This window comes from Watersipora subatra, chromosome 1, assembly GCF_963576615.1.
Source record: "Watersipora subatra chromosome 1, tzWatSuba1.1, whole genome shotgun sequence".
Taxonomy (NCBI): domain Eukaryota; kingdom Metazoa; phylum Bryozoa; class Gymnolaemata; order Cheilostomatida; family Watersiporidae; genus Watersipora; species Watersipora subatra.
The window spans coordinates 8,187,358-8,294,886 of NC_088708.1; the positions used below are offsets into that span (position 1 = coordinate 8,187,358).

The window sequence follows — 107,529 nt, forward strand, 5'->3', positions numbered from 1 at the left end:
CTTGCTTGATTGTACTATGGAATTATCCAATCACATATTTATGCCAAGCAAGTTTCAGTTTACTCTGTATATGATTTACTACTGAATGTCCAACATTGCACAGGTAATAAAACATTTACCATTCTAACTTTTAAATGAAGGTGTTTGTTTATTTTTTGTGTGTCCAGCAATAAATTTATCACTATAACTGGACATACGACAAACCAACCAACACTTGGATTTATATATAGGTACATATTCATGCTAGATGTTTTTTTCTAGAACTACAGTTATGTGCTAAATATATTATTATAACAGGCTGGAAGCTCAGCTAGCTCTGAAACCACTGACATTTAGAATAACAGCTTATTCCTAAAATGTCAGGTTGGTTAAAAGATAGCTGAAGGCACTTATATCTGTGTGCATCCAATATTTACCTGCTGACTATGCTGTCTAAACTAAGAGAAAAGGCAATTTTTAGCAAACGGTTTTACAAGCTGCTAGCCCTAAGCTTGGCTGCCTAGACCTATGCTTATGGGCTAGTAAATATTTTCAAACAGTTTATGCAACTGTAGACAGTCTTCTCTTTCACAAGCTGAACTGAAGTACAATTTAATGATAATATTTCTGTCTGAATAAGTTTTATTCAAATGAGAAGTAGCTCTTTCATCTTAACTAGATATTAAATACTAACAGACAATTTGCAATATCGATTGTGGAAGTCAACAGACCTTTTGAGTCCATTGGTCTACACCACAAGCATTCTGGAGAGGATGAGAAATGTCATGAAGGAAAGTTATAACTCAAGCTGGAGCATGGATTAAATGCAGTGGTTTGGCTGAAAAACTGTTCTGCCTGCTGCTGGAAGAGCTGATATAGAGACTCCCCAAGTAGCCCAGCATCCCTTTACTGTTCAAATCTCTTCTCAGCTGACATCGAAGGATTTTTTTAAAGGCATGACGATAGTCAATAGAAAAAAGAGCGTATATACACGGATTTAATAATGAATTTACATAGCCTATCCAGAAAAATACATCAAAAACAATTTGGTTTATCTTAACTAATTCTATACCTTCTAACAAATAGCAAATGAAGAATGGAGACCAGCAAAGGATAAAGCCACCAACAATAATTGCAACAGTTTTGGCTGCCCGTGCCTCTTTGTTTAAAGCAGTGCGTACGGTTGCCTTCGCTTTGTTTCTCTTTAGTGAGTGTAGAAGGTACGTCTCACTACGATCACTTTTATGTGAGCTGCGTCGAAGAGTGCTGTGTGTTGGGCTGTCCGAGTTGTTTTCAACAATGTCTATAGAATGACTAGTTCGAAATGTCCGTCCCTGGTCACCGCTTGACCTCACTTCAGGTGAAGTTAGTAGATCGTTCATTTCATAGAAAGCTTTATTAGCTTTTTCAATTTGGCTGCTAGTAGAGACGCCTCTATGTACACGCATCGTTTTCTCTGTCGACTCTTTGACTATGACTCCTCGGTGTGACTGTTTCATAAAACTCCTGGCCATTAGGAATATCTTGATATAAAATCCGGTCATAACAAAAGAAGGAATAAAGAAGGAGCCCAGAGCGGAGTATATAGTATAACCAGTTGAGTCGTTGATAACATCACAATTGGTGTCTCTGTTCCTCTCATCCAAATTAATTAAAGCTGGAAAGCAAATTACAAAGGAAAGGGCCCACATGCCTAAGCACGTTAGCCTACACCTCCTGTGTGTCATGAGGGATGGATACTTGAGAGGAAAAGCTATGGCTATATAGCGGTCTACACTAATCGCACATAGGTGCAGAATGGAGGCTGTGCAGATCCAAATATCTGCAACCAACCAGATCTTACACAAAGTTGGCGGTGGACTCCAATAGCCGAGAAGTTCTTTAGACACGGAAAGAGGCAAGATGACGAGGCCGAGCAGGAGGTCGACAACGGCCAACGACGCGATAAAGGAGTTGCTCACACTTTTTCTTAGTCTCTTATAAAGAGCGACAGAGATGATAACGAGGCTGTTGCCAACGACGATGCTGATGACAATGAAGAGCAGAATTATAGCTTTAAGGATGAAATCCCACTGGCACATATTCACCCGCCCGTACTTATCCCAGCATGCATTTTCACTAATGTTCTCCCACCTCACACTCTCCATCTTCTTCCTCGACTTGATAAGCAGAGCCTCTTTATAAGAAGCTGGATGGTCTACAACTAAATGACCATACAATTGAAATTATATTTTCAAAATTGATTACTGCGCTGAATGACACTATCAAGGCACGACGGCAGACGAGACAAAAAGACGATAAACTCGGTCTGACCGACCTGCTTTCAACTGACTCAATATTTCCAGTCTCACGACCGTTTATGAGAGAAAAGGAGGAGAGAGAGAGCGACGACTAATTTAATTGAATGTGAGAAAAGCTGTATTCAAGGTCTATTAGCGAGTGGCATGCATTGATCACAGCCATAACCACTCTTTTCTTCAAGTACTGTTCACTCATCCCTGCACAGGGTCTAGCGAGCGTTCAACATAAGTAAGTCAATTATTTTGAGTTATTGAATTGTTGTTTGAGATTAAGTCGCTCAAATTATTCACCCTTATTTATGTGGACAGTGAAGCCATAATTGCTGATTGTCAGAGCATGTGCAGACGTCACAGTTGCAGGTTGGTTGAGCATGGCACGCAAAGCTAAAGGCTCAATACTTAAAAATAATGATCAATGGTTTTTACAAAATTTTATTCAATAACACCGGGACATAGCACCAGTTTAATGTATCTCTATGTCAATTTTGTAGCAGTTTTATGTGATATCTCATCTAGTGATTCTAATCTACTGTAGATATAATCACCCAGTGATTAAATCTTGGTTCTGTGTTTCAGAAATTGATATGCATCAAACGTGATTTGTTGCTAAATTGAACTTCTTAAAACCTGAAAACATCGAAGGTAAAGTTCAGAAAATAAATGTATTTAAATTACATTTTTAACTATTTTAAAAATATTTATTATATGAATTGAAAAACTAAGCTATTCTAACAAGGTGCCTGCCGAGCTAGTTTTCTTTTTTTTATGTTTTAGGAAATCTCTACTATAAATTGGAAGGCAATGCGAGTTTTATTAAATGTCTCTCAACGTTACTCACTAACTTTCTAGTCATGCATCTGTCGTCATTTAATGTACATGTATGTTCAAGCCTAACTTATTCTTGTGATATTACTGGAAGAATTCTATTTTGTGTAATCGTATAAAGAAAAGCGGGTGTAGAGCCAGATACATATTAAATTATATAGAGCATTTTTTATTAATTTTCCGCTACTTACTGTACAAAATATGGCATGTCAAGGTTACAACACAGTCTGTGAGAAACTTTGTCAGCTATCTGACCTTCCTTTGACTTTTTCTGTGACCTGACATGTACGTCTTATGTAATTATAATTTGCTGCAAAATAGTTTATCTAATTGACGCCTTATTCAGACTTACACAAACTTCCCCAAACTACACAGAGCTACACACACTTACACAAACTTACACACACTTACATAGACTTACACACACTTACATAGACTTACACACTTACATAGACTTACACACACTTACACACACTTACATAGACTTACACAGACTTGGTTGTAAGAAAAAAGTTGAAGATGACGCATCATAATCTCCAAAATGTAATCTGGTGTCATAGTTTTCAAATGCAAACTTTAATGGTTTGAAAAAATGTTTAAATTTATTGCTTGCTTCAGATAAATGTACATAATAAACAGATAAACTTAAAATTTAACTCTCTCCATAAAACTATCTTGTCAAAAAACGGTTAGTTACTATAAAAATATATAAACCATGGTAGATGACCACATATTTAAATGTGTTTACGGTTTCAGGAAAGTTAAATATTCAGTATTCTGATGAAAATATTATTGATAAACCAACTTACACGCAATAGGTACAGCTGCTTGTAATTTCTATGCTATCGGTAGGTAAGTATTTCTTTCACTTGCTACTTAAGTCTAACCCTAGTACGTTACTTAATAAGATAACAAGCCTTATAGATAAGCAGGTGCTTGTCTGTCTCTACCATTCCCAAGACTGAGGTGTGTGTTGGCTAAGCTTACTCCAGAAAGAAACTATCAATATCTTGCCGGAGTCCTTGGCAATCAGTGGATTGAGATATAAATCATTTTTGTTATTACAAGATCCACTATTCTCCAGAGTGCTGCCTTGTATGCCTTATCTTAATAAGCTTAACTTTTCTTCTCGGCAGCAATAGCCCATTAATTAAAGTACCAGTGATTGTAATAACACGGTAATCTACACATCTCTTTAGGCGGTATTTTCAATCCCAGCTGTGCTGCCTAATTTCCTGCCTGCTGACTTTTGGCTCGGAGTGACGTATTGTGTTGCTTGCTCCTAGCAAGCTTTCCCTTTATCTATAAACATATTTTAACTAGATCTTTATCATACCTTCAAAGCATAATGATAAGTTTTGACATACATAAACAAGAAATGTTTTCACTAATGACGTATTTAATTACCATTTGTAAATATAATATATTGCTTTAGTTTGGACCAGTTAAAAAGGTTTGTTGTTTATTGGTTAGTCAATTGGTTAGTTAATTATTTGTTGGTTAGACGATGTTTTCATCTGTATGAATAAGGTATTTTAATTTATTAATACAGCGAGAGCAGAACAATGCAGTGACACAATAAATCGTAATATAATGGAGTTTAATGCAATATGATTTAATAATATTTAAAGCAATGTAATCCAATTTAATACAAAACAATCCAACATCAATCTGCAGTAAGTCTGTTATCTCCCCACCCTTCTTGTGTTACATGACTGTGATTAGTGTATCTCCTTCATCTTTAAGATACATGCAGTTGAAACAGTAAATATAATTGCTAGAATTTAAAATACATTTGTGGGATAAACCAATTTTTTTATTCATCACAGCTGGCATTGGCGCTTAGCTTTTAGAGTTTTTTCAAAGTTTGTCAGAAATGTCTTTTGAGGCTCATTTATTTTAATTTAAAGAGAGCAGTTTCTCAGACATAAAATAAAGACTTGATCCCCTGAAACCCAACCATGCCTGATACATACCTATCAAAGGTGAGCTGATGACCCTTTCTAGCTCTCACAACGTCTCAGCCTTAGCATTGCTTTTTTCATATTATTCAAGCTCTTACTAGTGTAAATTAACTAAACATATATCTTTCTAAACTTACGCTGCCTTTAAACATTTATAATTTTATTGCCTTACTTAGAAAATTGGCATGCTGCCAATATAGTAACTGGTAAGCGTGTAGATTAGTTTAATTCACTGTCTACTGTACTCTGTAGGTTTAGTTATATACAGCTGTATGAGAACACAACTCCATAGAATTTCACATATGAAGCCTGCCGTTTCTGAATATATAAAACTTTCTTATAAGTATTTATACAACTATCTGCTACTTTATATTCTATAGTTAATAGACATGTTCGTGTGTAGAGTACCTTTATGCACCAATTGGTGAGAGAAGCATTTATTCAGAGAAGGATTTATACAAGAAAATTAAGTATTTTTCAACAAATTTTTGCAACCTTCTCATTGACTCAAATCGTAATTGAAAAAAATTGCTTTCTCTTCACAGAGCTATATCATGGTTGGGGCATGTCAAAGATAAAAGTTATGAAGTAGTTCCAGCAGTACCGTATTTTACTGACAAGCCTTTTTCCAACAGCATAAATAGCAGGTGCTTATATACTCTTATAACAAGTGCTTTGTCTCATACGCTATCAGGTGCTGTCAATAGGGTTCATTCAGTCATTATGACACAATCAAGCACTTGTATATGACATCCTTATTACACTCTCTGCCTTACACCAGTGAACATATTCCTGCTATGATACTGAGCTTGACTAAGTTTATATTTCAATGTAAATACTTGAGATTTTCATAAACATCTGTTAGTTCACAGACATGAGTGTAAGTTATATCTCAGACAGCTAATGTGAGTCAATGCAGGACCTACCGGTGGTCTCCAGCATTGGCTCACTCATGGCTCACTGGAATATCTTATATGGTTCTATACTCATCTTTGCTCTGCTTGTCTGCAAGCCTTTCGCTGTACGTATTTGTTATATTTACTTGTGGGTTGTATTTGTTATTTATTGGCTAGATAAAAGTGGGCAGTGTGCAGAGTAGCCTCTGGACCATAAGTAGGTTAAAGATTAGCTCTTATTGGTAGGGGTGGAGACTATCAGGGTATCGTCCTTCACACATACATGTTCATTACCAGGCTGTTCATTAGACATTATTTAGGTGGATTGTTCAGTAGAAATTTATCAAAATACTTTCTCTTTATTCATTAGAACTATCTGCTGCATAAACGAAAAATATTTTCTATTCAAGTCTTGTTATATCTATCTATCTATATATGTCTAAAACTACTAGATGTAAATTTTAGCCATTCCATTCGCAGTCATTTTTGACAAATTAATCTCAAAACATTTTCACATTTTTCACACCAAAAGCAAATATACATATATATGTTTAGGCAAATAAAAGTCTTCAGGTGTATTTTGAACTCTGTCTAGCGCAGTGCAAAATAACAATAATACGTTCGGGCTTGTCAAAAATCTTGAGCCATGATATGAACCTACTGATATGTCAGCATGAAAAACTATTAAAAGAATAAATGAGATTTTAGTTTTAAAATTTTGCGTTACCAGCGCAAAAAACTTTTAGCTATGGAGATGGAAGTAAATGTGGATATGGTAGAAAAATATGCTCTATGCCATTTAAATCTTCAGGTTTGTTGAAAACCCCAAATTGTATTGAGCAGAAATAATGTGTATGTATACTGGTGTGTATATTATACATGACACTCCCCGTACCCCCTTTGTATACCTGCAGGTGGGTTCTTTAATATGCGGTATCTCTTTATTATAAATGCTTGTGTTACAGACATACTACCCACCTCTGTATAAGATTTGGGACACAAGACGCATACCCTTCAACATCAGCAACCAGTTAGGTAACTATTCAGAATCACATACAAAATGATTCAAGAAATATTGATAATCCCACCACCATTGTTCTACTCTTTAGCATTTTATCACTAACATTTCATTAACAAAATTTTATCACTATGAAGAATGGTCAAGGAATGATTGTTCGGAACATTGCCATTATATAAGTATTGTATGAGCTGATATCTGGCAAGTGCAACTTGTAATAGTGAGCGCTATATACACTTCTAAATTTTCAAAGTTTTACTTTGAGTGGCCGTGGACTAGTGGTCTAGCACGCCTGACATGGGTACAACAGGTTGAGGTTCAACTCCCAAAAGAGGCCAGTAGTGTCAGTGTAACATAGAACCTTAAATTATTACTCTCCGCAACTGGGTGTGTCTCCAGTCGTCAAAATTCCTTTGCTGCTGGACTCAGACATGTCTAGCCAAGATCACAGAGACATAATTGTTGGTGCAATAATGCTTTTAAAACACGCACAGCCTCCGCTTGTGGTAAGCTAAACAGACATCATACACAATCTTCGATTGATTTCCAACAGACTTATGTATTGTGTCCGTCAGTATTGCAGTTCTATTACGAGATACAATATTCACTGTAGTGTTTTCAGATGTGGTCTGAAATACTTCTGGAAACTGTTTTTGTAAGACTTGTCTACCGACATCCATGGAAGTCTATTAAGGTCTCTGAATCTAAGTTTGTTCTATCAAGTCTTTTAGCATTTCACTCTTCAGTTTTCTAACTAGATATTGATTGCTGACTCACTTCTGCTGCTGAGAACAGCACTTCTCTAGCTTTGCTGACCAAGTGCTGAGATGAATGGAGTCTTATTTTGCACCATCAGTTTATGCTAAAAGATGCGCTCACAAATATCTAGGAAGTCATCGAGGAGTAACAGTGTTACTCACTTTGACTTTTGTATTGAAGACACTGCCCTCATCGATAAGATCAATGCTGCCTTTGCTCAACTCCAAGAGCACACATGCATCAAGTTTGAGAGCCAAACATCTAGAGACTTTGATTATCTTAGAATTGAACCTGGTGACTCGTAAGTTCCTTTTTGTCTTCACCTTTCAAAAAATCTTTGGATTCCTTTGATAGTGTTGAGTTCAATATTTATCTCTATTCGAGTCACCGGCTATCCGCAGCCAAACATCAACATAATTACAGTTTATAACTGGATAATATATCTACATGTATGTATTCAAAATTGCTGCCTAGTGGGAAAATAATTTGTCTGTAATAAAAGTACTTTAGTTATCTAAAGTTTTAATAGAGGTTTCATAAAGTAGACTGCGTGAGAGACTTGTAGACTTCAATAGATCCATGCAATAAGATCACGTATCAACATTCAAGTAAAGTTTCATGTTCAACTATTCTTACACCCACTAAAACCCAATGATTACTTGTCTGACTATGCTGCATTACTGTTGATTTGGTTTCAGATGTGAGACGTATGTGGGCAAAAAAGGAGGAGAGCAGGTGCTCGAGCTAGACAACTCGTGTGCCTCAAGCGTCGGAGATGTTCTGCACGAGCTGCTGCACACGCTTGCATTCTACCACGAGCATCAGAGACCTGACAGAAACTCGTACATCGATGTTTATATAAATAACGTGTTGCAGAGCAGTAAGTTAAATGACTAATTAGTCTTGTTTATCGGCTCTATTCAAAAAACACCAGTGCTAGCGAACGGATGTTAGCGAGGTTGTTTATCCTGCTGGTGTAGGGAAAGTCACAAACCCTTCACAAGCATGGTTAAGCTGTCAATTTCTTTAGTAGTTTATGTTTGTATAATAACAAAGTTGTTAGAAAAGGCAATTGATCACAAAAATTATTAGATGAGGCGCCAGTGGATGAGAAAATAGAAATAGCAATTGATTATTGGAGCAGTTAAGTTATATATCTACCAGCATTGCCATTTCTTTACGAAAATAGAAAAATCTTTTAAATCTATAATTTCTGAGCAAGTTAAGTTACCTATGTAGGTACTTGTTACAAGATGTCAAGTGCTGCTCCCTCGCTCACCTCTACCCCCGCTGCTCTCTATACTGGGGTATATTATTGTATGAAATAGCTCTCCTGCTATGAAAACCTATTTAAACACTAGTTAGCGCTCTTCATCGTCCCTCTAAAAGTTAAATATATCGAATTACTGTAAATAGATATGCTAGGATTGTGTAACATAGTTTTTAAGCTTTTAATATTTGCAAAAAGCAATAAATCAAGCATCTCCAATGTCAAACTTGTCACATTTCTTTTCTTTAAATTATGCTTTTAATGACATATTACAAAAAAACATTTTTTGTAGATGATATTTGTGCCAAACAAAGTTACAAAAAAACCAAATTAATGCTAAGATTTAGTGTTCAATTGCTACACTTGTGTCATGAACATGCAGTGTGATCATGCAGTGTGTATAATATGTGCATGTAAGTGCTGGTAGAAACGCAAATGAACAAAAGATAGAATCTGGTTAAATTTAATCAATAGAGACAGCAGTGGTTTGTAAAGTCAACAATCCTTTTGGAAGGTCAGCGAACCAGCTAACAATTCTCACTTGAAACTGACTCACTAAGGCGTGAACATTTCCTTTTTTGTTATATGACTGACTGATAGGAGGAGGCGTAGCACGCGTGCCCCGTTTTAAGGATATTACCTGGATACACAGGCTACTCGTCTAAGCAGTTTAAATATAAAAAACTTACGCTTTTCAAAATTTAAAATATAAAAATATTAATATATGTTTTCAAATTTTAAATTAAAATTTTTTTATGGTTAATAAATTGATAAAATAATTACATTTATCTCAAAAAATATTATTATAAATTGAAAGAAATCATTATCCTTTCAACAGTAAAACGTCTTAGGTTTTCCTAGCCACAACGCTTCAAACAAAGACTAAATCAGGCTGCCTCTGATACCCTGCCTTGAGTTTTAAATCAAACCGAAACTGATAAAACTTGATACATGCTTCACAAGCTTATCAGTATGGTGAACATCTACAGGTTATTGTTTTGTGTGTCAACCTTGGTATATCTCTTTGTGTGTCAACCTTGGTATATCTCTTTGTGTGTCAACCTTGGTACATCTCTTTGTGTGTCAACCTTGGTATATCTCTTTTTGTGTGTCAACCTTGGTATATCTCTTTGTGTGTCAACCTCGGTATATATACTTAAGTACTAAACAAAGCAAGGCCTTCATAATTGATCAGAAATTGAATCAATAAAACATACAATATTGTTTTACAGAAAAAGAGAACTTTAATACAAAAAGGGGATTTCTCAGCAATCTCACAAACCTACCATATGACTATTTATCAGTAACTCACTACGGGGAGTATGCGTTTAGTGTTAACACACTACCTACCATACAGACTATTGACAGTTCAAAGCAAGCCTACATCGGCCAGCGGTGGAACCTTAGCTCACTAGACATCGACAAAGTACAGTTATACTACAATTGCGGTGAGATGCTACGCTTTTCTATGAGACTCGAGAGTGTCCAACATTCCTTCATTAATCTGTATTAAAAAATACACAACATAGCACAAGATGAATTCCTGATTTATTAATAATATCTCTAACCAGTTTTTCTGCAGCTAAACTACCCTTGACAATTGTTCCGGCTCTCTTCCCCATCCTCTTCTTTTACAAAATGGCTTGAAGGTATATATAAGAATAGAGTTTCCCCTTACTATACCTGGCTTCGGGGTCTTTTTACTTTCTAATCTGTTTAGTTGCATCATCCTGAGGAGAGAAATAACCTTCCACAGCCTTGTGAACCTTCTCTGTGAGCATCACTGTGTAGTTTCAATGCTCTCTCCAATCAGAAGTGACATCCCTAACCTTTGGGTAATAAATACGGCTCTGATACAAATATACCTCATTCATCATTATGGTCTCATGCGACACCTGTCTTCAGGTCTACATCAGAAGCCTACTTTTCAGAAGCACCGATGCATCCATACCTGCCTTTGCTGTCGGGAGGACTACATGAACAAGAATTTGCTGAAAACATACCTGACCATCTATTTCAGGTACCAGGCTACATAATATTTTCTGTAGAACCTGGGGAGCACAAGTACTGATATCCACAAAACGCGGGTACAAAATGGGTCGAGGTACAGCATCTGGATTCGCTCCAACTGACCTGGTCCTCAGCATCGCTTGACGAAGCAGGATTGGTGAAGGCTTAGTTAGACCTTCCCTCAGCCCTCCTCAGTCCCAGCACCTGTTACCAAAAGTGTTTAGTTCTCATTTCAAGTAATATAAAAATTCTTATGCAAATAAAATAAGAGAGAACCCAAAGCACTACATGTACTTAGAAAATAATTAATTAAATATATATGGATGGATCAACCTAAATAAAGGCATTATTTACATGTAAGTTTAGTCAGGGTATAGCAGTAGTTGAATATGTTGTTTGTCAACTAGTTGTTTGTAAGATACAAGGCTATGTATTTATAGACAAGGGCTATAGTTGACATTCTTCAGACTATATAGTAGACTTCTTTCAGAGAAACTGCAGTTAGATACCAGTTTTCTGTGGTAGTTGAATGGCATTATGATCATTTTCTCTCAAGCTATGTGTTGCATGGATAAGGGGCAAAAGGGAAACTCATCACATCTCTAAAGGCCTGCTTTTCTGTTTGGATAAAGAAAGAGGTGGTGACCTAGTCAGCCGGAGTTGAGTGTTGGAGTACCAGCAACTTCACCGCGCATCAGTGCTTCTACCCGTACTTGGTGGGGCATCAGTAGAGAAGGCCCAAACCTTTTAAAGAATAGTGTATAGCTTGGAAACATTGAAGCAATGGTAGATGCTTTCCCATCTGATATCATCTAACTCTCTCATAGTCGCGCATTCAGCACTTCTGCTAAGTGTGCTTCTGCGTGAGACACAACCAGATAAGATCTGGCTGTTGGATGCTCTCTCGAAGGTCAAGGCAATGACGAAGCAAAGAACAGTTTGCCTACAGGTCTCTAACACAGCCATCCAACAGGAAATGACATCAGTTTTTTAAAATTGCACACTCTAATGAGAAATTCTGCACACTATTCTGCAATTATGGTTGTCTTTTAGCATATAATGTATATGTCTTCATCAGCAGGCTAGGCTCATTAGATAGCGCAAAAAAGGTGAAATCGCTGCTGAAACATGAAGATTTGAGATCTTACTAAACCAAAGAAAGCAGATGCACAACAAAAAAGTTCAGAGGAGCAGGTTCGCAACAAAGCATGATCAATGGTTAAAAAAATGATGTTTGCCAAGAGGCGCTGAGACATTCAGGGATGACTAGTAGGATTTGTTGTTATATACTATTATCATATTATATGAATCGTCTACTTACATTCATTAGTTTAAGTAGAAGTATTGAGTTAGTAAAAAACAGGTAGTAATCAATCAGTGATTCGATAAAACAGTTGTCTATTCTCAGAAGTAGCCCATCCTATAATAGACGACCAATATTCAGAAAGAGTTGCTGAACTAGCTGGCAGTTGAGCAGCTCTGGCCTTGGCTGTTTTACATATTTGTGACTAACTTTTTACACTTTTGTACTTGAACATTGCTAAGTCATAACACTCTTTCTATATTTCCACATTACCTCATTGTAGCGAGGCGGTGGTGTTAAATACTTGTCAAGTAAATATCTAGTATATATCTAGTCAAATCTACCTTAAAATCCCTTCAACATTGTACACAATTCTGCTTACCCTGTTATACAAATAACTGAATCTTCTTGGAAAGGTGAGCTTGTGTTGAATATTCAAATCACATTATCAGAATAGTTCGATCAATTAGAAACAAGGACTTATCCTCTTTTATTCGGTTGAAGTTATGACAGTGGGTACAATATGAGTAGAAGGTTGTTAATGAAGTTTCCTTTAATATATTTTAATTCAATTATTTCTGTTGTATTCTTTATACAGATGTGTTAATGTGGCATTGAATTGGTGTTTTACAGTAAACTTACCCATTGTGGACAGATGTGATACGGTGCCTTCTCAACCATTACATGGAAGTTGGATTCTCGTACAAGGGGAATCACAGAAGGTGGGAGCTATTATAGAATATACATGTGAGGATGGGTACAAGCTTGTAGGACCAACAAACAGGTGGTGTCAGTTGGATGGCCAGTGGCTGGCTTACTCTCCATTCTGTGTTGGTTAGTGATTTTCAGCTCTAGATTGATCGTATAAAGTGCTGATTCTTATTCAGACTACCTTATTACGTATTATATATATTATATCATTATATGTGATATCCATTATGACTCAATAAGAATTAAATGGTTATTATGTATGATGTTATATAACTAGTCTTATGGCATGGAAAACCCTGATTTCTTGAGCTTCCTGCTGAAGAGCTGGTGTGGAAAAGCTAAACCCAGCTTGGGTAGTTGCGCATATAGGTGTACTAGCTGTGCTATCGGACGTTGCCCAGATATTAAAAATCAGCTTATAAACAATGAGGGATAATGAGAGTTGCCTACCACTTGCTACTAGTCTGGCACATTGCCAATGGAAAATTTGAGTAAGCTTATTAATAAGAGCTACGGCTTCTACTGACGTTGTCATGACTCTGTACCATGACCGAAAGCGTAGCGGATTTTCTCCCATATAGCAACATATATTGCCTAGCAAATCTATCAAGCATGTGTGGCTTAGTTCATGGGTTCCCAACCATGGAGGAATTCTCCCTAGGGCTGAATTTTGAATATACGAGGGGGAACAGAAAGGTTCATGGTCTGTTAAGTTTTTAATTTATGACCTGCGGCCATGTGAGTTTGGGTTTCTTCATTTAACATTTTGGTTTTATCTATAACACTAGTTGCTAATAATGAGCTACTAGTCATAACCCAGATATATGTGAACACATCCATCCAGATTTTGATTGGATAGTAAGTTAACCTAGTTATAAACCAATTCACCACCATGCCAAAGGTCATGTATTGTTGTGCGTTGTATGCGTGCCGTATAAGAATTAATAATATGTTGTTATATGTTTAGATACGTACAATAAAATGGGATTCGATTTTGTATCGGTTGTTTTTAGTCGTGTGAGTTAAAAGTGTGTGGGGAATCAAATTTACGAAAAGGTATAGGGGGGAATGAAAATGAACAGGGAACGAAATGGGGAACTGAATGAAAAAGGTTGGGAACCCCTGCCTTAGTTAGTAAGGCAGTCGGACTGGCGAATGGGAGGTTGCGAGATCAAGTCTTCTGCTTTACGGATTCTTTATTCCAAGATTTTAATAGCTATAGCTGGACATATACACATATACACATACATACACACAAACTTTGAGAGATATATATATATAGATGTAGGAGTTGTCAGTTAGTGTAATGCTATAGTAGTGTTGTGTGTTCAGTAATCCGCCGATGTAGTAAAGGCAAACACTGTTCACATTTTAGACAATGTTCCAAGTTTGAAGCTGCGCGTAGCAATAGTTTTCCGAGGTGGTGCTTGTCAGTGTATTCTAATGGCACTGCACTATGTTTAGATAATTCCGTACTCTACTGTAACTTTGACGAGAATAACTGGTGCGGGTGGACAAGGTCATATGAGGGTGTCAGCGCTGACTATTGGTACCTCAACCAAAGAAAGACAAGGGATACTGAAACTGGTCCCAATAATGATCACACCACAATGGCATCCAAAGGTGAGCAATAACATTTTAATTAGTAATTATCTTCTCTTCCCATTTTTGGGCTAAAATTGGTAGCCTGAGTAACAGCAGTTAGTTCCTCGTGTTAATTAGCTTAACTAGGTCTAATGTAGAGAATCAGTTAAAGTGCATGACTATCAAATAGATCTATTAAGCTTAAATGGTTTTTCTTCCAAGAACGATTACAATGTACCATACATCTGTACTTGTACGAGTCTTGTACTTTTATATATTCTGTATTAATGCATGAACCTCAACATACAACTGTGTATGGGAAACCAGACACTGCTTTAGTCTGAGCCTCTAATTTCTTTCAACTACAAATGCTATTGTCCTATAGTTATATTATATCTTTCACATCTGCTTTATGCTCACAAAAGCAAAATCAAGTTTTTGATTTTATATATTACGCAATAAAAATATTCGTATGATTTTAGGGTTCTTCGCGTATGTAGAAGCAAGCAGAGCGAGACTGAACGATGTAGCTAAACTCACCTCTCCCGCCATCAGTACTTCATCACAGCCCTGGTGCTTCGGGTAGTCTATGAATAGACCTACTCTTCCAGCTAACACTAGCTCTATTAGCATGATATTCATTAGTAACTTTGTTAGGTCATCACAAGGCATAGACATATGCTCTTTTTTCTTTGCGCACAAATCTGTACTTCCAAACAAACTAACTCTCTCTGTCTAGTTTCAGCAGTATCTGATCTCTTAAAGGTGTTTATGCTAAGTTATCATTACTGATATCTTGTCTACTTGGTGGCATGAAAGACAACTTTGTCTCCTATCATTGACTCCTTTTACAGGTTCAGTTATTCAATGTATGGAAGGGCAATTGGAGAGCTGTCAGTATTTATATTAGAGGGCCAAACTGAAACCTCAATATTTTCAAAAAGTGGAGGTCAAGGACCCAATTGGTTTAACTACTCCTTTGAAAGTCTCCCTACGGGTGCAACGATACAGGTCAGGGGATTTATAATAAGCCACCAGTTTCATTATTTTTTAATTCTTTAACAAAACATAATAACTTTGATCGTTTGAAGTTTTCGTACCTAATAAATTCTAACAAGTTTCACCAATATGTATAACCATCTCACCAATGGTTCAATAAAGGAATTCTATGTCAATGAGCAAGCGTTTAGTGTCACAAGGTTGTGTTGATCTGCATCCATGTACGGATAACTCACCCTGACTGCCGCTGAATGCTATGCTGTACATCTCGGCAGAACAGGTCACAGCGCTTGTAAAATACTAATTAGCAGAACATGGTGTTACGGAATTGCGCTCTGTATCATTTTGCAAATGCTTCTGTAAACATCCGAAGTACTCTTACAACATCGATTGATACTTTGTCTGTAACAGCCGTAATCTCTATCTGCCATTCATATAAACACTCTACCCAATTCTTCCTACTTTGTTTTTTTATTGTTGATTGCTTAACTTGTTTGTGTAATTACAAGAGCTGTTATAAAGATTCCATGGCGTTTCAGTTAATCAAAACTTACTATTTCAATTTCTGCTTCCAGCGAAATTAAAATATGTTTTGAATAAGCTTTTTTGATGAAAATGCTAATGAAAAAGGCTTTTCACTTCAAGCAAAGCCCCAAGCTTTCCTTTAATAAATGTAGTGCACAAATGCATGTGATGATATGCAAGGTCTCCAATAACTGATAAATGTATTATGAAAAGGTTAACCTTGATGATGTACATAATAACATTAATTATCGATAATATGATAGATATCATAATTCACAGGATAAATAACTAATCTTTTTTATTCTGTTGCAGCATTGGAAGTCAATTTATGTTTTAGTTACAATTCAGAGTGAAGATGCTGGGCCAATCAAAAGGAGATATCGCATTGGATGACCTACTTGTATCAGAATGCAGCAAGTTTCCTGTGTAGCCACTACAGAAGCTTCTAGCAAGCCATTCCGAGCATGATTCCTTTCAACTGACCTTGGCTTAGCCATGATAAGTTCAATTATGCCAATAGAACAGATTAAGCGTATTCTATGATACACATAGCTCTCGGCTTTTTCCTCTGTATCGCCCAAATACTCCTAATGATGATATTAAATGTGTGCAAAACATCTAAAAATTGGTGTGGACAACCGGCTATGCTACATAATTGTGTACCTGATAAAGACCTGTCCAAAGAGCTACAGATGTATTTTATATTTATAGTTTTGAGACACAACGGCATGGTGAAAAACTCAGGAGTTAATTAGTATTATCAAAGTATACCTATAAAGAATAAATATTAACTAAAAGCTACAATCTGGTACCTACAGTCAGAGGTAGAACATTATTTACCAAGTGAAGTATCAGATGACCACTACAGAATTCCAACTCATCTAGAGGTTATTCAGAGGTAACCATGCCAAGTTTTAGTCTCCATAATTAACCGCTGAAGACGAAAAAACCTGCAAGATGATCAAATGGGAACTTAGTCATGTAATTTATTTTTTGCATAAAACATTAAAAACATTATTGAAGTAAGGTTACCACCACAGCATAGCACCCAGAATGTCATTATCACCATAACATAGCACCCAGCAGGCCAATTTTGCTTGAATACATAGTATAGTGATTGTATCAAGTCACACATCGTAAACATGGACATTGTGACAAATTGGTATGTGTAAAGATAACATTGATGGGGTAAGAGATAGGGAGCCGAGGGACTCTCATATAATTTATAGAATGGACCAGGAAGCTAATCTCAGAGCAAATAGATAATGGCTAATTCCTAAGCTACACAATCATCAACATAGGAAATGGTAGGAGAAATGGGAACTACCCCAGTACGTGAGCAACAAGTAGGGCTATAGCTATTCAGCAGCAAAGGGGGACCTACTATAGTCAATCAGTTGCATAAAATGTTTGGAAATCATCTGGGATTTAAAACAAAATATACGTGTTCAACAATAATGCACTGCAAAACAGTCTGATCTTCAAAGAAAACTAACGACAAGCTGTTGTTGATGTATATAAAAATAAGGATGGTTGAATCATCTTGCAATGAGAGTGTTAGATATGCGGACATGCGAGGCAAGTCATGCAGGAGAGACTAGTTCTACTGTAGAGCAGGATTTTACTTGGACAACTGAGCCTCAGAGAACATCGTTTGGGAAGGTAGTTGGAAGTAATTGAATTCCATTCCTTATATCTATATGATGAAGATTATAAAGAGGTCAAGAACTCCAGTCACGACAATAGCCTGCAAAAGGAAACAATGCGCTTACTAGCATTTACCCTGTAACATTTTATGGTCACTCAACCAGATCCACTAAATGTCCCATAGGTTACATGTAAGTAAACAGCAAGGAGCAATACTATATTCAATAATTAAATAACTTCTTGTGCCTAGTAGTGGAAAAAATCATCATCAAAACTAGTTTTAGGAGTTGTCTCACCATGCAATGCCACATAGCGCCTGACAAGATTAGCAAGTCTTACAGACTCCGGTCAACTTAATTTGATCATACTTTAAACTTCATTGAAGGTATATTCAAGTCACTATTCGTATGGGGAACACCGAACATAAATCATATACATGTAACATACATGTAGGCCAATGATGTTGTTTACAACAGACGTAAATTAAATAGGTCAAGCGTAACACTCAATTTGATGGCATTCTCTATCTGGCTACCTTAGTTTATGCACCTTCTTTAGCCTTAAAACTGTAAACTCATCAGATGTTTCAATAAATAAAGTTGTTTACTTTTAACAAAATTTGTTCGACTAAAAAGACTGGCCAGTCTACATTTCACTGACAGCAGGAAATACCGGAGACTGCTAAGCTAATAAGAAAGGAGCAGGTAATTCCTCTCATAGCTTGATTGGAAATATTGACTTTGGTACATCAACAGGTACATCAAGGGTGCCAACAGTACATACCTGAAGGTGACTGGTGCTTCGGTGAATGCACTCTCTTCAAGGGAATAGGAGTGAGTCTGCCATCAGCTACTACTCCTTCCAAGTAAGCTCTCCAGTCAGGAAGGTACTCAGGTGGGCTGATCTTCCGGAGAGGCACGTGTGCAGGTAATACACGAGTGCGTGTTTCCTCAGCTATCTATAACCAAAGGACTCGTCGGTCAGCTGGTTTTTTATAGATAGCTGAATCTAATCCATGATCATCGCAAATTGATTGCTTTATGGATTTGGCATACCGAGAGTTTAATGTACAAACAATATAAGATAACTCCTAAATATGAGGTGAGCATAGATTTAAGCAATGAATTGTTTGGAGAAAGAAATAAACGATACATGCAGTACATGTGTCAGTAATTGAGCAGAGTAAGTAATCGTACTTGATGCTTGGCTGCGCTAACAGATTCCTCTGCATCTTCCATATACTCATCCCATTCAGCTGACTCCATGTCGTCATCATCTCCCACAGACTGAATAAGCTGCCGTTTTCGCTCCGCATCCTCTGCCTGCTCTATTATGTGGCAGAGTTCCTTCACTCTCTCATCTCTGCACTGAGAAATGGCTTCTCCAGAGGACTTAAACTTGCGGTAGTCAGCAGCTAGTGTCCGACTCGCTTGATGAATAGAGCCAAGGAACTGAGGCAAACCTTTTGAAATGGAAAAAACAATCCTTTTAGTAGGCCAATATTCAAGGTCAACGTTAGAGATCAAAATTTGAGGTCACCGTTCAAGGCCAACGTTCGAGGTCAACGTTCGAGGTCAATGTTCAAGAGATACAAATACAGCAAAGTGAAAAATGAAGGACCTGATGAATGTTAGCCATGGTGCATGGCTAACATGGTGGTGGTGAATGCTGACATAGCAGATACAAACAGTAACATACACTTACAATTATTAATACTGATAAAAGAACATGCTGCCATTAGAGGATGCAGACAGTGTGAATGATGACAGAACAAGATGATGACAGTGGAATATAGTGAGGATATACCTTTGGAAAGCAGTAAGGACAAGAAAGAGATGTTCTACTTTTTTTAAGTGTAACAAGCCGTAATCGCAAGAGTAACACATGATTCACTTGAATGAAATCAGATGCTCTAAGTTAAGGCATGAGCACCTTTGATAGACTGTAATATATTGACATTTTAACAGCATTTCTAAAGTCATTGCAAGTGATGGTAAACAAAGAATTGCTGCTGTGTAGTCTCAGATCCTCACTACAAAAAAACAATGATGCAAGCATTGGAGCAAACCTTTTAAAAACTAAGCAAATACATGCTAAGTGATATTATTGGCGATCTGATGCTTGCTTTGGGAAATCTGCTATTGAAGAAACAAGGGCACCTTAATCTGCAGCAAAAAATACTACACAGCAATAGGCACTCCACTTAGTACAATACAACGTAGATAGTATATTGCATTAGACTTCCCACTGCATCAGATATTACACAGCGATTGACTCTACACTACTATACCCTACAGGATGAAAATATTCGTTGGTTATAAAAATTCACGATTTCGCGAACAGTCAATTCCGCGAATTATTAAATTCCGTGAATAATTAGTTCTATTTTTAATCACAAGGGAGAATAACTACTGCATCAAATTAAAAACTAGCTGCTAGGCTAGTTTTTAATATAAATACTAAACATAGTTGAGTTCCAAAACATTTTTAAAATCATTGCCTGGGCTTTGAGCTAACACCATTGCCAATGCATCACATCTCTTTACAAAATTATTCAAGGTTGTCACAAGATATGCAGAATGGCGTCATCGCAAAAATAGCCACTAGGCAGAAGTACTAAACGTAGCCGAGTTCCAAAACTTCTTTAAAATCATCGCCGGGCTTTGAGTTTTATTGCCATTGCATCGAACTTTACAAAATTATTCAAGGTTTTCACAAGTTAATCGGCATGGCTTCGTCATCGCAAAAAATCTCTCCCAGTCTTTTTACATTGAAATCAACCCCATCAATCTCTAATACCGAAGTTGAGGACGATTATGACTCTGATCTGGACATTATGGTATGTATTTGATTTGCAGTGCAGATACGTTTTTCCATAATTAACTGCATTAGTTAATTCTTTTGTTTAAAAACTGATCGCTTTCATTAAATACTTCAGCTATTGTTTTTGTACTTCCTTAAAACTTATTAATATTTTTTCTTTTTTGTGTTTACTGCAGATTGAGAATGAAACAACCTACTCCGATAACGAAAACTAGAGACAAGTAGTAATATTCATCAAGGCAGGAATATTGGCAGAGAAGCAACCAGTCAACCTAGACCCCTTCATCGACAACAACTCCTTGATATCGCTGCAGCAAACATGATTAAATTATATATTTTATTTCATGTATAGATATATTATAATTTATTACAAACTTGAGTGTACAAATAAAATGTTTCAAATACAAATAAAATTTTACAAACAATGAATGAAGTGAATATAAACAGTTTAGTCTATATTACGGTTGTCTAGAGTAATAAAATTAAACTGATACTCTTGATAAGTGAATACTAGCGTGTAATGGTGTTCTCTGACTAGTTATTTTGGAAATAGCAGCTCTATATCGCTGTCACTGTCTTGGGTAGATGTTAAAGGCGATTCTCTCGCTACTACATGACTGGTAAGGAAGTTATCATCAGAACTCTCCTCGTGGCTTACTATTGCAAAGTTCTGCCGGTTGGCCAAATATTTGTGCGTTTTGTTCCTTTTTTTAAACAGATATATTTTCCTCGCAAGTAGCTGCGGTCACTTCTACCTCAATTTCCAGACCTCCCTGAATGATTGGTGATCTTCTAAGAATGACATCTACCACCCTTGCAGTCATTGTGCTTGCGTGTATGATGAAAAATCTCTCACACTAAAACAAATAATGAAGCGGTAAGGATGGAAAAAATAAATATTGCGTTTTAACAATGAACCAAAGTAAAATTCAACTAATTTAGTAAATGGTTTTGAAAAACTCATTACTTACCACAAACTGTTGGTTCATCAAAGGCCTCCAAATCTATGAATATTCATGAAAACCTCTGAACGCAGCAAAAAATTTATAGCGTAGCACGATCGCCCTGTAGTTGTAAGCTAAATAGAAAACGAAACACGCAATGCATGCATGCGTAGGGTTAACTCTATTGCTAGATGTAATAGAGTTAACTCTTCATAGAGAGTGACAGTTTTCAGCCGCGAATAAATTAATCCGCGAATATGCATGAAATGGCAATTTTCGCGAAATTTAACTCCGCCAATAAATTCATCCTGTAGGGTATATGCCATAATGTAGGAGTTTACGCAATATATACTATGCTTATCAGGTACTATACTAGCATCTAGTGTATTAAACTTGTATTTTTTACCTATAAGTTCACAAGACCTTATATATTCTGGAACTAAAGCTATATAATGCAAATTATTGTAATAAATATATTTCGTTTCCTAAAGGCATCTACTGTTGTCTACAAGCTTTAAACTAGACTTAGTTGACAGAAAGATCCAGGATCGACAAACTGCAAGCTTTCCTATAATCATCGATGAACATCATCATTACGCAGAAGAATTTGATACGACTTTTGTTCCTGAAGAACTTTGCCAATGTGTTGGGAAACTACAGGATTCGAAGATTAAAGTGCACTACCGCTTGAAATTAAATGGAAAATATCAAAATCGGCAAAGAGAATGATTTGTCAAGTTAATGCGTTAAAATAATTGTCTAATGACAGAAACAGCAAGAGAAAAAAGGTATGTAAAGATCTATTGATAATCCAAGCAAAATTGAGAGAACAAGAAAGGTGCACACTGCCCGAGCCATACATGATTGAGCTATATTGAAGATAATATTGGACTTCAGTATTTAGTTGTTATGAAGGTCTTCAGCAGTTCAGTGAGTCTAGCTACCTGTTCAGGTGTATTTGAACATTGGGCATAACGTCTATGTGGAAAGTTATTATAGAACAAAAGCGCGCGCGTTTGGTTAAACCGAGTGTAAGTATGTAGGGCGGTTATCAGCGAGGTCATGCGGCATCAGCTCATTATAACCAGTATATATTTCAACGGATAACAAGGTCTAATATTATATTAGAAATAGTTTTTTACTTCTATCGTTATCAACCCTATCAAACAGGCACTCGCACCAACCTATCCCTATCAAACAGGCACTCGCACCAACCTATCCCTATCAAACAGGCACTCGCACCAACCTATCCCTATTAAACAGGTAGTCGCACCAACCTATCCCTATCAAACAGGTACTCGTACCAACCTATCCCTATCAAACAGGTACTCACACCAACCTATCCCTATCAAACAGGTACTCGCACCAACCTATCCCAATCAAACAGGTACTCGTACCAACCTATCCCTATTAAACAGGTACTCGCACCAACCTATCCCTATCAAACAGGTACTCGCACCAACCTATCCCCATCAAACAGGTACTCGCACCAACCTATCCCTATCAAACAGGTACTCGCACCAACCTATCCCTATCAAACAGGTACTCGTACCAACCTATCCCTATCAAACAGGTACTCACACCAACCTATCCCTATCAAACAGGTACTCGTACCAACCTATCCCTATCAAACAGGTACTCGCACCAACCTATCCCTATCAAACAGGTACTCACACCAACCTATCCCTATCAAACAGGTACTCGCACCAACCTATCCCTATCAAACAGGTACTCGCACCAACCTAGTAAACCAAAGAGCAAACACGGCACTAACCACTTCTGATGAGTCTCCTCAGAGCATACTGTGGCATATTGGTCTTTGTGTCATCCGTGTAGGTGAGAATGAAATCAAACCCATTCTGTAAACAATAGAATAGGCTACCATAGGCTATCATAGGCTACCATAGGCTATCATAGGCTACCATAGGCTATCATAGGCTACCATAGGCTACCATAGGCTATCATAGGCTACCATAGGCTATCATAGGCTACCATAGGCTATCATAGGCTACCATAGGCTATCATAGGCTACCATAGGCTATCATATACAGAAAACTTTGATTAAACGCTGTTTGATAAAGGACTTCAAATACGTTTGTGACCGTCTTTAGGCATCCTTCAATTTTGGTATATTCTTCTCATTTTTCCGCTCAACTTTAACCCTTTCGTTGCCAAGCATGTACAAAATTGGGTATCTGCCAAGTGCCAGCCATTTTACCGAAAATTGCCGATATTGCTTCATGATATGTAAACAGTATTTTTTCCAATTTCAATCTCTATCTAGAACACTTTTGTTACATCTTTTAATTTGCCAACATTTTAACCAACATTGCTATGCAAAAATTCAATGGATCTATACTTTGTGCGATGATAAAGCTGTGTGAAGCTACGATCGATGCGAAGCTCTAACGATTCTCCATAATGTTCCTTACTCTTACAAAATTATTACTTTCACCAATATCATGAACAGTGCTGCTGCTTTAATTATCTGTATAATCACAAAAATTTGAATCTGGTTTGGCTATAAGGTCATCAACATAACTAATAACCTGTTTTCTGACTCGCGTGCGGTAATTAATGAACTCACACAAAAAAAATGTTTGTTATTAAATTAGAAATTCTCAAACAAAATATTTAAATTGCTTCGTTATTTTAGGCTAATTTTATAGACAAATCTTCGGACAACACTGTCAATTTCATAGAAATCTTAAAGACCGTGGGTTATGCTGTCAACAAATAATAAAATTAGGTAACTACGCAATTGCTGGGGAAATCGCAATAATGCGTCTACGGCAGTCGTCCCACGAAAACGCATTTATGCGTCTACAGCAGTCGTCCCACGAAAACGCATTTATGCGTCTACGGCAGTGAAAGAGTTAACAAGACTAACTACTCCATTCAGTTTCAGTCAAATGCTACAGGTGTTTGCGAATGAAATCGGACAGCCATTCGGTTGTTTACAGGGTTGTAACAATTTTAGTAACAAACTAAATAGGTTAAATATAAGATATATTGAAGCAAAGCATTGCGCAACCATGATACAACAGTAATGTATGAGAAAGTACAATATTAGTGCTTTTAACCATTAAATATTGGTGTTGATGGAAAGTTTCACATTTGTGCCACAATGAGTGGGTTCATTTCTTATTCAGTTGATTTATTAAAATAATTCCAGCAACACATCAAATGCCAAAATACTGCAAAGAACGTTGGTCAATGTCATACTTACAATGAAGCTCTTTAAAAGGCGCACCGAAGAGGGTTCTTAGGAACAGTTATATTTATACGAAAATAAAATATGACTAGTTTTTCATCAGTTTCACCATAGCAACATGACCATCGACTCGAAGATTCAGGAGAAACATTCAAAGAAATATTTACTTCAGTGATTCGTGAAAATTGGCAGTCTGTAGACCCTTTAGATTGTATGATATGACACCAAAAATGTGATCTCTAAAAAAAGTGAAAAAGTTTTTTATTAAAGTTTTACATTCTAGAATATTAAACTGTTCACAGAATATACAGTATATTCAGTATATATGTATATATATGTACAGAAAGGTGAATATATTCACTTTTCTTCTGTACATATAAAGGAGAAAGGTGAATGGTGAATAACCTGATGGATAATGGCAATGTAATTAACGAATGGATAAGTACAAATATTCACTTTTTCAATCTTCTTCGGCATTCACCAGACTGAGCTGTCCAGTATACAACAGCGTGAACACAAATCATTTTTCCAAAACAACATAATAACGATGAACTTCACAACACAGACTTGGAATGTAAATGTCTGAAAAACCACATCTCTAAGATGTCTAAACAGACTCAGTCACTCTCCTTTGACAAGAATAATGATATCAGAAGACCAGTTAATTCCCACAATTTCTTGAAAAGAATAAGTATCATTAATAACCCATAGAAGCATGGAGAGAGAGGCAGAAGGGGGGCTGTACCTGAGTTATGCCCTTCTCCGGCCTGATCAGCATTTGACTGTCATAGTCTGTCACCCTTACATACTTCTTGTTGATTGGTCGGTCAGGATGGTACACGGCCTTGTTATACAGCACCATCATATTCCTCTCCAGGTCAACCAGATGCCTAAAAAAAAACATGAGGGTAACCAACATCAGTATGGCATGTCTGAACAGAGAGAGAGAAGAGAGTGAGCCAGTGACCGTTTCATCCGTCGCTGTTCCAAGTTAATGTAACAATGTGAATAGATCATTCACTTCGTTCAGATTATCATTCCTCTGAAAATTCTCGACTTATATGGCGGTAACATTTTTCATGACACGAATTCTAGTAAAATTCAACTTCAAAAAACCATTGCCAATTAAAATTACATGATACGACATATGTTAGCGATCAAACAATTTGAGCTAGACGAGGAAGTCGGCTTATGGATAAATAACTAATATTTTACGGCGAGCATATGTCAAAACCAGGATTTTTAAACCAAACTTTAGACCACGACTTCTACACCAGGCCGACTTGTATGCCGGAATTTACGGTGCATAGCAAGTGAATAAGCTATATAGTAAGCTAATAGCTATAAGGTGACGGTGGTCTTACTAAAATTTAATTTAAAATATTAATGAAGGTATAAGTGGGTGAATAACCAAAGTTAACTGCACTTAGTCTATGAGTTACTGAAGCCTACATAACAAGTTCTATCAAATAAGTCTGAGAAGTGTCATGTAGGAGTAGCATCAACTACTAAGTAAACTGACAGAAGCATGATAATAGCCAATGAGAACTAAAATTATAACTTGAAAAACTCAACTAAATTAAACTTACAAATTTATAATTACAGGAAAAGAGGAAAGAAAAACAAGAGTTTAACTGATATTATTACCTTCAATTTTAATGCGTAAAAAGTTACAAAACTCACTATAAATTAGCATGTATAAAAACAAAAACCCTCAAACCTGTTTGAAGAATCATGGCAATGTTATGTTTGAAGAATCATGGCAATGTTATGTTTGTCGAACTATAGCTCTATATAACTGGAAAGCTCTGTTTTTCTAGTTACCTTATGAATCAGTGCACGGAGAAACAGCGCAGAAGAGACCATGAAGTAAATCAAATCACTTGGCATTTCACTATCTGATGAAGCTGATCACTTTTTGATAGGCTGACTTGACAATTTATGCACCTCATTTAAGCATTACAATGACTTGCAGTTCTCTACGTGTGCAGCAGTGTATAATTTAACCTCCGTACTAATAAAAAAATAAAAAGTGACAAAATATAATAAAAAGTAAAGATATTAGCTCGTGAACCACTGCAGTTAATGGGTACACATTTAAACCCTCCGCAGTGTCTCGTAAGATTATGGAGCTACTTCCAATCAGAAACTCAAGCTTACAGTTTTAACCAGGTTTAAGCAAGCTTGTTAGTCATATTATTAGCTTATTAGCTCATATAGTTTCGAAAGCAATGGCAGTTACACAAGGAAGAATCATTCTCCTGGGAAAGCCAAAATTCCTACTGCAAACAAGATTATTAACATTTTGCATCCGATGGCTTAAAAATATTCTGCTGTGTGACCTCCTCGCTGTATCATTGCCGCATATGTAATACATGTACAGTATATGGGGTGACTTTTTAAGACTGGAGATCAAAGTTTATGGCCAATCCCAATTTTTTTATTTGATTGACCTATATTTGTTCTTTTCATTGTCATGGTTTTGAAGAATGGGAAATAAAGGGTTTAGGTTTATTTTTTACAAGATCTTTTTTCAAATAAATGGATCCCTTACATGCTACAAAGAAATCTCTACACACAACTCTTACATTGACAAAGATGTTTCATATTTCATGTCAGTTTAACAAGGACATTGTATCAAGTGTTGATAAAGTATTATTAAGAGGCAATATTAAATTTATCATTGAATGATGAGTTATTAAATATTTTATTGTTACATGGGGATTTTTATGCTCATATTTTTAATTATGTAAGATTTTTACCATTTTGTGTTGAATTTGATATAACATGAAGTATTGCTAAACATTCTAAAAATATATGAATTTTTGAGTTAGACGAGTAGGTTACACCAAGTTATATATGACTAACAGTGCTGAATGCTTTGACAAATAAATGATAGTTTTGGTAATAAAGTCACCAGTGCCAAGGGCTTGACCGATGTTAACTAGGCTAAAATTGCTAACACAATAATGAGCAGCGAACAAAGCCCGTAATTATGTTACTGTATGCTTTACATGATCAAATCAGCTTGCCTATCATTACATAAAACATCGTGAAGCTTCAGCAGCTAACATCTCATGATGAAAAATAGACTGGAAAAGGCAACCGGCTGATATATTAGTTGGCTGGTGAATTTCTAATTGCTCGACTAAAAGCAAGCCCAATTTTGTTCCCTGAAACTACAAGGGAATTGGAGTAGTACATGGATAGCTTGAGAGTACACATAAAAAATATGTTAAACAATATAGCGCTGACATACCGTCGGGCGATAGTGTAGTCTCTTTTTGCCATAAGACGAGGAAAGTTCACTCTCCAATATACCAGTTCTGTTTGGCTTGCATCACGGGTGTCAAAGATCTCTATAGCATCAGTGTTTGTATCCCAGTGTTGACGGTGAGCAATATTCATCTAAACATGTAACCATAGAATACTGCTATTTAGCTTTGGCTCTAATCTTGTTGCAAGTGTAACGACGTACACGACAAGACACACCACTTCGCCATAGAGACTAAAGCCTGGTTCCCATATCGATTGTGATACTCCAGCGGTAACTTGCGCAGCAAAACGTTTGCGACGTTAGGCTCGGCGGCATATGTTCACATATAAGCTGCATCACTAAACATAATCGCGTAATCAAATAAAATGCTTGTTAGCCCCGCCGTTTCTATAATGGTAACCTTCACTCGTACAGTGCATTTCGGGAAGGTTTTGCCGAAACAGCGCGAAACTATTGCGATGCCGCCGGCAACTACCGGCGGTGCCCGGCGCGTAGGTTCCCATTTCACCACTAATAGCCTGCGGTGCTGTCACCGGTGCTTTGCGACGTATATGGGAACCAGGCTTAGATATGATTTCAGGCTAACTAAGTTGACAAGTTTTAATCTTGTGAAGTTCATTCAAGGACAATGTACTTGTAATAGAGTAGTTATGGTGTGAAGGACTGATTAACCGCTGTTGACCTATTGACCGCTGCTGACACAGGGTTATATGGAGGGCAACACTAGAGCTTTCTTTGTGGTGCAATATCACTTACCTGGATATAAAAGAAAGCAATGGGTGGAATGTCATCATAATGGCCTTCAACTGCAAATAACAGCGAGAAAAATTCATATAAAATTAGGCATTATTTTGAGTTTGAAATAGATTTAAAAACTGTAAAAATGAGAAGAGACATGGCAAACCTAACCTGTCAAGTCAAGGCTACCCAAGTAGCTAAAAGCTGGAAATCTGTATAACAGACCTAGAGAGAGACAGGGCATTCTGAAAGTTTGTTATTGGAATAGAAAACATAAAATCCTTTAGTAATTGCTTACCGATTTATAAATATATTTCATGTTCTACATAAATAGAAATGAGTTTGATAAACTACCGCTTTACTAAATTACAAGTATTCACTCAAAAAATAAGAACAAGACTGGATGTTCACAAGGACGGATGTTCACAAGAGAAGACAACTGAAATCTACTCAAATGCAGAGCTAATAAATACAATGAAAAGTGAAATCGCAGCCAGATAAAAATTGTATTTTGTGATTGTAAAATCTTTAAAAACAAACAGTTCACAGCAAAAAAGCCAAGTCCAATCTCTTAATCACAAAGTATTGCATTTATTATCCGATTCTTTCCTGAGATTTTATTAAAATAAGCTGCATTTAAATCGCATTATGTGAACCCTCCTTTGGTTCGACCATTTTGTTAATTCCAACCAAAATGAACCTTCGCAAAGAATTGAGTGATTCACACATGTATATTAGTGTACAGCGGGTCGCGTTATGACAGAAAATTATTTTTTTGTTGAATTTGCTGGCAGTTGGCATAACATTCCTTATTCAAAACTTACAAGTGAGTTGTCTAATGAAAATAATTTCCCTAGGATTGAAGCCCTGAGCCCGCATCAACAAAATAAATTTAGCAGTAATCTCACCGCTACAGACTGATTAAAGAACAGAGCCTATGCCTCCATTATTTTGAGTGTCAAGTTAAAAAAAACTGCTGTGTAGTGCTTTGCTTGTCACAAATTTGAAAACCCTGGGTAGATTCCTTGCCTATTGTTGCCAAGTGTTCATCATTGCAGCATTATGTCAATTTCTCAGGGCTCCAAGTTGCAGCTCTTATGATTCTACGGTTCAGATTCAAACACGCCATGTCTTTTATAATCCAGCAAACTAATAAATAGTAAACCTATTGATGACTTAGACAGCCTTGAGTAACACCAGAAAAACTTTAAATACTAACTCTTGTACTGAAGATAGTCCTTTCCCTCGATCAGGCGACTCCAAATAACCACACCCGAGCCTTCCCACTCCAGCATCCAACCCTCATCAAGACTCCCCTGGGTACCTTTCACATGTTTTTCATTGTTTGGCACAGACGAGTGAGACAGTAAACGGGGTTGCAAGTCAGCGATGACGCTATAACATCAAACATTGCGAGCAGCCATCTACCAGAGAACTCGTGTATGAATAGTCAATGAAAATAGTCTACTCAATGCAGATTGACCACTTGTACGGCCTTCTCTAAAATAAAACTGTAGATTTGTATCAGGTGGCTTGAGCTCAGTTCCAGATGTTTTATTCTGTTATGAATGGGTCAAGGTTAAGTAATATCATTTCCTTTTTAGTAAAATGATTAAAACTAATGAAATTGGTAAAAACAGTTTTCAGATTTCAGTGTATGATATGTAATGACACATCCCATGCATCTTCTACTTATGTGATTCGACCCTGAGAACTTCACATCATTTCAATTATAAAACTTGGCCATTACCAATATAAGAATAATTTTCTTCTCATTCAGAGGGATGTATGCAGCAACAGCTGGTGATTTTTGCTAAAAAGACGCTGGCTAATATTGCGTTAAGTCTTTGGTGATGCTACCATTAATTTAGCTCGCATGCAGTTTCCACAAACCTTTACATGACATATATATCTGTAAATATACAATAAATTGTTTAACTGCACATGTTTGCAATTTCTAGCTAACCTGCTGACCAATCTCGAATAGGTGGCCTAATATTCGAGACAAGAGTCATCTCTGTAACGAGTAATTAATTATGCGATAGTAAAATGGGTGCCACAGAGATTGTCAGATCTCTATTAATAAAAAGAATATCACAATTATAATTGTTGCAAGAGTTCAAAAATAATCATACATTTTATTATATAACAAAGAGATTGCGATAAAGATAAATTTACCAAACTGGAAATGTTTGAATAAGATTGGAAAAACCAATGAATACAACTGTGATAAGTAAATAGAGATTAAGATTAAAATGACTACCATCTACTGGTAAGAATATGTAGGACTACAATACAACAATAGCAAACTAGATGTCAGCACATACACACATTCACAATAATATTATGTGAAACTGAGCCTTACCTACTGCGCCACATTTCCCCCAAACCACTATAGGTAGACGCTTAGGTATTATTGGCTCAGTTGATAAATGAATTGAAAAGAAAAACATTGGTGATTTAAGAGATTATGTGTAAATTATAAGTAAAATAAAGCACAGCATTTGTATAAAATAGAAATTACTCAAAGCATGATGTTATTGCTGTACGTTAAAATAATATAGTTTTTATTAGGAATGGCTGTTTTCAGGTGGCAGTAACTAAAAGGTATTTGGAAATAGTAGCATGTTTGGAATTGACAAGTTTACGGTGCTAGTGAATAGTATCAGAATCTTTGAAAAAATTATTAACTGTATTATAAGGACAAACTTGAAAAAAAATCGGCCTGATGGCGATATTTATGTAGCTTACCCCAAAGACCGGTCAATCATATAGCGAGTTTGTCTTGTGGCAAACTACTAGTATTTTTAAAAAATTAAGTTGATAAAATATTATGCTAGTTAAGTAAGTAACAATGTAGAAGTTACTTCTTATAATGTAAAAGATTCAACCAAATTTTCTCCCCAATAATGCTTTATATCTGGACATATAAAAATTTTCGTTTGTGGATAACGCTCATGGTCAGTGTAGTATTTCATTGCCATGTCATAACATCAGTTCTTTTAAATGTTCAACATTCACATTCCTTTTGCACATGTTTCATTTTGTGATATTTTTATATTCAAAAGTTTTTAGTAAATATCTTGCAGCGATAACTTACAGCGACGCATAAGTAACTCTGAAGACAAAATTTCTAAGTACTGGTGACCATATCACAAAGGGAGGGTGAAAGTATGCCTATGACCATCTAAATCATGCTCAACCCCAAAGCTGTCCGTTCATTCATACACTTGTAGCTTTTTACCTTTCAAACTCCTCTGCAGTTATGTCATATTTCCCCTTGAATCGATCTTCCTCTTCATCATGTAATATAGAACTAGCTGTGACAGAGTCTGGATCTAGAGAAGGACCATGATCCCATGAATATTCATTGCTGCTGGCCTTGTGAGATTCATTTGCTGAAGTGCTATAGCTTCTTGAAAATGGTATTGTCAAAATTCTATGATGCGCAAATGTGTTCTTTCTGTAGTTACCACACAAGGATCCATGAAAAGGCTGATGGCGCTTAGATGTAGGTAATTGGCAGTGATGGAATTTTTTAAAATACGTAGGTGACCTATAGAAGTCCGTTGCTTCCGCGAAGGTAGATGATGGTGTTTTTCCTGCAGTCCCAAGATGATTGTCTGATGTATGCCTTAATTTCTTCGCTGACTTTACATTGCTTTCACCTTTTTGAGGATAAGATAAGCAGTAGCCTTTGCACCACTCGCTAGCCTTTGTTGATAAAATCAGCTTGATGAATGTACCGATATTTTCATTTCTAACCTGTCCGTTGCTAGCTTTCCATGCAACTTCAGCCAGGGTAGTTTTGCATCCCATGGCAATATATGTATTCAATAATTTACTTTGCATGCTTATGACTGTATGCGCACACCCATGTAATTCCTTTGTCATAAATTACCTGAAAAATAATATTATACATGCTATTATAAAAATACAAATTTTTGCATTTAGTACATGTATACATACACAAACTCACCAAAGAATCACAAAATAAATAAAAAACCTAATTTTCTACGCTAAAAGAAATCAACACCTAAAAAACTACTAGTCAGGAATAACAACATGACTGGATGAAGATCAATAAAAAATTATACGATTTCTAAATTCGTTTAGAGACATCCTTACGCGATATGTAATTAGTGAGACAACGCAGGCAATAACTGAACGAACTTAAGGCTCAAATGTGAAATTGTACTGAAGATAAAGCACTCTCATATATCCTGTCCGTGTTGTATAAGACATTCTAGAAACTGGAATAAAACCCGTTAATAATAACACTAGTACTAAGAAATACAGATTAACTATCCAATGTATTAGTCTTAACTAAACGTAAAGCAACAATTATCTCAGTAGAACATTGATAGCGCTCAGCAAACCTATAAACATATTGGATCTTTGCAATCTTGTCAAATCCTACTCCAAACACGCAGTTATAGCGTGAACCGGTGGCTGAGAATCGGCAAGGAGATGTATCGTTTTAACGGACAAGACTTAGCGGTTGATTTTTGGCGATATATATGATGAAACTCCTCCATCAGAACATAAGGTTAAGGCGCCACTCTATATGTACCGTATTAAAAAACTGCTAAAACTCTCCTGTCTAACTTGTTCAAGAACTAAACTTCCATAAAGCGAACAGTGTGTAACGCGAGAAGACAACTCAATAAATTATTAGCTGTGTCAAAGACTTTGTGTACATCTAGCATTATATTATCTTATTTAGAACAAAACTTGGTTTTTTGATGCTTAACAAGCTTATCATGCAAAATTTAAACTAAAAACTCTATAATGCTGTTAGAGTTTTTGGAGAGTAAGATAGGTGAACACCTTCGTGTTCCGAACTGAATAAAACATAAAAAGCTAACCAAGAGCTTCTCACCACAGGATACAATACTGTGAAGGATTTGCTAAGCCCAGCTTCCTTAGTTGTTATATGCTTTGAATTATTTTAAAATAAGGTTTACTATATGCAAGCTAACTGTCATAAAAAGCCAATGGATGAGCACGCAACTCACTATATAGGTAGCTGCAATCCAGTGTTTAAAAGGAGGGAAAAGGAAGAGCACAAAGAGAAAAGCAAAGTGAAAAGAAGAGAAGCCTAGTATAACAAAGCAAAGAACCACACAGCGATAACGCAAAAAACTATGAAGTAAAGAACTACTTTCTACATCACTGTAAAATAACAGAACGATAACATTGATCATCCTTTGCACAGCCAGGCGCTTATGTACATCATTTACATTCCTGCATTTATTTAGAGGTGTAACTGTTTAAATACTTATACTTGTGAACTCATTGCAGCATTACATTTGATTGTATTGAACTATACTTGCGGGTAATTGTTCATTAACTTCATTCAATTAATCTTTTCATGCTTTTAGAGTTTGAATAATAAAGAGCTATACTGAGCAACCAGTCTCATTGCCTGTGGTAATTACAGTTGTGCATGAGAGCTATCACTTATACAGTATAAGACAACTTGTATTCAGAACTCACTTGCAAGTGGCTAGTCAGCGCTGACTTCTACAACTCTAAAATAATTTAAAGTTGGGTTTAAAAGGTTATTTTTATATACATGTATTTAAGCTGTAGAATATTTCTAATGACTTCGCTATTTTTACCATGTCATAATGTTGCATTTGGTTTAGTTTTGTCACTTATGTCACTAAAATAAAGAATTGAATGCAACTCAAATCAGTCAACAAAATTACAACGACTGTTGAATTGACCACACTGTAGATTGGTATATGTGAACAGAGAGCAGTTACTTATTAACTATGAAGTGGTAACCCTGTTTATTGTACAGAACAATGTAATTCAATGTAAAGTATCAATGATAATAAATCAAATCCCAAATAAAATAATGAGCAAAAATTGATGTCAGAATTATATCAAACAGAATCAATAATAATGATGGTACCATGTACATCTGTACAAAAAAATCCTTTAGTCAATTGTTTCATTTTACAGATTCTCAAATTTCATTTAATTTTGAAGCAAACCTAACTTCAACTTAACCAACAACTTAACTACCAACCTAACCATCAACTTCTGATGACTGTTAACTAGTTCACCATAGGCCTGCAAATAATTACTCAAATAGTTGCTTGACATGGCTAGATGTGATTATTTGACAAATGGGAAATACATGTTTGACATCAAAAACTTAATAAGCAATTACATTTGACTCTGTGGAAACTTTGCTCAATACATAAAATAATTAATATTGTAAAGTTAATAAATAATTAGTTTTAAAATAGAATACTGAATATATTTTGTACTTCTCAAGTTTAAGCCCCAGTCTGACAAAATTCCATCACAAGCTAGTGATGAAATATATTTTTCACCAACCATTATCAAAGATAGCTGTTTTGGTAATGCAAAATGTGTTATTATTAACAAACAAAAATAGAGTGAACTTTCTTAATGTTCTAATTGCATTGACCATAATTTGAGCTTGTAAAAATGTTAGCTAGAAATGCTAGCATCACTGTTCCATCAAGGGCAACCTAACAATGTTCACTTGTTCAGCAAACCATTATCGAAAATGAATAAATCTGGAATGTGTTTACGGAAAAGGTTTTTTATATAGATTTTTATACTACTAATGCAAGTTCATTAAGAAAATGCAGGTTTTACATTCTAAAGTAAAATTTAAAAATATGATTCAATACCAAACTAATAGTTTTAAGCCCATTTCACAATTATTACAATAGTAAAATTTTGACCAAAATGTGTTATTCTAAAATTAGCTCCTGCCTTTGATATAAATTTTTTTAAAGTTTTTTGCTAAACTTAAAGTCTATGTCTATATTATATTTTAGTTAATAGTTTTATCATTTCAGCAGCTAGTCTGCAATTATATTTTTGCATAAAATTTGAAGTCGGTTGCCAGTTTGGTTTAAAAGAACATACTAATTAGCCACAGACAACAGCTACAAACAGTAAAAGGTACAAGTTTAACTAGTTCTTACTAATTAACACAAAAAAATACAAAAAATGGTGTTGGTCAGTTATATACAAAAAATTAATTGGTTTTGAATTACTTTCCTGCCAAATGTGATAAATAAGTGTTGAAGTTAGGAACACTTATATTGATTGATTCAGGCAACTTTAAGCTATTAGTGTTTTTAAAATTTTGGGTAATAAAAATTAACATTTGCAGTTAGTTATGTTTTTCTGCAACATACGGTAACCATAGGTCTAAAAATATATAGTTTTTATTTAAATTAAAATTAAAAAAATTGTGTTATCAATTTTCCTTACAACCTGTAGGATGCACTGAGAGGTACATGCTTGTAGGGCAAGTAAACATTTTTTTTATGCAATTTATCAGCATTATTTTACCAACAATTTCTTTATGTGATCGACTTCAAAGTTTATCACAATTATTCAAGTGTGAAATAAAAAAAGAATGAGTGTCATTAGTGGAGTTGTTTGCTCTTGGCTTTGATTGGAAATTCCAGCGTTTTACTATATGGGTAGATCGTTGCAACGATTTGTATGTAGCAGGTAACGATGCACCATAATAATAAAAGTGGTTAGAGTGCGTGCATACTAAATAACATTGCCGCAACGCATGCACGAATTGGTAACGAGAACCGTTTTGTAGAATTGAAAAAATATGTACGTGGAAGGAAAAGTATAGCACGATGTAGCAAAGCTCTCATTCATTTATCTGTTCATTTTTGTCTCTCACAAAGTTCTGTTAGCAAGATGATGTCACTTCCAGATCTAAAATGTCCAGAGAGTAGGTTAATTGTTGAAAAATCGCACCTGGATCATCCTCAATCAAGACACTTGAATGTCATCAGAGAGCATCCGTTCAATTATATGGTATTTGATCATTTATTATTTTTGTTGCATAACGTCTAAATAGCCTACTTCTTCTGTTTCCTATTGTATTGTAGCTGTTTTTGAAACTATACAACCTTAGTCCTAGTAAATCAAGTATCTACAAATTGCTAAAAAGGTCACTTGTCAAAATGTTTTCAATAAAAAATAAGGAGCGTGATTCTTGTTTGCGCCAGAAACATATTGCAGCATACTAAAAAAGTTGTTTTTATATTTAAGCATGTAAAGCATGGTGCATGCAAATTTAAATTATATGAAATCTTAGGGATGCTTACGTATATATATTATATGTAAAATTAGTTTCTTAGTAAGTTTGCAACTAGACCTTTTCAAAAGATTTAGCTAACCATTAACTAAGATTACATAGATAATTGTAAACATGCTTATTACCAATTCAAAAAGGAAAGTGCTTTATTAGGGCACTTCTTGACTTCTTATTCAAATCCATCCAAAGGAAAGTCAAATGAGTAAAACTAAAACATCTCTACTCACGTTTCGTGATATATCTCAGACATACCTGCCAACTCTCACGCATTGGGCATGAGACTCACGCAATCACCTCAAAGAAAAAATGAAAATGCGTGAGATTTTTGCCCCAATTTCCACAATTTTATATATACTATCATTGACACATCAATTGCCCCAAAACCAAATCTCACGCATTGCCCCACTCTTGGGTTGGCAAGCCTGATCTCAGACCATCTGTCTATCTTTAGTTTAAGGTTACGTTTTTTTGTGTGTCCCCCCTTGATTGTGTAATGGCCTTTATTTGAATTTTTAAAGAGTAGATTATCGCTGCCTCAAATTTAATCAAATGTAGTGTAATTTGTCATGAGCTTTATGAAGATAAGTCACTATTTTCAGTATTTTTCCACTGAAACTCCAAGTTTGTTGTTAGGGTAGGGCCTATTGTTATACATGCAACATCTTATTTGGTTAAAGACTTGTTATAGTAAGTGTTCAATATTCCAAGTCTTCAGAATGCCAATACTAACAATAAACATAATTAAGAAATATAGACGGATAGCGGTAACTAGAATATTGTTTTTTTACGTGGAGTTTTAATCAGGTCGATATTTGTCTCCGTCAACGATTCATCAAATCTCCCACACAATTATATGAACTGTTGCTGCCATCTCTCTTGTGTAGTTTAATGTTTGTTAAACAGTTTCATATGTTGTTATTTGTGAGTATAAGCAAGTTTTGGAAGTTTCAGACTACAATTTATATGAGAAAAATATTATTCATATGTAATTACTGTATTCAATACTTACATTAGTCTACAAAATGCCTAAAACAAGCATGATATGAACATATGCCCGGTATACCTGTGATAACAAAACCCATGGCAATGGAAGAATAACTAACCGTCACACAATCACAAAATTTCTGCTCTCTAGTTTGTACTGCTGTCATTGTTGGTCATTTTACAGCTCATGTGATAAGAAATAGTATTCAAATATAGTGTTTAAAAATTGCTGTGATTCTTGTGTATACTGTGAAAACGTAAGCAGTGCTAAATTTTTTATTTGGTAATGTAAAGAATTGATATTTGCAACTTTCAAAACTGAAACCGTACATAATTAATTTTTATTAGGAAAATAGTATGTTGTGCATTCTTGAAAGGTTTATAATGAGAAAGCAGAAATTGTGCTGATAATAATAAATGACTGCCAATCTTGGGCCATGATTTATCAGGATTTAAAAGCCTTATTCAGAGTTGACGTTATTTGATTCAAACTCAACTGTTTCTACTAATTTTTAGCTAGATACGATAATTCCCAATTGCGCCGAACCTCCTCATTTTGAAGACGGACTCTCCTCCAAATACTATGAGGCCAAAATACAGCTAAGCAGTCTCATTCATATTGCCTTCATCGAGGCCTTCATAAAACGAGGTGCATATTTCTATTATTAGGTCTGTCCTTGTTGTATCCAACATGTATGTTAACCCTTTCGCGGGCGAATTTTTAAAACTAAATCAGATCCCCATGGGCGAATTAATTTTTCGAAAAATCAATTTTTTTTTAAAAGGTTCATACACTTTTCTGTGTGTTATTATGTGCATATATCTATGTTTAAAGGTGCATATGTATACATGTATATGTCCATAGGCATATATATATTATAAACGAATAAAAATTTATAACATAAAATATATGCTTTTCATAATAATTGTCTATTTACGAAGGATATTTTCGAAAGCATTCTCCTTTACAATGGCATTCTCCTTTACATTTCTCCTTTTCAAGTAGTACTTGGGGTACTTGTTAGTCTCTGTAACAAAGAGCTCCCACAAAGATGTACTTCCTGGATTGACAGGCTCAAAAAACCTTTCAAAATACTCTACTGGCTGAGCATCTACTGGAGTAAATACTGGGCCTGTCACTGCTATAAACTGCTGAATTGTAGGAGATTTATCTCTGTTCATGTTGGTTATATTCTTCCAGGCACTGGCATCACTCCTACTCACATACTCATCATTACTGCTACCAGCCTCTTTATCACTGTCACTTCCAAGTGCAAAGTCATTCCAATCAGAATCCAAACCTGATTCGCTGTCATCTCTTGCTACTAAATCTAAAAAGTCACTGTCAGCTCTGAATCTCATAGTAATTTCGGTACTAGTACTTGCTTTATTAGAATAATCTCGGGAGGTTCTATTAGAAGTTGCCATGACGGTAAACTAAATTCAAACTCTCGAAAAATTCGGTAAATAAAAGCTAAAACCGAACCAAGAAGAATAAAAGTTGATAAATTATTTAGAACAATTTTCTAAATTTTTGCGAAAGTTTATTTATTCATCACTGCTAAAAACGATCGTTTTTTTCAAATTTAAAGTCAATTTTTAAGGCTAACCGAAGCTACTATATCGTAGCTTGCTATTGGTAAAAAACTAAACAACAAACGGCATTTAGCTAACCAGAAACTGCAATAATAAAATACGTTACCGAAACGACAAAAACGTCGCACTGCCCATTAGCAGCCGTATCGCGAAGCGACAAAAACATCGCTCTGCCCGCGAAAGGGTTAAAGGTTGACTTGCAACAAAATTCACATTACAGTTATTTGATATGAAAAAATTCATCATGTCTTACTCTGTTGTGTTGTAGATGCAAAATATGTGGAAAGGTGATTACAAGCTCTTAAAAGCTCAAAAACGAACAGAAAATCGCAGCCACACGAGACCGCCGTAGTTTGGATTCTCTTTCCAAAACGGCTAAAATGTGACGTAGTTGTGAGAGATGGTTTCTGTTTACACTTTCATGCAACCTTATTCGTCGAAATATTTTCACAAATATACTTCACGCATTCTATAAAACCATGTCTATTGTTCTTACGCGTCTGTTTTATCGTCATCGTAATGCTGTCACTTTTAGCAGTGATATCCTATAACTTACCGTAAAAATTCGTTTAATTTTTTAGTCTTAGCTTGAAGGAGTACATATCATTGTCTGATAATCATGACGAGCCTGTTGGTCACCTGTGATAATCGAAAAGTGCTGTAGAAATTATTTGCCAAGTATTCGGTCACATGATCAGAATACAACTTGCCGATTAGATCAAACCGAAGCAAAAATGTAAAGTAGCGAGCATCTATATTTGATACGGGGTCTTTAGTAAAACCCGAAGTGTTTGTCATGAACTAGTGCTACGATAAGTTTTATATTGAGCGTTTTATTGGCCTTTCAATTCACGTGAGAACACCACGTGGCAAGACAATAACCAAATTTCATGACTACGTCATCGAAATAAAGAGATTTGCAAGTCAACCTTTAAGGGTATGTCTTTGGTGTGTTCAATATGCAGGTGTGCCCTTGGTGCGTTCTAGATTTGGATGCGTCTTTGGTGTATATTATATTATATATTTTCATAGTGATAACATATGACAGCATTAATTCCAGGAGAATTACAACTCATCTCCAGTCAGAACAGGATAGATAACGATGATGTAATATGTGTCACACCAACAGGATCTCTTCTTCTCCATCTTACTAACTTGTCTTATCAACAATTAGGTCTCATTGGAAAGCCCTCACAGTATTCTAAAAAGACTAAACAGAAGCGTTATGGTAGGTATTCATGTTATTGAGTCGTGGCAGATGACTGTACTGGTTGTTCGATGTGGCCCTTAGTTTTATATCCTAAAGCTGAAGTAATGTCTCCATGTGTCATGAACCGCTCAAGGATTGTGTTTGAAATTATCTTCTAAAAATTCTGATCAACAAGTGTTTTCAATTTTAAATTTGTTCAAAGAGTCTGTTGGAAATTATTCAAATTAAATCATTTTTGATGAATTTGTGTAACTTTATGAATGTTATATGATCATAGTAAATACTGTTTGCAGGTTTACAGTAAATAAAATCTGTAATAGTTTGATAGGTTTATGCTCTGCCAAGGTTTAGGTGTTTAGGTTTTGGCATAGCATGAGCTAAAACCAATACATGAGTTTACCATGTCGGGTCCAAGAGGCTTAACACAACACTGATTGTAATCCTCATATTAATTCTTGTTAGTAATTATAGTTGTAGAGATAGATCTCACTGCTTCCTTCTTCCGGCCCGGTAAGAATAACTATGAGAGGGCACGCAAGTGTCTCGCTAATCACACGCAGGTCTATGATGTCATCTTTACGTGGAAGCCTACAGGTCAGTTGGCCAGCATAGGGCATAACTCTCTGTCTCTCTTGCCTTTTTCTTGTTTTTGTGTAATTATTGTGGAAATCTCTTAACTTTTCCTGGTCAATATTCTGTGCAGATGAAAGGATTGCTCCAATTTCGGTCTTACGCTACTTCAAATCTCTTGGCTATCAATCTAAGGAGATGAGCCCTCGCATTGATACACAGCTTTTGGAAACAATAACTTCCTGTCCAGTTATTGATGCTCAGCAGTTAGAAGCAGACAACTCCTCATCTGTACATTATTCAGACTTTTGGGAGTGGCTTGGAGCCATCTCATGTGGGATTACACTGAGGTAACTGGAAAGTTTAATCAATTATTTATTCAGAGTGATGTGATATAGAATGCTGAATACGAATATATTAGCCTCTTTCTTGTTCAGATTTCAATGTTTCTTCTTCAAATGGAGTTGTGACCTCCTGGTTTAAGCTTGTTCCACATAGTTCCCTTAAAATGCAAAGACAGTCATTCAAACCAGACCAGTTCATACATTTGTCTAAACTCATATGATAGATGAATCTGTGACGATTCTATCCTTGTCTGATTTGAGTGAAGTGCGTTCTCATTATGACTGTCGCTGCTTCTGCTTAACTTCGCTTACTGTAGTGTGTTTAGAAGGAGTTCGCTGGTGCTGTTTCTATCTGATCACTAGAGTTTACAAAAGATTTCATTTTATACAGTTGATAAATTACTAAAAAGGACTAGACAAGAGAGTTTATGATTTTACTTATTAAATAATACAATTCCGGAAAAATTATGGAATATATGCCAATGCATCTAAAGAAGAAACTAGATATGAGCTATAAATATACTTGTTTAATAAATGATATTCTGTAAGTTGTGCTAGCTGAAAGGTAAATTCGATGCCAGCTTTTATAAAGTGAAAAATTTTTTACTTTTTCATTAATTAAACTAAATATGATGATGACCAGAATAATTCTCATTTCTATCAACATTGATTCCTTATGGTCATCACAATTGGCCACTTGAATTCTTCGTTTTACTACCAGCTATTATAGGTGTGTTGATGAGATACCGTTTTGTTAATTCTGTATGCCTCAAGCATGCGTTACCACTGATCAGCGTTTAGACAAATATGAACAATAGATATAGTATTAACAATAGATATCGTATGAGCAATAGATATCGTATGAGCGATAAATATCGTATGAGTGATAGATATCGTATGAGCGATAGATATCGTATGAGCGATAGATATCATATGAACGATCGATATTATATAAGCGATAGATATCGTATGAATGATCGATATCCTATGAGCGGTAGATATCGTATGAATGATCGATATTGTATTAGCGATTGATATCGCATGAGCGATTGATATCGTATGAGCGATAGATATCATATGAGCAATAGATATCATATGAATGATCGATATTGTATAAGCGATAGATATCGTATGAACGATCGATATCGTATGAGCGATAGATATCGTATGAACGATCGATATCATATGAGCGATCGATATCGTATGAGCGATAGATATCGTATGATCGATAGATATCGTATGAGCGATAGATATCATATGAGCGATAGATATCATATGAACGATCGATATTGTATAAGCGATAGATATCGTATGAATGATCGATATCGTATGAGCGATAGATATCGTATGAACGATCGATATCGTATGAGCGATCGATATCGTATGAGCGATAGATATCGTATGATCGATAGATATCATATGAGCGATAGATATCATATGAACGATCGATATTGTATAAGCGATCAATATCATATGAGCGATCGATATCGTATGAGCGATCAATATCGTATGAGTGATTGATATGTTGTATTCTCATCAGAGCTCGAAGATTATATACTGTGAGAGCAGTCTAGTCACCTGTCATAAATAGTTAATAAGTTCTGGTTCAGTAAGTTTTCTGTAAATTAACCAGAATATCTGATCTGATAAGATCTTATAGTCTACTAAACAAGTTTATAAAAATGAGTGGGTATAGGAACAAATTGAAGTGTTTACTTGGTTCTATTCGCTGAATAAAATCGGCATCCAGTTTACCAAGATAGTTATTGTTTGACCCACTAGAAGCAAGCTATAACCTCTCTTACAGAGCAAAGGAGAAAAGAAGTGATACTGATGAATTTCTATCAACATTGTCGTGTCCGTCTCCTCACCAGAAGGTTGACCATGTCTATAAGGAAAGTATCACAGGAATGGCATCTGTCTCCGATATAACTGCTCGGTTTCTGCAGCTAAGGTCTCTAGGTTGTGTATTGCTAGTTAGTGTATGCCTGGCTCAGTGACTATATGTAAATGTGACTCTTTCAGTAAGTTGTATACAAGTAGATGTATCTCCTTCAGTAAGTGTATATTTCTAGATGTGTCTTCTTCAGTATGTGTGTATTTGTTGATGTAGTTCCTCCAGTAAGTGTGTATATGTAGATCAATTATTATACCCATCAATAAGTGTAGCCACGTGTGTAGATATAATATCTCCTTAAGTAAATTGAGTAAGAAAAGACAACTCTCATCCCATAGTACATTTTGTCAAAACTTGAGTACTTTACTTACTATCAGTCAAGTTGTTGGTTGCTGTTGATTAATTGGCTGTTTTTACCATGAGACCAACTCGTAAACTGGCATAATGTCACCCTTTATCTATAAACTTCTACGTATTCATAACATGTGATGGTTCTTGTTAGTTATAACACCTTAATTTACTTATAAAATTCATGATAGATGTGAGTTGCTTTATATTTGAATCTATGAACATAATTAGTGCATATAGCAGCTATGGCATTCCTTCCCCGCTTATATCCTACAAATTAATACTCAAATCTCAAAGTGTTTTTAGATTTTTCATGTCAGATGTTTTGACTTTCTACGCGTCACAAATATTCCAGCTCTTGAGTTCAATATGTTTGTCTTTTGAACATTATTTATGGATTGACAAATGTCATTTGCATGCCGTTATTCTAACAGAGTGAGCATAGAATTGCCGCTAACGTTGTGGGTTGATGTGTGTGGGTTCTGGCACTCAACAGCCTCTAGAGTGGTAAACACCATATTCACCAGCCAATAGCATGGCAGATGGCTCAAATAAAAATAACATATTATTGAACTGGTATATGATCTATGCTATAATTGATCGTTTGGTATTGTCCGGTGCATTCTCCCTTTCCCACCAGCTCATCTCTCCTGTGTATAGGAATAACCATAAGTCAGAATGTTGGCTGCTGGAACAGCGAAGCCGGCTCAATCAATATATGATTAAGTCAACCAATAAGCTGCTCTGTCCTGTCCACCAATCAGAGGGGTATGAATGCTCCACCCACTGCACTCTTTTGTGTTTCAGGACTCAGGCTGCAAAGTACGGTTGGTGCGCTCTGGTTGTTCATGGTTTTGCCGATTCGCCGATTAGCTGGCAGCGCAAGCAGCACGACTATCTAGTAGATGGGGACAACATTTACGTATATGTAATATTTCCTGACGGTTCGTACTGGTTATACTATGGGCTTGGCTCTTACGATGGCTGCCCGTAGACACTGACAGGTAGGGTCCAACCTGCTAGTAGATGTCACTGAGGATAGTCGTGGTGAATTGCTGAGCTACGTTTGTATGTGAGAGTCTCATACATATGCATGTATTCATGAATACTAGCCGTGCATAATATTATGCGTGCATCATAGAGAGCTAGTACTTTCTGTTATGTAGTTGTATGTTACAACACGCATTTTGAGCATTCATTGCTAGACACAAATTGAATATTTTACATAATATTGTTTGTGTAAACCTTTTAGGGCTTCAGTCATTTCATCATTTTAAAATTGTCAATAATGTCGTTTTGTTGAATCAGGCCATGATTGACTCGCTGTTAGAATTGTCACCTTGGCCAGCCCTTGGTAACCTGTCCTCCTCAATCAATCACTTCTATTGCAACAATATAGTGATTAATAAAGGTCACCAACTCAGAATTCTTTTGTTTTTACACAATGGTTGCTAACGACTGATGAATCAATATTATATATTGAATATTTCTATCATAGCCCTTCTTTAATCTCACCACTCTTCTTCTTAAACCTAGTTAGCTTATTGCTTGTTTTATTTTTCAACTCTATTTTAAATTTGAAACCATTTGAATCTTTAACAAATTATAACTCTTGAGAACTGTTGTGAGCGCTATTGCTGGAATGTATATATATATGGTTAGTAAAATCTGTTTACATGTAACAGGTTCACTCTCAGCTATATCTTTTTCTGCCACTTGTTGTTTGCTGTGTATCGTTCAGGCTTAAGTGTTGGCCAGTGTTAATACTAATTTGCGGCGCGAGCATTGAGTACAAAAATAATTTCCTAAGTTCATTGTAGGCTGTTATTGTATCATTGTGTTCTCTGTGTCAGATGTTAACTTTCTGGTGTCACTATGCTGACTATAACTGTACTGTCAGCGGATTTATTGCAACTCAAAATCTTTGCATGGCTTTTTAGCGTCAGCATCTAGCATCGCATCATCTGTGTATAAAGATAAGAGATTGGAGAGGTGGTACAGATAGTCAAATTGTGTCTAGCTTCTAGCATCGCATCATCTGTGTATAAAGATAAGAGATTGGAGAGGTGGTACAGATAGTCAAATTGTGTCTAGCTTCTAGCATCGCATCATCTGTGTATAAAGATAAGAGATTGGAGAGGTGGTACAGATAGTCAAATTGTGTCTAGCTCTATTCTGACTTTTCAGTCTTACGTTGATCACTAATTACCATTTTTCCTAAGTACTCATAATATATTACTGTCATTTGGTTTACACATTGTAGGCCTGTATTTATTGCTTTTTAGTAGGTCTCATAGTCATCAGTCAGCGATCTAAAGTAACTGAGATCAGTGATCTTTATCTAACACTAGAGATTAGTGTATTTCTATACAGATCATCTTGTATGCAGTTTTGTAACATGTTAATGATGTAAATTGCTTTGGCAGAGTAGGGACATGCATAACTAGCTATTATGCTATGTATAACTAAATGCATTGCTCGTGCTGCCAGCTATCTTATGTTCTTTTATTATTAGTTAGCACTTCCTGTTTCCTATGGGCTGTAGTGGACTTATATGTATGTGTATATGACAAAACACTTACAGATTTGTCTACTCGTGTTCCATAAAGATATTTGCCGTTGATTTTATTAGTCAAGCAACCTTACTTAATGGTTGACTTGCAACAAAATTCACATTACAGTTATTTGGTATCAAAAGATTCACCACGTCTTACTCTGTTGTGTTGTAAGTGCCAAATATGTGGAAATGTGATTACAAGCTCTTAAAAGCTCAAAAACGAAAAGCCGTCGTAGATTGAAATCTCTTTATTTCGATGGCGTAACCACGAAATTTGGTTATCGTCTTGTCACGTATGTTCTCATGTAAATTGAAAGGCCAATACAAAGCTCAATATAAAACTTATTGTAGTACTACTTTATGACAAACACTTCGGGTTTTACCGAAGACCCCGTATCAAATATAGATGCTCGCTACTTTACAGTTTTGTTTCGGCCTGGTCTAATCGGCAAGTCATAATCTGATCATGTGACCCAATATTTCGCAAATAATTTTTGCAGCACTTTTCGATTATCACAGGTGACCAACAGGCTCGTCATGATTATTAGACAATGATATGTACTGCTTCAAGCTAAGGCTAAAAAATTAAACAAATTTTTACATAAAGTTATAAAATATCACTGCTAAAAGTGACAGCATTACGATGACGATAAAATAGACGCGTAAGAACAATAGACATGGTTTTATTGAATGCGTGAAGTATATTTTTGAAAGTATTTCGACGAATAAGGTTGCAAGAAAGTGTAAACAGAAACCATCTCTCACAACTACATCACATTTGAGCCGTTTTGGAAAGGGAATCCAAACTACGGCGGTCTCGTGTGGCTGCGATTTTCTGTTCGTTTTTTAGCTTTTAAGAGCTTGTAATCACCTTTCCACATATTTTGCACATACAACACAACAGAGTAAGACATGGTGAATCTTTTCATATCAAATAACTGTAATGTGAATTTTGCTGCAAGTCAACCTTTAAATAAGTGGTGTGCATGGCAATCTACGAATATCATTTGTTTCCGCTAATGTTAGTTTAATTTTTGTGGTCATATGTGTTCATTTTATTGTAACCAAATTTAGTACAAATGTGTTTGAAATAATTGTCATCGGTTTGATGTGAGTTCATACTTCTATTCTATTTCTACTCTAATACATACTAGAGGTGATGCCATTTATTCTTTCTCTTGCCAAAACATGAATTTTAAAATTCCTGCAATGCATGAGTAATTGCGCAGCAAGGCATTAAAATATTATAGTTTTTTTTGTGATATACATGCCTGGCAGTCATTTTGTTTGAAATTTTTCCCCCTTATTTTGTACAAATTTTTAACAATAAAAAGCCCAATCGCAATGCGAACTTAAACTGCATTGTCGTTTTGAGTATTGCAAGCAGCAGCTGTGCATGATGAGGACACAAATGCCTTCCGGACCCCCTTTGGCTTGAGTGTCTCTGTACCAGATGTCAAGGAAAGCCTTACTATTGGAGAAACATTGAACTGCAGTATACTGGCTGTTGACCAATAGGCTCAAAAGAAAGTGTTTTGAAGAAATATGGCATCCGATGTCTTCTTGACTTGAACTTATCTGTTTTACAACTTGTTCGACTTTTTACTAAAAATAGCCGTACATTTCAATAGCCTTATTATTTGTAGGGGAATAGCTAGCAGGGCAGATCTTAGGTGAGATTTCCAGCTGTTCATAGAACTATACAAATGCTTCCCTCCTATGTCTAGTTGGCCATCAATGTGAATAGTCCATATAAAGTGCCAAAGTGAAACTCAGTCGTTGGCTAGAGTAAAACTTCATTCACTGTGAAAGTCCAACAAATGTTATAATATGTCAAATCTCACTAGCAAACCACATCTTTATTCCGAAGTTGTACTATTGTGCATTATTACTTAATTCATTTAGAAAACTGTCTAGCTGGTTGTAAGTTTAGTTGATTGTGTTTAAAATTAAGTCAATACAAGCCACCTTATATAACCTATTGTATATAACCTCTTATGGCACCTGCAATTGATTGACAAGTGTTAACAGTTACCTCGCAAACAAATGTTCTATGAAGTAAATTTACATAGTTGATCAATCTTCTACTTGCACCTTCTATCAAGTGTTTATCTCTTCTCCCCTTAGGTTGTAAGGCTACAGTTCTTTATCGACTCGGTGTTACCTAGCAAGGTTTCTGTGATTTGCCATAATTTTGCCCCGCACTGTCAATGAGGTTAATGGTAGTGGGAAAAATTTTAAGTTTTTGTCGGACTCTTGCTTTTTTATCTCCTTTCCTTTTAGAAATGCTGAAAAAGTTATTTTCATCTCATCCATAGCTTGCTGCCTCAGTGAAAGAAGTAGGTTTATTTCAAGTTTTTGATAATATTCATTTTAGCGCTGTCTTCATTGTTAAATGACTAATTTTGAGATAAATGAGAAGATATATTTATTTACTTTATTGCAAAACTCTGATCTTGTATATATATTCTCAGAATAGCAAAAAATTTGCATATCACTTGCCAAAATAAGTGAATCATCACCTCTCCCAGCTCTTCGTTCCACACATTCCTCACGCAGCTTAAAAGTCTGTTGAAGCAAACCCTTTTGTTGTTCAAGTCAGTCTATCCTAAACATGCAACGATTGTGTGTAAATTTCCATGAAGATTTTTATGTTGGCGTATGCATGTTTAAAGATAGTTGCTGTCCAATATCAGCATTTCTTGGACTCCAATCAAAGTAATCATTCTCTCTTGTATTATAGTCGGCTAGCCAATTGCTCTGCATATTAAATTGCAAGCTCCATGATGTCATGCCTCAGCTGGCACACGTATATGCATTTATTTCCATAGTAATACGAACATGGCTCGTTGTATAAATTGTTAATTTGTAAAGAGATGCTAAAATCCTTTCTTTGTGTACAGCAAGGACACCTATTGCATGCTTGGTTGGCCATACAGTTCCTCTACATTTGCTTGCATCGATATATATTGCGGTCACATGGCGACTGCTCATGCACATCTTTCTAGGTTCTCATCGGAAAGCACAGGTACAGACGCTAACTCAACTGCAGTGACTACTCGCTGCAGGAGTCTATCTCTCTCAACAGCGGCGATCAGTTGGGTGTCCTGAGAAACATCGATTACGCGTCTAATCAATAGATCTTATGTGGAAGAGTATTCTCAGTTTATAGAACTTGAAGCTGTATGAAGGTAAACATGCCACCCTTCTCGGTCAAGCCCCGCGGTTTACCCTCCGATTTGCCTCTTAGCGATCTCGCTCCGCTGCAGGAGTACATCGGTTCGACTGGTGGACTCTGGAAGATTTACCGTTCAAAGCTGATATCTTCACAAGTGGTAGGCTACTGCACTCATTTCATCATTCATGTGTACTTGTCTGCTTACCATTTTGTATATTGTATAGTGTATACATTTTGTATACACTTACATGTACGCTCACATGTTTACTCACTCATATGTACCTAATATGTACATGAACATATATGTACACTCATGTGTACCTAATGGATACTCACTTGTGTTTGTACACTCATATGTACCTAATGGATACTCACTTGTGTTTGTACACTCATGTGTATTTAATACTTTCGCATTTGTTTATGGTTTGTACACTCTTGTGCTTAACTAGTTTATACCATACTTTCTCTCTTGCCATGTTCGGCTGCAGCTACAGCAAACTATTAGTTAGCTTGTGGTAGGTATAGTATCTTATTCATGAGCGAAATCTAAGGGTCTGCGCACATCTATTGTCTGAGGAATCCAGAATTCCAAACACATGCATAGAACAGCAGACTGGCTACCTGATATAAAACTAGGTAGAAATAATTGTTTTGGATCCATTGTACTATTTCATCTACATGTATATTGCTGGGTGACTGACCATTTATGGAGTTGAACATGCTCGTGTACAGCCAGTCTCTCAATAATCAATTCACGCTTCTGTCTACCAGCAGAAAACTGGGACAGCTTGGTCAAAGGCTCAGTCAATCTGCTGCCCGTGCTGACATCAAAGTGTAAACACAAACATTCTCAATATTTATACTCACTGATGTTGCCATCAGCTTCTTATCCAACTTCGAGTCATTTACATTTATGTCAAACATAACAAGATATGAGCTGCAGATACGCGCATTCAACCTGAGTATTACATCTTCACATTTCGTTGATCTTTCAGGAAGTATCAGTGTTCGTATTTGACAAAAATGTTTGTCGCAAGCACAAACAGAAGAAGACAATTCTCAATGCAGTCTGGAAGCATGTGGATATGATTCAAAACATACAGAAGTACAGCAATGTTACACTTAGAATAGTTTTGACGGCCAAAGAGAACCGGTTTGTACTTCCTGTCTGCTCTGTACCATTCGTGTTGGCTGCAGTTCGGCTTTTATGCTTCTTCAACTTTATGTGTATTGTTTGCTCTACACTTAGCTAATGTTGTACCGTGTATGCTATTGGGGTCTCATGATATTATACCATGTATGCTACTGGGGTATCATAATGTTGTAGGCGCTATGTGGCCTACGCCTCGGAGCCAGTGCTTGGCAGCCTTGCCAATATCATGGGAGATTATCCTTATGATATCAGCCAATCACACGCTGCCGTTCTTAATGTAAGCTTCAGTAGTTGAAGACAGCAGGCACACGTGTTGCCATCTCATCGTAGGGTTGGGTTCACTCAGTTGTAAGAAAGCAATGATTAATGTATTACTTAAAAAGCTATATGTGAATCGTTGACTCTAAAAATAGTTCTTTCGCGATATGGAGGTATGCATAGAAAAGTTTCAATAGATTATTGTCTTTTTTGATATGCTCGAAGCTGAATCTTTGATAGGTCAGCAACAATTGGAAAGATAAGCAATAGTTAGACATAAAACTTAACGTAGCATGTAATTCTACTCTCAGGGGGTACGCGCATTAGTTAGGCACTCTCCCAAACCACATTTGTAAACACTCTCGGTACATTTAGGCTATCAAAAAAATATTTTGCTCAATGATATGAAGGTAATGTACTCATAACAAGGTAATGTTTGGGGCATGAAGGAGAGCACTTGTATATACTCATCATAGGAAGTTCATTTCATTCTAGTTATGTGGGTATTACACAACTTACATATAGTTTGATACTCAAAACCCACGCGTAAAATCACTTGATATATACAGGCCTCCGCAACCTACTCAGTTACTTGCCTACTGTGACAATATTCCTTCTCTTGTTTTGTTCGGTCTTGCGTAAATAATGGCACATATCAGGAAGGGCATCTTCATTGCGAACATCTTCGGAAGCGCTCCGTTCTCAACATCAGCAATCCGGCACATGCTTTATCGGCAAATGATTTTCCTTGGCTGGATGCCATGGCAATAGTTATAAATTGCTAGGGAATGTCACTTGATATCATGTTTTGATTTTGTAGAAGATGACTTTGTGTGAAATGGAGATAAAGTACGGGGTGATAGAAATAGCCGAGGCACTTTCCTATCTCCACCTTTACGAAGCCATGGTGCATTGCGATGTTTCCCCGCGTAACATTGTCGTATGCAGCAATGGTTGTTGGCGCCTTTCTGGTTTCCACTTTGTTATGCAAGCGGAAGCCCCGCACCAGCTGGTGAGTTGTTACATTTTTTGACCTTGACCCTTTAGCTCCTAATCTTATACACAATTGCAATGTTAAACCTTTAATTCACTCTCATTATGTTTATATGTTAAACAAATTGTGTACGCTTATCAAGTTAAATCATGTTAAATCGAAAGACTCATCGCATCTTCAAGCCTAGAGAGTGATAGCAAGCAGTAAAGGCTGGTTCACACTATATCGACGTAAGTCAGCATTTTCCTTTCGGCATCTATCGTCGATTATGTAAACCGTAAACCGATGGCATCGACGAAGCAACGCGGACACGTCGGGAAAGTTTGCAGCTGTCAAACTTTCCCGATATTTCGTTAAACATCGACGACCGCCTTTCAAACGTAAACCATTTTGGCGATGGTAATTTGCAGTCACCGGTAGAGTGATTTATTTATTTTCATTTGTGACCGTTGCTGCGGGACTAGTATTTGATTTCAGTCATGCGAAAACTAAGAGGTTTCTTCGCGAAAATTTAAAAAGGAAAATGAGAATACTACGTCACTGATGCAAACACGGATGAGTTTGTGATAGTGTGAATATGGTTATCATCGACGATCACCAAAGTATTGTGGCATCAACGCCGAGATACGGAAATATGGCGATATAGTGTGAACGAGCCTTAAGGGCATCCATTTCTAGTTATCCCCTCTTAGATCTGTATGAGTTGTGATAACTAAAGGAAGAGGCAAGTCAAAGGGTTCTTATATGAGACTCTCAGCATGGCTGGTACAACTAAATGTATATTAGGCCCAGGCTGTTGTTTATAATCTAAGAGTAGATATCAGATGCTGCTGTTCTATCTGTTTTATGTTGTCGACTTTTCTCAGATAATAAACCAAGGCAAACAAGACTCTGTTAGCGCAGACTTTCTGCAGCCGGATATAAACTTTATTGATCCGTGCTTGTTCACGGGCACACCTACTCAAGAGAGTGACATCTTCTCCCTTGGCATGGTCATCACGTATGTCTACAACAACGCCATCTCTCTTATGGAAGGCACAGCAGTTATCAGCGAGTTGCGTCGTAATTCGACCAAGGTTAGTCATCATTGATCTTTCATTCGTACCATTTGTGCTCTTTCAGACGACGTTGGTTAAGAATGTTTATATATCAGTGTTCAGCCGTTACAGCTGACTCTCAACGCTGACTTTTTAGTCGCTTATCCCAAAAGCTCCGTTTAACTAAAAAAGTGTTTACTTCCATCGTCTAAAGATTGCAAAACTTTCTGTTCAGGCTGTCGGTAAAGTACATGTATATCTATGTTGGTTATATTATTACAATTTACCTAGTCAAGTGTTTACTATTGTTGAGCTGACTTTCAATTCTCCAGTGAGAGTGCAAAACCGATGGGTAGCTTTGTGACTGTTTGCTTTATTCATTCTCTTCTGTGACTCGAATGACACTGCTAGAAGTCGTATTCTCCTGATAATTTCTCTTGCTAATGCATCAAATATTTATATAAATCTATGCTAGTACTAAACCCTTTGATGTTAGCATTGCTAGCAAATTCTTTTCACGTTTGCCGCTGTCACTTTTTGCTTTGTATAGTCAGTTGTACATTGGTTTTTAACCATAATCCATTCCAGAAGGCTGTTCAAAAAACAATTTGTTCGAAATCTAAAACTATTTGTTTTATTACAGTTAATATTAATAATTTTAATCCTTTCCAAGTTTAGAAAACAATTTTTAAAGCGTTTACCATTTTACACCAAAAACTGTTCACACATGTAATATGAGAATAGGTAATACATATATGTAAAATACAGTGATTGTCTCATAATATTCTATTATTAAACTAGACTAGCTTGAGGAATGTACTGTACTGCTGTATCTGTAGCACCTTGTATCTTAGCCTTGTTCACTCAGAGTCTCTGTACTGTATACCATAAATAACAAAGTGTAGAAATAGACTGTGTGTTTTATTTTAATACAAGTTTCCTAAGATCATGAAAAAACAAAGCATTTTATATGTTTTAGTTCTACCAGTTTTAAGATAACATTAAAGCAGTGAAGGCCTATGCTAAAGTTACAATCTTAAAATATTCTAATGAAGGAGTCTAATTACGAATTTTAGCAAAGATTATGTATAATAAAGTACAGTAAGTACAGATATAAGTAGAAGTATATTATAGAAGTACAGATTTAAGTATAGTAACATATGGTAGATTGCTAAATTTTTTATCAAAGTCCTAGGCGTGAAGTTCTCAAATTTAATGGCTGAAATCCAATTTGATCGAAATCAGAAGCTTTCAAATGCCGATGTAAATGACTATAATTTTGTTTTGCACTCATTCTCTTTCACCTGAGGTTCACCTGGGGTTCACCTGGGGTTCACCTGTGGTTCACCCGAGGTTCACCTGTGGTTCCCCTGGGACCCTGAGTAACTTGCATTATTGCTTTTAATTTCACAGGATTATCAGTATGTATAGTATAGAATACCATTGCATTGATAGCTTGACTAGGTACTTGACTTGTGCTGCCTCAAACATTTAGGCCAATAAAACTGGTTTTCTTCTTAGATTCTTACATCTTTATTCCTTGCTCTTCGTTAACTCTTTATTTGTGTTTCCCATTTTTATCTTTGCCATATTACTGTCTTAGAGTTTCCCTCTATGCCATATTACTGTCTTAGAGTTTCCCTCTATGCCATATTACTGTCTTAGAGTTTCCCTCTATGTCTTATTACTGTCTTAGAGTTTCCCTCTATGCCATATTACTGTCTTAGAGTTTCCCTCTATGCCATATTACTGTCTTAGAGTTTCCCTCTATGCCATATTACTGTCTTAGAGTTTCCCTCTATGCCATATTACTGTCTTAGAGTTTCCCTCTATGTCTTATTACTGTCTTAGAGTTTCCCTCTATGCCATATTACTGTCTTAGAGTTTCCCTCTATGCCATATTACTGTCTTAGAGTTTCCCTCTATGTTTTACGCCGAGCTAGCAGAGGTGGCGAGTTGTTTCACAGACATTGGTTCCTCTGTTGGAGTATCACCATGCGCGCTCTGCCTGTCAGTGATTCTGTCATATCATTTATTCATGTCTATAGAGGGAATAGACTGAAATCGCCCACTCATTGTCTTACAGTACAATGGGAATTATTCCTCTAGGTTCACATTATTATTATTCACATTATTTATTCACGATTCTCTATAACAAGTCCGGAGCTTGTTTACTTGTGGCTCACATTCCTGCGGATGTAATAAGAGAAGCCATGGCCATGTATGATCTCCGTATTTATGCACCAAATCTAGTTGTTTTAGTATAATCGACATTGCATGTGCGATCAAATTTTGACTGGCAATCACCTTTACAGACCAATTTCTTTTAACATGCACCGTAAGATTCAAGCAAATATTTAGTACATGAGTAATTTCCATAGTTTTAAAAATGAATAATTTTTAAATTCTATAGTAAAACAAAACTGAATGAAACACTACAGTTTTGTAAGTAAATCCAAAAAAACTCGGAGAAATTGGAAAAGAGCAAAAATATTAAAAATTATATATACATATATTAATTATGTTATTAATTATGTTTAAATTATATTTAGTATAAGTTAAAGTAAATTAAACCGCATACTCCTACCAGCCACCTACTAACCGCATACTCCTACCAGCCACTACCTATACATGAAAGCACTGCTGAGCCTACACTTTCCTTCCGTGTCTCTGAGGTAAATTAACTAATAAAAAATTTTTTTACTTTATTCATTTAAATAATTTATTTTTGTACAATGTTTAATATAATTTTGGTCTATAACGCTCCAATTTAACTCCTTCAAGTATATAGCATTGTTTTTTTTAATAAACCACAAAGTGATCTTCTAATACTCTTTATAATGTGACGCAAATGTAGGAGCGGATTTACTTTGTATGTCAAAGAGTTTGACAGTATGTTGCTTTCCTTCATGTTACATTCATGCAAGATAAGTTATTTATGATGATACATAGATGGTGTCGTGTATTACATGTACATGTAGCCTAAATACATGGATGGTGTCATGTATTACATGTACGTGTAGCCTAAATACATGGATGGTGTCATGTATTACATGTACATGTAGCCTAAATACATGGATGGTGTCATGTATTACATGTACATGTAGCCTAAATACATAGATGGTGTCATGTATTACATGTACGTGTAGCCTAAATACATAGATGGTGTCATATATTACATGTACATGGAACCTAGATGTGTATGGTGTTATTTTGTAATGTGGTGCATGAGAAGTAAATGGTTACTAGTCTGTGATAGTTACTAGTCTGTGATAGTCTGTCTCATTCAGTTCGCTGAGATATTTTGCTCCATTACCAGGAGCTAGAGCAACATAAACTCCTCTCTTTCTTGTAGGAAGTGCACCAACTCTACAATGAACGGGTGAGTACTTAGTCTTTATAATCTCACATTCGCATCTAAAAACATCTTTGACTCCCTTGGCAATGCTTGTTCACAGCTTCACACCGTGTCTCTAGGGTATTCTAAATATGCTTCGATGTTTGCAGTAGACCTGACTCATTGCCAGGGCTGTCAGACATTTCTATATGAAACTGTTTTATTCTCTCGCATTCTAATTTCTTTTCGTGAATATTTAGGGTAAGTTTTGTCTGAGAGTTTTTGATCAGACAGGTTTTGATTAGGTTAGCCGACAGACTCTTTTTGGTGTCACTAGCTAATGTACAAAGTAGCTAAGGTGAAAAGATCCTAATACTCCCGGCAAACATCCACATACAAAGTTAGATCTGCTTTTATAAGATAAAACTGCCCCGTGTTGAAGTGGATCCTTCTATGAAAATGCACTGTAATTGGTTCTACAGCCCAACAACGAATGGTGCTTCTGTAATTAATACTGTAGGTAAATAGAACAAAGTCCTTAAGTAAGATCAAGTAAAAAACAAAAATACAAATTGAATTAATAAAGTAATAATCAAATAAAAATTTGTATTGTTACATTAATTTAGAGACTTCCTAACAACAGTTTAGACTGAGTGATGAATAAGTTCATAGGTAGAGGCAGTGGTAAGAACACGCACCGTAACTCACTCCAACTTAGACTAGCTAAGATTTATGCTAATTTAGTTCATATATTCTTTATTATTTTTTGATTTTCAATAGTCTCTTCGCTTTTGCTTACGAAGTTGCGATGTTTAAAATAACTTGTGTTTTGGAAAATACTTCAGATGTAGAGCCAAATTTTTACAGAAGTTTTTTGTTTTATACTGGAAAGTTGTAAGTTATGGTGGCTATTAGTTGGGGTTTGACCGTACTTGACCTTATCATTATAAAGATTTATCCTACGAATGGTTACGCTGCCGTTTGCATTCAGTTAATTCTAGACACCTCTCTTGTCTATTTACAATTTTAGGCCGAGAAATCGCACCTCATCCCATATTTTTATGAGCTTTTATTATTTTGCTGATCTTGAGGTATATATTTTGTTGTGAAAAAACTATGGCATTATTGAAACAAAAAGAATTATCATAAAAAATTGTGCAATCTGAAAAAGGTGATGGGTTTTTAAATATAAATGACTTCCGTATATGTATATAGAAGCCACTTTGCACTTGAGGTATGAATACATGATTACTTTTATACAAAGGTTTTGCGAAGCTTCGCGCAAGTGACATCACTTCTTGACAAATTTGTTTCACCATCATTTAGTCGCTAGCTTGATCAAGCAGCAATTCATGTGATTGCGAGTGTTTGTGACAAGCGCCAGGCACAGCTCACTTGGAGGCAGCCAGTGCAGCACTTGCCTTCTGCTTAATTAGTCTCGTTAATTTCTCCTTAATAAAGCCGATGCAGCACATTAACCAAATGGTCTGGGCAGCTCCTTGAATCAAATCTAATATAAAACTTGACAGAATTACTAGTCATCGCTGTCTTATCGCTGACGTATCCTTCCAGTCCTCATCCCGTCAATAACATAACCTATTGTGAATTGTGTCAATAACCTATCTTGTCAAATAGAAATCCATGTAAAAGTGTCGTGAGGTGTTAGTATTCAGTACCAATAGAATATTCAAGTTTTGGTTTGTTGGCCTGTAATGGAGTTATCCGCTCTACAGATGACAAGCGCCTACAATGCCATCAAGTCTAAGATACCGCAAGGTTTACAGCATGGTCTCTCCAAGATGATCAGCTTTGACATAGATACTCGGCCGACAGCCCAGCAGCTCATGATGGTCAGTAGTGCACCATTTGTCAGCGCTTGTCTGTAGCTGTTAGCTCTTGTTTTTGTTAACGTTTTCCTTTGCGAACATCGACAGTTGTAGACACCATGGACATTATTTAAGCACATTACAGCATGGCTATCTGACTCTATCAGGTTGTCTAAGGCCGTAAGCCTGCATAATGGAATGGGTTTGAGTTGATCAAAACTCCAATATAGCCATACATTTCCGTTATCCAGGTAGATTATAACTATGTTACACTGTATGTAAATGAATGAATCATGCATTGGTATTGTTTGATGTAACGATATATCAGCAGCAGGGACACTACCCTTCATACGTGCAGTTATTTAGTCTAGGAGTATATGTCAGCTAGGGTATTTTCGTTAGTTTGGACCAAGAATTTGTGTTCGCGCTGTTCTCACCAAATTAGACACGCTTTTAGTGTTTTATTGATGTTGTTGCCAGGCGTGGTTGTGTGATGCATCACTGCACTGGGTAGAAGCGATGCAAGTGTTGAATACATAACTAGCATTATCGGAGCTTTAAATTGTGTCCCTCAAGAATAATGATGGCAGGATGATTGGTGTTTTGAAGTAAAGCCTCATTTGCCCAGCTAATTTGCTTATAAGGAAGTTATTAAAGCATTTCAAAAATTATATCCACAACATGCTTGACGAAGTCTCTCTTAGCAGCATTCACACTTCTCCGAGTGAAATGTGCGTACGGTGATGGAATATTTTACTGTGTCATGTTGCTGTCCTTAAGTCGTATGCTGCTGAGCAAAGCTTTAGTTGCGTCATTAAGCATTTTTACGAGATTTGATTATGCACTCACGGTTGTGTATTATACTAGGATAGGCTATCTTTCCATTATTCGATTGTAAGGATTAAAGATTGCACTTGGTGAACAGGCATGGCACCACTAGACAATTATTTCCTAATTGTCACGCGCTCTCTAGTGTGACATCAGATTGAGCATTGCATACGGAGTAAGACGACTCTCATTGCACTTCCTTTGTAGCTCGGCTATTATCATGATCCGCTCATCAAGTACTTAAAAAGACTCAATCACTTTGAGACTCTGACAGAAGCCGAGAGAGGAGTTGTGCTCTCCAAGGAATTACCTGAGTGCACCAAGCACCTACCTCAGGTAATCAAATTCGATTTAAAGTCAATATATACACCGTAAAACCTCTAATTGAAGGTCACCTCCATTTGCCCACCACTTGATAATCCTTGATCTTTACAAACCCATAATATCAATTGATCAGTAGAAAACTGTCCACAAAATTGTATTAATAATGAATCATTTACATCAAGTTTACATCAGTTTTGTGATGGCAGTGATTAACTGTTCGTTTTTGAGCTTTTAAGAGCTTGTAATCACGTTTCGACATATTTTGCACATACAACACAGCAGAGTAAGACATGGTGAATCTTTTGCTACCAAATAACTGTAATGTGAATTCTGTTGCAAGTCAACCCTTAAATACACACTTGACGCTAAGTTTTAGCATGTGTTTTTTAAACTATTTTAATCAACTTGAACTTTTTCATCGCTAAAATTTTATCCCTTATCGGTTTCCGGCTTTGTTTTGAACATAATTTTTAGCCGACCTCATTAAAACCTTTTCCCACCTAATTCGACAAGAAAGCCAGAGCAATGCTTTTCTTGAAAATGGCCTCTTGAATACGTTACCATTTAATGGCCATCGAAAGGAGAAATTAAATTTTATTACTGTACCTTTGGAGTGACGTGACATGTCTGGTACATGTAATGAGTAAATATAGAAAGCGTATTAATGCTAATTATGTTACTGGGCATTTGAAATTTAGGTTAATACGTAGCGAAGTAGGTTTTTGTTAGCAGGCTAAAAGAAGTTGTCTAATACTTTGCCTGAAGGGATCGCAACTCCATTTTTGCTACTGGTTTAAAAAAAATATAGTCAAACATTATAGATAACTCAAACTTCATGGAGCCGAGTGAAAGTGTTTGAGTTATACAAGTCTATGTATTTATTAGTAGATATATGTACATATACAAACTATAATATAAACAAAAGCATAAATGGCTTGTTTTAAATGCTTTTAATGTAAAGTTTAGAAAATTTTTATCAGAAAGTATAGAGATTTTTCTATCACTTGAGATTTGTTTGTTGTTTTATGTGGTAGGACTGCCAGAACGTTTTCAGATTAAAATTGGCAAAACTTGATCGCTGTTGAAATGCTCAGAAGAAAAGACATCTTTTTCTTTTTAGCGTTTTAACCAAGATCAATTTTGCCGATTTTTCTTGAAGTTTATGCGAAGGTTACCTCGCTTTTCCTTGCCTTCGTAGGACCATCGCTAAACGGATGTTTGGTATAAATCAAATTTCACCAAGCCTTTAGAAAAGTTGTTGACAAAAATATTTTGCCGATGATGGTAATAACGACATCTATGAACTACTAAAAGTTGAGGTTTATCTCTATGGCTTGGAATAAAGGGATATACTAAAGCGATATCAACCGTCTCGGTAGCCAAAAAACTGGGCAAAAAACTGTTCAAGTTAATGAAGTTAAAGTCGAATTATTTAAAGCAATTTATCATTGCGTGGGAACGGACCGAACAAATCCGTTCGAGTTAACCATGTGTTCAAGCTATCCGAGGGTGAGTTATCCTTGTTTGACTGTATTACCACTTTTCACACAAGGAATGCTGAACTGTAAGAAATAGGTCATCGTATCTCTTTTAGGCGTTGTGAGAAGGTTTTGGGTGAGCAGAATATTAGCATCTTTGTCATTTCAGCATAATAAGCACACCGACTGCCGAATTTGAATTTCGAGCAAAAATTTTGTTGAATTTGTATGGCAAAATAGGATTTGTATGGTTTGTATGGTTTGTATGGTTTGTATGGTTTGTATGGTTTGTATGGTTTGTATGGTTTGTATGGTTTGTATGGTGAGGATGAAAAACTGTTGTTTCACGTTGTAAGGCAAAAAAATCAAATAACATCGACATCGTAACCCGAGGGCATCGTAACCCATAACTCATCGTAACCCCACTGTAGTAGTATTTGCATTTCAAAAATGCATGAGTTTGTCAATCACTTGCTATAGGTAGCCAAATGTGATTCTTCAAAGCATGTGTTTGTTGTCAGGTCCTATGGTTACTATAAGTATGTTTTTTATGGCTATAGTTCGGTTCCTCTTCGTCTCTTACTGCCCTTGATTTCAATAATCAACTTGGTAGGTCATTGCTCTTGTCACGCAGACTTTGAGTACTGTACAGGCACTTGACCTATTCGTTGAGCTAGGTGAAATATCATGCAATTTGCACCGGTTCTGTTTTAGACAATGCTGCTCACACACGTGCTGCCAATAGTGAGCCAAGAGTTGGAGCTGTCACATTTTCACCCGGGTGTTATCCAGTCAATTATACACTGCCTTAGCCGATCTCTCTCTGCCAGCTGCACCCAACTTGTTTTTCAGCTCATCAACCGGGTTCTCGAGCTAAACACAGCCTGCCAACTCACTCCCGAAGTTTGTATATATAGAATATATAAGGCTATATTTGTGCTTTGTCAACCTTGCAGCCCTGGGGTCCATTACATAGCACAGCAAGATCTCAAATTAAATGGAAAGTTGGAGTTGTCTGTTCATGGATGTTGGCACATTTTCTATTAAAATTTTATTGTAATATCTCACATAGATGTCAAAGAAGAGAATTCAACTAATCAGTTGGAACTGTTTTTCAGAGTAGCTTTAAAATAAAAAATGTTTTTCATTGGTTTGGTTAGCTGACAGAGTTTGGTTGGCAGCACATACGTTCTTGACAACAAAGCATGTTGCAGTTATTCATCGATGTTTTCTTAATTTTCGTTGCTAAACTTTTTAGCTAAGTACTTAGTTGATTACTCACACTCCGAAGGTAAGCAATGTTTTGTTTGCTATTTACTGTTTTAAAATCTCATGTAAGAAGGTTGTACTTATACAAAAAATTACATTAATAAAATCATATCACACAACCTAGCTATGCCTATGCGGTCATAGCTTACCTGTGAATTTGCTTCTACCAATTTAGGTTGTTGCCCATATCAGACCTCTGACTCACCTTGTAGGCTCATAAGGTGTTGATGATGTACATGCCACTCCTGTTTACCAAGGCCAACCTCCACAGTAGTCTCTTCAGCCCTCTACCAGTAGTTTATCTTGGACTCGCCGATGAAGGTAAACTTAGTTCGACTCTGGTCGCCATTACTGACGCTGTTAAGAAGAATGTTGAAGTGACTGTGCTCACATCGGAGCTTATCGATGAAGTGAAAAAGTGCTTTGTATTGCACTGGAGACACGGACATAAGGTAAGTCTGTCTTTCTATTCTGATTCAAGTACCTGTTGTAGAGAGGTGGGTGGTGGTTAGTAGATACATACATAGAGAGAATAGATCAGTTGAAGAGATCAGTTGAAGAGATCAGTAACTTATTGTTTATCATGTGAAACCTGATCAAACATTTGACCTTTAAAGATATGTTTCTTTCAAATCAGTACGAAAAAGTTACTTCCAGATTTCCTGAATCAGTTTATCATTTTATGCAACGGTCAAGTGTTGGAGCATGCGTAGTTCTTACCAGCATCTCAAATCTGATTGATTGTTGCTTTTGGCGAGTGAGTCAAGTTCTCTCAACCACTTAAAGGGTTGGAGCAGTTAATACTCTGAAGTTTATATTATTTTGATCTTTAAAGGAGTTATGCAAAAGTATTCTCAGCTCAGTGCTCATTTGGCTGTCTACCATCTGCAAGGAGGATCTTTCTCAGCATTTCACCAGTTGGTTTGTGCAACTCATTCACCAACATATTGACATTCTCGATCTGGTTCGGGGTGAGTATTTTCAGTCTAGTCGTGTTGTGTACTATTATAGAGTAGGAGTAGGTCAGTGTGATATTCTCCGAAGGATATTAGAGCACAGTCAAACTCGATTTATCCTCACTTGTACATGTGAATTTCTTGATATAGGCTGTAAAATTTAACCAAATCTTCGTCTCAACATACGAAAAGATTTTTAACATTTAACATCCAAAAATTTTGGAAAAATTTACATTTTGTAAGTTTCAGTAAAAAAGCCGGTGAAAATTAAAAATAAAATGTAAAAATATAATTTGAACTATATTCAGTGTGAGAGACAGCAAGTTGAATGGCTTCTTTTCATCATTCCCCCTGCAACTGTATGTCACAATAAAGGTCATTGTTGCTGATCACAGTGACCTCTCAGCTTAATGGGAACTAATGCTGACCATGAACCATTAAATTGCAATTTTTGTATAAAATAATATATTTTTTTGCAATGTGACTGTTTTAATGTATGCTTCATCTGCCTTCAACAAGCAAACAGAAATAATAATATTTCCTAGACAAATCTGAGCTTTTTTCACAGATATGTTTGTTACCTTTCTTTTTTTACAACTGATAATTTTGAGGGATTTTTATATCGTGGGAAATTAACTCTACCCAAAAAAGTATCACATGCTATTAAAATTCGTTAATCTCTCATTAACCACTTGCTGTTCGTTCAAATTTTAGATTAAGAAAATGCATATACCTTTACACCCTCGAGACATTAAAGATGTGACTGCATCAAATTTTAGTTGATTTTAAAAGAAAGTATTCTTTTTGTCTATCTGTTGAGATGTTGTTTGTTGTTTTAGGCGATCTCATTGTCAAGATATTTGCAGATTTAAATGCGACAAAAATTGATTGCGGTCAAAACGCTCAGAAAAAAGACATGCCCAGACTTGCCCAAAATGATCTAACTAGTGATACAATCTGTCTCTATCTCTCGTATTCACATCGGCTATTGCGATAAAAGTCTAGTCCTACGCGGCTCTATTGGCATATACTTTATTTTGTATTTGCTCATGTTGGCTAGAATAAAATTTTAAATCCAGCTACAGATACATTATTACCAATGTCTCAAACGCCTCAAATAAAGGAAATTAAAAATTTGTCATATTAGCTTCACTAAATGCTGTGTAAACATCTGAGTACCGACTACCAATTCTACTAGTCTACGGTAATTAGGTCCTCGAGTCAACTTATTTCATCGCGGCCTTTGTATCAGCGCAGTTCTGTCGCTACTCACACCGGAAACTAGTTACTAAGTAAAATAAGCAAGCTGCGTCTTGGAAAAGAATATGTTCGAATCTATGGCGAAACCAACTGCATTCCTAAAAAGTAATGTATAGTCAATGTTATCGAGTCATTATTGGTGTCAATTTGTAGAAAAAAGTTCACTGGTCACATTTGATTAGTTGATTCAAGTACGAAACAAATGGTTTAATAAGTTGACCGAAATAGTGAACGCGAAGCGTCAATTTCTTTTAAATAAATCAACCCACTGATTCTGGCAAAGGGTTAATAAAGCCATTCTTACACCTGGTTGGCAGTTTGTGGACTCACCTGTTTTCACTTAGTAGCAGGAAGCATAAAATTATTTTGAGTTTTTTATTTGGTCTGTTGGAATTGAGTCGAGCTATGCAGAAGTACCTGTCAATACAGCTCTGATTGCACTTCATAAATTCATCTATCAGACAAGGTAGCAACAGGGCTTATGATCTATTCAATGATCTGCAAATCATGTTTTGCATTATCTTCAACAATATTGTTTTATTATACAATTTTTACAAGCCAAAAAATTTTCATCTTGGCATAAAGCTTTTATTAAAAATATCTATCCAAGTCGTGGCCACTCACATAGTTTCAGCTCATATAATAGGACAAATTAATCTACTGCAGCAAACTCAAACAAAACATATCATGGTTTATGCAGCACGCATTCAAGTCTCTCTTTCTCATTTATGACAGTTTCCACACTGACAGGGCTGCTCCGCTGGTGGGACCACATAAACATCCTGTAATCAATAAAACAAATGCAATAAATATATTTCATTTATAGCTATGTTGTTCTAACGCGTATTTACAGAAAGCATTCAAATTGGGAGTTAGATAGATTGCAAGTGAAATTTTAAAAATGAATGAATGGTTGACAAAAGCATAAGTACGCCATTCGAAGCTTTGTTTCCAGGACTTAAAGATGAGCATTGATCAATCAATTTTCCTCACTTTGTACAAGTGAGAAGTGAAAATAAAGTCTTATCATAAATCTAATTTACTATCTAAAACTGCCAAAGAAAATTTGAAGCAAATATTATAGCTAGGTGAAACGATAAGAAAGTTGGGAAACGATGATTGGTGATAGCAAAAAGTTATAATTTTATTAATTAGTGATTGTATTCATGAGTACTAAAATTACTACCTTTAGTACCGTAAGTCCTCATGCTTAAGCCGCGCGGCTTGTCGTTTTTTTTAAAACTAAAGTCTAAAGTCGTTTTTTTAAAACTTACGCGGGGCTCAGGGCGGCTTCTCGATAAATGTGGTCTCTGCTCAGCTTCCGCGTTATAACCATAGAATCGCATTCATGATACACTTTTATGTACGGGATTTTGGCGACATACTCGTTTATTTTCAAGGTCATGTTTATGGAATACTTTAGACTAAAGAAGAATTTGCTTCTCAACTGCGAAATGACCAGATTGTTTTTCAAAAATTTATTTAATTTATATTTCATCATATTATCACCAGTATGTTTTTTTTCTTCTAATTTTCATTAAAATATGGGATTTTTCTTTCAGCCGAACGACAGACAGAGGCAAACCGGATAAGCTAACCTCACAATCTTATTCAAATTATCAGTGAAGATTTTATTTAGTTTGAATTCATGACATTAAATTTCTTGGGTGTTTTTTTTGTTTTTTTTTTTAATAAATTTAAATTCCAAACGAAACTTCTATCTATGAAGATGATAACCGTTGTGTAATAACTGTTAATGTTTAACTCACCACAGTCATAGGTTATTAACATCTTTTCATTCTTGTCCGGCATCTTTCCATAAACATGAAGCCCTCTAACAGCACAATAAAAATCTAGCTGGGACACGGCAAGTAAGTTCTTGATGCAAGGGTTCAGAAATTTTAATTCGAACTTGGAAGAAAAAGAAAATTCTTTTCACATATACTGATGTAGCCTGTTTTCTTATTCAAGAGCATGGGGGTATAGCGAAACCCGTCTCAACACTCTTGCTCCCAAAGGGGTCAAAGATGACAAAACCTCAGTCTTTAGCCGCGGTCTGTGGGCATATGCGGCTTGTTGGGAAGGGCGGCTAGATACCACAGACGGCTTGTTCGAGAATTATTTTTTCCTTCGTGAGTCATCTGTTTTTGAGCACAAACCGCGTGGCTTGAGCATGAGGACTTACGGTATATCTAACACTTGTTTAACAATCTAAGCCATTGTATTGCTAGATACTATAGATTAAAAAGAAGCCGTCAAGAACTCAGTGTGCATTTGTATCTCGCACAGCGCCCAGGAAATTACATTATAGTCTCAAACAGGGAAATATAATCTAAATATAAACACAGCAGCATATCTATAGGAGACTCGAAGTAAAAGATAAATTTACCTCCATTCTCCTATCTTCCTCTGTAGCATAACGCTGCTGACTCCTGTCAGCTATAACTATAAGCTGTCTGCCCTAAATTTTAACCGCCTGATGCTCAGAAAACTCAGAGTCACCTTCGCAGGAACTGGAAGCATTGTTACAATTCTACTGTTCGTCAATAAAACGTGTCGATCGAGTAATTCATTAAATTAACGATGTTAATTTATTTAGTAAATATCAATGTCGATGCGATCTAATAATAAAGTAAAGTCCCTAATTTCGAGATCACAGACATCGCTTTTTACGAGTGATAACATTTTTTATGACCTATCTAAAGATTTTGCGCTGATGATTGGCTAAAGAAAAGATCTTATATTTATCGCTCATGGACTCTTTTCACATGTATCACTCGTTACGTCACGAATGAAGCACTCGCTCAAATCTGAGCGTTTTAAATGATGGCCTCATTCAAACGCTTGTATCTCTAGACAGGGTTGGTCTGCAAAGACAAAGATGACATCAAATTGTAGCTGATTTTTTAGCCCTTCATTGGTCTTAATTTTATTTAATCGACTTTTTTGATGCACTCACATCTTTAAGAGTGATCCTGCTTACTGTAGTAAGCTGTAATAAGTTCGACAGCAGTTATACCAAAATGTACATCAAAGTGTAACAGGATTTGAGAACAAAAAATTTAAAAACAGTTCATGACATCAACAAGCTGAAACTGCTATCATTTGACACTATGAGCAGTAATTGGAGGGTGGTTGTTAGCACTTGCTGGTACTCCTTTCCGTTTGACAAGACTATGGTTATGCTGTTTTTTATCTACAGACGTCATTATGACCATGATCTCTCACCGCGCCAAATACTATCTCTCAGAGGCTTTCATAGAAGAGGAGTTGTCTTTCGCCGTTGAAAGGCTAATAGCTTCAGATGGTTTAAGTACCGCCCAGGTAATCTATCCGCTATTTTGTTTCACTTCACAAGGCTAGTAGAAGTTATCTACACTTTGCATACACAGTTTTGTATAAAATTGCTACCAGTTAGTGGTTGCCAGTTATTGGTTTTATTTTTGCATATTCAGAATAAAATTGGAAATTTGAACAACTTCTTACGTTCATTGTTAGTCAGATTGCTGTGGGACCACTCTTTTATGAAAAAATTTCTTTTGTGTGGCTTTTACATTGCTAAGCCTCAATGCCGCTATGGAGTTGTAATACATATCAATGGGTAACCCTTCTGTATATGCATTTACCAGAGGCAGACCCTAATACAACTGGTCAGGTCGATGGAGAAGCCTTGCGCAGAGCTTGCCAAGGCTGTACCAGCAGAGCCTAAGCAGTTTTCCAACTGCGGAGGACAAGGAGCAGACCCAGCCTTTAAGGTGCCGCTCTCTAAAAAGGAAAGCTTGCGTCGACAGAGCAAAATTATAACCGTATCTGGTTCCGAGTGTGGAAGCACTCGTTCCAACAGCCCTTTTAGGTAAACAGACAGACAGTTGGGCTATATGTTTGTGCCAATCGTGTTGATTAATGTTGATATGGATGCGTGTCACTCAAATGTTAAACGTGGAACAGCAAGTAGCTGCTGACGTTTCAGAACTATTTGCTATGTTATCCTGCAGTTCCTCCCACAGTTCCTCTCAGAAAGTACCAATCCTTGCCCTCAACAGACAGTCCGAGTCAACCTCAAAGGATCCGCTTTCTCCTTCCGTGCAGAAGGGTCAAAGTCAGCGATCATCTCCGGAAATGGCAGCTGACCATAGCCGAAAACTTTTGTGAGTTTTGAGTTGTTACCTTGCAGCAAGCGCTAGGTTTCTCAGACCACAATATGTTGATTTAGTGATTTGTATCTGCGATATTCACTTTCAAGTCATTTAGTTTTTAAGTTGTGTTAGGCTTGGGCATGCTCTAATTTTTGGGTGGCATGTGAGCTCGGTCTCGGGTAGGGTGCGATGTCACATCTTTTTTTAAAAGAAAACAGTTTTTGGGCAGAGCCTTCGGAGACAGTTATCTGCCTTGCTAAGACTTGAGATCCTGTATGGTAATTCACTCTCATTTCTGTTCTCAGCTCGGCTGTCAGAAAACTATTAGTGGAAATCGTTACAATCCTGCATAAATTATGTTAAAAAAGAAATAATCCCCAAAAGGTTAGAGACAATAATATAGGTTTGATTAGTCAGTACGTAAGAGAGCACCTGGCAGGCATGTATACGCGATGGAGTGGTGGGCAGTCAGCCTGGCGCCTCCAGTGTCAGATGTTTGTCTCTGTGTCACATCAATTCCTCTTTAGCATCTGACAGTATCAATCAACCTATAAATTACTCTCCTATTACCTAACACAAGCCAACCGGCACTGCCCTCAGCTCCAAACTGCCTTCTCTATTAGCTCATTATTACAACACCGTGCTGTTCCTGCATCAGTGAAAAGTTTTTAATATTATTTGAGACTTAATCTGAAAGACTTCTGTTAATCCGTGACACCCGCCAGCTCTGAAGGCTTCACGAGCGAGGCTAACATCGCTTCTCATCTGTCTCTCCCCTCCGTATACCACACGGGCTTTCTCACCTGTCCATGACTCATCCATCAACATTTGCTCCTATCACTTTCCTAGCGCCAGGGTCGATCTGGTTAATCCTCCATTAGAAAGGCTAATCTATACGATGCCTTTTCTGCAGCGCCTCTCCAGCTTGACAACCATCTCTTCTGCTTTATTTTGCCTGATAGCTACTAATTATTGGATCCCTCCATTCTTTTCTCTCTTCTTTGGTAAATCTGGCTTGCTGGCTCATGGTTCCGCCAGGTGTAAGAATCTCTTACAGCCACTCAGAACGATTGCAGTTGTCAAAATATGCTTGAAAAGTTTGGGATTAATACAAAGGACGTAGTCATTGCTTTCACTGAACATTTGGAGGCTGAAAGGGCATCAATCAATTTAATGTCCTATTAAACTTGTTCAACTCCTGCGGCCTAAAGGCCTCCAGTTTTACCTTCTCAACAAGCAAATAGTATTAATTAGTTTTGCCTCTTCTGCTTTATCCAGAAAAAAAACATCATAAATAATATGTGACAGCTTACATGCTCGATGGCGCCATTCATAGGAGAGAAAAATTGTTTTTCTGTTTGTTGTGCCAGATGGTCAAAAGTTACTCACCAGCTGGTGTTGGTATTACAAAATATTACTCGACTTGGCTTCGTTATGATATTTCTACTATCTACTTGCAGTCAGCTTGACTGGTCCCTCACTCGCGGTAAACACACAAGTTTTGGGGAGATGATGGCCAAAATCGACAGCCGAGCAACCATTCTGACAGAGGGGTCTCGCTCTCCTTTTTTGTCTACAGGTACTCATCACCGTTTACCATTTAAGAGTGCAAGTGCCCTTTTGTGTGTACAACGTATGACCGACCGTGACAATGCTCTTTTCTCAGAGTACATATAGTATATGACTTACTGTAAAACCTCTATTTGAATACCATGGCACTGTGTTTTTCAACCATTTCGTATTGTGGCGGTCAAACAGAGGTGGTGTTCAAATAAAAGCTGGTGTTGTATTTTTCAAATAGCTCGGCAGAATGAAGATAAATTTAACCCTTTTAAAGGCGAAGCGAATGCCGCCTATATTTTGCTCTGTCTTTCGGCGGAGCTACATTATACCTATTAAATGCAAGAAATCCGCTAACTTATCTCCAACTCGCCATAGATCTCTAAATAAATATTCATTGGGAAGCTGAGAAATACATGTATCTCTACCAGTTGATATCTATTGCTTGCAGTTGACCTGCGATGATATTACAGCCTAATCCCAGCTTCGCAATTTGTTAGAACTTTCAATTTTTTATTTGATGCTAAATTTGAAAGCATATTTTTATTTTATAACAATATTTACCAATGTTGCGTAAAAGCTCATTGCACTTATTAATGTTTGCTACAGTTTGCAGCCAAAACTGGCTTTTTATGTGCAGTAGGAGACGAGTTATGAGCATTGATCCACTGCAAGTCAAGTTAAGATAACCACAAGGATGCTATGAAATAATAAGCTGTAAATCTGCAAATTTAGAAGTTATATAATATAATAATAATCTATTAAATGCTAAAATTAGATATTCAAAAACAAGTGACATATACAAACTACACTTATAATACATGCAGAAACAAAGATTAACATTTTTGAAACAAAAATATTTGCACCATTTGCTTGGCCAGTTTCATTGTGATTGTTGGACACTTTTATACTGATTGCTTACTATTATGGGTTCGTAAAAATCAAAGAATGTCAAAGTGGTAGTAAAATGGAGGTGGCGTTCAATTAAAGGTGGTGTTCAATTGGAGGTTTTACGGTAATTTCCCGTTGTACAGTGCGCCTTCAGGTGATGATGACCATGCTATACGATTTTTCCACCCTACGATGTAAAACACGATGATTTTTTGTCCTCTATACGAAATATTTTCCGCCATACGATATCAACAGAAATTTCGCCAAAAATTCAAGTTTGGTTGTTGGTGTGCTGAATACGCCGGAATAATAAACATGCCAATATGCTATTGGCCGAAATCCTTCACACAACGCATGACAAGATGCAGCGCTCGATCTCTTTCGATATTGTGAAAACGAAACCAGAAACAGATAGGTGATACAATTTAAGCTAATGAGAAAGTTGAAGTTTAGTAAAATAGTTTAAAATACATACTAAAACTTAGCTTTAAGTATGTGTTTAGTAAGCTAAAATCATTTAAGTTAAATTCAACATTTATGTTATACCTCTGCCATTATGTCATACATTTTATTGCAGACCATAACCACTAAATACACTTAAGTTACTGTAGGTAACTATAGTTACTAAGGTTAGCGTATTATTTTATTAATTTTTAATATGTACAGTACTTATATAAACATTTTGATGTTGTTTACGTGGGATGTTTGCATTAGATATTTACGATGGGTATCTATACCCTCTATACGACATTTGCACCTAACAATGCCAACACTGAAACGAATTAAAATCTTATGGTGAGGGTTCACTGTATATGCTAAAACCTATCATACATTTGAGTTGTTATGCTACATGGCTGGCGTGCAATGTATGGTTTGCTATACCACAGCATGTCTCACATATGGCTTGCTATGCCACAGTGCGGCTAACATGTCTTGCTGTATTGTGAAATATCTAATGTGATTTGTTATACTCAGGTGTCTTAAGTCTTACCCGCTCCGTTGTGCGCCACAATGGTACTTGCTATGGTGCCGTGTGTAACAGATAAACTATTATACCACTAGACAACCGAGCACACTCCCTCCAGGCCTCCTCTACTCAGGATACATCGGCGGCGAGGAGACTAACCAGGAGACGCTCGTCCTTACAAGCCGAACATTATCGTAGTCTAAGTGCACCAGCTATACCTCAACCTTCTTCACCGCAGGTAATACATGTGCGTTAACTAGGGCTATGCTGGCGTGAAGCAGCTTCTTAATGAATACGAAGTGTAAATTTTGTTAAATTTTTACGAGTAGAGATTTTGATAGTACAGTGAAACATGGATAACTCGCCCTCGGATATAGCGAACACATGGTTAACTCGAATGGATTTGCTTGGTCCGTTCCCACGCAATGATAAATGGCTCTATATAACTCGAACTCAACACTGTTAATTCGAACTGTTTTTTGCCCAACAGCTACCGAAACGGTTGCTATCGCTTTAGAAAATCACTTTATTCCAAGCCATAGAGGTAAACCTCAACTTTTCGTAATTCATAAGCGTCGTTATTACCACCATCGGCAAAATATTTTTGTCAACGACTTTTCTAAAGGTTTGGTGAAATTTGATTTATACCAAACATCCGCGTAGTGATCGCCCTTCGGAAGCGAGGTAAAGTGAGATAATCTTTGCATAAACTTCAAGAAAAATCGGCAAAATTGATCGTGGGTAAAACGCTCAAAAGAAAAAGATGTCTTTTCTTTTGAGCATTTCAACAATGATCAAGTTTTGCCAATGTCAATCTAAAAAACGTCCTGGCAATAACATCACCTCAAACAACGAACCAATCTCAAGTGATAGAAAAATCTCTATACTTTTTGATAAAAACGTTTTAAACTTTACATTAGAAGCATTTAATTTGAAACAAGCCATTTGTGCTTTTGATTTATGTTATAGATTGTATATGTACATGTATCTACTAATAAATAAGTAAATACATGGACTTGTGACAGTGCTCTGATAACTTGAACGCTCTGATAATTCGAACACTTTTGCTCGGTCCCTTGAAGTTTGAGTTATCCGAGTTTCACTGTATTTATTTATCACTCTTGAAGTGAATTAATAAACATGGCAGGAGGGTCTGGAGTGGCAGACTGATTCCAGGCTACTCGTGCATTGGATGACGTTCTTGAATTTTTTTTCTTTTTTTTAACTTCTATGTATTCGTGTGTCTACTTCATCTTACCTTCACGCCAACATGATTAGGATTAGAGAAATTTACCTTGAAACGATTTACTACAGATTAAGAGGCTGTAAAATGATTTTTTATTAAGGCATAAGTAAACTCGCCGAATTTTTTGCAAATGTCATGAGATGCGCTTATGAGATCGTACAGTCACCATGTTCTTGACAGCAATGTCAATCGACATCACCTATCTTCTTATCTGTATGTTTCCATGGTGCCGATTGGATTTGGAAATATGCGTATGTTAAGTTACGGTGTCATAAGTGTTTCAATCGACATTCACACTTTGTAGACTTGAGGATTTCTACACCAAAACTCATAGCGGGGCATTCAAAACTGCTCAAATTGACATAAGAACGGTTCAAATATTAAAAATGTTTAAAATGGAATAGGTTGCGCAATATTTTGTTGCGCATCATTCGCAAATGCCGCTTCCATCTTTTACAAGCAAGGAACATTGGTCAAATTTGGTGAGTAACGAAACTCCCTTGACTAGCGGAACTTTGGCTATTTCTATCTTGAGGATGACAGAAACTTGTGGATTAACACGGTTAATCCACAGAAACTTGTGGATTAACCGTGTCATGGAAATATAGCGTTTCTCCCCGCTGCTATAGTATGAAAGCAAGTTTTGTTATTAAAAGTTTGGTCATCTGGTTCATTGTGTCAGGGCTGGAGGCAGTCTTCAAGCTATAATCAATGAGGTTCCCAGGATGTTGTCACGACGCATTAGGGTGTCAATCACATAATACGCAGCCTCTAAACACTGATTTCTTTTATAAAATCAGATTGTAATTTGCCTGCAATACTGCAATTATGGCACTCAGCTGCTAGGCATCTATTATTGCTATAGTAAGTGGTTATTAAAGGTATTAGAGACTTTAAACTCTTTTCATTTCATCTCGGATACGGGATAGCGCCCCCTCTCAACCTCCCTATCAGCCTACTTTCTCCACTCGCCACTCTTGTTATTATTAACCTCTTCTCACTCTTATCTCAATGTTCGTGTAGCTCTCTCCATTCGGTTTCACCTAGTAGGTCAAGGTGCTGCCCAGAGAATCTAAGGTAGACCCTGAAAAAATATTCGCTGCCCCGCAAAGTCTCTTTCACCCTGCCTACAAGGTCAAAAGGAGTCACTGTCTCGTGTGGCATTTATTGCGAGCACCGCTGCCTTCCTTCGCTAAAGTGCTTCGATTTGTATGCCGGCAGCATATTGTATTTAAGTAGCTCCAGTTTCATAGAAATGTGAACTCTGTTTGTTTAGTTACTCCGCCATGCAAATTTTAAACTTGTTTAGTTGAAAGACGACAATAGAGTAATACTTTCCTTCCTAAAAAGCTCTCCTTTTCAGCTGGTCATCATACAGGCTGGTGACACACGAGAGTTAATAATTGCATCTGCCACATGGTTATTTAGATTGATGGACACACCTTCCTCTTTCCTTGGCTAAACTCCTTTCAACACTCAGCAGGAGCGTTTCCTGTCTATAAGTTCTGCCTCTTGCCATCTGGCACGATTGCCTCACCTATTTTACCCCTCAACTATTTTGTCATCAACTAGTTCAAACTGCTCGTGGTTCTTGTCTCACTGTTGCCAAGCCTGAGGGCGCTGTTTATCTCTCTGATAAACTTTGGTTTGCTTGAACTCGAAGTATTCATCTGCATGGGGCATTATGAAACAATTTTATCAAAGTTAAGCACTCAACTAATATATTTGTTCTCTGGAGTCTCGATGCTTGAACTTTAGCTGTTCCATTGTGATGCAACGCGGTGATTCTTTCCCTCTATCTCTTTCCCTCAATACCCTTTAGCATCTGTTCTTTCTCCACACTCGTCCATTTACTCAGTGATTCTACAGCTTATATCAGCATTGGAAACATTCTCGGCATGGTTATCTGAGTTCGGTTATATTAGTAGGGTGGCCTATCCTGTTCTCCCTCGGTCTAAGTATGGATCTATGCACCTGAGGCTTGAATCTGTCTCTTTCACTCACTAGTGCGTTGTCTTAAGCAACATGCGTAGAATGCCGATAATGAGCCACTGGCGCCATTTGATGACTTTACCTGGAAACTAATTGCTCTCACTTCCTGTCTAATCTCTTCTAGATTAGAGCAGATCGTTGATCTCCATGCTCAGTTGGTCTCACGACTTGTGTGGACACCATGCACACAGTAACCTTATCATCTTATTCTCCTTTCCAACTGATGTTGGTACAGTTTACCCTTTCCTGACGGTCCTAATCAAACTCACTGTCTTTATCGACAGGCCATTAATGCTGCCTCCTGAACAGGGAGTAAGTCTGATCGTTTCCTTGGTGCCTATTCATCCTGTCAGTGTTCATCCTGTCCGATCATGTATAGTAACACCCACTACTATCATGTATTGGAGCATACCTACTGCTATCATGTATTGTAGCATATCTAATGCTGTCATGTATTGGAGCATATCTACTGCTATCATGTATTGTAGCATATCTAATGCTGTCATGTATTGGAGCATATCCACTGCTATCATGTATTGGAGCATATCCACTGCTGTCATGTATTGTAGCAGATCTACTGCTATCATGTTTTAGAGCATATCTACTGCTGTTATGTAGGCTATTGGAGCATATCTACTGCTATCATGTATTGGAGCATATCCACTCCAATCATGGATAGTAACATACCAGCTACTATCATGTATTGAGGCATATCCACTTCTGTCATGCACTACTGTTACACGCTACGTAGTTTTGAGCTTCAAAGTTGCGGTTTTGATTGTAAGAATGAGGAGGACGAATTTACATGATATGCAGGAGTGGACCGAGTGGTCGCACTACTCGCAATTATTCGTAGCTGATGAGTTTACGTGCTACGAAGAAATTTTTGTACAACTCTCCGTTTGCTATATTAGTCTGCTGCACTTTTATCTACAACGGGGCGCATATTTTATATCGCGGCTGGCACTCCTAAAATGCGTCTAATGTCAATGTCAAAGCGTGTAAGAAATTTTTCTTTCAGCTGCCGAGTTAATATTTTTTATTTCGAAGATAATATCTTTAAAACACGTACATTAAAAACACAGATGCTGTAAGGACGTCACTAATGAAGACGATGAAAATCCAACCTCCGATCGCACAGATTTGTGCAATAATACGAATATCGATGGTTTACATGATACGCAGTACTTCGTTGTTGCTACGATGTTTTCAAATATACCCCCCTTGAAACGGAGGTTTGAATTGCTTCGAAGATTTAAAGGTTGGACGTTATGAACCATTTACATGCTACGAAAATGAAAAGTACGACAAAACTTCGTAGCATGTAACACTAGTGATGGATAGTAGCATACCCACTGCTATCATGCATTGAGGCATACCCACCCCTGTCATAGATAGTAACATGCCCACTGCTATCATGTGTATCACATACAGAACCATACCTTTGACAATAATGGGTCAGCCTGACAACTCCGTTACAGTTTATAAAGATGCTACCTTAGACCTGAGGGCTTTTCATAGCAAAAGTTGAATCAAGACATAACCTAGTTCAGTGATTCAATGATGGGAGATTAGAAGCCACTGAGCGCAGGTGTTGGATGCACAGAAATTTGCATTTTATTTGTTGTTGTTTGTTTCATTAGTTGCGAGTTTGTGAAATTGTGTAGCTACAAAGTGACACTGGCCTCTTGGTATGCAATATAAAATAAACAGGAGCCAGCTGTTGAGTGCTCCGGGTGACTTATATGTGATAAACAATCAGGCAAAAGGAAAAATAGCTGAAGCTATTGTTACACGGCTTCCCGTTAGTCATTCCTCTCTTTACATCTATTCAGTGCACAAACCAGCTTCTCTCGCCCTCTTCCTTGTTGCTCAAATCCCTACCATATGCTCTTCACACGTCTTTGTAACTTTGTATGAGCCTTGCTCAATATAGTACATCCCTTCGAAAGTTGACATGAAGGCGCCTTCAAGTTTTGTCATCTACGGAGATGCAAGCACCTGCTAGGGAGGCTCATTAGTTCTGCTGCCATTCTGACCAGGTGTGGCTTCAGTTCTGGCGATTAAACTAAATAAATAAGGCATCAAGCTTGATAAAATAGCAATAGAAAATGTGAGCTGCCGGTCTGTAAACATAGACAACATAGAGTAGGTGAAGAATCATAGACAACATAGAGTAGGTGAAGAATCATAGACAACATAGAGTAGGTGAAGAATCATAGACAACATAGAGTAGGTGAAGAATCATATCTTCCTTAATAAATACTCTGGGAAATAGTGCAATTGCATTTATTATCGTGTAAATTACATATCTGAGCTAGAAAAGACTAGACTACAATATTTTTTGAGGGACGTACGGAGGAGCCCGTGATGTTTGCGAGCTGCTGCACCCTCATCTCTATTATGTAAGATAACTAAAGTCTTGTGGCATTCCAAGATTTTTTGCCGATGAATATCTGGCAGTTAAGACAATGCCACTAGCCAGCCTGTCTCGTCAGCTGTGTTTATAGGTAAGACGCTCGTCTCTCCGTAACCTCACCAATAAATCAGTTCTTACGCCCAAAATACTCGGCATTGTGTTAGTCTGACCACAAAAAGTATAGTTTGGTTGTTAGAGGCAGACGAACATGTGTGTAAGCTGACACAGCGTCTGGCGTGAGGTAGCTGTGAGGTCTCTCTAATTGCTCTTCTCTCTCCCTAATGTAATTGTCTACCGCTCAGCTAACTCACTAAACTTGAATATTGACAATCTCGGTCGATGCAAGAGGGGGTGAGATGCTTGTGGCTCGTTTAGCCTGCCACTGGTAGGCGGCAGGCGACGCATAGGCTCCGCACTCGACAAGTATCACAGGTGCTCTATCTGCAGCCTGCCAGGCCCTGTACCATGATATGTGTGTAATTAGAGGGTTAAACGCCTTTCAGGCTGTTATTGGTTAGCTTTGCCTCATAGAGCGTATTTCAATGGCTGGCTGATAAGATTTTGCTATGATAGGTGTAACTGCGCACAGGTGTACGCTAGACTCGGTGTCTCTCCAGTGAACGCAATAATAATATATTATACCTTGATAGGGCAGCATGCGTATACAATATCACAGCCCACCATATCCTTCACTTGAGCTTTATCGCTGCTGTGTGTGGCTATTACCGCCAGTTGCTACAGTCTATATTTGATTATATTGACTTTACAGCTGTAAGCTCTGGCTACTACAGTTCTGACTACTTGATAAAAACTAATTGCACTGCTTTCAAAAAATTCAATTATCGGAGAGCATAGAGAGAGTCCAAAAATGGTTTCCCATGACAATTATTTTTATCAGCATCTTGCTGAAATGTTTTCGTTTTATTGAGGTTATGAAATAAATTTATCTCGTGTTCTTAGACAATTAACATGTAATTTTATGTTATGTGTGTTTTAAAAATAAATCAAGCTAATAATATTTTGTAAAAAGCGCCTTTAAGATATCGATAGTAATTTTGTTGAATGCATATTCTCTAAACACACAAACATGGTAAGACGTGCATACATATATTAAATTCTGGTGTACAAGTCGAAAATTTGACATAAAATTTCAAGCTTAAAAACCCATCCTCGACTTATATGGTCGGACTTATATGGTAACGTTTTTCATGACGCGAATTTTAGTAAAATGCAATTTCAAAACACTATCGCAAATCAAAATTACATAATTAGACATATGGGTATTTGCTTATAAAATATTAAAATACTAGTAATCCTGTTCAACATAAGATGGATGAAACACAAAGTACAATTCTTCACCATTCAAATTGTCATCGCTAGAATTCTTCTTTGGAACAGCGTGCTTTTTTTTAATTCAAGGCTTTTTTCATAGAATCTGTCTACAAGCCCACACTTCGGTAACCCATTTGACACATCCACTATCATCCATCCATCTTTTTTTCTTTTACATGAATCACGATTCCTGATAGAAATCTGTCTTGCGGCATGTCTTTTCTGTTAAAAATGTATATGTTATCACATGTGGCAGTTTCGGTCTATTGGTGAGGCGCGTCAATGCGATGGTGAAGCATTGTTTTTCTTGCCTTATGGTTTTCACTAAAACTGTTCTCTCTTATTCTTTTCTTAATTATTGTAAGTATTGTTGACGGCACAAAAAAAACATGGGTATTTTTGAATGTGGTTTCTTCAGCTACGCACTGCCTACCTATGATGCCGACTGAACTATTAGCGATCAAACGATATGAGCCAGAGAAGGTAGTCGACTTAAATGGCAGGTAGGCTACATGTCAAGATCGGAATTTTTAAAACTAATTTCAGAACTCGACTTATATGCCGGGTCGACTTGTACACTGGAATTTACGGTATGCGGGTCGAGCATAGGCTCACGATCACGAATAGGCTCTTGTAGATGCCTACAAGGCATACATATGTCAGCCAAGATTCATGTTATAGATAACAACTTAAATCAGCATTACAAGCGCTTTTACTGAATCTTCTCATGACAGGCAATAGCAAGTTGAGGAACACTCCATTATCTCCTTTTTCTTCATTAGGATTAGATGTACAATTTATTTCAAAAGTTACAATATGGGTCATACGATGGGACTATTGTCAGGTCATTAAAGAGGTTCGTGGCGTGAACTTGTCATCACGCTTAATATGATCAGACATTTTATAAATAACATCAAAAGTTAAAGCAGATTTGTTGTGAGGTCAGAAGGAAAAGTAAAAAGTTGATATTTTATTATTAACTTGAGTTATATGGAAATGAGCTGAGAGAATTGCATACATCTCTTGTTCTGTTGATCCAACCAGCTTTCATCTAATTGGTCTCTCGCCGATCATCCAATATTTGGCAGGAGATTTTACAATAATTGAAATGGAGAGAACAACCATTTGCATTGAGCCATCAGTGAGTTTAACACGGAGCTGGCATCTGCTCAGGATGTGTAATCACATACACCAGCAGCTGCTTGGCATTGATGACAAAATTGACCATTCACCCGCTTGGCCATGTCGCACCCTATATTTGTACTCCTAAAGATGGTAGCTGGTTTGTTTGCTGTCACACGTGCTCCAACTGGTGGCTAATGTTTACCATAGCGAGTATTTGTGCATGCCGCATCCCTCGCAGCAGGTCACAGGTGGGGCTGAGACAGCCTGTCTACACCGGTGTCATTCACTCGACGTGTTTATTAACCGAAACGTGTCAAACGCTAGAGGGATGTGCCCGGCTGATTATGTTCATAAAAAACTGCCTCTGAGCAATAACGATTTGATGGCCAATGCTATTATTGCATACTCCATCCTTTCATCCATTCATAATGCTGTTCATTGACTGTTGCCAGCCAGCGTGAATGCGATATAAAATGCTGGAGTTGAAACTTACCTTGCCCATTATAACATTCGTACTAACAATAACTCCAATTGTATGGTAGCAAGACGAAGCACCTGTTGTGTCGCCTAGAAAGCAAGCGAGGGGCGTATTGTCAGCCAACTTCATTGTCGACTCTCATAGCTAATTAATGAGTTATGAATTAGAAGAATGGTTTAGTTATAAACAGAATTGGGAGCCAAAATCTGCTGACGCCAGTTTAATAATAGAAACATTGCTCACTGACTAATAGATGATATCACTGCTGAAACACTATACACGGCTTCTATTCTGGGTGTGAGAAGAGCACACGATTTCCCATTTATCATTGCTTATCTATCACATTCCTAGCTGCGTCTCTCCGTGGCTTTACGATGCTTAGTTTGATAAAATGTATGAGAAATTTTGTGAATAAAACAACTGATTCAGAGTTCATGGTATGATATGCCTTATTTTAAAAGCCACCTACTCTGATTGGCTGTCTTCAAACCGCTTACTCTGATTGGCTGTCCTCAAGTTCTTTTGCCTTTTTCTAGGCTGTCAAAGATGAGAATCCAGTACCGTACTTTGAGACAAGTGCCATGAAATCGATTCTAGAACGACTGGATAGCCTGACTTCTCAATGTACCTCAAAAAATGTTATGACATGATTACTCAGGCTATCCTTCTCTTTATAAATAGCGTCCTATTTATTGTTTCTCATCATTTACGGGTGTATAAAGCACTTATATTTATATTTTTGTGTTGAAATCTGTTTAGATATAATAAATTATAATGCACTGTTGCACTTTGTAAACCATCCAGTTTTAACTCCTGCTTTACTCTCCGCTCAGCTGTTGAGTTTTACAGTCAGGTGCTTTCTTGTGGTGGCTGCGTAATCCTGACCAGTTGCATGCCAGCTCTACCTCCTGACAGCTGAAATCAATTTTTTGTCATTTCTTGTGAACATTAATGCGAATAGCAGATGTGTGGAACATATGTAAGCTGCGCTGTTCCCATGCTCTGAATGTGAACCAACATGCTGTTGCCTGACTATGATCATTATCTGTTAGCTTTAGCAATTGACTCAATACAATACAGTTGCGCTGAGTGGCAGACCTTCACTCTGCATAGCGATGAAAACTTACGGGCGAATTTTATCTCTAACGAAGCCTCATTTAGACATACCAAAAATATTTGCATAGTTTTTATTGCAGAACTTTTGCGCGATTTGTTGCCAACCAGTGTAATCACTTCTCATAAAAATGGGAGCCATTTTTGAAGAAATGTCTCTTTACTATTTCTTCTAGTAGGTAACTTCCTATCAGCGCTCACTAGAGAACAGCTGTTTCAACGCGTATGAATTTTATGACTCCCTCGGTGAAGTTATGTGTCGGTGCTGTAATTGTCTTCCTGCTATTGCTTGCGATCGAGCAGGTCTATTCCCACGCTTTGCAATGTCATAAATCTCTTCAAGCAGTGCTAGTCGCCTCTAATGGTGCATTGCTGGAAGAAACTCTGGAACATTTAGGAATTATGCAACTGACAAATGCTTGCAAAATGCGTGTAGCATTGTTTCTCAACATGCTTCTAAACTTTTGAACATTTCGATAATTAATTCTACACTCCTTATTCTAACAGCCGGATCTTGCAACTCACTCTAAAGGTTTGTGTACAGTTAGAACTACCAGCAGGTGGTATATGCAACCCTACAGTACCTACGCTGTAAATCTGCTCTCTGGCTCAAAAGCTATGGTTAAGTGCATGCATGACCTTCAACACAAGCATTCATTTGGGAAAAATTTTAAAATGCTATACAAGTCATTACAAATTAGCAAATACAAGTGAACATTACAAATACAAGTTATTACAAAATTATCACTAGCGACAAGTGAAGACAGGTGGCTGTGAGGCTTCAAACTAAATGCAGAGGTAGAGTTGTGCATAGCAAGGCCGATGAACAAGCAGACACTATTAACGTACAGCTGGTGAGGATCGCCGTGTTTACATTACTTTGGTGACACATTTCTGTGTAATTGCTCGCTGGACAATGGGTGCGAGAGTATACCGATGTATTTCGTAATGGAGCTATTGATAGTTCAAAGTCAGCAATATACTAAAGGAGGGGATTAGTGAATGTCTGTTCAGTGATTTACTTAAGAGTTAAATCTCCTTCGCTTGTCAAAGGCACCCTGAATAGACTCGCACCTGCATCACTTTAACTTTCAATAATATTTGCCAATATAAAAGTCTATCTTCAGCCGGACATTCTATTTCATATAATTTCGTTCTCACAATGAATAGCAAATTAAAGCTCTCAAATACGTAAGAGGCTCAGTACGCATTTCTAGAGGCAATAAGCGGCCATATTGACCCACAATAATGCGCTGAGTGCATTCGGTTTTTATGAAAGCGATAAAAATACATATACGAAACTCTTCGTCTTCACAGCTATGGAGCAAACCTGCCTCGGGTAGCTAGAATAGAAGTATGGTAATAACATTGCATTACGTATTGAAGACAACCTGCACCAGGTGATTTGCTATTCTCATTGCAAATGGTGATGGCGCCTGAGGCCCTGTTGCTGCCTATGCGGGATTGTCTATTACTTAACCAGACACAGGAAGAACACAAGCTACTGTGGCTATGGTTTAAAACCAGTTCCCTTCTTTTGGGATATGGATGTGGGAATATATAATATTATCACTCTATGAATAAGAAAGTGATGGAGCAGGCAGCTATAAACCTCTGCATAGATCACTAGTTGGTTAAGAGTCATTTTTCTATAATCTGACTTGAACCCACATGGCTATAGATTCGTGCTTCTGTTGCCATATTGAGTTCTGAATAGCATCTCCATTCCATTCGGATACTGACAGGTGCATAACCTACATGCTCTACATTTACCACTTTTAAACCTGCCGCACATACAGACTACACATACTACACACAGACTACACATACCACACATACAGACTACACATCCCACACATACAGACTACACATACCACACACACAGACTACACATACTATACATACAGACTACACATACCACACACACAGACTACATATACCACACACACAGACTACATATACCACACATACAGACTACATATACCACACATACAGACTACACATACCACACATACAGATTACACATACTATACATACAGACTACACATACCACACATACAGACTACACATACTACACACACAGACGACACATACCACACATACAGGCTACACATACCACACGCATAGACTACACATACCACACGCATAGACCACACATAAGAATATTACTTGCTCCACATACAGACTATGTTGTCTCATATAGGTCTACAGATTACTATTACACTTGCCGCACACATAGATTACACATAACTGGCATGCAGACTACACTTGCTAAACATATAACTTCTTACTTGCAACTATTGGATACATTAGGTACTGATACAGTTGAGTTCCATCAATAGGAACTGTAAAACAGCAATATAAATTAGCTCAGTGCAGCACTACATAGAAGTACAGAAAATCTCTAACGCTCATATATAGCCTCAGGGCTGTTGAACTCGGGAATAACAGGTTATCGTGGCGTTACTGGTGAACCCAACAGGGGGTTTAACAAGTTGTTCTCCAATTCATTATTCTACAGTTATGGATTTCCAATTCCATGACATTATATCAAATAATATGTAATGCTGTTGTTATGGGAGAATATTGACTGTTATGCTTGCATTAGCTCCCTCAGCGCTAGTCTCGGTCAATATTCTGACAGCTGCTGATGCTGCTGCTGTGGTGAAGCTGAGAGCATGCTCTTCTCTTGGCAGCAGTTGGTATGGATTGTGAGCAGTGCAGGTGCTAGCGAGCATCTAGCCTATTTGAAATCAATAGGAATCTGTGACAGACAGATGTGGGTTGAGTGGTGGACCAGCTGCTGCGGACTCAGCTCCCTGCGCTGCTTTGGAGACGCGTAAAGAGTGAGGGCAGATGCTTCTTTGCTTCCGTGCAGAGCGTATCGAGTATTTCTGATTACATCTAACATCTGTCCACATGAATATTTCATTACATATGTTCGTCTCGCAATGAAGTTTATAAAAAATATTTCACACATCTGCTCTATTCAGTGTGTTATTGATTTCTTCATGCCTGGTTTTAAAATTTGATTTTACGCAATGCACAGCCTTTCCTTACCATGATTCTAGAGCCATCCTCAACGCTGAGCAGAAGTGCCTCAACATTCAACACTTGATGAGTGAGCTCGTCACAGCATGAAAAATGCTCCAAAAAAACTTAGAACAGATTTCCAGCTTGCTCAGGCATGAAGCTTTGAAAAATATTGCAGAAATGGTTGGAGAGAGCACCTGCAACACCTGCTCATCACTTTGGAATGTGACTGCTGCATTCATAGGGTTGTAACTTTCTGCTTGAGGCAAGCACATTCTTTCGTCACGCTGACACTTTCAGGGTGGGCCCAGGTGTTCATCATGTAATTTTACTCAATGCAATGGTGCGCCAAGATTACAGTAAAATATTTGAGGCAGTTGTTGATGGAAGCTGTGATGACAGCATTGAACGTTTCGCACCCAGATCTTTGCTTTAAACGGCTCTTTCAATCGGTGTCAACTGGGATTGGCTTTTTGTTATTTGGACTTTTCTATTTACTATTGTCCGAGCATGTATAAGTGATAATAGCAAGGTTATACACTGTTGTAGTAGCTCTTTATTGCTCACTCTACAGATAGCTATACATAACAAGCCTCACAAAAGCACAGACAAAATCATATTGTTTTGATAGCGAGTTACTATAGAAGAAAATCACAGAAAATCAAAACTATATTCACATAAAATATAGTCACACCGCCAGTGCAAGGGGGACAAGCATTTCGATAATAGCTTCTTTTGGAAATTGACAAAAACATAGGTCAAGATCACTAGACAATTTGTTCAGTCGGCTCACAGTATAGCAGTTGCTCACAGCGCGACACCTCTACTTATCTATCCACCGAACACGGCACAACAGTGTCAGCTTGGCATAGCCCTAGCAGCACAACTCGCATCGCTCCATTCCGAGGAACTGAGGCAAGGGTCGTCTAGGCTTACAACACAACCACATGAACGTCGCGTGTGGGCTGATTTACCTCACACCTTTCTCAGCTCATCTTCGCAGTCTGCCTAAAACCAGAAAGGATGATTAAATACGATGTTTGAATGAGAGCTCAAAGTTTCAAACTGCATAGGCTATAATCTGTACCAAGTGACAAGTAATAAAGGTAAATGTATATTCACCTCAAGGTCCATTTTGTTGCTCTGGTAACTCTCGGTCAGTGGAGGCTTGCTTTCATCACTGTCTAGCTCAAGAGTGTCTTGCAGGTCAAAGATGTAGTCAATCACATTTTGAAGGAGCTCGGTTTTGCTCATTTGGTTCTTGTCGGAACAGGCGGGTACAAGCTCTTTCAGTTTGAAGTAAAGTTCCTGCATTTTATTTTCTTGATGAGAAATCTTCTTAATCTTGAAGCTTTCTGGTTGCAGCCTCGCCAAGTCTACGCCTCCTCGTCTGCCAGCAAAGTCCATATTAGCCTTCATAGTGTATGAGATTGTAAATAAAAGCGATTGTAATGGTAAGGAGTGCGAAGTTGTAGCTGCGATGCAAAGCGGTATAATGATTCAATTAGCGGCGAGCGCTGTTTATATGCGACTCTCTGACCACAAGCTCCGCCTCCTCGGCATAACCAAACAATCAACGGAATGCACTTGCGATGATTAGTGAGGAGTGATTAGTGCAAGGGTTTTCCCACCTGGCATGCCTTGCTGCGTTCAGATCAGATGAATTGTACAATAGAATTTGCAACTGGACTTAAACCAAAAGCTCAAAAAGGATTACGTTGCAGGTGGACGATCGCTTATCAATATATTTTTTAGCTTTTAGAAGTTACTTGAGCCTGGCTAGAGGCTGGGCGACATTACTGACAAGTGATTCCAATAAGCCTGCAATCACAGCTGGCGAGTCAACTCGGCGCCGGAGTTGTGACGTCACGAGTGGGCAAACATGTGATAGCTAGCTAGTCTCCGCACTGACTGCTGCTATAGGGACCACATGTGTCAATTGTGAGTAATGCTCTTTCCCAAAACACTCGAGCGAAATGTAAATCGTGAATACAAGGCGATATATTTAGACAGTCTTGAGATAAAAGAAAGCATTTGTCTCGGTATTTTTGCTGAGACATCTGAGAGTAGCTGGCGCCAGGGTGTGTAGCAGTTGCTTCAATTTCCTACACTTACGGATTATTCATGTGTCAATTATCAATAACAAAGTATTTAGCTAAACAACTAAAGACAATAATGGGTGACAGAGATTGGTTTAGGCTACGAAGGTTGGCGCCAGGCTGTGTGGGTATAATATCCCGTATCACACTAATTGCTGAGACAGCCTGCATCTTGCTGTTAACCACCAGTTAACAAACATATGCTATATGTGCCAACCAACACACTCAAACATACACCTATTTATATATATATAAATATATTTATCACTGACTACTGGATGCCTGATAAAATATATTTGGTGTGGGAACATAAGCCGGCACCCAGACCTGAGGTTAGCCCGCAGATTGAAAAACAGGATTGGTACAAAGCAGCGACAAGGTTAGACGCAGGAGCTATTAAAGATGAGAGGCGGCAGCATTTATTTCGGGAAAGATGAAACGAATTGGCTAAGATATAAATACTCAGTAGAAATGTTTATATAACAATGAGGATGGGTGCAATAAAACTAAAGGGACGCTAGAAGGTTTGTTACGAAGGCATTAAAATGATGATAAGAGTTCTTGTGTGGGTGGAAAGGAGAAAGGAAAGCAAGGCGGGAGGAGTTGGGGGAGATTGTGAGAGCTTTGTGAGAGTTTGGTATACCTCTTTAACATAATGACTAAGCTCAGGGACTTCTTCTAGTTTGCATTGGTTATAACGGAAAGGCATGTATGATGATTATATTGAATTAGCCATAAAGCACTCCAAACGCCATGGTAAAATTTAATGTATTGAACATGATTTGTTTTCTTCAGTCACGTATATTATTTAACCAAAGGAGTTTAGAGCGGAGAGAGCAGTGAAACTTCCTCTCTTTTACAGATTGTATGACTCGCACCCTCGACACTGAGTATGAGCAAAAAATGAGTTGCAACTTTGGCACTTGGGTTAGTCACCTGACCAATAGCGCGTCACAATCATTTTTAGTGAGTACACATATTACATTTATTTGTGTTATTGTATGACACTTTTCTTAAGTAATTTGCTTACTATTTTGGATTGAGATTTTTACATAAAATTTGACTACGAAGATGGCACCTTCGCAAATAGACACGTCTGCAGGTATAATTTTACAGAGCCATAGGCCTATATGACGTACTCTAATCTTATATATGTGTATATCAATATAGTATACATTATGTATATACCATATATATATATTATATATTATTACTATATATATATATATATTATATATTATTACTATATATATATATATTATATATTATTACTATATATATATATTATTACTATATATATATATTATTACTATATATATATATTATATATTATTACTATATACCGAATAAAGAAATGCCAACCTACAAAACATCCGTCGTAGAACATTTCCTGAAATGCAACTCGAGGAGGAATTTTTATTATGCCTCCACAAGTTACAGCTGTTGTAGCAGTATTATTAGTCTTTTATGATACGTTACAGCGAAGTGCGGCAGCAGGCAGTGTTACAAGCTGTCTGTAGATTATATATGGTTGAGTCTAAAGTCTTCATACCCAACCAACTAGAGTGTGCTGTTTGACGTTCTCCATCAGCGTTACATGACGATGTTAAATGATTTTTTAAAGACCGTACTCACAAAATGTTTCGATTGGGGCAGCTGATGACTATGACTGCCACAGTGTACCCATTGAAAAAACTAATCAGCCAATCAGCAACCACGAGATACAAAAATTTATGCTATCGCTGAACAAGTGAAGAGCCTCAAAAATTCTAGAAACATATAAAATTGAACAAACATTTAAAATGGGTGAGTCCAGCTCAAGTATTCTCTCGCCCTATTAAACCCGTTAGACACCGGATCAAGACAAATGAAGCGCAGAAGATTCATATCTTATATTTACCTTCTGTACTTGAGGCAGCATATCGGCTAATGGGCAAAGTGAAGACATCGAGCGAAAAAGAACATGGATGATGCCAGCATGCCAGCATCATCGGGCGAGGGCCAGCTACTAGATGATTTAACAGTTTAAGAGTATTACAAGTGCATCAAATACTGCACATCTTGATTTCATTCTAAGCTCAGCTTTTTGTAGGATGAATAACTATTTTGACAAGCCTGGGCTTCACAACCTGCAGAAGCTACAAGCATTGCCTGTACAGTGAAGTTGAGAGCTAATCTGATACATGAGCGGCAGTTGGAGGCTCTAAAATCACTGGCATTTAGTACAAACAGGACAGACAGAATTCCGCTGAGAGCAATGGCTCTGGCGTCTCAACATCTGCATTCCAGTATTTGCAACACCTGATGGGAGTGCAACAGGCGGCGGGCTGGATATTTGGGAGGCTGACACCAAAATCTGATTCATTGTGATAGAGCGTGCAGACCGTGAAGCAATGCTCGGCGCCAGACTGTCTCACGCACACCTGCATCCGTCCTAAGCATTCGTTTGTTTTGATCACGTGTTCATTCCGTTATGACACGGCATTCGCTCAGCTCGGAGAGCTTTAGCTCCGTAGTAAAATCATAAGCCTTTTACGATGAGTGCAGAGCTCTTGTAAATCAGCAGAGCGTGTCAGCGCGTTGGAGATAAAGTGCAGAGGCATAGCTGAGCCGCCACGGAGTCTAGCACGCACCTGTGACCGATGGCCACTGCAATTGAATTCAGTCTAGCCTGCCTGCTGCGTGTTATTGCTATACAATACCGTGCAAATAGCATCCGATGCTGTGCTTGTAAACTAGAATTTAGATGGACACATTGCCGATGCAGGAATATATATCTGTACATTATACAAGCAAACTCTGAATAAACTAATTTTTTTATAATAAATCACAGACTTTAAAAATGGATCAGATGATTAGAGATCGATATATAATATATCAATGCAGCAACCTTTTGGGAGTGATCGCAAAAAATAAACAAAGATCGTATTAAATTTAAATTGAAAGTTTATGCATTTGGTTGTGTAAGAGATCTCTCTGATATACTGTTTTTACCAAACAAACACTAACAGAAGATTCTGAAAGACAGCCACTAAAAATTTGTTTTTTCATTCAGCGTTTATAATGTTTTAACTATTAAAGTAATATTTGTCAAAAGGTTATGCTATTAAATATAGGTTCTATTTAGCTGAAATCTTTATGTAGTCACCCCTAAAATCCAATTATGTTGACCTTTATCGCTTTCGTAACCTCTACAATAACCATTACGGTTAACTGTAGAAATCCGTACCGAAGAAGATTTGATCTCGGACCCCACCATTCGAGAAGGTAGCCTATATGGTTAACTGTAATTTCCTTTTATAGAAGAAACGTAGAAACAACCGAAAAGGTAGCCTAAACTGTTTCCTACCACCTTACCACTTTTCTGCCAGACCTAATTTAGATATTTATAATTAGTCTGGGCCAAAAATTATGGGTTTCCATCTTTAAACCATCAGCGCAATATTTCGCAAGGTCTGAGCAACCAATTTTGTGAGTACATTCCGATATTAAAATTTCAACACTCCTTGTTTATCTACAGATTTCAAAGCATAATTGCAAGAACTTCATGCAATTATATGGCGGTGCAACCAGCAATATTTTAAAGTTTGGCATGGCTAATCTCGGACAGCTTGCATCCATAAGACTTTTCAATCTTTGGTGAGACAAAGCGGAGATCAACTCATAAAAATTATATAAGACTAATTAGGCAAGAGAATAATTGATCTCAGACCTGTTTCTTCCTTGGCACCGTCTAATGATTTACGCGCAGCCTCCAAACCGCTAATCAAAACGAAAGGTTGTTTGCAAGATGCTGTGACACACGGCGCCACTGGAGATTACAGGAAACAGGCAGGACATGACTCCACTGTTAGGAAATGTTGGTGAATAGAAATATTTTATCGCTTAATATATTTCAACACATCTCTTGACAGGGCATTCATATAATAATTATGGTAATTGCTTCTATTGAATGTTATCGATACGCAATCGTGGGTTGCGCCTTTTCATGCCCACGGTTTGCTTAGTTATATAGTCTCTGCACAGCAGTTACCAAAAGTGTAAACTGTCATCTGCTGTACCATCTGTATATTATCTTCAAAAAAGTTCAAATGATGCAGGGTTAAAAGTTCATTGATTGTTTAAGAATTGGTTTGTTAGTCATTTTTTGATAGGCATTTGTAGTTTTGGAGACAGTCTTCTCACAAACCTCTAAGTATTGTGTGCAGCTGTTAGGGTTATTACAAAAGTTGTTGACTAGCTATAAATATACTGATATGTTATCAGCGTTCATGTACGACCTCATCGGCCATCATCGTTGTTTATGGGAGAGAAGGCTATCATTCAGTTCATCAAGCAAGACTACTCACCGAACAACTGGTCCGATTTGTTTGTAACTATTCTGATGGAATAATCTAGTATAAAAACTAAATTTTGTTTGTCCAATCAAAAAAAATTCCTTTTTGTAAAAGTTCAAAATATTCCTATCAGCTGTAAATCGGCTGAAAATAGTGCCGGGATGACTAGGTAAGCCGCAAGAGCATTATAATCTCTCATACATTTCTTGCATAATCCTTGGTGAGTTTTGAGGATGGAGCTGTTAATCTGCCTACCTCTGGGAAAAGCATCAAATACAAGATTCCACAAAAACCTATCATCAGAGTGCAAAAACCAAAACACCGCAGTTTTATCTAACGAAAAAAAGGTGCCAAACACCTGGATTACACAGCTTATGTAAGATAATGCAAAGGCAGGGAGCATCTATCCCTGACAGTTCTGGGAGGCAGATAAGGCATGGCATAGGCCAGCAATAAAAGCAGACAGCACCTGCTGTGACAGGCTTGTCATAACTTATCACGTATCACAAGGCAGGCCAGCTTTGGCGACTTTTTGTAGACCGTACAAAAGCTCTCGATGTACACTCACCAGTCACAAAAATTTGTTTATGCAAATCAAGAACTTTAAAATTAAAAAAGTATTTTGAAGTAAATAACAAATAGTGTTTTTAGCATTTTTAATCCAGCAATGCCAGAGGCAGCACAACTTCGAATTACTAGGAAGTTCAACTAGGTTGGATGTATGGAGATGCTTTTAATTGCAGGCTGAATAACAAAGTCATTGATGAGTAAAACAATCTGTTTTTTTGTGCCTCAAAGCTAAAACCTTTGCTCTGCGGCAATGTGTCACCCAGGTGTGGAGTTGATAGGATGAATAATTATAGCCTCTCAACTTTGAGATCGTTTATCACGAGTTTATGATTCTTAGGCTTGATATGCCAAGTTTCCAGAAAGTTATTTTTTGTAACAACTTTACAACGCAGTGAGTGGGTAGAAAAATGTTTCAAATATTATAGACTATTATGGCACTTACTCGATTTATCTACAAAATCAAAAATTGAGCACTTTTTAGTTTACGCAATTTGTTTTACAAAATGCTTTGAATGTTTTAATTTTTATTGCGCATCTCAGCATCTCTTCTCTGTTTCCAGAAGTTTTTTATATACAAAAGCAAATTAGCTTACAATATTGGTCCCAAACCCATTGTATTTTAGCTCATGGTAAAATAGTTAGAACATGCCAAATGGGCCTTTAGGAGGCATCAAAATGTATGTTGGGCGTCACCAACCTTTCAGCCACCTGTTAGAGCGCCATCAGCTCAGTCAGAAAACTGGCTTCCGATCAAAATTTTCAGAGATTTTTAACTTCAAGCAAGACCCTGGAACCAACGCCACAAGGGCACCTGCTTTCTTCATCAAACCCATCAGCATAATGAATACAGCTGCAAAATCGCCTCAAGATAAGTACGGAGGCCAGAAATGCATTGACTTCATTTCCATCCATCATGTCTGAGTCTAGTACACTAACAGATGCTATGTGCCTGTTTATGAAAGCTGTTCAGCGAAGAACAAGATGTCACATATTTGATTGATTTTCAACGACTAACAACTTTTGTATTTTAATTTTTACCCTAAAACGCCAGATGTGGGCTGCCTAATGTCAGCTGTCCGCTGACTAGTGACTAACAGCGCTGGTAGCGCACTTGCTTTGAGCTGTTATCAGGGGAAAGCATGGGATTTGGCTTTGAGATAAAGCTCTTATCTGCAATCAGGCAGCAGCTGTTTTGCTCACCTACTATCACCTGCTAGGGACAGTCATCTTTATCATCTTTGGCATCCCTTCTCATCAGCTTCTCTCAAAACAAATTTTTAAATTACGTTTCTGACAAGCTGTGAAATGTCTTGTTTCCCTTTGCCCATTTTTACTCCTACAGTTCTACTAAGATCATAAGTAGGGTTGAGCTAAGGGACTTGCTGTCACTGTAGATGGTGGATGGCTTTGTAGCCAAGGAGGAAACGAGAATTTTGTTAGTAGCTGGACAAAGAACGCAAAGTGCTTCTTTTCTGCAGCTGTTCCATTTGACCCAAGGTGCTCGTTTTATCAAAACAAAGTTTGTATATTTTTGGACTTCAAAGTAAGAAACAAAGTGGCTCTTGAAGAAGTTGTATGAATAACAAGAATTCGTCAGTTGTTTTGGTGTTGAGCAGCCTTGTTTCTTTTTGATACTGTGAACAAATTTTGGTCATCATAATTATCACTTCAGAATCAAGCAAATATAGAATAGATTTTAAGTGCCAGAAAGTCTGAGGGTCAAGAAGAGGCAGCGTGGGACTTGGTGACATCTCATGAGCTTATAGAACAGCATATAGGGTGTTTTTAGATTTCATAGTGCGTAGTGTAAGCACAATTGGGCATATGTGAGGTGTTCAAATTAAAATCGAGTATAACTCATGATTTTGAGAGAGCTACAGCAGTTTTCACCTTGCTTAAGTTGCACAAAGATAGCCAATACTTGAGCTGGTTATTGTCTGATGACAACAGAAGGTAAAAGTTGAAAGCCAACGCTTGACATTTTTCGAGTATATGTATTTGCGGATTTCTAAGCCACTATAACTGAGTGTTAACTCTATAAAACACTTGAAATGTTTTATGGACTTCATTGGTGAATAATTGATAAAGTTATTGCCATGTCAGTAAAATATCACTGAAGGGAGGATAACTCCAAGTTTTTAGAAATGCACAGGACAACCCAATTAACCCGTTACCACATGTTACGTTAGATTTTTTTTTGATATTTTTGTAAACATATTCCTCTGAGGTATGTGTAAGAAATTTGAAAGCATCATTAATCATAGTTATGGCATCTGTCTGAGACCTTCAATCTACAGACTCTGGCATTTGCAACAAGCAGTGCTTGTGTCCATGGCTTTGTGATCTTGAAGTTGCTACACTGTTACCATGGATACTGTTATTTTATCTGTTAAAGGATTCGCTGTTAATATTTAATTACTAATATATTATATTTTATTTATGGGTTGATAAAGATTTACTAAGTTTTTATTGGCTGTTGCATTCTGAAAAGTGAGTCAAATTTTATAGATATGCAAGAATTTATAAAAATGCATGGAAGCATACTTGAATTTTGAACCGAAATGTTTGATCCATGAAAATTGTTTCAGCAGTACCAAGCCAAACCTAACGCAGACAAACCTCAACGCAAAAAGCTTGATACATTAAAATCATTATACACGCTTGTTGTAGCAAATCATTAAGTAAAACTACACTGAAATTTGTTCTATTTGTTCCACGGCCTAAAAACCTATAGTGCTTCGCTAAAGTAGATGCTTATGTAAACCATGTGACAGACAAATTATGTGTTAAGAACTAAACTAATAAAGTAACCTTTACTATAATAAGAGATGTATTTGTCTGTCCAAAGCCATGGTAGGAATTTAGCAAAAAAATTACTTAGTGCAGGATTTGAACTCATGCCACGTACCACATTACACAGACAACTTAATCCCTGCACCAGTCATACACCTCCAGGTAATGAATAGTTGTGTGGGTAGTTATTCTCTGCTTTTTTTGGCACACCTGATAATCTCACTGTGCACACCAGACTGCATAGATACTAGATCACTAAAAACAGACTCCTATTGGTAATTTGCCTCACAGACATCTAATTTAAACATTGCAATGTAAAGTAGAGGCTGTGACAGTTATGGTATAACTAGTGCTGGATAACGATTCGAGTGCATTCGGTTTTTTGATAGTTGTTCTCTCTCGGTTTATCGATTCAGAAGGAAAAGACAACTGCGTATAAACCAAATTTTACATCACGATTCGATTCAGTCTTTGCGCATGCCCACGCAGCAGCTTCCAAAGCAAAGTTTCGTGAGGACAAGGATCGGTCAGAAAATGTGTTTAGAGTTTTTTTCATCCAAATTGTAGCAATAGTCTTGACTCTTCTCAATTTAACTCATGTAATGTTTTGTAGTTAAGAGACTCATAATTGTAATAACTTATTATGGTATTAATCTTCATTGATTGTATTGGTCCTGAGCATATTGTAATTTCTTATTTATATTTATTCAATTGTTTTTAATTTAATTAAATTGATTCATTAAATTTTAAAAAGGATAACATTTTTCAAATTGAAATGGTTAATTAATATTAATATAATTGAAAATGACACCATTACTTAAACATTTTTTGCAAGTATTAATTATTAGTTTATTATCTATTAATAAATATACAAATCTCGGTTCGATGCGGTTCATAATGCCCATATGAGTAAACCGAAGTAACAAATGAAGATTCGGTTTTATTCAGTTTTCAGGAAAAAACAACTCTGAAATTGAATGCATAGTAGACATCGAACAGCTCTAGGTATAACTTACAGATATATTTACAGTCGTATAACTTACAGTACTCTAACTTAGACTAACTACAGTCTAAAATAACTAATTTACACATTTTTATTATTCTAGTGTTTTGTAAAATAACTTTTAAAAAAGTTTCTCATTAGTTCAACTTGTAATAGAGCTGACCAACTGCTAATTAGATTTTGAGTAGAGAGTGATTGATCTGCTCTTACAGTTAAAAATGTTTTAGCTTTAGTTTGAAGTCAACCAGGTGCCATGGGTTAGGTGAGTAAAGAAAATCAACGTTGATATGTATCTGCCAAGCTATGCAATATTTATTTCCAAGTACTGCGCTAATACTGGCAGTTTGCTAGCAGATTTGAGCAAGTTTCTACTATGTAGTGCAACTGCTGATGGGCCTACAGTAAATACCTGTTACACTCGGTAGATGTCACTATCCGTCTTAAGCTATTATTGTTGTTTTATTATAATATTAATATTTCTGATGAAGCTACCTTGAAAAATAGGAGCTTATACTGCTACTCCATGGTGTGTCTTTACATTAACTTGATGTAATGTACGAGGTCTGATCCAAAAGTTCCCGGAATGGAGTTGTATACACTTGCATATTTGCACGATGGAAAAACCAACTGCAGCGTTTGCTGGGAAACATCTCCGGGGTGTTGTCACAAAATTTCAGGTTGCTAAACAACGCGCTCTCGTGTGAGCCGACGATATGTCAAGGTCTGTCAGGTGCATCCGATGTTTTTTAATTTTTTTATCGTCATGTCTAATAAACTGGAACAGCGGATTTGCATTCAGTTTTGTGTGAAATTAGGGAAAACAAATACTCAGACAGTTGAAATGTTAACGATTGCTTTTGAAAGTGCTGCTCTAAATAAAACACAACTTTTTGAGTAGTACAAACGTTTTTGTGAAGACAGCACTGGAGATGACGCGAGGTCTGACAGACCAGCGTCATCAAGAACCTGCTTGTAAATCGACAGTGTGAGGTCACTAGTCATGGCAGATCGACGTTTAACCATTAGAGAGATATTTGGAGAGACTGGACTTAGTTTTGGAACTGTTTAAAAAGTTTTAACTGACAATTTAAACATGAGACGAGTCGTAGCAACGTTAGTGCCACGCTTGCTAACTGATGACCAAAAAGTGCTCAGGATGCACGCTTGCAACGATCTTAAGGAAGCTTTCAGGAATGATCAAAACTCTATTTTGAAGGTCATAATATCCTTGTTTTCCCAAATTTCACACAAAATTAAATGCAAATACACTGTTCCGGCTTATCAGACATTGACGATAAACCACGGGCTAGCCGGGTCACGCACTCAAGGATTTTCGCCACGCATATACAAAACAAAAACAACGTTGTTTTTGTTTTGTAAACTTTTTTAAAAAGCGACGGATGCACCTGACAGACATTGACATATCGTCAGCTCACATTAGAACGCATTGTCACAGCCATTGAACTTAAAACCCCTAGAATGGCAATCACGTGACTTTTACATTGATAGTGATACGTAATGCATGCGCCATATTGGAGAGCTAATCGTCTACTAGTTCCGTTTGTAAACAAACAGTGAAAAATGACAGAAACATACATGTTGAATAGTTATTTTCTAGCTGGGTGTTAATGAAAACTCCTCCTACACAATGTTTAGCGTGCCCTGATAGAAAAAACCTATTTACAACATATGGAGTGGGATATAATAAATGATAAGTAGATGTAAAATAGATTTTCGTGGACCATATTAGTCATACAAACTGTTGTATTACAGATGCATAAACCCAGCAAATAATATATTCAGGCAAAAAGCAACTGTTCCATTATATTAAAAATTTTATTACATATGCATAAACCATAATGGAGAAACTTAGCACATGAAGTATATCGATAAAAACAACACATATGCTGCCAAAACAGAAACCGTTTTCAAGATTCAAGTGCTAATAGCTCATGAATGTATGGTGTGTATAATACAGTATCTGTAAAAGATGGAATAAACTACTGCAACAACTAAACGGAAATTAAATACAGTTGTAATAGAGGATAATCAAAATAATGCAAACAAGGAAATGCAGGAATTAGTGTAATCAGATGATTAAACTTAAACATACACCTTACAAAAACTGTGTAAAAGGAGATTTGTACACCACTGAATATTGAGCCAAGGTGCATCAGAGTTTCTTAGAACTGAATCAGATTAGAAATAACAGCACAGCTACAGATGAATATTACAGTGATTGCATTGTTACTGGCCTTTAAAAAGTACTGCTTTAGTATTTTATGCCGCAAAGATGCACCTTGCAGTTTGAATGTAGGATTTTAGCATAATGATGCTGTCGGAGATCATAAAACGACTGAATAAGGTTTTTCATCAATGACGCAGTGGTTGGATATGCCATCTGCTGTGTCCGTAAGGTGTTTCCCAAGGCATAGCACATCACTAGATCCTACACTACTGATAACATGCACCACACAATGGAGTGGATCTGGCTTTGCATTAATACGAAAGTATCGATCTGCAAGTAGCAGGATCCTGATGACACTGTCTGATGGACGCACCAATCCTCCATTGTTTTGTAGCTCGAGTAGAGTATAGAGATGTAGGTACTGGATACTTGACGTAGTGGTAACCAGCGACTGACAGCCAATGTCACGTGACAGCACTTTAGTTAGCTTTTGCACAATGTAGCCAGCTATATAGACTATACTGTTACCTATAACAGAAATTTGACATCTGAAATCATTGTGAGATCCACAAACTGATCAACTTCTGGAGTAGCCTGTATGATGAGAATCTCATTTTGAGCAGAAACATTACCTGCCTTACCAGCATCTGATTTTGCACCACATTTGTTGATAAGTTTGCGAAAGGTAGCCTTAAACTGAGTAACAGTAGGATTATCATCCCAACCACCTAAACAAAGCATCAATTATAACAATTACTTAAAATCAACAAAAATTAATGTCTTATTCACATCAACATAATACCCTTAAGATACAACAATACAACTAATGAAATAAGCGAAAATAAAACAGGTCAAAATGCTACCATATCGCTATGTAAAATAACATAATGGTTTGTAGTTCCTAAATATTAATATAATAAAAAATTCAACTTAAATAATAAAAACCCTTCGTTCTGAAAGAAGAAAAAGTTTACTCACTAGCTTATAAATTTATCTAATCATCGACAACATATAGTCAAACTCGTGCACTCAGTAGTGACACCAATGATTTACAGCCCCCCCTCAAGGGGGCCTGTATGTGGGGGCTATATATCATTGATGACACTAATCGACTCTCACTCACCCAGTGACTCGTGTAGTAGAACTAACTAGTGGCAGTACTAACTAGTAGTAGCACAACTAGTAGTAGTCATAGACTTTAGCAATAGTAATAGAACTAGTAGTAGAAGTGACTCACTTGTGAAATGTCATGCCCTTTCCTTTGAAAGTCCATTCCTGCCGTTTTAGCAGTTTATGGAATAGCAATAGCACTGTGCCCCTACAGCCTTCTGTCTCTTATATAAATTATTAGTAGTAATCTCAGTAATATGTTCCTTTGATTTAGCGGTGTATTAGTGATCTTCCATAGCTGTTAAATCTGAAATTAGATTTCATTTTCACATTGAACACAATGAAATTAACTCAAACGTTAACTGAACATGGCGTCGGCCGGATTTCCGTACTCGCGGATTACCTCTGCCATTCCAGGGGTTTTGAGTTCAATAGTCACAGCAACCTGAAATTTTGTGACAACACTCCGGAGATGTTTCCCAGCAAACGCTGCAGTGGGTTTTTCCATCGTGCGAATTTGCAAGTGTATACAGCTCTGTTCCGGAACATTTTGGATCAGACCTCGTATGATGTGCGTGTAGATCAAGTAATGCACTCAGTGTTTTTAGCGCTTTTTCCAATACTTGGAGTTATCGCTCTTGTGTTATTACTGAACAAGCAACTTCTGCTTTGTATCCTAATGCCATGAACCTGAGATTTCTAGTATTTGCTGGTGCATAGCCCTGTATTATGTTGACACTAATTGCATTATATTACTTATTCCTTTCTGGCTGAAAAAGCTATGAAAGTTGAGTTTGCTTGGGCGTCTGTTAGCTTTTGATAAAACATTTCAGTAGCCTTTCAAGAAAATAAACTTATTGAATAAGTCACCGACAGCTATAATATCATGTAGTTGGATTTGTGGTATCACTGCTAAATCATGGTATAGTAATTCCTTATATACGAGCAATTGATTGCCAGCCTGGGAGAGTATAAATGAGGTAATGACACAAATCCAATGATAGAGGAATGCTAACATCTTTTACATGTTTGATGCTACGATACACTTTTTACCAAAAATTGTAAAAATTTAGTTGGAAATAAAATAAACTTAAACTTGAAAAATAAATTATTGTTGATAAAATCATCAGAATAAGAAGGAAGATAGAGCGAAGCTATAACTCGTTGCTAAAATGCAAGATGGAGACAAAAGTGACTGACTCTCCTAGTATTTAGTTATTGGCTAGTGATGACCTTGAGGGAGAAGTAAGTTGCTGTTTACTTTGGACCCAACTGCTGCCATTTGACCATCTTCGTCAGCTCCATCTACAATATATAGTTCAACTGACAGCATTTGCTTTAGTCGTGGCTCAGCTTGAAAATGGCTAATTCAGTTATAAAATATCTAGTTCAATTCACGATAGTGTTAAAAAATATTTTTGGATATTCTTACACATTGCTTTTGCGTTTTGAAAAGAATTTTGGAATTGTCTGCTTTAAAAAGCGACAGGGTTAGGGTGCATACTCTGTAACCAACAGGCTAAAGCTAAAGGTCAAAAAAAGCATCTAATTACATATGCTTTTATGTTTTGTTTATACATTCCTCACACCTAATAATAAGTATTCACACTTTCTCTTTTCAGATAATGTTCTTGATGAAAGGTTAGTTATAAGAGTTATCTGCCCAATGAATCTACAAAAACAGGTGACTCTTTGGACTTGACATTTTATTAAATAAATATATCTTTTTGGCCAAGAAAATAAGTGATGATTTTTTGCATCGCAATATATTATATAATTTTGTTCTGCTTTGTGTTGTATGAGTTTTTTTGTGTTGTATGAGTTTTTTTGTGTTGACAACTACAACCTTATCACAAAATGGTAAGCGGTTTGTTTAAGCACCAGGCCTGCTGCCAAAAGTTGCTGCTGCTAAATTTTCCGCGCAACATAAAATTGGACAACATTAACTTAATATGGCTGTTGACATAAAAAATTATTTTATGTTTACAGTACCACATTGTACCATTTTGATTACTATATTATGCAGCTATATTAAATTGCCCTCGCGTGATGACTTGTCTAAAGAGATATCTTCTTTCATACATTAATTGGGCAGACAGCTCTAGTATGATCATTTTTGGGGAGATATTTTAAGATACCTTCAACAAACTCCAAGCCAATAGTTGCTTCAGTATCGTCAGTGCTTGGTTCTACCAAACTGTATTTGAACTCATTCGATAGCTTCTTTTTACTCTCCTACAAAAAGAGTGGGGTGAAAAGCTGATTCTAGGCTATTCCTTGAATGTAAATATTTCAATATAAAAAACAGAACAAATGTGTAATGCCAAATAACCAATTACTATACACTAAATTATATAGAACGATAATTTCTAATTGCAGTTTGTCAATAGCTGACTAGATCCTGTAGTAAGATAGTACTCTGGCTAAGAGCTGACCAAATGCTGCAGCCAATCAGTAGTACCCTGGCTAAAAATTGACCAGATACTGCAGCCAGGTAGTAGTACCCTGGTTAACAACTGACCAGATACTGCAGCCAGGTAGTAGTACCCTGGTTAACAACTGACCAGATACTGCAGCCAAGTAGTAGTACAATAGTTAACAACTGACCAGATACTTCAGGCAAGCAGTAGTACCCTAATTAACAACTGAGCAGATGCTGCAGCCAAGCAGTTACTGTAGTACCCTGGCTTTTGACTGACTAGATGCTGCAGTTGTGCAATAGAAAATGCCTTATTCATGTTTAACTATTAAGGTGATGAGCTTAAACATCTTAAAGGAAACATACAGGCATCACTTCATGTGTTAATAAAATTGAGCCTCTGCAGGTAAGCTATGACATGGTTATTGTTGTTCCCCGCAATTTTTAGTACACATTTGAAACCCAAGTTTCTACTCATTCTGTAGCAGTTGATTAAAACAAAACTTCCGTAGAATGCTGGTGAAGCGCAAGCTTGTGCATATTTCAGAGCTTGTGCTTAACCAATAATCAAACGTTTTAGTGCTACTCTCCGCAGCAGGCACTGTAAAAGAAAATAGTATTTTATAATTTGAGCAACTCTGATAGGAAGGCGCAAGGCTTGATGTACTAACAGTAGCTAAAGCAATGAACTAATTGATGGCTAATGTTAGCTAGCTAATGGGTACCATTATATTGATATGAATAAGAGGAGATCTGCAGTCGTAGTACATGCTCACCTTCACATGACCTTGTGAAGGAACTCGCAACTCTATTTGTTCTGTTTGGAATGCCTGCTTGTCATCATCAAGTGCTGGTGTTACTACCTCTGTCACCGCAGTAAAAGCGTCGCCCATTGTTTGATTTGATACGCTGAGCTTGTTCTTCTTCAGTTTTATCATTTCTAGACGCTTCCTTGCTTTCTCATCTCTCACTTGGTCTTTGTAAAACTCAGCAAAGTTGTTAACAATTATTGGAATAGGGAGAGCTATAACCAGAACTCCACATATGCAACAAGCGGCTCCCACCAGCTGTCCAAACGGACTTTTTGGTACAATATCTCCATAGCCGACCGTTGTCACAGTGATTACAGCCCACCAAAAAGAGTCAGGAATGCTCGTGAATTTTGTGCCCTCTAGATCTTTTTCAGCGAAGTATGCGAGACTAGAGAACAATAGAACTGTTATTGCTAAAAACATCATGAGTAGCCCTAGTTCCTTGTAACTTCTCTGCAATGTGTAGCCTAGAGACTGCAGACCAGTAGAGTGTCGGGCTAGTTTGAGTACCCGCAAAACTCTGAGAATACGAAAGATTTGCACAGCTTTTCGTACCGTTGTAAATTGTATGCTGCTTTTTGTATTTTCTGAATGCTCAAGGCCTTTAGAGAGGTAATACGGAAGAATAGCGAGTAAGTCAATGATGTTCAAAAACCCTTTGAAAAATTTCCATTTATTAGGTGAGGACCATAGGCGGAGAAGGTATTCGAGAGTGAACCAAGCGATACAGACAGTTTCAACTGTGTCTAGTGTAGAATTATCTTCGTACTGCTCAGTCTGATCATTATATTCTCGCAGGTGAGGAAGGGTGTTGAGCGTCAGTCCAATGGTCGAGAGGACGATAAACAGTATGGATATGATGACAACCACCTGCAAACATTAGCGCATAGGCGAGTGTCAAGAGAAACAATTCACTGGATAGGGTGGTGGATCAAACAGCCTAAGGTTTTGGTTAGGAATGCCAAAGATACTAAGGCAACTGCTCCTTACTAAACTTAAAAGTTGACTTGCAACAAAATTCGCATTACAGTTATTTGGTAACAAAAGATTCGCCATGTTTTACTCTGCTGTGTTTTAGGTGCAAAATATGTGGAAATGTGATTACAAGCGCTTAAAAGCTCAAAAACGAACAGTTATTCGCCGCCATCACGAAACTGCCATAGATTGGAATCAATAAATTTCTCTGACGTACTCAAACAATTTGGTTATTGTTTTGACACATGATGTTATCACGTGAATTGAAAGGCCAAGAAAAGGCTCAATATAACACTACTGGTAGCGCTAGTTTATGACAAACACTTGGGTTTTACCGAAGACCCCATATCAAATATAGATGCTCGCTACTTTACAGTTTTGTTTTGGCTTGGTCTAATCATCTAGTTGTAATCTGATCATGTGACACATACTTCCTGCCAAACAGCGTGAATAATTTTTGCAGCATTTTTCGACTATTACAGGTGACCAGCAGGCTCATCATGTTTATCAGAGGATGATATGCATCTCTTCGAGCTAAGGTTAAAAATTAAACGAATTTTCATGCTAGGTTTTGAAATATCATTGCTCACAGTGACAGCATTACAATGATGATGAAATAGACGTGTAAGAACAATAGACACGGTTTTATTGAATGCGTGAAGTATATTTGTGAAAATATTTCGACGAATGAGGTTGCATGAAAGTGTAAACAGAAGCCATCTTGTGCAATTATGTCCCATTCGAGCCGTTTTGGAAAAGGATTCTAATCTACGGCAGTTTTGTGACAGCGGCGATTAACTGTTCATTTTTTAGATTTTAGGAGCTTGTAATCACATTTCCACATATTTTGCACCTAAAACACAGCAGAGTAAAACATGGCGAATCTTTTGGTACCAAATAACTGTAATGTAAATTTTGTTGCAAGTAAACCTTTAACAGTATGCGTAAGATGATCCAGACTACTCTTTGCCATATATGGAAGAGACAACTCCTCAATAATGACTAGTACAGATGGAGACTAGCTTTGATGGTTGCTGTGTTGAGAAGGTGTTGAATTTGAAGGAGTAGCTAGGTAAAGCAAAACTCTAATACGAATTGCAATTTAATCATAGAAGTCTTGCTTCCATTATTACAATTGTACGCTAATCAATAATATTCCTGCAAATTTATTACATAGATGGATCCCGAAACAGGCAGCAGTGGTTAGGTTAGTAACAATGCTAACGAGTCGGAATAAATGACCTATAAATACATAGTGTGATGTATTTAGCCTACTCGTCGGCAACACTAAGTAGGCTTTTTCGCTGCCTCATCAGTGATATAGTTTTAGCAGTTTACTTAGCCTAGCTGACTTGCTGACGCAGTCTACATCACAAAGTGCTCTGAAATTATTTATTCATATGTTGCACAATACCTACTAAATGCCCGTTTTTCAATGTGGAGTAATGAGGATAATGTCAACCTGATATGCTATTATGCAACAGCTACCAATTTCATATGACAGCGTACCCTAGATCAGTTGCAAGAAAATGGCAGCCAAAGAAAATGGTATTGCTTGTAGCCCGAGAGTTATAAACTCTTGTTTTTTATTTTTTAGAAATACATGTATCAAATAATTGTTGCGTTACCGCAATGCATAAGAACTGGAGTTATACACAGCCGATGCGGAGCATATAAGTGTAACATTGTGTAGACACTATAAACATTTTCACATAACAATGAGTTACGACTTGAAGACTCACTCAAATGGTTTATTTATATCTGCATTGGCATTTCTGTAAAGGGTATGTCAGTCCAAAACTGCGTCAGTCACCGCAGTAGTGTTGGTATGTGGAAAGACATTGTATGTTATCCAATTTATAAGACAAATAACATGAAGGCTTAAGGCGTTAGTTCACGGTTTACTTTTCTCTCACTCAGTACAGCACAAAGTATCATTTTTACTCATGCCTAATTCTATGAACAGAGAATTTAATGCTGCTCTATTTGTGTTGAGAGGTTTTATATCCTGTCATGCTGCCTGTAGACAACTCTAGTTGATTGTGTACATAATAGTGGCAGCGTGTGAATGGAATTCTACAATGCTGTCACAATGTAATACTTCAATTTTATATTTATATTATTATCTTGTCTACACATTAAGTAAGTAATACTATGTGTTGAGATAAACCGGATGAATTGACTTTGAAGCAGTGGCATGACAGGCAAGAGTAGTGGCATGACAGGCAAGAGCGAGTGACATGACAAATGTTTAGAAGCATGGTGATTGCAGCTACATATATCATTGATGCTGACACATTTTTTGTTGAAATATGAGCATGCCGTTGATCTCAGTTTAAAGTAGGTGTCAGACAACAATTGTTACTTACAGCTTTGCGATACATTTATAAAAATCCACACAAAAAAACAAAAGAGTGGATAAAGAAGATAATTCCAAGAAGCAATTCATGCATGACTTACATTTGATTGACACTGTAAGCTATTTTAGCTTACTGAGTGATTGCTAAGGCTAGTATATCTGTGGTTTCAAATATTAATTGATTTCATTATCCACACCATTTCTGGCAGTGCTGCTCTACTTGTATATTTCTGACAGCACTGCTCTACTCGTATATTTCTGACAGCACTGCTCTACTCGTATATATCTGACAGCACTGCTCTACTCCTATATTTCTGACAGCACTGCTCTACTCGTATATATCTGACAGCACTGCTCTACTCGTATATTTCTGACAGCGCTGCTCTACTCGTATATTTCTGACAGCACTGCTCTACTCGTATATATCTGACAGCACTGCTCTACTTGTATATTTCTGACAGCACTGCTCTACTCGTATATTTCTGACAGCACTGCTCTACTCGTATATATCTGACAGCACTGCTCTACTCGTATATTTCTGACAGCACTGCTCTACTCGTATATTTCTGACAGCACTGCTCTACTCCTATATTTCTGACAGCACTGCTCTACTCGTATATATCTGACAGCACTGCTCTACTCCTATATTTCTGACAGCACTGCTCTACTCCTATATTTCTGACAGCACTGCTCTACTCGTATATTTCTGACAGCGCTGCTCTACTCGTATATTTCTGACAGCGCTGTTCTACTTGTATATATCTGACAGCACTGCTCTACTCGTATATATCTGACAGTGCTGCTGTACTCGTATAGTTCTGACAGCGTTGCTCTACTCGTATATTTATGACAGCGCTGCTCTACTCGTATATTTCTGACAGCGCTGCTCTACTCGCATATTTCTGACAGTGCTGCTCTACTCATATAGTTCTGACAGCGTTGCTCTACTCGTATATTTCTGACAGTGCTGCTCTACTTGTATAGTTCTGACAGCGCTGCTCTACTCGTATATTTCTGACAGCGCTGCTCTATTCCTAGGAATCAATGATTGATATTGTAAGCTTGTCTAGGACAAGCAGACAAGCGGTTAGGCCTTTTGCGGTACTATTTCCTTATTTGTTTCTTAAGCAGTGAGGAAAAGCCAGTATCATTGCAAGTTTTCCTACACTACTTATGGAAAAATAAGTGCTTGAAATATCACAGACTGCAGATAAACGCACATGATGACACGCGACGCAGCATGGATGTGATATGTCAGCGTTGTAACAATAAGGACCATACTGCAATGCCCTCGTGGGTTTGCTATTCAACTAGATCAAATTGCTATCAGTTTGCATGTATTTTTAGATAATTGCAGAATGCCGCGATAAAATACTGCAAACCATGAAACATAACTTTACTGGCACATTCCTCGATGCTGTAGATAAAGATGGGGTAAAAAAGGGGGATAAAATTTGAAGTTGGCGAGAAAAAAAATAATAATCGCAAAATTAATAAGAACAATAAAGAATTATAAAAATAACTGAAGATGAAAATGGTGATAAATTTTTTTTGAAAAATGTGGGAAGTCTCTTTAGACTTTTAGCTGAAGATGGATTTTCATCCTAGAGAATGTGAATTTGCATGAGATAATTTGCATATGCAAGATTTACAGTAGAGTTATTTAATAGTGATTGATAGAGTGAACACCTGATTATAGTTAGTATGGTACAGTAGAGTTATTTAATAGTGATTGATAGAGTGTACACCTGATTATAGTTAGTATGGTACAGTAGAGTTATTTAATAGTGATTGATAGAGTGTACACCTGATTATAGTTAGTATGGTACAGTAGAGTTATTTAATAGTGATTGATAGAGTGTACACCTGATTATAGTTAGTATGGTACAGTAGAGTTATTTAATAGTGATTGATAGAGTGTACACCTGATTATAGTTAGTATGGTACAGTAGAGTTATTTAATAGTGATTGATAGAGTGTACACCTGATTATAGTTAGTATGGTGTGACTTTTATTTTAATATTCACTACTGGAATTCCATTAGAAATAATTTGTGAATTTCAATTTAAAAGTTGATCATAGAATTATAAACTGTTTAAAAACTCAGAAATGGTGACTAGTTGCTATATATTGACATCAGGGGAGGAAAAATCTTTTATCGGTAAAAAACTTATATCTGTTATTGGTCACGACTCAAGGGTTGGTGGTGGTTACTGTAGTTAATTAGAGTGCAGTTAGTTTGACTTAAAATTTAATGTTG

General features: G+C 37.0%; 7 protein-coding genes across 11 annotated transcripts in view; 3 read left to right on the forward strand and 4 right to left on the reverse strand.

Moving 5' to 3' along the window:
- Positions 1–782: 782 nt before the first annotated feature.
- Positions 783–6,022, reverse strand: LOC137395565 (probable G-protein coupled receptor No9). Its single transcript, XM_068082242.1, has 2 exons — positions 5,995–6,022; positions 783–2,182 (listed from the first exon to the last, which is right to left on the reverse strand). The coding sequence occupies exons 1-2, from the start codon at positions 6,020–6,022 to the stop codon at positions 783–785; spliced, it is 1,428 nt and encodes a 475-aa protein (XP_067938343.1).
- Positions 6,023–7,851: 1,829 nt separating this feature from the next.
- LOC137395724 (meprin A subunit beta-like) lies at positions 7,852–16,811 on the forward strand. The gene is made up of 8 exons (XM_068082254.1): positions 7,852–8,042; positions 8,440–8,621; positions 10,244–10,459; positions 12,958–13,158; positions 14,500–14,658; positions 15,102–15,201; positions 15,474–15,630; positions 16,481–16,811. Exons 1-8 carry the CDS (start codon positions 7,852–7,854, stop codon positions 16,571–16,573), a joined length of 1,299 nt encoding a protein of 432 aa, XP_067938355.1. The 3' UTR covers positions 16,574–16,811.
- A 304-nt stretch (positions 16,812–17,115) lies between these two features.
- On the reverse strand, positions 17,116–33,241 carry LOC137405402 (uncharacterized). Its single transcript, XM_068091655.1, has 10 exons — positions 33,166–33,241; positions 32,031–32,687; positions 30,006–30,181; positions 28,805–28,854; positions 28,031–28,179; positions 25,517–25,661; positions 23,332–23,416; positions 18,987–19,252; positions 18,574–18,748; positions 17,116–17,890 (listed from the first exon to the last, which is right to left on the reverse strand). Exons 2-10 carry the CDS (start codon positions 32,678–32,680, stop codon positions 17,865–17,867), a joined length of 1,722 nt encoding a protein of 573 aa, XP_067947756.1. The 5' UTR covers positions 32,681–32,687; positions 33,166–33,241; the 3' UTR covers positions 17,116–17,864.
- A 3,142-nt stretch (positions 33,242–36,383) lies between these two features.
- On the forward strand, positions 36,384–45,428 carry LOC137408547 (ribonuclease P protein subunit p40-like). 3 transcript variants are annotated; one of them, XM_068095116.1, is made up of 7 exons: positions 36,384–36,625; positions 38,409–38,541; positions 40,549–40,716; positions 41,170–41,292; positions 41,402–41,618; positions 43,420–43,566; positions 44,665–45,428. In XM_068095116.1, exons 1-7 carry the CDS (start codon positions 36,506–36,508, stop codon positions 44,849–44,851), a joined length of 1,095 nt encoding a protein of 364 aa, XP_067951217.1. In that variant the 5' UTR covers positions 36,384–36,505; the 3' UTR covers positions 44,852–45,428. The 3 variants fall into 3 exon arrangements, with proteins under 3 accessions (XP_067951217.1, XP_067951234.1, XP_067951225.1); XM_068095133.1 differs by having other exon boundaries at positions 40,663–40,716; XM_068095124.1 differs by having other exon boundaries at positions 44,672–44,884.
- Positions 45,429–49,431: 4,003 nt separating this feature from the next.
- Positions 49,432–81,254, forward strand: LOC137399872 (SCY1-like protein 2). 3 transcript variants are annotated; one of them, XM_068086135.1, is made up of 17 exons: positions 49,432–49,749; positions 50,588–50,745; positions 50,920–51,022; positions 51,824–52,022; positions 52,877–53,073; positions 56,390–56,416; positions 58,105–58,221; positions 59,233–59,361; positions 61,542–61,730; positions 62,309–62,548; positions 62,932–63,067; positions 67,515–67,636; positions 67,942–68,165; positions 68,308–68,460; positions 69,909–70,027; positions 71,962–72,104; positions 80,995–81,254. In XM_068086135.1, exons 1-17 carry the CDS (start codon positions 49,600–49,602, stop codon positions 81,106–81,108), a joined length of 2,520 nt encoding a protein of 839 aa, XP_067942236.1. In that variant the 5' UTR covers positions 49,432–49,599; the 3' UTR covers positions 81,109–81,254. The 3 variants fall into 3 exon arrangements, with proteins under 3 accessions (XP_067942236.1, XP_067942228.1, XP_067942245.1); XM_068086127.1 differs by having other exon boundaries at positions 51,824–52,015; positions 52,864–53,073; XM_068086144.1 differs by lacking the exon at positions 69,909–70,027 and having other exon boundaries at positions 51,824–52,015; positions 52,864–53,073.
- A 3,883-nt stretch (positions 81,255–85,137) lies between these two features.
- LOC137406886 (protein extra-macrochaetae-like) lies at positions 85,138–86,105 on the reverse strand. The gene is made up of 2 exons (XM_068093491.1): positions 85,727–86,105; positions 85,138–85,612 (listed from the first exon to the last, which is right to left on the reverse strand). Exons 1-2 carry the CDS (start codon positions 86,021–86,023, stop codon positions 85,580–85,582), a joined length of 330 nt encoding a protein of 109 aa, XP_067949592.1. The 5' UTR covers positions 86,024–86,105; the 3' UTR covers positions 85,138–85,579.
- Positions 86,106–99,918: 13,813 nt separating this feature from the next.
- Positions 99,919–107,529, reverse strand: part of LOC137393070 (potassium voltage-gated channel subfamily B member 2-like) — a 9,216-nt gene continuing 1,605 nt past the window's right edge. The window contains exons 2-4 of the mRNA XM_068079471.1: positions 101,900–102,805; positions 100,843–100,939; positions 99,919–100,009 (exon numbers count right to left, since the gene is read on the reverse strand). Coding sequence (XP_067935572.1) covers positions 99,927–100,009; positions 100,843–100,939; positions 101,900–102,805 — 1,086 coding nt within the window. The 3' untranslated portion in view covers positions 99,919–99,926. The remainder of the gene's footprint in view (positions 100,010–100,842; positions 100,940–101,899; positions 102,806–107,529) is intronic.

Coding starts and splice junctions, on each gene's coding strand:
- LOC137406886 (XM_068093491.1), bottom strand. CDS start 86,023: ATGAAGGCTAATATGGACTTTGCTGGCAGACGAGGAGGCGTAGACTTG. Junction 85,613..85,726: donor GCAACAAAATGGACCTTGAG/GTGAATATACAT, acceptor TTCTGGTTTTAG/GCAGACTGCGAAGATGAGCT.
- LOC137408547 (XM_068095116.1), top strand. CDS start 36,506: ATGATGTCACTTCCAGATCTAAAATGTCCAGAGAGTAGGTTAATTGTT. Junction 40,717..41,169: donor GACTAAACAGAAGCGTTATG/GTAGGTATTCAT, acceptor TAGTAATTATAG/TTGTAGAGATAGATCTCACT. Junction 41,619..43,419: donor TCATGTGGGATTACACTGAG/GTAACTGGAAAG, acceptor CCTCTCTTACAG/AGCAAAGGAGAAAAGAAGTG.
- LOC137395565 (XM_068082242.1), bottom strand. CDS start 6,022: ATGAGTGAGCCAATGCTGGAGACCACCG. Junction 2,183..5,994: donor GCCAATGCTGGAGACCACCG/GTAGGTCCTGCA, acceptor ATGGTCATTTAG/TTGTAGACCATCCAGCTTCT.
- LOC137395724 (XM_068082254.1), top strand. CDS start 7,852: ATGCGCTCACAAATATCTAGGAAGTCATCGAGGAGTAACAGTGTTACT. Junction 8,622..10,243: donor AAATAACGTGTTGCAGAGCA/GTAAGTTAAATG, acceptor ATTGTTTTACAG/AAAAAGAGAACTTTAATACA. Junction 10,460..12,957: donor ACAGTTATACTACAATTGCG/GTGAGATGCTAC, acceptor GGTGTTTTACAG/TAAACTTACCCATTGTGGAC.
- LOC137399872 (XM_068086127.1), top strand. CDS start 49,600: ATGAAGGTAAACATGCCACCCTTCTCGGTCAAGCCCCGCGGTTTACCC. Junction 58,222..59,232: donor CAGCCCAGCAGCTCATGATG/GTCAGTAGTGCA, acceptor CTTCCTTTGTAG/CTCGGCTATTATCATGATCC. Junction 72,105..80,994: donor CTCAACCTTCTTCACCGCAG/GTAATACATGTG, acceptor GCCTTTTTCTAG/GCTGTCAAAGATGAGAATCC.
- LOC137405402 (XM_068091655.1), bottom strand. CDS start 32,680: ATGACAAAGGAATTACATGGGTGTGCGCATACAGTCATAAGCATGCAA. Junction 30,182..32,030: donor ACTGCAGAGGAGTTTGAAAG/GTAAAAAGCTAC, acceptor TTGATGTTATAG/CGTCATCGCTGACTTGCAAC. Junction 25,662..28,030: donor GACTACACTATCGCCCGACG/GTATGTCAGCGC, acceptor GTTTTTTTTTAG/GCATCTGGTTGACCTGGAGA.